Source organism: Carcharhinus amblyrhynchos, chromosome 35 (assembly GCF_965287045.1).
Source record: "Carcharhinus amblyrhynchos chromosome 35, sCarAmb.v2.hapA, whole genome shotgun sequence".
NCBI classification, from domain to species: Eukaryota; Metazoa; Chordata; class Chondrichthyes; order Carcharhiniformes; family Carcharhinidae; genus Carcharhinus; species Carcharhinus amblyrhynchos.
Window position 1 is genome coordinate 15,639,192 of NC_137358.1, and position 114,462 is coordinate 15,753,653.

Here is a 114,462-nt window from a genome sequence, read left to right on the forward strand (position 1 = left end):
CTCAATCCATCAAGTCGCGGTAGCATCCCAGTAGATCTTTTCTGCACTCTTTCTAGTTTAATAATATCTTTTCCATAATAGGGTGACTAGAATTGCACACAGTAATCGAAGTGTGGCCTTATCAATGCCTTGGACAACTTCAACAAGACATTCTAACTCCTGCGTTCAAAGTTCTGCCTGATGAAACCAAGCATGCCGAATGCCTTCATCATCACTCTGTCCACCTGTGACTCCACTTTCAAGGAACTATGAACATGTACCCCTAGATCTCTTTGTTCTATAACTCTCCCCAGTGCTGTACCATTAATTGAGTAAGTCCTGCCCTGGTTCAATCTATCAAAATGCATCACCTCACATTTGTCTAAATTAAACTCCATCTGCCATTCGTCAGCCCACTGGTGCAATTGATCAAGATCCTGTTGCAATTGGAGATAACTTTCTTCACTGTCCACTCTGCCACTAATCTTGGTGTCATCTGCAAACTTACCATGTCTTCTATATTCTCATCCAAATCATTAATATAAATGACAAGTAACAGTTGGCCCAGCACCGATCCCTGAGGCATGCTGCTGGTCACAGGCCTCCAGTTTGAAAAACCACTTAATCCTGTTACTTCTCTCGCTACCTGGGTTTTCTGGTTGTAAGCTCATCTCTGCTTGATTGTCCAGACTTCTTCTCCATCATCTGTTGGTGCTACTGTCTTGTTTGAATTGCTATTGAAATAGGTCAGAGTTGGGTTCTTGTTTTCTGTTGTCCCCTCCCTGCCCCTCCTATTCCTGCATTAGTTGGTGATACAGAAATTTGCCACAACTAAGCTTCAACACAAGAAGCCACTGGAACTTGATCAAAGTAACATCCCACCAGGTTTTTTTAATTCATTCGTGGGACATGGGCATCGCTGATGGCCAGCATTTATTGCCCATCCCTAGTTGCCCTTGTTCAGGGGGCAGTTGAGAGTGACCACATTGCTATGGCTCTGGAGTCACATGTAGGCCAGACCAGGTAAGGACAGCAAATTTCCTTCCCTAAAGGACATTAGTGAACCAGATGGGTTTTTCCAATAATTGACAATGGTTTCATGGTTATCATTAGACTTTTAATTCCACATTTTTTATTGAATTCTACCATCTGCCGTGGCGAGATTTGAACCCAGATCCCCAGAACGTTGGCTGCGTTTTTGGATTAATAATCTAGCGATAAAACCACTGGACTGTTGCCTCCCCTAAACTATGTCATTGTACAAAGCAACTAAAAACTATATAAAATGAGCAACGGGAAACGCCTGAAGGAATTATTTCGTGGCTACCCTATCAGTGATGTATGGAGGTTGGGTTGGTAATACAAAGGTAAATATATTGGGTGGCGCAATGGTTAGCATTACTGTCTCACAGCACCCGGGGTCATTTCTTCGATTACTGACTGTGGAGTTTGCATGTTCTCCCTGTGCCTGTGTGAGTTTCCTCCCACACTCCAAAGATGTGCTAGTTAGTTGGATTGAATCATAGAAACCCTACAGTGCAGAAAGAGACCCATTGAGTCTGCACTGACCACAATCCCACCCAGGCCCTACCCCCATATCCCTACACATTTTACTCACTAATCCCTCTAACCTATGCATCGCAGGACACTAAGGGGCAATTTTTTTAGCATGGCCAATCAACCTAACCCACACATCTTTGGGCTGTTGGAGGACAGACACAAGGAGAATGTGCAAACTCCACACAGACAGTGACCTGAGCCAGGAATTGAACCCAGGTCCCTGGAGCAGTGAAGCAGCAGTGCTAACCACTGTGCTACCGTGCTGCCCAATTGGTATGCTAAATTGCCCCTTAGTGTCAGGGGGATTAACAGGATAAAATACGTGCGGTTATGGGAAAAAGGCCTGGATAGGATTGTTGTCAGTGCAAGCTCAACGGGCTAAATGGCTTCCTTCTGCATTGTAGGGATTCTATGAATACAGTGTCTCCTGAACTTGTCTCAGAGCCAGGGAACCCTTTTGGGAAGGCAGCAATGAAGTTACATGAACCCAGCACTTTTTAAACAGCACCATTCACTTCTCCAGGAATGGAGGTTAAAAGTACCTGCATGTTTTCAGATGTTTTAATCTATCGTTGAAATTGTTTAAGTGGGGAAAATAGGTTTTCTATATTTGATGCAGAGGAACAAAGCTGATGTTGTCTATCAGTCACATGCAAATGTCGGCTCAATTTAATCAAACAACAATGTCTGAAGATGGAGAGAAGTCTCTGGATCCTCCCAGTTTCTGCCCTGAGCGAAGTGTTCTACAGTCCGGAGAGGGGATGAAACCCCTGGTTGTAATGTTTTTAATTCATTCATGGGAAATGGGCATTGCTGGCCAGCCAGCATTTATTGCCCATTTCTAGTTGCCCTTGAGGGGGGCAGTTGAGAGTCAGCCACATTACTGTGCCTCTGGGGCCACATGTACATCAGACCAGGTAAGGACAGCAGATTTCCTTCCCCAAAGGACATGTGAACCAGATTGCATTTTTCTGACAATGGTTTCATGGTCATCAGTATATTCTTAATTCCAGATACTTTTTACTGATTTCAGATTCCAGCATCTGCTGTGGTGGGATTTAAACCTGAGTCCCCAGAACATTGCTAGATTAATAGTCTAGCAATAATACTATTGGGCTTCAGCTCGTCACCAAATTGGTCCTTGGAAGAGTAACATACATTCTGGAAAATCAACGTTAGTATGGAATTATAAGATTTCCCAGAATTTGATTGTGTTGAAGAGGGGAAAAAATGTTCTCATTTTGAAGTAAATTGGTTTGAAAGGTTGCTGGTAAGTTTTGAGAATGAATTAAGCCTACAAATCTCAAAAAACAAAGAACAATACTGCACAAGAACAGGCCCTTCAGCCCTCCAAACCTGCCCCAATCATGTGTTCCTAACTAGACCATCCGATTGTATCCCTCTTCTCAATCTGTTCATGTGGCTATCTAGATAAGTCTTAAATGATCCTAGCGTGTCTACCTCAACCACCTTGCTTGATAGTGCATTCCACCACCACCCTCTTCTTATATACAAAAAAAGTTCTCTGCATATCTGTATTAAACCTTGCCCCCCTTACCTTGAATTTGTGACCAATTTGTCATTTCTGACCTGGGAAAAAGGTTCCAACTATTCACCCTATCTATGCCCTTCATAATTTAATAAACTTCTATTAGGTTGCCCCTCAACCTCCATCTTTCCAGGAGAACAATCCTAGTTTGCTCAATCTTACCTCGTAGCTAAGACCCTCCATTCCATCCTGGCAAACCTTTTCTGCACTCTCTCCAAAGTCTCCACAGCCTTCTGGTAATGTGGCGATCAGAACTGGATGCAGTATTCCAAATGTGGCCTAACCAACATAAATAACTGATCAGATAACTACTGTTCACTCCTCCTTTAAACCATATCCAGTCTTAGCTTGTATTGGGGTATTGCAATCATTGAAATTTGCAGTCATTGGACTCATTGTGAATAAGTGACTTAAAAGCAAGAGGTATGCAGCCACATCCAACTTTTCAACTCTTGTCTCCAGCCATCTGAAGTGCATATATAAGTACCTTTACAGCTTTAAACACCTTCCAAGCATTCCAGTTTAATGAGGCAAACAAGGACAGCAATTCAATTATTTATTTAATGCCTCTAGTACCAACTCAAACAAACTGTTGCAACTCATTAATTCTTCACTGAACTTTAACTCTTAACTGAACAGCAATTTTCAACTGAACTCTTAAACTGCACTTAGAATTGATGTTCAGTTAGAGTTAAACTATTTAACTGAAAATAGGTACTACTGAGTTTAGGAAAACCTTGGCTAAGAAATAGCCTCTGTAGAATCTATCTTCTTCTCTGAAGTATCCTTAAGGGTATAGGTCTCATTGCCATGGTTGGTCTCTTCGAGTTATCACTATTAAAAAGGACTCATGTCTTTTGTCCGCAATTCTCCTTTTGCTTCTGGAAGATTCTCTGCCAGCCAACCGTCCATCCAGGAGCCAATCACATGGCTGCAGCATCCAATGAAATTACTTTTGAATGAAACCATTATACTTAGTTCAAATTGCATCCTCCATACATAGCAGCCATAAATCAGAGACACAATGTCTGGGTCAATGTAAACAACTCTCTTTAGCTGACACAAGAAGCTTCAGATTACAGCTCGCAGACCAGAGCCTCTTTTACAACCTGCATCAGGTTTTAATCTATAAGTTGACCAAAATTGCTTCACTCTCAGAATAGCCATTTTAAAGCCACTATTGGCATCATTGTTAAATTATTGTTGTAGCCGTTCTTTCTCCATCCACACTGATGGTTTCTGTCTCAAACTCCCTTTTGGGCTTCATATTCCAGATCCCTGCTATATGGTAACGTGGCAAGATAGAGGTTAAGTCTTGCCCCCTGATTTTTCATTTTTTTAAGGACTATAATATTTATAATTTACCTTTTGAGTAAAGTGAACCGCATTGACTAATGATGTCCCAAGAAATAATAGTCGCATAACAGTATTCCAGCTTCCTTCCATTTGTCATAATACTGCTGCAAGCATTGATATTTGTGTAATCTGCACCAGATCATGCTTTTCTTGTGTTTCTTTGTATTGTATAATCTGGTTAGGGACCATGAACAGAAATCTACGTACTTTGTTCTAACTAATAAAATCCACTTTTTTAAAAAAACAAAAGCAACTTTACTGTACATTGGACAAATTAAACAAAAGCACTATTAATTTACCATGTGTAATTATAAACCATATTTTATAGTTTTTTTTACTTCTTACAACTTCCAAGAACTATCTTAAAACACATCAATCTTGAAAGTTATTTAAATAAAAGCAAAATGCTGGAAGATCTCAGCAGGTCTGGCAGCATCTATGGGGAGAGATTACAGCCATCTCCACGCCGCTGTAACTTCCATTGTGCTGTCCTCAAACCAACCTTACGATGTCGTCTTTGATCCTATGAAGTAAATAGATTTTACGACCTTTCAGGGTTCACTGAATGCTTTTGAGCTAATTTATCTCTACCTGCCAAAACAAATCATCTCTCTGGACTGCCATCACCGCAAGTATTGCGGACTTCAAGTCTCTCATTATTTAGTTAAGTAAGCCCACCTGTTGTTTTATGGCTATATCTCTTCTGTTCTGACTTTAATTAACAAACATGGATCACTGCCTGAACTGACACTTTGTGAGGTATTCAGGTAAGCCCAGCACTTTTATCACCTTACCTGTACAAATTAAAATCTTTCCAGGACTAAAAATGATCAAAAATATTAACGTGAGCTAGATATATAGCAGCATGCAGTGTGGTCTGCAACATTCTACAAAGGAGCAAGTGGATATAAATGGTGCTTCAATTTTATACGTGGGTGGGGAAATTTGCTGGTACTACCAAACAGAAGTTACAACATTATTGAACTGTTTGACAATATTATGGGTATGGCAACCAGGAATGTACAATGACTCACCCTCATTTTAGGGCGTCTCTGGGCTACCTTAAGAGCAATACTTCAGTTTGTGATCAGTTTGGACTGATCATTTCTGGCAAGAATGGAAAGATCTCACTGCTGAATGAATTTTGATCTTAGAGCAGGAGGAGGCCATTTGGCCCATCACATCTGCACCGACTCTGAGTATCTTACCCAGGCCCTATCCCCGTAACCCTATGTAATTGCCTGATAATTCCCCAACCTACACATCTTCGGACACTAAGGAGCAATTTAGCATAACCAATCAACCTAACTGCACGTCTTTGGACTGTGGGAGAAAACTGGAAAACCCAGAAACCAATGCAAAAGTGGGGAGAATGTGGAAATTCCACACAGTTACCCAAGGTGAGAATTGAACCTAGGTCCCTGATGCTGAGGCTACTGGTATGGACCTACATGTTATGTTGATCTTTCTCTATACCCTAGCTAGGACTGTTAACACTACTCTGAATGCTATGCTTTGTCTGTATAGCGCATAAGAAACAATACTTTTCACTATATCCCAATACATATAACAATAACAAATACAGTCAAGAGAGAGCTGAAGGCACTGGACACTGCAAGGACTATGGGTCCTGACACCATCCTAGCATTAAAATGTGTGCTCCAGAACTAGCTGCACCTGGCCAAACTTTCAAACTGTACAGATACATCATTGATAACTATCCAGCAATGTGGAAAATTGTCTGGATATACCCTGTCCTGAAGAATTAAAATGGGAAAAAATCCAACCCAGTTAATTCTGGCTGAAATACCACACTTATCAGTGACGTTATAGAAGGTATCATCAGTGCTACAAGTGGCACTTAAATTGCAATAAATGCAGTTTGGGTTTTGCCACTGACCAGAAACTAATGGCCACAGCCACATAAATGTGTGGCTACAAGAGCAGGTCAGAGATGGGGAATTCCATGGCAAATAACTCTCCTCCTGACTACCCAAAACCTGCCCACCATCTACAAGGCACGAGTCACAAGAACATAAGAAATAGGAGCAGGAGTAGGCCATCTAGCCCTTCGAGCCTGCCCCGCCATTCAATAAGATCATGGCTGATCTCAAGTGGATCAGTTCCACTTTCCTGCTCTCTCCCCATAACCCTTAATTCCCTTGTCTGTCAAAAGCCTATCTAACAGTGACTTAAATATATTTAGTGAGGTAGCCTCCACCACTTCAACGGGCAGAGAATTCCAGAGATTCACCACCCTTTGAGTGAAGAAGTTCCTCCTCAACTCCAATCTAAACTGCCCCCCCACTTATCTTGAGGCTGTGCCCTCTAGTCCTGCTATCCTTTCTAAGCGAGTCTGGAGTGTGATGGAAAATGAACCCAGTTGTCTGAATGGCTGCAGCTCCAGCAACACTCAAGAAGCCCATCACCATCCAGGACAAAGCAGCCTGCTTGATTAGCACCAAATCCATCACTTTAAACATTCACTGCCTCCACTCAGTAGCAGCAGTGTGTGCTATCTACAGGATGCACTGCAACAATTCACTAAGACTCCTTAGGCAGCACCTTCGAAATCCATGACCACTGCCATCTAGAAGGAGAAGAGCAGCAGATGCCTGGGAGCACCAACACCTGGAAGTTCTTTTTTTGGCACCTTTCAGTATTTCAATTCTAATCAAAAAAGCCAATTCAAATTAAGTCCAATCATGGTCCCACATGAGGCGCAAACCAGATCCAAGCTGACAAGGATATACATCCCATCTTGGATCAAGATCCAAGCTGACAGGATGAGGCACTGCACCCTCTCCCAGGCTTGATCTGATGCTTCATCTTAGCTAAAAGGCTGAGATGGCTTTGAAAATTTGCATCAGGTAGAGCCTCGATTTAACTTCATTGGCTACCCTGATCCTTTACTCTAGCCAGGACAAACCACAATCACAAGCATCAGCACACCCCAAGTGCAATGGGCTAACCTTGTTCCCTGCCTGAAAGTCCTCTGTTTTTGTACCTCTAGGTGCTTTATTCTTAATCAAAAAGCCAATTAAATCCAATCAGGGTCCCCACATGAGGGGCAAACCAGATCCAAGCTGACAAGGCAAAGCTATACATCCCATCTTGGGCTTGATCAAACAAGATCCAAGCTGATAGGATGAGGCATTACACCTCCCCCCACCCCCAGCTTGATCTGAACGCTTCATGTTAGCCAAAAGGCCCAGCTGGCTTTTAAAAGAATTGCAACAGGTAGAGCCTCGATTTAACCTCATTGGCTACCCTGAGTGCTTACACTTGATCTTAGCCATAGGACCGAGAGGCTGGAAGTTCTCTTCCAAGCCCCTCACCATACTGACATGGAAATAGATAGCTGTTCCTTCACTGTCACTGAGGCAAATTCCTGGAACTCTCTCCCTAACAGCACTGTGGGTGTACCTACACCACATGGATGTAGGTGTTCAATAAAGTAGATCAGCACCACTGTTTGAGGGGCAGTTAAGGATGGGAAATAAATGCCAGCTTAGCTAGTGAAGCTCACATCCTTGTATGAATAATGAAAAACAAAGAATTTGCATAAGCTTCAATAATTAACCACACTGGAGGGGGAAGAAAGCTAATAAAAATAAAGTCTGGGTGGACATTGAATTAATTTGATTTATTATTGTCATGTACTGGTATACAGTATTCTTGCCACCGTACAGAAAAAGCATACCATTCTTTGAGTACATAGGGCAGAAGAAAAGGAGAGGGTGCAGAATGTAGTGTTACAGTTAAAGATAAGGCATAGAGAAAGATCAGCTTAATATAAGTAAGGTCCATTCAAAAGTCTGATGGTAGTGGGGAAGAAACTGTTCTTGAGTCGGTTGGTATGTGACCTCAAACTTGTATCTTTTTCTGATGGAAGAGAGTATGTCTGGGGTGCGTGAGGTCCTTGATTATGCTAGTTGCGTTCCTGAGGCAGCGGGATGTATAGATAGAGTCAATGGATGGGACAAAAACAGCATTTATGGAGAAAGAATAGAGTCAACATTTTGAGTCTGGATGACCCTTTGTCCGAGCTATGAGCAAAGAAAATGAGATGAGCTTTGTACTATGAGTACGGGGGTGGGGGGAGGTGCTAAAATTGGACAAAGGAAATGTAAATAGTGGTGAAAAAGGCTGAGAGAGGAATTGAAAGTGTTCAGAGTGTGACCAAAATATCTGAATGGCAGAACAGATATAGATTGTTGAGGAATGCGACAGTGCCCTGAAGGTGGGGGATGGGGGATGATGGAGACCAATATTGGAGAAGTGGAAAATAAAGTTTTAAATTTATTTATTAGTGTCTCAAATAGCTTACATTAACACTGCAGTGAAGTTACTATGAAAATCCGCTAGTCGCCACACTCTGCTCGGGTACACTGAGGGGAAATTTAGCACAGCCAACGCACTGAACCAGCACATCTTTCGGACTGTGGGAGGAAACTGGAGTACGCGGAGGAAACCCACGCAGACATGGGGAGAATGTGCATACTCTGCACAGAAAGTGACCCAAGCCAGGGATTGAACCCAGGTCCCTGGTGCTGTGAGGCAGCTAATCACTGCGCAGTGCGAATGAGGGGTCAGCAGTTCAAGGTAAGGGCAGCAAGGTTCAATACAGATATGAGGAGGACATTTTTTACACAGAGGGTGGTGGGGGCCTGGAATGCACTACCAAGCAAGGTGGTTGAGGCAGACACGCTAGGGTCATTTAAGACTTATCTAGATAGCCACGTGAACAGACTGGGAATAGAGGGATACAAATGGATGGTCTAGTTAGGAACACACGATTGATGCAGGCTTGGAGGACCGAAGGGCCTGTTCCTGTGCTGTATTGTTCTTTGATAAAGATGGATGAATGAGATGAAAAGAAGAAATGAAATAAAATAAACGGAAAAATGGGTTGGAGGTGGAGGCGAGAGTGGATGTCAATGGACAGGAAGCTGGTTTTTGTAATGGAATGGACAACTGTTTGTAGTTTCTTGCAGCCTTGATCAGAGCAGGAGCTCTCTCTCCCTCTCTCACTGCCATTTAATAATAACTTTTATTGCTATGATGTTCTCTCAACCCTCAGGCCATCCCAAGCTCTTTAGACCATTTGAAACTCCACTGCCCCATTGCCCTGCAGTCATTTGGAGTAATTCACAGGGACTCCTCAGAATGCGCAGGCGCCTGACCTTTCCCACAACTGATTGGTGGAGGTGGTCCGGCCCCGCCCCCTCCCGCCGGGGCTCGCCAGTTGATTGGTGGAACGCACCGGCCCGGGGAGGCGCATGCGCAGAGTCAGTCGGGCGTTGGGCGCCGAACTGAGAGGAGCTCCGCGGCGGCTGCACTGGGCCATGCTGCACTGAGCAAAAATAAAACCGGCGCCTGTCACCCTCAAACCCTGCCAGCCCCGGTAGGCCCGACACATCTCATTATTCAGCTGTGGGGATTCTTTTTTGGGGGATTTTTTTTTGCGCGATGTGCAGAAGAGAGAGAGGGAGGGCATTGGAAAGTGGGTTCAGGTAGAGGCAGAATGAGCCGAATGGGGGATGAGGCAGGGGGGCAGCCGGGGCCTTCAGACTGGGCTGGAGCTGGAGCTGCCCCTGGCCTGTCTGCCTGCCTGCCTGTTGGGACTCATGGTGTGAAATCAGAAGCAGACATGGGTGCTGTCAGCTCAGACTGCAGGCTCCTGCACCTGCTGTACTCTCCCCAACCCCGCCCCCCACCATTTAAACTCTGTCTGCTTTATTCAACGCTGAATTAGCCTGGCTCTGCCCTCAATCTGCTGATGCCAAGCTTGTGCCATCAGTGTTTGGTGGGTGCGGGGTCAAAACATCTTAAGACTACTGTTGGGAAACGGCAGCCAATATTCATGCAGCTGGTGTTAACCCATTATCTAGATGGGCTGAATGGTGGGAAAATGGAGAGGACAGCACGGTGGTTAGCACTGCTGCCTCACAGCGCCAGGGACCTGGGTTCGATTTCCAGCTTGGGTTACTGTCTGTGCGGAGTCTGCACATTCTCCCTGTGTCTGCGTGGGTTTCCTCCGGGTATTCCTGTTTCCTCCCACAGTCCGAATGACGTGCTGGTTAGGGTGTGTTGGCCATGATAAATTCTCCCTCAGTGTACCTGAATAGGTGCTGGAGTGTGGTGACTAGGAGATTTTCACAATAACTTTGTTGCACTGTTAATGTTAACTTTAAAACAATACTCATGCTGCTGGTGCCAACCCAATATACAGATGGGCTGGGAAGGGCAGTAGGTGCACACAGAAGGGACACCTCATCACTTCCCCAGCAACGATCTCTGCCTTCAACTTCTCTAGTGGACAGCGGAGAATGCTCAAAACTGAATCCAGACATACTCCCATAAGTGACGGAGGAGGATGACCCTGGGACTGTGATCATGGGTTCCAGATGCTGGGACCTGTCCAACTGGAGGCACCTCTATTTCCGATCAGCATCTCAGGAGGCCATGGAATGGACAGCTAAACAAAACATCCCATTACAAGGGTATCCCGTCATCGAAAAATAGTTGGTCATGGTATTGGAGAGTTTGGCACATTCAGAGGGTTAGCACTGCTACCTTACAGCACCAGGGAGCCGGGTTTAATTCCCAACTTGAGTCACTGTGCGGAGTTTGCATATTCTCCCTGTGTCTTTGTGGGTTTGCTCCGGTTTCCTCCCACAGTCCAAAGACGTACAGGTGAGGTTGATTGGCCATGATAAATTGCCCCTCAGTGTCAGGGGGATTAGCAGGGTTATGTGGGGTTACAGGGTAGAGCCTGGGTGGGATTGTTGTTGGTGCAGACTCGATGGGCCAAATGACTTCCTGCATTATAGAGATTGTATGATAAGTAACTGGTTGCGTAACGAACGTGGGTGGAAGTTATTGTGTTTCTCTAATTCAGGCCGTTTGTGTGTTTCCAATTTTAATTGCTTCACCATTGGCAGCCATGCCTACAGCTGCCTGCGCCCCGAGCTCTGGAATTCTCTCCCCAAACCTCTCCGCCTCTCTATCTCCCTTTCCTCCTTTAGGGCATTCTTTAAAAACCTACCTCACTGACCAGGCTTTGGTCATTTGATTTAGTATTTCCTTGTGTGGCTCAGTGTCAGACTTTAGAAATTTCCTGTGAAGCATATTTCGGTTACGTTAAAGGTTATATGTAAATAGAAAGTGTTGTTAACCTCTTTGTATTAAGACGCTGTCCTCTTACTGATGGCAGATCAAATATTCTTTGACCGTTAACCTGAACAAAAAGTCTAGTTGTTTGCGATTTTGATGGTGAACAGGTCATAAAGAAACTTTGTTACAGGTAAGCTGTATTTATTATTTAGTGATACATCTTACTTTTCTAGCCATTTACTTAACACTTTAGCTAGCCTAGGATTAGGCTACTGTAATGTAACTTTATATGTGGCATCTGAAAACCAAAATTATCCTAAATCTGAAATTTCAGCCCTGGGGATTGAGAATAAAGGATAGTTGATCTGTAACAGCTTTCACAGGCTCACCCAACTGCACAGTCCGGTGGTTGAAGGTGAATGACTGTGCGATAAATGATGTTTTCTTTTTGAAGAAGTGAAAGATAATGGGCGGGATTTTCCACTACCCACAGTGTGTTTTCCAGCAGCAGAGGTGGTTCGCCACTGGCTACCAACGGGGTTTTCCAGTCCCGCCAACATCCATGGTGATTTGTGTGGCTCGTCCACCCCACTGCTGGGTAATCCACACAGCGGGAACGGAGGGGCCATGCCTTCAGAGGGACTGGAAAATCCTGCTAGTGGAAAGGGCTGGAAAATCCCAATGTGTGTGTGCAATTAATATTAATCTGTTGTAACAAATCTAGTAAGGAAGAAGAGCAATTGGGGAAGCAAATGCTTTGAAACATGCTTGGAAATGATTTAAAAATTAACATAAGAACATAATTCATTCTGTTTGAACTGTCTATCGCACGTTGGGTGGCACAGTAGTTAGCACTACTGCCTCACAGCGCCAGGAACCCGGGTTCAATTCCTGCCTTGGGTCACTGTCTGTGTGGAGTCTGCACATTCTCCCTGTGTCTGCATGGGTTTCCTCTGGGGGCTCCAGTTTCCTCCCACAATCCAAACATTTGCAGGTTAGGTGCATTGGCCACGCTAAATTGACCGTTAGTGTCAGGGGGACGAGCTAGGGTAAATGCTTGGGGTCATGGGGATAGGGCTTGGATGGGATAGTGATTGGTACAGATTCGATGGGCCGAATGGGCTCCTCTGCACTGTAGGATTTCATCATTCTAAGTTACAGAAATTTCCAGATTATCAAGCCATCCTTCCATTTTTTTTATCAACAGAGGGATTAATGCACATTCATGGTCAGAACAAAAAAATCTCTGACGCCAAGTCAAAAAGATTAAGAGTAATTAAAGTTTGCTGTTGCTCTGTTTCTGACTGCTGGTATTGTACAAAAGATGTGGACGTTGTTTCTAACAGTCCAGAAACATCAGTAGCTCTGCACCAATTGGAATCTCTGTTAAGTGATCAGAGGACTGGCTAGTATGTAAAATTAAAATTATTCACTAATACGTCAGCCACTCGCCATATGGAACTAATTGGGTATGGCAGTGTGGTTAATTATATTACTAATTAGCAAATAAATTGAGTTCCAGACGTGATTGATGTGCATGTGATCTCAGCACTGTTTCAGACGCTGGTTAATGTGTTCTAGCCATTGCATGTTGATTGGGGTGAACTGTTTGACGAAAGGCTGAGGTTTTTGATTGTTGGGTCAGATGAAATTCCTTGCTCTCTACTTACTGGCTAAAATCTCCACGAACATGGATGGCACAGTGGTTAACACTGCTACCTGACAGCACCAGGGAACTGGATTCCATTCTGGCCTCAGGTCACTGTCTGTGCGGAGTTTGCACGTTCTCCCAGTATCTGCATGGGTTTCCTCCAGGTGCTTCAGTTTCCTCCCACACTGTAAAGATGAGCCGATTAGATTGATTAGCTGTGATAAATTTCCCCTTAATGTCAGGCACAGTAGTAGGGTAAATGAGGGGTTAGGGGAATGGAGTCTGGGTGGGATTATCGGTGCAGGTTTGGATGGAGGAGGCGATGGCAGGAGAGTGGGGGAGGGGTTTGGATGGAGGGGGCTCTGGTGGGAAGGTGGGGGAAGGGGCCAGGTGAATGATGGGGGTGGGGGCGGGGGTGTGGGGGCAGGGGCAGGGGTGGGGGCAGGGGTGTGGGCGTGGGGGGGCGGGTTGGGGGTATTGGGGTGGGGCAGGGGTGTTGGGGGATGTGGGGTGGTGTGGGGGGGGCAATGTGGGAGGGTGGGCAGGGCCGGTGTGTGGGGCGGGGAGGGGGCTGGTGTGGGGGGCGGGGAGGGGGGTGTCTGGGAGAGTGGGGGTGTGGGAGGCAGGGAGGGGGGTGGTGGGGGGTGTCTGGGAGGGTGGGGGTGTGGGAGGCAGGGAGGGGGGTGGTGGGGGGTGTCTGGGAGGGTGGAGGTGTGGGGGGCGGGGAGGGGAGGTGGTCGGGGGGGTGTGGGGGTGGTCGAGGTGGGTGGTCGGGAGGGTCTGGGGGGGCGGGGGTGGTCGGGGAGTGGTGGGGGGGCGGGGGTGGTCGGGGAGTGGTGGGGGGGCGGGGGTGGTCGGGGGGTGGGGGGGCGGTGGTTGGCGTGGGGGGCAGGGGTGAGGGTGGGGGGCCGGGGTGGGGGGGGGGTCGCCGGAGGTAGTGGGGGGGGGGTGGTCGTTGGGGGATGGGGGCTGTGGGGGGGGGGGAGGTTGGGGGGGGTTGTTGGGGGAGGGTCAGATGTGAGGTCTGACCAAACCACCCCCCCCCCCCAATCATTCACCTAACACACAGTACAGAGACATAGGTCTGTTTCTCTGAACTGTGTGTTAGGTGAAATCAGTGTCTGTGGCTTTCACTTTAGCCACACCAGGTTGTGGGTGAGAGTAAATTGGGGGTTTCGTAAGCGAGGTTGATTCCTCTGTTGTAGCCAGGCTGGGAACACTCTAACTCTCCCAGCTTTGGAAGAAAGCTCGCTTTTTGATGCTGTGTGAAGCTCCTTTAACATTCCCACAACATTTCTCCAATTCACTTTTCAAACTGTTAAATTCCAGCCCTTTTCCAGTGAGTGGAAAGAGTCACTGTATTCTGCAGGGTGGTGATACTGCCAGGGTAGATGGATTTCAGTTGATCTAAACAAATACCAGCAAAATAGACTGATGATGTGTTTATTTTTCTTCACAGTAGATCATGGATGTTCTACAGATCTGCGTGATTGTGATGAGTTTATGCTTAAATGCATTCAAACCTTCCAGTGGCCAGAAAGAAAACCTGGATCCAAGTCTAGAAATCTGTATCCTTTCTAGCACTGATGAGTCCTCACTGGGACAATAATGTAAGATATAATCTCGCCACTTCCTCCCAATCTATTTGATTTGACTTCTTATTGTCACATGAATTAGTATAGTGAAAAATATTGTATTGCATGCTAGACAGACAGAACATCCTGTTCATAGAGAAGGAAAAGCGAGAACGCAGTCATAGTTAGGGTGTAGAGATCAATTTAATATAAGATAGGTCCATTCAAAAGTCTGACAGCAGCAGGAAAGAAGCTGTTCTTGAGTTGGTTGGTAGATGTCCTTAGACTTCTGCAACTTTTTTTCCCGATGAAAGAAGGTGGAAGAGAGAATGTTGGGGGTGCGTGCGGTCCTTAGTTATGCTGGCTGCTTTTCCGAGGCAGCAGGAAGTGTAGACAGTCAATGGATGGGCGGCTGGTCTACTTGATGGATTGGGCTTCGTTCACGACTCTTTGTAGTTCCTTGCAGCCTTGGACAGAGCAGGAGTCATACCAAGCTGTGATACAACCAGAAAGAATGCTTTCTATGACGCATCTGTGAAAGTTGGTGAGAGTCATAATGGACGTGCCGAATTTCCTTAGTCTTCTGAGGAAGTAGAAATCTAATCCATTAGAAAGCCAAGGCAAACATGGCAAAGAATGCTGCTTCCTGGGCTAGTCCAGAGGGCCATGGTTTGGCATACACTAGAAGTTCATGCCTGTAGCCGTCACTTGGGCAGCACAGTGGCATAGTGTTTAGAAATGCTACCTCTCCGTGACAGGGACCCAGGTTCGATTCCCGGCTTGGGTCACTGTCTGTGTGGAGTTTGCACATTCTCCCGTCTCTGGGTGGATTCCCTCCTGGTGCTCCGGTTTCCTCCCACAGGGTGAAAGACATGCTGGTTAGCGTGCATTCGCCATACTAAATTCTCCCTCAGTGCACCCAAGCAGGCGCTGGAGCGTGGCGATTTGGGGATATTCACAGTAACTTCATTGCAGTGTTGATGTAAGCCTACTTATGATACTAATTAATAAACTTTAAAGTATAGTCTTGATGACTATCATGGCGAGCCAAGTTTGAACTTGTGGACACAAAAAACTTCTCACTTGCACAGTCCTAAATCTTTTATATTTAATCATAAGATTGTACTCGCATTCTCGACTGCTGAGCCAGTGAAAAGTCCTTTTCCATCCAATACGTCTTATTCCCTCTGTGTGATTTTGAAGTGCTGTCTCAAATCTCTCTCTGATCTCTGTTCTAATGACACCAGCCCACTCAAAAGTTTGACATTCTGATTGATTTGTTTAATGACTGTTGAATGTTGAACTATGCACACGTCTGTAAGGATTACCATCAGAAGCAGGATCCCTGACTAATCAAATAATACCCACAAATCCAGTTCTAGATGCCCTGGACCACTTCAATTAACACAAAGCCAGGACCTTTTCATAGAATCCCTACAGTGCAGAAAGAGGCCTTTCAGCCTATGGAGCCTGCACCAACAGCAATCCTATCCTATCCCAATAACCCCATGTATTTACCCTGCTAATCCCCTGACACTAGGGTCAATTTAGCATGGCCAATCCACCTAACCCACATATCTTTGGACTGTGGGAGGAAACTGGAGCAACCAGAGGAAATCCATGCAGACACGGGGAGAACGTGCAAACTCCACACAGACAGTGACCCAAGTCGGGAATCAAATCCGGGTCCCTGGTGCTGTGAGGCAGCAGTGCTAACCACTGTCCTCCCATGCGGCAGGGTCACTGTGACCCAATTATTCACTATATAAACCCACTGAGTTCTCGGAGATCTTGACAGAATGAATGTTTTCCACAGGTGAAGTGAAACACTGGGCAGGTGTGGCTGGAGACAGGGAGTTGTAAAACAGGAGTTTGTAAAGATTGCAGGTTCAGTGCATTCACTGCACTGTGAACAAAAGCATATTGAATCTGTGGCACTGTATACTTTCCTAAACCACACCGCATTTAGATAGAAAGCTGTTTGAAACAAAACGCAAGGACCAGATGCACGCCTTGAAGAACATGATTGAATTAAATGACATTAATCAGCAGTACAAGATTATCGACATCATGCTGAAAGGATTGTTCAAGGTGAGCAAAGGGAGATGTTCAGGATATAATCAAACCCTGTTTAGTAGTCACCGACTCCATCGCTGTCCCTGACTACTGTCTGAGCCGGATCTGGACTGTCTGAGCCGGATCTGGACCACCTGACCCAGAGGCAGACTGTCTGCAAATATACCGTCCTATCTGACTGCAGGATGGTCCGACTATCCGCTGCATACAACCATTTCCGCTGTCTTTCACATCAGTAACTTCATCCACCTCTGGTTCTGCCTCAGTTCCTCCATTGCTGAACCTCTTACCCATGACTTTGTTCCCTCTGGATTTGATTCTTCCAATGCTCTGCCCCCAAGGCTGACTTTCCAGTTTATAAACGCGAGTTTGTTCAAAACTCTGCCCAGACCCTGACTTGCACCATTCTGTTCACCTAATATCCATTGAAAATTGCTTCATGCTTAAAATTCAAATCCCTCCATGGCCCCTCCTCCCTCCTCTGGTGGTGTCATCCTGCTCTACAATCCTCCAGGGTCACTGCATGCCTCCATCTAGAATCCCTACAGTGCAGAAGGAGGCCATTCGACCCATTGAGCCTGTACCGACCACAATACCACCCAGGCCGTATCCCCATAACTCCACGCATTTACCATAGCTAATCGCCCTGACAAGGGGCGATTTAACATGGCCAATCCACCTAACCCGCACACCTTTGGAGTGTGGGAGGAAACTGGAGCACCTGGAGGAAACCCATGCAGACACGGGGAAAAGTGCAGACTCTGCACAGACAGTGATCCAAGGCTGGAATCGAACCTGGGTCCCTGGTGCTGTGACGCAGCAGTGCTAACCAGTGTGCCACCATGTTCCCTCTTATTCGCTCCACCATTGGCAACCTTGTTTTCACATTTGTCTCAGGAATTCTTTCTTTAGCGTTCTTTTCTTTTAAGATGCTCATTAAAACTGATCTTAAAACAAGAACAGGGAATGCTGTGAAAACTCAGCAGGTCAGGCAGCACCTGGAGGGAGAGAGAAAAACAGGGTTTTTACACTGAAACAGTAAATGTATGGGATAACTTTTAAAAAAGGGTTCAAGATGGAGGAGAAGGGTTGAAGTTGTTGAGTCTGTGATGTGCCTAATTGGATGATGAGGTGTTGCTCCTCCAGTTGCAATGGGATTGACATATATTTGTTCAGGGGATGTGGGTGTCACTGGCTGAGCCAGCATTTATTACCCATCCCTAACTGCCAATCCCCATGTCAGAGGGCATTTAAGAGTCAACCATGTGGCCAGACCAGGTAAGAATGGCAGATTTCCTTACCTAAAGAACATTAGTGAACCAGATGGGTTTTAACAATGATTTCATGATCATCATTAGACTTTTAATTCCAGATATTTATTGGATTCAAATTCACGATCTGCCATGGTGGGATTCGAACCCAAGTCCCCAGAGCTTTACCCTGACTTCGGATTATGAGTTCAGTGACAATAGTACTACTCCACATCCTCATGTGGGCATGAGAGCAAGGTGCTGAGTTAAACTGGCAAGTGACAGGAAGGTTGGGGTCATGCTTATGGACTGAGCGAAGGTGTTCTGCAGTCACCCAGTCTGTGGTTAGATTGACCAATGTAAAGGAAATCTCATTTGGATCAGCAAAGACAAGTAGATTTGTCCTAATACCCTCTCGTAACTTTTGTTTTATGGGATGTGGGCGTCACTGGAAAGGCCAGCATTTGTTGTCCAACCCTAATTGCCCTTAAACTGAGTAGTTTGCTAGGCCATTTCAAAGGCAGTTAAGAGCCAATCACATGTCAGTCTGGAGTCACAGGTAGGCCAGACTAAGTAAGGACAGCAGATTTCCTTCTCTAAGAGGCAAGGTTTTTACATGCCATTGCCCCCCAAGGCTTTATTAATTGAATTTGAAAGGTGACCTTTGGTGATAGTCTGTGTGGAATTTACACATGCTCTCCGTGTCTGCATGGGTTTCTTTTGGTTCATTCGTGGGACATGGGCATTGCTGGCTGGCCAGCATTTATTGCCTATCCCTAGTTACCCTTGATATTGAATGGCTTGCTAGGCCATTTCAGAGAGGAGTTGAGAGTCAACCACATTGCTGTGGTTCTGAAGTAACATGTAGGCCAGACTAGGTAATGACAGCAGATTTCTTTCCCTAAAGGACATTAGTGAACCAGATGGCTTTTTCTGACAATCAGCAATGGTTTCATGGTCACAGTAGATTCTTAATTCCAGATTTTTTTTTGCATTGAACTCAAAGTCCACCGTCTGGCGGGATTTGAACTCGGCTTCCCAGAACATTAGCTGAGTTTCTGGATTAATAATCCAGTGGTAATACCACGAGCCATCACCCCCCCCAGGTGCTCCAGTTTCCTACCACAGTCCAAAGATGGATAGATGGATTGGCCATGCTAAATTCCCAAGATGTGTAAATTAGGGAGATTAGGGGATAGATACATGGGGTTATGGGGATAGGGCCTGGGTGAGATCTTGTATTGGAGAGTCAGTGTAGACTCAGTGGGCCGAATATAGGGATTCTATGTTTGTATGAAATTCCACCAGAGGCCATTGTGGGATTTGAACCCAGATTAGTATCTGGATTGGGCAGGTTCTGTTATGAGTACAGGTTGGACAGACTGGGCTTGTATCCACTGGAGTTAAAGGCCACTTGACCGAAATATGTTAAGATTTTGAAGGGTATTGACAGGGTGGGCGTGGAGAGAAGATGTTTCCTCTTGTGGGAGAATGTAGTACTCGAAGTCACTGTTTAAAAATAAGGGGTCGTTCATTTATAACAGAGATTAGGTGAAAATATTTTTACTTAGAAGGTTGTGAGACTTTGGAACTCTACCTGAAAAGGCAGTGGAAGCAGAGTCTTCGAATATGTTAAAGCAGAGATGGATAGATTCTTGGTAAGCAAAGGGGGGGAATAGGTTATTGGGGTAGGCGGGATGCAGATTTTAAATTGGATTAGCGACGATGTTTCTGAATGGCTTGAGGGGCTGAATGACCTACCCCTGTTCCTTGTTTTCTATGTTTCCAGACAATAAGATCTATTACCAGGGTTCTTGTGAACTTTAAGATGGCTGGTGCCAGATTTGAATTAGTATCAGCGTACACAGAGTTCTGAACCCAGGATCATCTTTATGAAGATCCCTCACAATGACTGGCTGAAAACCTCTTCAAATCAGACACTCCACAAGTTATTAGCAGCCTGAAAGGAAAAACACGGCAGAAACTTGGGGAACTAAACAGAATGAGTTTAAATCTGAGCTGTTCTTCCATAAGGACTGGAAAGTATGAGGTTCTTTAAATTGAAATGCTGTTTGATCTCCATTCTTTGCAGGTATTGGAAGATTCCAAGACAATTCTGACGGGCGCAGATGTGCAAGCTGATGGGCCACTGCCTCATGATGAGAAACTCAAAGATGGTGAGTAGCGGATGAATGGTTTTCTTTATCTCATAAGCGTTTATTTTATCCCTCGTTCGGCCTTGCCGTCAGCAAGGGCTCAGTGAGTGGCATGCTCATCTTTGAGTCAAAGAGTCGTGGGTTCAAATTCCTCTGCAGAGCCTTCAACACATGTTCCAAGTAGACATCCTCAGCACAGTACTGAGGGGGCACTGCCCTGCAAGCGGTGCCATCTTTCAGATGAGCTGATAAACCCCACAGCACCGCTCACCCTCTCGGGCTTGAGCTAGAGTGGACTATGTTATTGAAACATATAAGATCCTGAGAGGGCCTGATAGGGTGCAGAGCAGGAGGATGGGTCCACTTGTAGGGGAAGTTAGAACCAGGGATCATAGTTTGAAAATAAGAGTCTCCCTTTTAAGATTGAGGTGAAGAAAAACGTCTTCTCTGAGGGTCATTCGCATTCTCTTCCCAGAATGTGGTGGAGGCTGGATCATGATTTTATCCAAGGCTGAGACCATAAGACATAGGAGCAGAATTAGGCCACTCGGCCCATCGAGTCTGCTCCGCCTTTCAATCATGGCTGATACTTTTCTCATCCCCATTGTCCTGCTTTTTCCCCTAACCCTTAACCCCAGATCCCCTTATTAATCAAGAACCTACCTATCTCTGTCTTAAAGACACTCAATGACCTGGCCCCTACAGCCTTCTGCGGCAAGAAGATCCACAGATTTACCACTCTTTGGCTAAAGAAATTCCTCCTCATCTTTGTTTAAAAGGATCGTCCCTTTAGCCTGAGTTAGACAGGCTTTTCATAAACAAGGGTTTATCAAGAACATAACCAGATCAGTCATGAACTTAATGAATGGCAGAGCAGGCTGAGAGTGTTGAATGGCTCTTTCTCTTCTGTCTGCATTTCTGTGGGAGGTGGCCTGGTGTTAAATGTTGCTGGACTGGTACTCAGAGGTCCTAAGGGCAACTGGTGAAGTATGAAATCAATTAATAAGTCTGGAATTAAAATCTATTCTTGGTAACAGTGACCATAAAAGTATCATCAAGGGCAGCCGGTGACACAGTGGTTAGCACTGCTGCCTCACAGCGCCTTGGAGCCGTGTTCAAATCCTGGCTCGGGTCACTGTCCATGCGGAGTCTGCATGTTCTCCCTGTGCCTACGTGGGTTTCCTCTGGGTGCTCCGGTTTCTTCCCACAGTCCGAAAGACGTGCTGGTTAGGGTGCAATGCCGTGCTAAATTCTCCCTCAGTATACCCGAACAGGTGCCAGAGTGTGGCAACTAGGGGATTTTTCACAGTAACTTCATTGTAGTGTTAATGGAAGCCTACTTGTGACACTAATAAATAAACTTTACTTTGTCGTTTAAAACAAAAATCTGGTTCACTAATGTCCTTTAGGAAAGGAAATCTGTCATCTTTACCTGGTTTGGCCCACATATAACTCCAGAATCACAGCAATGTGGTTGACTCTGAAATGACCAAACAAGGGCAGTTCAAGAGCAAGTAGGATGGGCAACAAATGCTGGCCTTACCTATGCTCCAACGACTATTTCAATTGGAGAACAGCAAGTTCAGACTGAATTCAGTAAAGGATTACACAGAACTTTGATGGAGTGAATAGAATAATACCACTTTTTATTGGGAAGTCAGTGACATGAGAGGTCATTGTTCGGATGATGACTTCAGAGTGAGAAGAGTTGTGAAGAGGAATTTATTTACACAGTGGGAGTATGGAACACTTTGACAGACAGAGTGATTGAAGTAGAGGGCTTTGCAGCTTTTAATGAAGATTTGGTTGAAAATTAGAATAGAGGTCCCTGGGGAGGGATGACATTTGGCATTGCTCTGTCAGGGAGCTGGCATTGGCACAATGAACTGGAACTTTCCAACAGGAAGATACTTGCTACAATTGAGCTCAATATCATACAATCAACAGAAGTTTTGGTCATTCAGTCCCTTGAGCCTGCTCTGCCAGTGAATAAGATCATGGCTGATCTGATTGTAACTTCAAAACCTCATCCCGCCTAAACCTGATCATCCCCTTTGCTTACCAAGCATCTATCCACCTCTGCCATAATATATTCAAAGATTCTGCTTCTACCACCTTCTCAGGTAAAGAGTTCCAAAGACTCACGACCCTCTGAGAGAAAAAAATTAGTCTCAACTTTGTTTTAAAGGAGCAATGCCTCATTTTTGAACAGTGAACATTTTTGGCCTAGTTCTAGGGCAGCACGGTGGCACAGTAGTTAGCATTACATCTCACTGTACCAGGGAGCTGGATTCATTGCCAGCTCTGGGTGTCTATGTGAAATTTGCACGTTCTCCCCATGTCTGCGTGGGTTTCCTCTGGGTGCTCCAGTTTCCTCCCACAGTCTAAATGTGTGTGGGTTAAGTGGATTGGCCTTAGGAAATGCGTGAGGTTACTGGGATAGAGCGGAGGGGTAGGCCTAGGTAAGATGCTCTTTCGAAGAGTCAGTGCAGACTGGAATGACCGAATGACCTCCTTCTGCACTGTAGAGAGTCTATGATACTATGAGTTCATGATTCTCTCACAAAGGAAACATCCTCTTCACATCCACCTTGTCATGACTCCTCAGGGTCTTATATGTTTCAATCAAGTTACTTCTCACTCTTCTAAATTGCAGTGGATACAAGCTTAGTCTCTTCAACCTCTCCCCGTAAGACAACCTACCCATTCCAGATCTTAGTCTGGACACTCTGGGCTGGGGAGGGGAAAACCATCAAGATATCTACACCAGTGACACCTGCTGGGAACTTCCTTCCTGACAGCATCTTCACCAACCCGACTCCGGCAGTTCATCACCTTTTCAGCAAGGAATGAATAAAACAACATTCACGAGTGTTGGTAACAGCTAAACACATGGTCAGGCCCTACTTTGTCCCCTACAGCTGATTGACCATCTAAAGAAAAAACTTGCATTTATCCAGCATGTTCCACAACCTTTCAGTGTCCCAAAGTGTTTTACAGCCAATGAAGTCCAGTTACTGTTGTAGGAAACAGAGCAACCAAAGATACCACAAACAGCAAAGATATAATGACGATATCATCCCTTTCACTAACGTTGGCTGAGGGAGGATATAGGGGAGACGACTTCCGCTCTTCGTAAAAATATTGATTTATTATTGCCACATGTATTGGGATACAGTGAAAAGTATTGTTTCTTGCACATTATACAGACAAAGCATACCGTTCACAGAGTACATAGGGGAGGTGAGGGTACAGAATGTAGTATTACAGTCATAGCTAGGGTGTAGAGAAAGATCAATTTAATATATGGTAGATCCATTCAGAAGTCTGATGGCAGCAGGGAAGAAACTTCTTGAGTTGGTTGGTACATAACCTTAGACTTTTGTATCTTTTTCCCGACGGAAGAAGGTGGAAGAGAGAATGTCTCGGTTAGAATAGAATCTTTACAATGCAGAGGGAGGCCATTTAGCCCATCGAGTCTGCACTGACCACAATCCTACACGGCCCCTATCCCCAAAGTCCCACATATTTACCCTGCTAGTCTCCCTGACACTAAGGTACAATTTAGCGTGGCCAGTCAAGCTAACCCACACATCTTTGGGCTGTGGGAGGGAATCGGAGCACTCAGAGGAAACCCACACAGACACGAGGAAGATGAGGAAACCCACACAGACACGAGGAAGATGTGCAAACTCTGCACAAACGGTGACCCAAGCAAGGAATAAAACGTCAACCTCTGGCGCTGAGGCAACAGTGCTAGTCACCGTGCCGCCCCAACAGAGGTAACATTTCAAGTCTGGATGACTCTTCGTCAAAGCTTGACAAAGAGTCATCCAGAATTGAAATGTTGGCTCTATTCTCTCCCCACCGATGCTGTCAAATCTGCTGAAATTTTCCAGCATTTTCTGTTTTAGTGTCAGATTCCAGCATCCATAGTATTTTGCTTTATTATTTGGGTGCTGGTCTCATGCTGCCTCCAAGCTGGAACATTTTTTCTGTTTGATTTTTCTGTCTCTAGAGCAGGTATTTTTTTTTAGACTGACGCAAATAAACTTTCCACTGCCCATAATGAGCCAATCCCACTTTGCTTTTCAGCTTATTCCCACATTGTTGAAAACACAGCCTTCTTTGGGGATGTGACTCTGCGGTTTCCGAAGATTGTCCACCATTACTTTGATCGCAACTCCAACTGGAACCACTTAATCAGATGGGGCATCAGTTTCTGTAATCAGACAGGAGTTTTCGATGGAGGGCCACACACACAGCTTCTCAGTCTGGTGAGAGAGATGAGGGTTTGCAGACTTGGTTAATCTCCAGTGCATGAAACTATTGACCTACGTATAAAATGTGTGGACTTGGAAAATGGCACAGGGTGTCAGAGATTCAATGGGTCTGTGAGATGGGTTCACAGTTTCATCCCACCAATCTGAGAAAGAGACAACTGGCACCTCTTTTTTAATTCAGTTGTGGGACACGGGGGTCGCTGGCTAGGTCAATGTTTATTTCCCGTCCGTCGTTGCCCCTTGAGAAGGTGGTGGTGAGCTGCCTTCTTGAATCACTGCAGTCCATGTGCTATGGGTTGACCTACAATGCCATTAGGGAGGGAATTCCAGGACTTTGACCCTGTGACTGCAAAGGGAAAGTGATATATTTCCAAGTCAGGATGGTGAATGGCTTGGAGGGGAACTTGTAGGTGGTGTTAACAAGGTAAGACTAGACTGCTCTTCTGGACTCCAGGGCACAAACTGCCAGTCCCTCCTCAACCCATGATCCGTGCCCTCCTGCCAATTGGCTCAGCTTCCTGCCAGAGCAATCCATAGGGTCCTCACCAGTCATGTGGCCCTTGGAACATGCACTCCCCCACCCCCAGGTTCAAGGGCCAGCAAACTACTACTACAGCCTTTCCCCCAAAATCTGAAATACTCCTAATACAAAGTGGGTCTCCAAAGAAACTTCTGGAAACTCATCAAAGATTCAAATGGTTCGGGTTCTACCTGGCTGTATTAGAGTGACTCAGTTTAGTTGCAGACTCATTTGCATTTAAAGGGCCAGACTGGACAGACGAGGGTGGCAGGTTTATTAATCCTGGGTCCAGTGGTTCTTTGTCAGCTTCAAGCTACTCCTTTTCCTCACCCATGGGTTGCTCAGTCCCCACATTCTCCACTGAAATTCCAATAGTCAGACTTGACAGCCTTGAACTTACTCAGGGATCGCATAAGTAAAGCCTATATCCATTACTGCACTCCTCTTCAAGTAGTCTACGTATTTCCTCAGCCTGCATCCTTGTGCCTCCACGACATGAGAGACTGATCTTGTTCACTCCACTATGTTACCAGCCACCTATGCTGGGCCTGCTGTAAAGTTTCTAAGCAAAAATAGAAACTTTACAGGTTGAGGGAGCTAGGTCTTTTCTCCCTGGAGAGACGAAGGATGAGAGGCAACCTGATAGAAGTTTGTAAGATGTTGAGAGATATAGATAGGGTGGATTCTCAGAGGCTATTTCCCAGGGCTGAAATGGTCGCTACGGGAGGACACAGGTTTAAGGTGCTGGGGAGTAGGTACAGAGGAGATGTCAGGGGTAAGTTTTTCACTCAGAGGGTGGTGAGTGAGTGGAATTGGCTGCCGTCAGTGGTGGTGGAGGCGAACTCGTTGGGGTCTTTAAAGAGACTTCTCGATGAGTACATGGTATTTAATGGGATTGAGGGTTATAGATAGGCCTGGTAGGTAGGGATATGATCGGTGCAACCTGTGGGCCGAAGGGCCTGTTTGTGCTGTAGTGTTCCCAGGTATCTTTTAGATGGAAGTGGTCGTGGGTTTGGAAGGATCTTTGGTGAATTTCTGCAGTGCATCTTGTAGATAGTACACACTGCTGCTACTGAATATTGGCAGACGTCTTGAGAGTGACTCACCTGCTTACATGCTCTATTGTGAAGTGATGCTATTCCAAGTCCACACCACAGACAAGTTATTCTTCCTAATGCCCGCATTTAAGCTCTACATAAACCCTTTTCATCTCCTCCTATCAGCATATCATAGAATCCCTACAGTGCAGAAAGAGGCCTTTTGGCCCGTTGAGTCTGCACCAACCACAATCACATCCCCATAACCCCACACATTTACCCCAGCTCGTCCCCCTGACACTAAGGGGCAATTTAGCATGGCCAATCCACTTAACTCGCACATCTTTTGACAATGGGAGAAAACCAGAGAACCCAGAGGAAACTCATACAGACATGGGGAGAATGTGCAAACTCAACACAGTCACCCAAGCCAATACTCTTCTATTGCTTTCTCCCTCATGTTAATCTAGCTTTTTCCTTAAAAACATTAATACTATTCGCCTCAACCATTCCATGTAGCAGTGAATTCCACTTTTAACTACTCTGGGTAAATAGGTTTCTCCTGTATTCTTTCCTATATTTGATTTATTGGTGAATATATTATACTTATTGTCCTTGATTGGTCTGGAACTGCTTCTCTGTGTCCACCTTATAAAATCCTTTTATGAAGACCCTTATTGGGTCATCCCAGCCATCATTTCCAGAGAAAGGTGGCCTAGTCTCTCACTCTCCCTTGATAATTTTAACCTCTCAGTCCTGGTATTACCCTCATGATTCTTTGTTTGCATTTTCTCCAATGCTTTTCACATGTGACCACCAGTGCTTGATGCAGGTTTGATCTAACTTCTCTGCTTTTAAATTCTAGAAAGAAATTCCAGGCCCTGTGATTTTTTTGGTGCTTTATTTTCCTGGCCTTAGCCTGCTTTTCACTTCTTTTAATCCTTTGTGTTTTTATGTCTCTGAGGAATTGAAAGAGGAGGAAAGGGAGAAAGATAATGAAGATTTATTTTTGTCAGTTTAAGTTGCTTTTTAGCAGCAATGTCAGCTGCCATTGACACCACCTTTAGAAAATCAATGCCATGTATCCACTCGCTGGTACTGAGTTCACACGAGCAGAATATTCAGATATACCTTCTGTTTCTTACAATTTTCTGACTAACATGAACCATAGGGTGGCATGGTAGCACAATGGTTAGCACTGCTGCCTCAGAGCTCCAGGAACCTGTGTTTGATTCCCGGCTTGGGTCACTGTCTGTGTGGAGTTTGCACATTCTCCCCATGTCTGTGTGGGTTTCTGCCGGGTGCTCTGGTTTCCTCCCACAGCCCAAAGATGTGTGGGTTAGACTGATTGGCTGTGTTAAGTTGCCCTTTAGTGTTCTGGGATGCGTAGCTTAGAGGAATTGGTGGGGTAAATATATGGAGTTACAGCGATAGGGCCTGGGTGGGATTGTTGTCGGTGCAGACTCGATGGACTGAATGACCTCCTCCTGCACTGTAGGGATTCTATGATTCATAGTTTATTCTGTTTATGTCAACTTGGATGATGGAGAGCCTTAGAATCTCGACATGATCTACCTCTGTGAACTTGAACATCTTTGCTGTCAGTATTTTGACTTGCGCCAAGTTTCTGTTCACTGTACTCACTGACCTCCATTGACTTCTGGTCCAGCAAGGCCTCAGTTTTAAAACTCTCATCCCAGTTTTCAAATCCCTCCTGCCATGGCATCGCAGATCCCTTTCTTTGTAATCTCCTCAAAAGTCACAGCCCTTTGTGATATCTGAGCATCTCCAGTTGTCTGGCTGTGGGCATTCGCCATTTTTATTGCTCCAGCAGTGGGAGCTGTGCCTTCATTAGCGTTGCCAACTATGATTAAATGTACTCATGGAGGTTTCATCACATGACGCTCCAGTCTTCACTCAGCCAACAGATCCACCCTTGTGACACCAACTGGAAAGCAAGAAGTCCCGTTACCCAATTGAATGATGCTTGACTGTCAACCATGAAGCCTTTTCCCCCGCCTTCCCCCAGTTTCAATAGTTTTATGTTTGATAAAGAGAAATGTTAAAACAAAATAGAGGGGAAAACGTCTTTTCTCCAGGGTTTCACAGAGCAATGTCCCGAAGATCAATCTTCAATTCCTGGAGGGTTGGCAACCCCACCTTCAACTGCCTAGACCCTAAGTTCTGAAACTCTTCATTTCTCTCTGTCTCTTCCTTTTTGAAACGCATCTCTTTGGACCAAGTGTTTGGACACCTGTCCTGATTTCCTCTTAGTGACTTGGTGTCAAATGCCTGTGGAGTGAAGCATCTTGGGACTGTTTATCATGTTAAAGGTGCTATATAAATTCAATCTGTTGCTACCAAACCCTCGCACTGAAGCATAACCTGCATAACAAAGTTTGGGCTATCATTATGGGACACAAGTTTCGGCACTAGGGAATACAGAGACATCTGATCAGCCTCTTTTATTCATCAAATCAGTGTAACCCTATATGCTATGTCCACTACACTGGTGATGATAGTAACCTGCATACAAAAATGACAGTCAGAAAAAGACCATCAAGCCTGCCCCATACTCATGACTCTTGAAGCATCATGACTAGATATCCCTTTCCCCCAGCCACAGCCACATATCTTCTGATTTATTATTGTCACATGTATTAGCATACAGTGAAAAGTATTGTTTCTTGCGCACTGTACAGACAAAGCATACCGTTTATAGAGAAGGAAAGAAGAGAGTGCAGAATGTGATTTACAGTCATAGCTAGGGTGTAGAGAAAGATCAACTTAATGCAAGGTAGGGCCATTCAAAAGTCTGATGGCAGCAAAGAAGAAACTGTTTATGAGTTGGTTGGTACATGATCCCATTCTTTTGTATCTTTTTCCTGACAGAAAAAGGTGGAAGAGAGAATGTCTGGGGTGCATGGGGTCCTTGATTATGCTGGCTGCTTTTCCCAGCTATCCCCAGGAGATACAAAGAAACAGCTTCAAGAAATTATTTCAAAGTTTAAAAATTCTGCCTCTGATTTCCTCAGGTGGTCAAAACCAACCCAGAAGATGGCATTGACTATATTCATGTTAAATGTTAAATCACACCTTTTATAAGGTGCCATCTCTATCCCATTTTGGAAGCGTGCAGAGGGGCTGCACATACCACATGACCAGCAGCCTATTTCAGTGCGTCTCTGCTCTCAGGGAACCGAGAAACTGCCGAACATCGAGCCTATTCTGACTTTGCTAAAGCTCAAATGCATGATCGCTGATCCTCTTGATCTGTCAAACTGACAATCCACAGGGCAGTCAGTCTAACCTCAGTGGTGGGTAAACTATTGGAAATGATTCTGAGAAACAGAATTAATCTACATTTGGAGAGGCACAGGTTAATCAACAACACTCAGCATGGTTTTGTTAAGGGGAGGTCACGTCTGACCAACTTAATTGAATTTTTCGAAGAGGTGACCAGGTGTGCATTTTATTAGTGTCACAAGTAGACTTACATTAACATTCCAATGAAGTTACTGTGAAAATCCCCTAGTTGCCACATTCTGCCTGTTTGGGTACACAAATGGAGAATTTAGCATGGCCAATGCACCTAGCCCAAATGTCTTTTGGACTGTGAGAGGAACCAGAGCACCCGGAGGAAACCCACGCAGACATGGTGAGAATGTGCAAACTCCGCACAGACAGTCACCAAAGCCAGGAAACGGGGTCTCTGACGCTGTGATGCAACAATGCTAACCACTGTGCTGCCCCCATTGAGGGCAATGCATTTGACATAGTCTGCTTGGACTTCAGCAAGGCTTTTGATAAGGTCCCATACGGGAGACTCTTGGTGAAGGTAAGGACCCATGGGATCCAAGGAGATTTGGCAAATTGGATCCAGAACTGGCTGAGTGGCAGGAAGCAGAGGGTGATGGTTGAGGGGTGTTTTCTTGACTTGAGGACTGTGTCCAATGGGGTTCAGTGTTGGAGCCCTTGCTGTTTGTGTTTATATAAATGATTTAGACTTGAATGATCGATACAGTGAGATGATCAATAAGTTGGTGGATGATACAATAATTGGTGAGATGGTAGCTGATTTGAAGGACCAAATAACCAGCATTTGCTCCTAATTCATATGTTCATAGTTTAATATGCAGAATGGAAGTGTTGAATCTACACAATGCTTCATGTTTTTTATTCTCTGCCCAACAGATGGCGCAGGAGCTAGGGATCAGTGAAAAATCTCCAGACTATAAAAATCCATTCAAAAATGAGGATGAAGATGTAAGTAAATAACTTTTCCAAAGCCAATTATTTCTGGAACAGGTCAGTAGTTTCTTATGTGGGGCTTATAGCTTAAAGGATACCACTGTGCATCAAGCATAACTAACCAGGAGTCTCTCCTGCTCTTGCCACCAGCCATTGTGTGTTTGGAAGGATTTTACAGGTTCATAGTCAGTCTGTTTGGCCATGTTATGAACACACCTTCTTTGGCCATCAAATCCTGGGATGGGACTCGAACCCGGAGCTTCTGGCTCAGAGGCAGGGACACTAACCCACTGTCCCATGATTTTAATATTGAATCTCCTCTCGATCAGAACAACCACAGCCCTTCTCCAACCTGTCCTCGTAACTGAAGTTCCTCATTCTTAGAACTATTCTCTTCTGCGTCCTCTCTAAAGTCTTCACACCTCCTTGTTGTGCGGTGCCAGATTTGAACCTTTATAAAGGTTATCAACTTTCCTTGCTTTATACTTGATTTATAAAGCCTGCGTGTGTATTTTTTTTCAACTACTTTCTCAACCTGCCCTGCCACTTTCAACAGTTTGTGCACAAGTACCCGCAAGTCACTGTTCCCAAACCCGCTTGATGTGAACACCAAAATCTAGGCTGACACTCCAGTGCGGCACTGAGGATGAGACTTAAAATCGAGGCTGAATCTGCTGACTCAGAGGGTGTGACAGATGCCATGGCTCCGGTTTGAAGCAGAGCAAAGGAGTTATCCCTAATGTCCTGATCAATATTTATTCCTTGACCAACACCATGTATACACATTATCTGGCCGATATGTTGTTGCTGTTTTTGGAATCTTTCTGTGCACAAAGTGACTGCCAAGTTTCCTACATTATAACAGTGATGACAATGAAGTGATTCATTGGCTGAAAATTTCCTCACAACTAAAGTGTCAGATAGGTGATAAGCTGGAAGCTAATTAATTTAAAAAAAATTCAAAGTGCTGCAGTTTGTTCAACAGCACGGTAACGATGAAACAGGCAATGAAAGTTAGCTTCCACCCTATGAGTTGTACTGTTCCTCGTGTGTGCTGTCCGTGTGTGTGTGTTATGTGTCTGGTTTGTTTGCGTGATTGGTGTGTATTTTGTGTGAGGTTTGTGTGTATGTGTTGTGTGTATTTTGTGTGTGCAGTTTGCATGTATATTGTATGTGTCTGTGTGGTGTGTGTATTTTGTGAGTGTGGTTTGTGTGTGTCTGTGGTGTGTGTGGTTTGTGTGTGTGTGTCTGTTGTGTGTATTTTGTGTGTGGTTTGCGTGTGTATCATGTGCATCTGTATGATGTGTGCACGTATTTTATGTGTGTGTGTGCAGATTCACAAATCACTAAATTAATAGCCGAATAAGCCATAAAAAGAGCAAAAAAAGCATTGACGTTCATTTCTAGACAGATAAAATTGGAGAATGTTTTGTTAAACTTGTAAACCTCAATTAGGCTACATTGAGACTGGTCTTGTTACAAGATAGATATAGAAGCACTGGAGAAAGTGCAGAAAGATACAGCCTGCATTTAGGTGGCACCTTTAGCATAAGAAACTGGTCCAGGTCAGTTCACTGGAGTATGATGGAAGATATAGAGGCACTGGGGAGATAAAAAAAAGATTTATGAGGCTGATGATGGAACTGATAGGTTACAACTGTCAACAAAACTAAACTGCTTTCTGTAGAAAAGAGAAGACAGAAACCAAAGAGAAGTCTTTAATCTAAGGAAGTGGTTTAATAGGGTAGATGTGGAAAATACGTTCCCCTAATGTGGGGCGAGCACAAACCGAGGGGAATAGGTGTTGCTCATAGGGGGAGATAAAGTAGGGTGCGAGGAAATTAGTGTGGAGCACAGGCCCCAAGTTTAAGTTCTTATTTATTAGCCACAAGAAGGCTTACATTAACACTGAAATGAAGTTACTGTGAAAATCCTCTAGTTGCCACACTCTGGCACCTGTTCAGGTACACTGAGGGAGAATTTAGCATGGCCAATGCACCTAACTGGCACGTCTTTCAGACTGTGGGAGGAATCCGGAGTTCCCGGAGGAAACCCACGGACACTCGGGGAGAACGTGCAAACTGCATGCAGACAGCTGGGAATTAAACTGGGTCCCTGGCGCTGTGAGGCAGCTGTGCTAACCACTGTATCACCGTGCTGCCCAACCAGCATAGACCAGCTGCCCTGAATGGCCTGTTCCTGTGTTGTCAATGCTCTGTATTCCCATGAAGAGTTGTGGTTGCAGACATAACCACAGCTGTTGCATCTGCTGTAAGTGGGATTTTCAGGGAGATTTGAAACAGTAACGTTTGTATATAAATGCCAGTCTTTTTCAGTTTTGTAACTCAAAGAGGAAGTGAGTTTTCTATCTTTAGGGAATGCCCACCAATCAATGACCTAATTGATCTGCAAGGACATGGAAACAATTTGAAAATTTAGGTTACGAAATATTTAAAAATACACAACTAAAAAGTTGTCAGTTTCATGCGCCCAGTTTAGTCGGGGAGTTAATTTGGAATGAACAAAATATGTAAATTTAGATCAGATTTGAAGATGAAGATTATCGTGTAAAACCCTGAAGTGAAGCTGGAGGCTGAGAAAAATGAGCTGTTGTCAGCAGTAGCTTCTGACTTTCTGGAAAGCTTTGTCAAGCTGTAAGCATCTAATTCGAAGAAACACTTGTGTCTGTGGTTTGTGTATTTTGCAGTGAACTATCTCATTATTAGAAAAGAAGGTTATACTATGAATCAACCATCATCATAAAATCCCTACAGTACAGAACGAGGTCATTTGGTGCATCGAGTCTGCACCAACAACGATCCCACCCAGGCCCTATCCCCATAACCACATGTATTTACCCTGCTAGTCCCCCTGACACTAAGGGGCCATCTCACTCACACCTGTTCCCCATAACCCAAAGTATTTAGCCTATTACCCCTTACCTACACATCTTGAGGAAACTAAAAGGGCAATCTAGCATAGCCAGTCCTCCTGACGGGCACATCTTTGGACTGTGGGAGGAAACTGGATCACCAGAGGAAACCCACGCAGTCGAGGAGAACATGCAGGCTCCGCATAGACAGTGACTCAAGTCTGGAATCAAACCTGGGTCCCTTGTGCTGTGAGGCAGCTGTGATAACCACTGTGCTGCCCAGAGCACTGGCATTTTTTGTCACAATTTTATGTAGACAATTTTTTTTTGCAAGGTCCTTATTTTTTTTCCTAATTCTCTTGAATGTTGCTGTGCACTTTCTGTGACAACAATAAACAGGTTCCCCTGATCCAGCTCAGTTTTCACCCCATGGCCTTTCCCATACCACTCAACATTGTATATTATTCTTTGGCACTGGGTATGTGTGCACACTGGGAGAGTGTGAATGTAATCCATCTCATAATCAACGGGGTAAATCTGACATTTTCCATTCTTTCTGAACTGGGATTATTTTTGCTAACCTATGATGCTCTGTTCAGCTGCCCAGTTAAGAAACTGATGAGGCTCAGTAAGCTGAGGGCAGTGGATCTAAAAAGAAAAGATCTTGCATTCCGACAGCCTTCCAAAACCACCCAAAATGATTTACAGCTAATGAGATACTTCTGAAATAGCGTCATCTGTGCAACAATGTGCAATTTACTGCACTGGAAATGGACAAGCCGTGTATCACTTTAAGATGTGCAGTTGTGTAGCAGTCTTAATGGGACTGTGCAGCAGTACAAATGAGCTGCACGTAGGATCAAGAAATTAAAGAAAACTTTAGTTTCTGTTCTAGGAAATGTACTGGCCAATTTTGCATCCTGCAAACAGTGATGTGAAAATGACCAGGTCATGGTTTTAGTGATGTTGGTTGAGGATTAATGTTTACCAGGGCACCAGAGAAAATTCCCTTGCTGTTCTTCAGAATAGCGACCTTAACATTCAATGTGGAGGGTAGAGGGGGCTTGAGTTTAATTCTTGTCCAAGAAAGGTGTCCCTCCTCCTGCCATGACGGGTTTTCCTGAGATGCAGGCAGATGGCCTGGTGGCGGTATCTTCTGTCCCAGTGATGTCTGTGGCATTTTGCGTTGCTTGCCGGCCTTACTGTCAGGAAACCTACCGCATGGGGTTGCCATTGGCAGGAAGGGCTGGACAACACTGCGGGTGGGAAGGGCTGGAAAATTTCAGCCCAGCATCTCCGCCCCCTGTTGAGAACCTCAGCTTAAATTATAGAATCCCTACAGTGCAGAAGGAAGCCATTCAACCTATCGTCCACAACCCCAGCCATCCCTATCCCCCAGCCCCACGTATTTACCCTGCTAGTCCCCCTGACATTAAGGGGCAATTTAGCATGGCCAATCAACCTAAGCCGCACATCTTTGGACTGTGGGAGGAAACTGGAGCACCTGGAGGAAACCCATGCAGACACGGGGAGTATGTGCAAACTCCACATTGACAGTGACCCAAGCTGGGAATTGAACCTGGGTCCCTGGGCACTGAGAGGCAGCACCGCTAACCACTATGCTACCGTGTCGCGCTGGGTTTTGGTATTCAAGTTTAGAATGGGACTGGAACTCGTGATCTCCCTCCTGAGCAGTGAGAATGCGAGCCACAGTTGACTGAACTAGCCACGGAGCTCTGAACTTGAGTTGCTGTAATTCTTCTTTCCATTCGTAAGCATTGGAGATCTACCACAATGTTTTTTTAAAATATATTTTACAGTTCCTTCACAATAATGATGCTTTCCATAAAGCCTTGAAAGACGAAGAGAAAAGACGGAAGAAAGAAGACAAAAGGAAAGAGCTTAGGAAAGGCCCGAGGATCACAAAGACAAGATCCGAGTTATGACCCACTGAGAAAGCTGACCGCCACTGGGACCATATCTGCTGTTGGCTGGAGCTGCTTGAAATCTTTCACCGGCACAAATATCTATATACATTTGAATGAAATCGCCTCAGGATGGCAGTAACCTGTACAGTTTTCTCTCATTAGAGCTGCTCTTTTTCCTTTAAAAAGGAAGATTCATTATAAGGACCACAATTTTTTTTGGTTTATGCAAATAAAATGGATGGAATCAGTGAATTGAATCCCTGAAACAGTGGGAAGAATCCCAGAATATGATGTAACATGTTTTGAGTTATTCCATCACCATCAAACAGTGGTCCTGATTATAAGGATGTGCAAGGCCTTTGTATAATAAGTTGGACTGCTGTTTAGTAATAAAATGCAAGGTCTGAAAGCATGTGATCTGAACAAATGGTTTAGACTCCTTGCAATGCACATGGAATTGTAACTTACTGACCGGAGCTTCTATTTCTCTGCTCGCCCAGCCTGTGGTTTTCTGTTTTAAATGAATGAACTGAAAGTTGACATGTAAGCTTGCAAACGGCAAACCCTGGCCGTGGAGCTGCTGTAAATCAACATATATGTTTAATCTTTGAAGCAGGTTAGCTGTAATATTTTCCCCTGCGACACACAAAGCTGGCACAGAGAATTCTCATTTTCAGAATGCAGTGTTCATTCGCCCCTCATTGTGTCTCATCCCCAGACCTCTCCAACATTGCTGCGCTTCTCAATTCTGCCCTCTTGTGTGTCCCCAATTCGCTCCATCAGTGGCTATGCCTTCAGATGTTTGGACTGTCTACTCTGGTGGTCTTTCCCTAAAGCCCATCCCCCTCTCCCTCCTTTTTAACACTCAATAAAGCCTATCTCTACACTAATCTCTCCCTGTGGAGCCAGGAGTCCATTAAATTTTTTTTTCACATTGCTGACTAGACAGACATTTTCAATCTCCAATCCCAATTGTAGTGAGCTGCCTGTTTGAACCTTGAAGTAAGTATACTCATAGTGCTGTTATGGAAAGAATTTTGATTGACAGTGCTCCGGAATGATTTGGGACATTTTACTTGCATTTAAAAATGCTGTGTTTGTTTTATTCGTTTATGGGATGTAGGCATTGCTGGCTGGGCCAGTGCCTATTGCCCATCCCTAATAGCCATAGAAACTAGAAGCAGGAGTAGGCCATTTGGCCCTTCAACCCTGCTCTGCCATTTGTTTGGATCATGGTTGATCATCAACTTCAATATACTGATCCCTTCCTACCACCCCCCCCATATCCCTCAATCCCTTTAGCCCCCAAAAGCTATATCTTATTTCTTCTTGAAATCAGATCACGACTTAACATAAGAACATAAGAAATAGGAGCAAGAGTAGGCCATCTGGCCCTTCGAGCCTGCCCCGCCATTCAATAAGATCATGGCTGATCTGTCGTGGCTCAGTTCCACATTCCCGCCCTCTCCCCATAACCCTTAATCCCCTCGCTTATCAAAAACCCATCAACCCATCAATCTTAAAAATATTTAGCGAGGCAGCCTCCACCACCTCAACGGGCAGAGAATTCCAGAGATTCACCACCCTTTGAGTGAAGAAGTTCCTCCTCAACTCCGTTCTAAACCGCCCCCCCCCTTTATCTTGAGGCTGTGCCCCCTAGTCCTACTGTCCTTTCTGAGCAGGAAGAGTTTCTCCACCTCTATCCTATCCATCCCATTCATCATCTTATATGTCTCAATGAGATCTCCCCTCATTCTTCTAAACTCTAACGAGTACAAGCCTAGTTTATTCAGCCTCTCCTCATAGCTCAACCCCCTCAACTCCGGCATCAGCCTAGTAAACCTCCTCTGCACTCCCTCCAAGGCCAAAATATCTTTGCGTAAGTACGGCAACCAAAACTGCACACAGTACTCCAGCTGCGGCCTCACCAATGCCCTATACAGCCGCAGCAAGACCTCCCTACTTTTATATTCAATCCCCCTCGCAATGAAGGCCAGCATCCCATTAGCCTTCCTGACCACCTGCTGCACCTGCAGGCTGGGTTTTTGCGATTCATGCACAAGGACCCCGAGGTCCCTCTGCACCGTCGCCTGCTGCAGTTTTTCACCACGTAAGTAATAGTCCTTCCTACCATTATTCCTACCAAAGTGGATCACCTCGCACTTGCCAACATTAAATTCCATTTGCCAGTTCCTGGCCCATTTGCCCAGCCTATCTAGATCCTTCTGCAGACTCTCCACACCCTCTGCGCAATTTGCCATTCCACCAATCTTGGTGTCATCAGCAAATTTCGACACCATACACTCGGCTCCCTCCTCCAGATCATCTATATAAATGGTAAATAGCTGAGGCCCCAGCACCGACCCCTGGGGCACTCCACTAGTCACCAACTGCCAATCCGAATAGCACCCATTGACCCCCCCCCAACTCTCTGCCTCCTATTTGACAACCAATCCTCTATCCACGCTAACACCCTAACCCCAACTCCATGCCCCCTTACCTTCTGCAATAACCTCTTGTGAGGTACCTTGTCAAACACCTTCTGAAAATCTAGAAAGACCACATCCACTGGCTCTCCTCTAGCCACCGCCCTAGACACATCCTCATAGAACTCCAATAAATTTGTCAGACACGACTTCCCCTTAACGAAACCGTGCTGCGTCTGCTCTATCAAGCAATTCCCCTCAAGATGCCTCGCTATTTCCTCCTTGATGACGGATTCTAACATTTTACCCACAACAGATGTTAAACTAACCGGCCTATAATTCCCTGCCTTTTGCCTGGCACCCTTCTTAAACAACGGCGTAACATTAGCCGCTTTCCAATCTTCCGGCACTTCCCCGGAATCCAGCGACGTTTGGAAAATAACCACCAAGGCATCCACTATCACCTCCGCCATTTCTTTCAGAACCCTCGGATGCATTCCATCTGGTCCTGGGGACTTGTCCACAACCAGTCCCTCCAGTCTTGGCCTCAACTACTTTCTATATTAGTGAGTACCTCAGAGTTCTACAATCTCCCTCCACAGATAATATGCTGCTTTTTTATTCATCCTGCCAAATGGATGTTTTCCCATATTATGTTCCGTCTGCGAAATGCTTGTCCACTCATTTAACTTTTCTATATTCTTTGCAGATGCCTTATGTTCCCTTCACAACTTACTTTCCTACCTACCTTTGTGTCAGTAAATTCTGCAACTATACATTCCATCCCTTCATCCAAATAATTGATACTTCTTGTAAATAGTTAAGGACCAATCCCTTTGGCACTCCACTAATTACATCTTGTCAATCTGAAAATCCTTTTGGCTAATTTTACATTCATGCTAATTTGTTACCCCCCAACACCATGAGCTCTCACTTTGTGTATTAACTTTTGATGTGGCACATTGTCAATTGCCTCTTGAAAATCTAAGTACACATCTATAGGTTTCCCTTTATCCAAATCACTAGCTACTTCTTCAAAGAATTCTACTAAGTTAGTCGAACACAACCTTTGTTTCACAAAACTATGTAGACTCTGCCTGATTGCAGTGAGATTTTCCAAGTGTCTAGCTCTATAACAGATTCCAGCATTTTCTGTAAGACAGATGTTAAGCATGGCTTGAAGTTTCCTGCTTTTTGTCTTCCTCCTTTCTTGAACTGAGGAGTCACATTTGCTATTTTCCAATCTGATGGAACCTTTCCAGAAGTTGGGGAATATTGGAAAATTAGAACCAGCAGCCACTTTTATCACTTTCTATATCAAAAGTGATGAAGTGGAAATGGCTGACAGCTTCAAGTTTCTCGGTGTTCACATCATCAACAATCTCTCCTGGTCCCCCATGCAGACACTCATTAAGAAAGCCCACCAACACCTCTGCTTTCTCAGAAGCCTCAGGAAATATGGCATGCCCGTTATGACTCTCATCAATTTATGCAGATGCACCATAAACACATCCATTTTGGTTGCATCACAGCTTGGTATGGCACAGTTCTGACCAAGACTGCAAGAAACTACAAAGGATTGTGAATGTAGCCCAGTCCATTACACAAACCAGCCTCTTGTCCATTGACCGTCTACACGTCCTGTTGCCTTGGGAAATCAGCCAGCATAATCAAAGATCCCATGCATCCCGAACATACTCTCTTCCACTTCTTCCATCAGCAAAAAGATAAAGAAGTCTGAAAACACGTACCAACCGGCTCGAACAGCTTCGTCCCTGCTGCCATCAGACTTCTGAATGGTCCTATCACACATCAAATTGATCTTTCTTTTCACTCTATTGTTAACTGCAACACCAAAATTTGCACCCTATCCTTTCCTTTTCCACTCTATATGCGTTGGATGGTATGTTTTGTCTGTAACAGAGTGCAAGAAACAGTACTGTATCCCGATACATATGACAATAATAAATCAAATCATAGCAAAGACTTTAGGATGAAATCCATCAGGACTTGGGGATTTGTTAGCTTTTAGTTCTGATAATTTTCTTAGTATTGTTTCCCTGGTGATTAGAATTATTTTAAGTTTGTGCCTGCCTTTCGCCTCCTGATCCCCAATTATTTCTGGCATTTTGTATCCTTTATAATGAAGATGCAAAATATTTGTTCAATCAATCTATTTCCTTATCTTCCATTATTGCTTCCCCCCAACTCACTCTCTAGAGGACAATCTCACCTCACTTACTCTTTTCTTTTTTAGGTAGTTCTTACTGTTTTATATATTTTTAGCTTGGTTTCTCTCATACTCTAATTTTTCCCTATTAGTCATTCTTCGTATTCTGTCCAATTTTCTGACTTGTCACTCATCTTTACAGAATTACACTCTTTTTCTTTCAATCTGATTCTATCTTTAACTTCTTATGTGAGTCAAGGATGATGTGCCCTTCCCTTTGAGTCATTATTTCTCACGAGAATGTTTATTTGTTGAGTGTTATGAAATAAATATCTCCTTAAATATCTGCCATCTTATCTCTACGACCTATCCCTTAACTTAATTTTCAAGTTTATTTAGCCAGGTCTCTATACCCTCACAATTGGCTTTATTTAAGTTAAAACTTAGTCTTAGATTCACTCTTTTCTCCCTCACACGTAATGCAAAATTCAATTATGATATGGTCTTTGCTACCTAGGGACTCCTTTATTTATGAGATCATCAATTAATCCTGTTTTGTTGCACATTCCCAGATCCAGAATAACTTGTTCTGGATGGTCTTAGAACATACTGCTCCAAAAAACTGTCCCAAAAGCATCTGTGAACTCAACTTCCAGGCTACACTTGCTAATCTGATTCACCTACTTGTAGCTTAAAATCACATGTGACAATAGCCACGATTGTTATTTATCACCAGCCCCCAATTATTCTACCTGTGTACCAAGTCCTACATTGTGGCTACTGTTAGAAAGGCTATAAACCACACCCACAAATAACTTCTTGCCTTTGCCAAATCTTATCTGTACCGAGACTAATTCTACATCTTGATCTTTAGAACAACGGTCATCCCTCTCTAATGTACTAATGCTATCCTTAATTAACAGGTACCACTCCATCTTTTCCCAGCCTCCCATCCTTCCAAAATGTAATGTATCCTTGAATAATCTGGTCCCAGCCATCATCATCTTACAGCTTTGTCACTGTAATGGCTACTAGAGCTTACATAATTATTTCTATTCGTGTTTTCAATTAATTTGTTTTGTTACAAATGCTACAGGCATTTAGATGCAGAGCCTTTAGTTCTGTCCTTTTTCCGTTTTCACCACCTCCTTACCTGCTGGTTCACTCTTCAGTTGGTGCACTCTAGCACTTTCTGCCACACTTCAATTACCATTTCCCTAATTGTTACCTTATTCTCTTGCCTGCTCTTCTTTAATCACTTCTTACCACATTTGATCTCCTGCCCCCATGATTTAAAGCCCTCTCCATCACCCTTGTTATACATCTTGCTAGAACAGTAGTCCCAGCATAGTTCAGGTCAACGGTACATCTCTCACTTTCTGATATTGGTGTCAATGTCCCATGATTTGAACACATTTCGTCCACATCATTCTTTGAGCCACACATTTAACTCCCTAATCTTAATTACCTTATGCCAATTTGCTTGAACTTCAGGCAATAATCAAGAGTAATGTCTTTGAGAGAAGGGTAATCCAGACTCGAAACGTTGGCTCTATTCTCCCTCCACAGTTGCTATCAGACCTGCTGGGCGGCACAGTGGTTAGCACTGCTGCCTCACAGCGCCAGGGATTCGGGTTTGATTCCAATCTCAGGTCACTGTCTGTGTGGAGTTTGCACATTCTCCCCGTGTCCGCATGGATTTTCTCCGGGTGCTCTGGTTTCCTCCCACACTCCAAAGATGTGGGGTTAGGTTGATTGGCCATGCTAAATTGCCCTATGGAACTAGCAGGATTAGTACATTGGAGTTACTGGGATAGGGCCTGGGTAGGATTGTTGTTGGTGCAGGCTTGATGGGCTGAACGGTCACCTTCTGCACTGTAGGGATTCTGCTGAGATTTTCCAGCATTTTCTGTTTTTTGTTTCAGATTCCAGCATCCACAGTATTTTGTTTGTATATGATCTTTGGAGTTATAATTTTTAATTCAGCTCCTAGCTGCTCATATTCTCTAAGCAGAGTCTTTTTCCTCACCTATCTATATTATTGGTATCAATGTGAACTGGACCCCGCCTCCCACAAGTTCCTCTCCAGCCCTAAACTGAAGTCCCAAACTCTGGCACCAGGCAGGCAACACAGCCTTCTGGAATCTCATTCTTGGCTACAAAGAACTTTTTATCACACTTTCCCCTACTATCACCGCATTCCTATTAACTCCCTCCACTTCAAGCTAAGATTGGATGAAGCAAGAGAAGAACAAGGAAAATGTTCTTTTCAACAATTGGCTAACTGATGGAATGAGACTGAATGTTTTAAATTGTTTTGTTCTGTTTCTGGGATAGAGGAAAAATTGTCTTGCATTTTGCAAATTGTAGTATCTTTCATGGCCTTAGGAAGTCCCAATGTGTTTTACTGTCAACTAAATGTAATTACAGAGCTGTTAATCAGCAGTCATTAATAATTATCTTATGACTTGATGTGGTGACTTCAATGGGCAATTAATATATAATGAAGGTGTACTGTATAATGTAGATTACTACACTCTTTTCGGGGCAACACGGTGGTACTGTTGCTTCACAACTCTAGGGATCCGGGTTCAATTCCAGCCTTGTGTTAGTTTGTGTGGAGTTTGCACATTTTCCCAGTGTCTGCGTGAGTTTTCTCTGGGTGCTGTGGTTTCCCCCCACAGTTCAAACATGTGAAGTTTAGATGGATTCGTCAAGCAAAATTGCGCCTTAGTGTCCCAAATGTTAATACAAAGAACAAAATCAGCCTGGGAAACAGGCCCTTCGACCCAACGAGCCCGCGCCGCCATCTCAACACCACCAGTCCCCCTCTCCACCCACGACCCCTGTCTAATGTTTTATGGCCATCCAGATTGAGGGAAACTGATTTAGGGACAATTTATTCCTGCCAATCAGCCTAACAGCACATCTTTGGGGTGTGGGAGGAACACAGTAAATAGTCTGACAACACCAGGTTTTAGTCCAACCTATTTATTTGATAATATACTCGCAAGCTTTCGGGTTAGCCCCTTCATCAGGTGAATCACCTGACGAAGGGGCTAACCCGAAAGCTTGCGAGTATATTATCAAATAAATAGGTTGGACTAAAACCTGGTGTTGTCAGACTTTTTACTGTGTTTACGCCAGTCCAACGCCGGCATACCCACATCGTGTGGGAGGAAACCAGAGCACCCGGAGAAAACCCACGCAAGCAGGGGGAGAATGCGCAAACTCCCACAGACACCGGCTCAAATCTATGTGTCTGCACAGCAATCAGCGATAGTCACTGAGCTGTCGTCTTGCCCAGTATCTTGTCCAGTTTAGGCACACACTAACGACATGAAGCACTAGGCCAATCTCGAACAACCAAGAGCAGCCCCAATACGACCCATTGCGTGTATGCCCCTCGTTGGACACGAGGTGGACCGACTTAAAACCTATGAATGAAAAGAGAAAAAACATTATCATACCATACCCATTTACATTACCAAGGACGCCCCAATGCTAATGACCCTTATTTAAAACAATCTCCTATATCCACCCATCTCCAACCCAGTCATGTGCCTGTCTAAGTTACTCTTAAATGACTCTAGCGTGTTTGCCTCCACCACCTTACTTGGCAGAGCATTCCATACCCCCACTACCCTCTGTGTGAAAAACCTCCCTCTAATATCTGTGTTGTACCTCTCCCCCCTCACCTTAAGTCCATGGCCCCTTGTCCTACGTGTCTCTGTCATTGGAAATAGCTTACCTCTGTTTACTCTATCTATACCCTTCATAATCTTATATACCTCTATTAGATCCCCCCTCAGTCGGCGTCTTTCAAGGGAAAAGAGCCCCAATTTCTTCAATCTTTCCTCATACCCCAGTCCTTCCATTCCAGGCAACATCCTGGTAAACCTCCTCTGCACTCTCTCCAGAGTCTCCACGTCCTTCCGGTAGTAAGGCGACCAGAACTGGACGCAGTACTCCAAATGCAGCCTAACCAACGTTCTGTACAAATTCTGTACAATGTTAGGGGGATTAGCAGGGTAGATGTGGCGGTTTAGTGGGACAGGGAGGGGGTGGGCCTGGGTAGTATGCTCTGTTGGAGAATCAGCGCAGACCTGATGGGCCAAATGGCCTCCTTCTGCACTGCAGAAATTCTATGATTCTCTTAAATGTGTGAGCAAGCCACTCAGTTTAAGGATAGAGGCATTTAGGAATAGATAATAAATGCTGCCCACATTCCAAAAACCTTGTTAATTTCTTATCTCGCTCCCTAAATTTTGACTGCAGGACCACATCATTTCTCTTTTTATGATTTTGTACTAATGTGGACCATAAGAACAAGGAGGAGTAGGCCATCTGGCCCCTCGAGTTTGCTCCGCCATTCGATAAGATCATGGCTGATCTTTTCGTGGACTCAGCTCCACTTACCTGTCCACTCACCATAATCCTTGGTTCCTTTCCTGTTCAAACATTTATCTATCTATGCCTTAAAAACATTCAGTGAGGTAGTCTTAACTGCTTCACTGGGCAGGGAATTCTACAGATTCATAACCTTTTGGGTGAGGTCCTCCTCAATTCAGTCCTAAGACTATGACCACCATCTGTTCACTCTTCCCTCCTCAGAGTGGTCTGCAGCCATTCAATTACATACTTGATCCTGGGCATCAAGGAGGGAATAAACCAAACTGTATTCACATCTGCGGCTACAGATATGTCTGCTCATTCCCCAATTATCAAATCTGACAACACATGACTTTAATTGTGCTGTAATCTTTCATTTCTATTCTACAAATTAAAGTGACCTGCCTGCATTTCCTAACATGTTGAAATTAGTTGTATGCTGAAATTATCATATTTGGACAATCACTTTTTACTTTGATTTCATTTTCATTCTAATGATTGTCTATAACAATATTGTGAATTATGATTACTTGTTTAATATGTCTTACCATCACAATATACCAATATGGTATTCATCTACCAGAGGTGAAACCATAATCGGGCAGGGGACAAGGGTTAGCCCATTGCACTTGGGATGTGCTGACGCCTGCAATTATGGTTTACCCTGGCTAAGGTAGAATAAAGGATCAGGCTAGCTAATGAGGTTAAATCGAGGCTCTACCTGATGCAGTTTTTCAAAGCCATCACAACCTTCTGTCTAAGATGAAGCATCAGATCAAGTCTGGGAAGGGGTGAAATGCCTCATCCTGTCAGCATGGATCTTGTTTGGATTGAGCTGGGATGTAATGTCTTGTCTTGTCAGCTTGGATCCGGTTTGTCCCTCATGGGGCGACATAATGGTTAGTACTGCTGCCTCATAGCGCTAGGGACCTGAGTTCAATTCCTGGCTTGGGTCACTGTCTGCATGGAGTCTGCACGTTCTCTCCATGTCTGCATGGGTTTCCTCCAGGTGTTCTGGTTTCCTCCCACAATCCGAAAGACATGCTAGTTATGTGCAATGGCCATTTTAAATTCTCCCTCAGTGTACCCGAAGAGGCACCGGAGTGTGATGACTGGGGGATTTTCACAGTAACTTAATTGCAGTGTTAATGTAAGCCTACTTCTGACACTAATAAATAAACTTTAAACTTAAAGAATCAGGGTATCCAATGAGGTTAATCCAAGGTTGTACCTGATGCAAATTTTCAACCTTGTCCTTTTTTTGTTTTTATTCCAATTCAATCAAATCAAGTCCAATTCAGAGTCTCAACAAGTTGAGACATTCCTGATCCAAGCTGACAAGCCAGGGCTTGGGCTGGATCTACACGATCCAAGCTGATTGGAGTACGCATAGATCCTCCTCCAAGGCTTGAACTCATTTGCATCTCAGCCTCACTTTTAAAAATTGCTTCAAATGAAGCTAAAATGTAACCTAATGACTTCAACCAAGCACAGCATGTCGATACTACACTTGATCTTTGGCTAAAATGAAGCATGTATAGGAAAAGTTAAGAGGAATATGGGCCAAATGCAGGCAAATGGGGTTAGTTTAGATGGGCATTTTGGTTAGCATGGACCAGTTTAGGCCAAAGGGCCTGTCTCTGTGCTATAGATCTTATGACGTGGAGATGTTGGTGTTGGACTGGGGTAAACACAATAAGAAGTCTCACAACACCAGGTTAAAGTCACAGGTTTATTTGGGAGCAAAAGCCACTAGCTTTCAGAGCACTGCCCCTTTTGTCAGGTAAGTGGGAGTTCTGTCCACAAACAGGGCATATAAAGACACAAACTCAATTTACAAAATAATGGTTAGAATACAAGTCTTTACAGGTAACCCAAGTCTGAAAGGTACAGACAATGTAAGTGAAGAGAGCTTTAAGCACAGGTTAAAGGGATATGTATTGTCTCCAGATAGGACAGTTAGTGAGATTTTGCCATCCCAGGCAGGTCATGGGGGTTACAGATAGTGTGACATATAGATTAGTGTACATTTTATGTCAGATCAGGCCTGGGAGGGGATGCAATGCTCATCCTGTCAGCTTGGATCTTGTTTTGATCAAGCTTAAGTTGGGATGACATGAACCCAAGATCCCGGTTGAGGCCGTCCTCATGTGTGGAACTTGGCTTATCAGTTTCTGCTCGGCAATTCTGCGTTGTCATGTGTATTGAAGGACGCCTTGGAGAAGGCTTCCCTTAAGGTCATAGGCTGAATGCTTTTGACTGCTGAACTGTTCCCCGACTGGAAGAGAACACTCCTGTCTGGCGATGTCACACGGTGTCCATTCATCCGTTGTTGTGGCGCCTGCATGGTCTCGTTGATATATCATGCCTCGGGACATCCTTTCTCGCAGCGAATGAGGTAGACAACATTGGCTGAATCGCGTGTGTTATGTTCATAGAGTACATACGGGAGATGGATAGGGTGCAGAATGCAGTTTTACAGTCATAGCTAGGGCATAGAGAAAGATCAACTTAATATAAAGAAATGGAGCATTGTTAGAGAATTTATAAGAGTTACACAGTTTTAAAAGCACAGCACATGAGTAAAAGATAGAATTAGAGGGTATGTTGGTGACAGCTCATAAGAAGTCGCCTCATTCAAGCACCATCTTGTCTGATCCTCATTTGTATTACTATACAGTTAAAAGTATTGTTTCTTGTGTGTTATACAAAGCATACCATTCATAGAGAAGGTAACAGTAGAGTGCAGAATGTAGTGTTACGGTTGTATCTAGGGTGTAGAGAAAGATCAACTTAATGCAAGGTAAGAGTCAATTCAAAAGTCTGATGGCAGAAGGAAAGAAGCTGTTGTTGAGTCGGTTGGTACGTGACCTCAGACTTTTCTATCTTTTTCCAGATGGAAGAAGGTGAAAAGAAAATGTCTGGGGTGCATGGGGTCCTTAATTATGCTGGCTGCTTTTCCAAGGCAGCAGGAAGTGTAGACAGTCAATGGATGGGAGGCTGGTTTGCGTGATGGACTGAATGACATTCACAACCTTTTGTAGTTTGTTGTGGTTTTGGGCAGAGCAGGAGCCATACCAAGCTGTGATACAACCAGAAAGAATGCTTTCTATGGCGTATCTGTAAGCATTAATGAGAGCTGTAGCTGACATGCCATATTTAAGAACATAAGAACTAGGAGGGAGAGTAGACCATCTGGCCCCTTGAGCCCACTCCGCCATTCAATAAGATCATGGCTGATCTTTTCGTGGACTGAGCTCCACTTACTGGCTCACCATAGCCCTTAATTCCTTTACTGTTTCCTTAGTCTTCTGAGAAAGTAGAGGCGTTGGTGGGCTTTCTTAACTATAGCGTTGGCATGGGTGGGTGGGGGGGAACAAGGACAAATTGTTGGTGATCTGGATACCGAAAAACTTGAAGCTCTCAACCATTTCTACTTCGTCCCCAGTGATGTAGACAGGGGCATGTTCTCCGCTATGCTTCCTGAAGTCAATGACCATCTCCTTCATTTTGTTGACATGGTGGGGACCATGATTGGACTTAATTTGAGATGGCTTTTTTGATTAGAAATACTACACAGAAATTCTACAGCACAGAAAGAGGCCATTCAGCCCATCAAGTCTCCACCGACTACAATTCCACCCAGGCCCTAGCCCCATATCCCTTCACATTTACCCATTAATCCCTCTAACCTACACATCTCAGGACACTAAGGGGCAATTTCAGCAGGGCCAATTAACCTAACCCACACATCTTTCAGATCGTGGGAGGAAACCCAGGCAGACACGAGGAGAATGTGCAGACTCCACACAAGACAGTGACCCAAGCTGGGACTCGAACCCAGGTCCCTGAAGCTGTGAAGCAGCAGTGCTAACGCCGCCATGCCGCCCACGATACTGTCAGGTACCAATGAAAAAGGCAGTCATCTTCAATCTTAGCCCCAGCCAGTTGTGGTGCCATGGATTTGGTTCTGGCTGTACTGCCTAGCTAAACCAAGGGTTACAAAGTGATTTGATTTAGTATTGCAACATGTGTTAGTCATTGAAAACTGCAGTCAAGGGACTCCAGATGTATTATCTTTGAATCTACACCTCACCTAATGTTGCTCGGAACAGCAATGCGGAGCGAATGAATAATTCGGAAAATCAGCGCCCGCCGGTCGCCATAGCGACGGGCTGTGCCGATGCTGACGTCGCATCACCCCACCGCCCGCAGCGCCCAGCGATTGGCCGGCCGCGTCTCGTGTTCGCGCCCAAGGCCAACGGCCACTGCTCGCACTGGCGCTCGAGCACCACGCGCACGATAGGGGGCGGGGCCGGGCGGTGAGGAGGCGCGGCCCGGCAGCGAGGGGGCGGGGTCGAGGCGTGGCCCGGCAGCGAGGGGGCAGAACTGACTCCTGACCAAGATGGCGGCGAGAGGAAGAGGTTATCAGCAGCAACAACAACAGTGATGCTGGGTTAAAGGGAGCAGCATTATTCCCCTGGTATATCTTATCTTAGTACATTCTCCTTCCTATTCCCGATTGGAATTCTGATCAATGGACCTTTAAAGGAATGGAGAGCGAGGATATATCGTTTGAGAACATGGACCCCTCACTGAGTGATTTCAGTGAGGGTCTCAATTTTGGGGATATTGATGGTGAGTTAATGTTTGCCTCGCATATTAGTCCATTTAAAACCAGCTTGAGTGGATAGGTTATAAGTATCTAGAATGTGGATGTTTGGGGGTGGGTGTTAAATTGTTTCCTTTGTTTACTGATTGTCAAAGTTGATAGTAAAATGTGGTGCTGAGTGAAATTTTACTGATTAGATATTCTGAGCGTAAAATCTTCCTGATAATGTATAGACTAGCAAAATGTTACCGCATCTTTCATTTTTTTTAAAACTGCATTTATACCATATCTTTAATATTGTAAAAGATCTACGGGAACTCCACAGGAGTGCTATTCACCAGTATTTGTCATGTTGTGTTTCCAACATAGAATCCCTACTGTGCAGAAGGAGGCCATTGGGTTCACTGAGTCTGCACCGATCACTATCTCACCCAGGCCCTATCCCCATAACCCCATGCATTTTTTGATTTGATGTATTATTATACAATGAAAAGTATTGTTTCTTGCCTACTGTACAGACAAAGTATACCCTTCATAGAGGAGGAAAGAGAGAGTGCAGAATGTAGTGTTACAGTCATAGCTAGGGTTTAGAGAAAGATCAACTTAATGCAAGGTTGATCTTTACCCTAGCCAGTCCCCCTGACACTAAGGGGCAACTTAGTATGGCCTATCCATTTAACCCCCACATTTTTAGACTCTGGGAGGAAACCAGAGCACCCAGAGGAAACCCACGTGGACACGGAGAGAATGTGCAAACGCCAGACAGACAGTGACCCAAGCCGGGAATCAAACCTGGATCCCTGGTGCTATGAGGCAGCAGTGCTAACCACTGTGCCACCCCAGACATCTGGTATTATCTGAGCAGAAATTTCCTCCAATTAAATATGGTGAATATTCTGCAGTCATCAGTTGGCCTGAAGTGGACTGTCCACAGCTTTGCTATCCTGTTTGACCTCAAGATCTGTTTCCAACCAAGTATCATGGACATCATCAAGACTGCCACTTTCTCCTTTGTAACGGTGGCAGACTGAACTTCCCTCGGCTCATCTGTCGCTGAAACCCTCATCTATGCTTTTGTTACCTCTATATTTGATTAGCCCTGTAATGCAGCTTTCCATATACTTAATTCATTTGAAATTCTGCTGCACGTGGATTAATTTGCTCCAGACATCATTCACCTGCCTGCACCTGTTGACATACATTAGTTCCTGGTCTGGCAGTGATACGATTTTAAAATTGCCATCCTCATTTTCAAATCCCTGCATGACCTCACCGTTCCCTGTCTCTCTAACATCTGATGGTAGTCATGATGTGGAGATGCCGGTGTTGGACTGGGGTAAACACAGTAAGAAGTCTCAAAACACCAGGTTAAAGTCCAACCAGTTTATTTGATAGTAAACCCACAAGTTTTTGGTGTTGCCCCTCCGTCAGGTGAGTGGAGAGTTCTGGTCTCAGACAGAGCATATAACAGCGCACACAGTTTACAGAATACTCATATTTCTGTGTGTAAACAACGCAGTTGTCAATGGGGTTTCCTGTTGAATTTGCCTTTTGCCTCCATGAAACCCGTGGTGGGGGGTGTGCCATTGGCAGGACCAGAAGATCCAGCCGATGTGAGCAGCCAGAAATTTGTGTTTCACTCACCTTTCACCGGATCAAAGGTCACAGATTTAAAGTGTTAATCCTGTTTCTCTCCCCACAGATGCTGCCATTTCTGTAAATATTACCAACATTTTCTTTTTCTTCACCCAAGCCTAGGGCACTGCACATGATTGGAGGCGATTTATGCCCCAGTTGATACTAGCTAACAAGGCACAGATTAAAATAAAAGTTATAAGGCTTATTTATTAGTCACAAGTAAGGCTTACATTAACATTGCGGTGAAGTTACTGTGAAATTTCCCGAGTCGCCACAATCTGCCCTTGTTTGGGTCAATGCACCCAACCAGCACATCTTTCAGAATGTGGGAGGGAACCGAAGCACCCAGAGGATATCCATGCAGACATGGGGAGAATGCGCAGACTCCACAAAGACAGTGACCCAAGCTGGGAATCGAACCCAGGTCCCTGGCGCTGTGAAGTAGCTGTGCTGACCACTGTGTTACTGTGCCACCCTGGGATTAAACCTGGGACTTTTTGATCTGCATGCCTTGGTGAGATATTCACCAGTTGGGAACCCAGGAAGGTCGATTGAATATTGTTAGCCCTGCTGCTGAATGTTAACAAACTTAGGGATACTTGTTGCCTGTGCTAATCTGCGATGGGCAGATCCATTCAGTGCAAATAACAACTATTGAATACTAGCAACAATTACTTGAACTTCTGGCAACAAAACTTTAGCCTCCATCGTGTGCTTGGTGCAAGGGTTAATGTCTCTGGCTAAGATTTGATGTGATAAGGGAACATGTATTGCCACCTGGAGCAGCACTCAGTTGATGTCCATGTTGCTCAGTGACTTGGGAATCTCTTAACACAATAAATGTGGGGTTTGCAAGAGAACAGTTTGCTGTTGATTTGATTTGTTTTGATTTATTATTGTCACATGTATTGGGATACAGTGAAAAGTATTGTTTTTTTGTGCGCTATACAGACAAAGCATATTGTTCATAGAGGAGGAAACGAGAGAGTACTGAATGTAGTGTTACAGTCACAGCTAGGGTCTAGAGAAAGATCAACTTAATGTGAGGTAGAACCATTCAAAAGTTTGATGACAGCAGGAATCAGCTGTTCTTGAGTCAGTATGTGACCTCAGTATTTTGTATCTTTTTCCTGACGGAAGAAAGTGGAAGAGAGAATGACCGGGTTATGTGAGGTTCTAATTATGCTGGCTGCTTTGCCAAGGCAGCAGTAAGTGTAGACAGAGGTAATGGGCGGGAGGCTTGTTTGCGTGATGGATTGGGCTACGTTCACAACTTTTTGTAGTTTTTCACGATCTTGGGCAGAGCAGGAGTCATTCCAAGCTGTGATACAGCCAAAAGAATGCTTTCTGTGGTGCATCCGTAAAAGTTGCTGAGAGTCGTAGCTGACATGCCAAGTTTCCTGTCTCCTGAGAAGATAGAGGCTTTGGTGGGCTTTCTCAACTATAGTGTTGGCGTGGGGGGACCAGGACAGGTTGGTGATCTGGACACCTAAAGACTTGAAGCTTTCAACCATTTCTACTTCGTCCCCGTTGATGTACACGGCCATGTTCTCCATTACACTTTCTGAAGTTGATGACAACATCCTTTGTTTTGTTGACATTGAGGGAGAGATTATTGTCTTACTCCTGTATCTGCCTTATCATTGTTTGAGATCTGATCCACTATGGTGGTGTCATCAGCAAGCTTGTTCTGCAGTATTCAGTGAGTTAGTTCATACTTGCATGCAACTTCATTCCACAGCTTTTGTACACTGGTGCATCCAGATGTGTCATGTTCAGTTATAAGAACGTAAGAACATAAGAACATAAGAAATAGGAGCAGGAGTAGGCCATCTAGCCCTTCGAGCCTGCCCCGCCATTCAATAAGATCATGGCTGATCTGTCGTGGCTCAGTTCCACTTTCCCGCCCTCTCCCCATAACCCTCAATCCCTTCTCTTATCAAAAACCCATCAACCCGCTTCTTAAAAATATTTAGCGAGGCAGCCTCCACCACTTCAACGGGCAGAGAATTCCAGAGATTCACCACCCTTTGAGTGAAGAAGTTCCTCCTCAACTCCGTTCTAAACCGCCTTCCCTTTATCTTGAGGCTGTGCCCCCTAGTCCTACTGTCTTTTTTGAGCAGGAAGAGTCTCTCCACCTCTATCCTATCCATCCCATTCATCATCTTATACGTCTCAATGAGATCTCCCCTCATTCTTCTAAACTCTAACGAGTACAAGCCTAGTTTATTCAGCCTCTCCTCCTAGCTCAATCCCCTCAACTCCGGTATCAGCCTAGTAAACCTCCTCTGCACTCCCTCCAGGGCCAAAATATCCTTGCGCAGGTGCGGCGCCCAAAACTGCACACAGTACTCCAGCTGCGGCCTCACCAATGCCCTATACAGCTGCAGCAAGACCTCCCTACTTTTATATTCAATCCCCCTCGCTATGAAGGCCAGCATCCCATTCGCCTTCCTGACCACCTGCTGCACCTGCAAGCTGGGTTTTTGCGACTCATGCACAAGGACCCCGAGGTCCCTCTGCACCGTCGCCTGCTGCAGTTTTTCGCCACGTAAGTAATAGTCCTTCCTACCATTCTTCCTACCAAAGTGGACCACCTCACACTTGCCAACATTAAATTCCATTTGCCATTTCCTGGCCCATTCGCCCAGCCTATCTAGATCCTTCTGCAGACTCTCCACACCCTCCGCACAATTTGCCGTTCCCCCAATCTTGGTGTCATCAGCAAATTTCGACACCCTGCACTCGGTTCCCTCCTCCAGATCATCTATATAAATGGTAAATAGCTGAGGCCCCAGCACTGACCCCTGGGGCACCCCACTAGTCACCATCCGCCAATCCGAATAGCACCCATTGACCCCCACTCTCTGCCTCCTATTTGACAACCAATCCTCTATCCACGCTAACACCCTACCCCCAACTCCATGTCCCCTGACCTTCTGCAATAACCTCTTGTGAGGTACCTTGTCAAAGGCCTTCTGAAAATCCAGAAAGACCACATCCACCGGCTCTCCTCTATCCACTGCCCTAGACACATCCTCATAGAACTCCAGTAAATTTGTCAGACACGACTTCCCTTTAATGAAACCGTGTTGCGTCCGCCCTATCAAGCAATTCCCTTCAAGATGCCTCGCAATTTCCTGCTTAATGACAGATTCTAACATTTTACCTACCACAGACGTTAAACTAACCGGCCTATAATTCCCCGCCTTTTGCCTGGCACCCTTCTTAAACAACGGCGTAACATTAGCCGTTTTCCAATCTTCCGGCACTTCCCCAGAATCCAGCGACGTCTGGAAAATAACCACCAAGGCATCCACTATCACCTCCGCCATTTCTTTCAGAACCCTCGGATGCATTCCATCCGGTCCTGGGGACTTGTCCACAATCAGCCCCTCCAGTCTGTCGAGCACCACCTCTCTAGTAACAGTAATGTCATTAAGACCCTCCATTCCTACCACCTTTCCATCGCTAACACCCGGCAAATTATTCACGTCCTCCTCCGTGAAGACAGAAACAAAAAAGTTATTCAAGACCTTCGCCATATCCCCATCCCCTACCACTAGCTCCCCTTTCTCATCCTCTAAAGGACCAACGTTCACCCTAGCCAGCCTCTTCCTTTTTATATATTTATAAAAACTCTTGCTATCCTTTTTTATATTAAGTGCTAGCCCAGCCTCATAGCTTCTCCTACCCTCCTTTATCAACTTCTTTGTCAATCTTTGTTGACATTTAAACCTTTCCCAATCCTCTTCTTGCCCACTGCTCTTAGCTACTCTAAATTCCTCCGCTTTTAATTTAACACTTTCCTTCACCTCCTTCGTTATCCACGGCTTATTACCTCTCTTCCTACTGTCCTTCCTACTATCCACAAGGCAAGAGGTCAGTTCATGTTTCCAGGCAAGCCTTTGGCCTGTCATCCTCTCCACCGTAGCTGAGTGGTAGCACTGTCATCTGTGAGTCAGAGGGTTGCGGCATCAAGCCCCATTCCATTTTAGCTCATTGTCTGCGCTGGACTGCAGGAGTGCTGCACTGTTGGATACTGTCTTTTGGTTGAGCTGCTAAAACCAGCTCCCATCTTCCCACACAAGTGGAGGTAGTGGATCCCACAGCTGGAACAAGAGAAGGTCTCCTGGCCTATGACACAAGAAATAGGAGGAGTGGGCCACTAGGCCCTTCAAGCCTGCCCTGCCATGCAATACAATCATCATAGCTGATGCACTCCACAAATTCTTCCTCTGTGCATCCTTGGCCAGCTTGGTTTGTCCAGTTAATATGCAGATTGAAAATTCCCATGATAATTGCAGTTCCCTTCAAACATGTCCTTGATATTTCCCCATTTATGCTCTGGCAAATTATTAACCCTCCAAGAAAATATGAAATCTGGTTTATTTCCCAGCTGAGGGTGCTGGCTTTTCACAAATTGGCTGCTGTGTTTTCCTATACTACAGCAGTCATTACACTTCTAGAGAAGTTGTTAAAGGTGTTATATAAATGCATTTCTTTCTTGTGTTCTTCCATGCTTGCCGTGCAAGCTTCCCATGTTAAACTGAAGAACATATTCCTCTGTCACAATTATCTGAAGAATTGTTTTAAATTAATCCAGAACTTTTATGCCAACAATAGTTACATAATCCTGCTAAAAGCAACACATTGTTCCGGATGATTACAGCATTTAGATTATGAAATCTGGACAATTTCACAATTTTCACAATGCATTTCTTTGCACTTTGCTGGATGTAAGCTGCAGCTAATATTATCTCATTGAGAATGGGTAAAAAAAACAATAGCTACTGTGTTTGTACAGTGTCTATAATGTACGGAAGTATCTTCCAGGCACTTCACAGGAAAGTGACCCAAGTTGACACGGAGCCGAAAGACATTAGGTGGGATAGTTAAAAGCTTGATTAAAAAGGGTCTTAAAGGTAAAGCAAGAAAGCGGGGTGGGGGGAGGAATTTTGATGTTTGGTGCCTGGGCGGATGAAGTGTTGCCATCAATGTTGAGGCGAAGAGTTTAGCAGATGTTTAAAAATATCATAGGATCCCTACAGTGCAGAAGGAGGCCATTCGGCCCATCAAGCCTGCACTGATATCAATCCTACCCAGGCTCTATCCCTGTTATCCCATATATTTATGTAGCCAATCCGCCCAAAACTAAGGGGCAATTTAGCATGGCCACTCTACCTAACCCGTACGTATTTCGGACTGTGGGAGGAAACGGAGCACCCGGAGGAAATCCATGCAGACACGGGGAGAACATGCAAACTCCACACGGACAGTTACCCCAGGCTGGAATTGAACCCAGGTCTCAGGCTGTGAGGCAGCAGTGCTAACCACTGTGCCATCATGCCATCCTTAAATCATTAGCATAGGTATTATATGGGGAGAAACTGAGATAAAGCATTTTTACCTGAAGTGCTTCCCAATAAGTTAAATTTCATCATCTGCTATGGTGGGATTTAACACAGGTCTATTACCCTTTGCCTCTGGATTACTCGTTCAGTGACAACACCACCAAGCCAATGCCTCCCCCAATGCAAGAATTGGCAGAACAGAGAATTCTTGGAAAGCTGGAGAAATTTAGTAGATAGGGAGAAGGCAAGGCCATGGAGCAATTCTGAACACGAGGATGTGAATTTTAACGTTGGGGTGTTGTTGGTCTGGGAGCCAATGTAGGCCAGTGAACACAGGAGTGATGGATGAATGGGACCCAGAAACCTTTCAGGAACATAAGGATGCCGTTTGCTGATGTAAGCAACATAATTAGCTGTGGGTCAGCTGCTCACAAGCTTGCCTCCCAGTCGCAAGGTTTCAGGTTCAAATCCCACTCTAGGATCTCAGCACAAAAATTCGGGCTGACATTGGATGATAATTCCAGACCAACAGCAACTCAATGTTAAAATTCACATCCTCATGTTCAACGTTGTTCCATGACCTTACTTCCTCCATATCTCTTTAACCATTTGATTGGCACCACATCTACAAACGTTCAATCTCTCCACCACTGACTCTCAGTACACGTTGCTGCTACTATCTACACGATGCACTGCAGCAATTCACCAAAGATCCTTAAACAGCACTTTCCAAACCCACGACTGCTTCCGCCTAGAAGGACAAGGGCAGCAGATACATAGGAACACCACAACCTGCATGTTCCCCTCCAAGCCACTCAACATCCTGACTGGGAAATATATCACCATTCCTTCGCAGTTGCTGGGTCAAAATCCTGGAATTCCCTCCCTGACAGCATTGTCGGTCAAGCCACAGCACGCGGACTGCAGTGATTCAAGAAGGCAGCTCACCACCACCTTCTCAATGGCAACTAGGGATGAGCAATAAATGCTGGCCCAGCCAGTGACACCATATCTCATGAATAAACAAAAGAAAAAAAATTCCTCAATCAACGTTAGATAAAAATGGTTACATTAATCCTTCACTTGATGTAGCCTTTGCCTTCCTGAAAACCAGATTTTCCCATGACAACAAATATAAAAACTGTCATTAGGTTCTGCAAGACCTTTCTGTTCAGAAAAAAATTAAAACGTTTTACCCTGTATGTTGGAAAAACGGCATTCTCAAATTCCTTTATTTGCAAATGAAATAAGTTTTAAAGAAAAATAAATTTAAAATTAAAAAAGAAATATGCTCATTCTTACTTTATACAGCTGACCCAACGGGCCCGCTTCCCCCCTCTCTGCCAGTTTGCTCGCCCCCTGCTGCTGGGCTTACTCTTTCTACTCAGCTCCGACTGGCCAACTCTCTCTCCCAAATCCTCGCATTGAGCTTCCAGTCAAGCAAGATCTCGGTTTGAAAATTCTCATCTTTCTCTTCAAATCCCTCCATTTCCTCGCCTCTCCCTAACACCATAATTTTCTCCAACTCTCCCAAGATATCTGCACTCTTATGCATTCCCAATTTTAATCGCTCTGCAGCTGTCCGTACCTTCAGTTGTCTAAACCCCACTAACCTCTCCTCTTCTCTATCCCACTTTCCCCCTTTAAGATACTCCTTAAAATCTACCTTTTGATCTAATATTACCTCAGTGTCATACTCTGCTCTGTAATGCTGCTGTGAAGTGTTTTGTGAGCTTTCGTTAAGTTAAAGATGCTATTATAAATATATGTTATGGCATTTATTATTGTGGCTCCTAAGTAAGGTGTTCTAACAAAACGTGGGTGTATTTTTACCTGCTTGATATGTTGTATTCTTTTACAGAAATGCTGCAGTTTGTCAGTGGCCAAGTTGGAGATTTTCCGGACCTATTTGATGAACAATTCAGTAATGGGTTACCAGGGTGTGACAAGCTTGACCAGACTCCCAGTAACCTGCAGCAGCAGCAGCGGCAGATGGTGCAGCAACAAGGGCACCTCCAGCAGCAACAGCTCGTGCAACCACAGGTTCTGCCCTCAGCACTGCCCCAGGCACCATCATCTGCTGCCCAAAGGACCACCCCTGCACTTCAGCCTCGACCACCCGCTCAGACGCAACCACCGCAACAAACGTTCATGATCACTTCAAATTTCACCCCAACCCCAACGCAGACCCACTTCATCCAGCAACCAGTGTTAACCTACCAGAACCAAGGTGGATTTTCGGGTAACCACTCCCTCGTTAGAGCTTGGGTATTTTTTTGCGTTGGAAATGTGCAAACAACACAAGATTTTAAAGCTTATCTATTCGTGTCTCAAGTAGTCTTACATTAACACCACAATGAAGTTACTTTGAAAATCCTCTAGTTGCCACATTCTGGCGCCTGTTTGGGCACGCCGAGGGAGAATTTAGCATGGCGAATGCATCTAACCAGTTAATTGGCACAGTGGTTAGCACTGCTACCTCATAGCACCAGGGACCTGAGTTCAATTCCAGACTTGGGTCACTGTCTGTGTGGCATCTGCACGTTCTCTCCATGTCAGCATGGATTTCCTCTGGGTTCTCTGTTTCTTCCCACAGTCCAATGTAAGCTTACTTGTGACTAATAATTGAACTTTAATTTTACTTTACTGTGGGAGGAAACCCATGCAGTCACGGGGAGAACTTGCAGAATCCACACAGACAATGACCCAAGGCCAGCATTGAACCCTGGTCCCTGGTGCTATGAGGCAGCCGTGCTAGTTACTATGTCACCTGTGAAAGTTCTTTATTGGGTCTTCTCTAAGCTTTCTCTTTGCTAAAGAAAGGAACCCCAGCCTTTCCTGTTGAGTGTAGCCATTTTGGTATCACCATTCTTTATACCATCACATGTCTCTATTTTCTTTCTATGATATGGAGATTTGAACTGTGCACAGTATTCTAACTGTGCCTAATCAACGTTCAGTATAGTTTAGCATAACTTCTTTGCTTATCAATTCAATCCCTGCAGAAATGAATCCCAGTTTCTAGCCTGCATGTTTTCAGCTGCTGCACTTGAGGCATAACTTGTGCCAATGAAGCATTTACTGCATTGGACGAGAACGGGCGAGTGACTTTTAAACAAACGTCACCGACCGAAATAGACTCAGTGTGCCAGCTGCCCAGCATACATCAGCTAATGTATCTGATGTATCATGGTGGCACAGTGGTTAGCACTGCTGCCTCACAGTGCCAGGGACCCAGGTTCGATTTCTGGCTTGAGTCAGTGTCTGTGTGGAGTTTGCACGTTCTCCCTGTGTCTGCGTGGGTTTCCTCCAGGTGCTCTGGTTTCCTCCCACATTCTGAAAATTGTGCTGGTTAGGTACATTGACCCGAACAGGTGCCGGACCATGGCGAATAGAGGAATTTCACAGTAACTTAATTGCAGTGTTAATGTAAGCCTTACTTGTGACTGATAAATAAACTTTAAACTTTGGATGTAGCAAGTCTTATGGCAGTGGGAAGACGGGGACAGGTGGAGAATGTTACTGTTAGTCTTGAGTCATTACCCTCCCTAAGGGTGATTGACGGTCACTGTCCACACATTGAGGCAGACGTGGGTTTTGTATCTCAAGGTGACAGTTTTTAGGCTCAGAGCTGCTTTCGCCAGTCTAAGGAAGGGGATAAAAAGGAACTTTAAACACAGCCTGCCCTCTCTTCATTTGCCAGGTCACTGCTCCTTGCTGCTTACCAATCAAATGCATTCAAATCATAAAACATATTGAAATTCAAAATGCAGCTGGATCTGTAAAGCAGTATTTGGTTTAATGTTGCGGCTGAGATGCTCCCAACCCAGAAGGTGAACAACTGGGTCTCCTTGATTTGATTTGATTTGGCTTAGTAGTGTCACATACTGAGCTGTCACTCATTAAAGTGAATGGGGAATCCATCATTATTAACCCCTGTTACTGACTTCATAGAATTCTTATATTTGATTTGACTTATTATTGTCGCATGTATTAGTATACAGTGAAATGTATTGTTTTCTGTGCGCTGTACAGACAAAACAGACTGTTCATAGAGTACGTAGGGGAGAAAGAAGGGAGAGGGTGCCAAACATAGTGCTCCCATCACAGCTAGGATGTAGAGAAAGATCAATTAAATATAAGGTAGGTATATTTTAAAGTCTGAGGAAGATCAACTTAATGCAAGGTAGCTCCATTTGACAGTCTGACAGCAACAGGGAAGGAGCTGTTCTTGAGTTGGTTGGTACGTGACCTCACACTTTTGTATCTTTTTCCCCATTGATGAAGGTGGAAGAGAGAATGTCCGGGGTGCATGGGGTCCTTGATTACGCTGGCTGCTATTCCAGGGCAGTGGGATGTGTAGACAGAGTCAATGGATGGGAGGCTGGTTTGCTTGATGGACTGGGCTGTGTTCAGTTTCTTGCAGTCTTGGCCAGAGCAGGAGCCATACCAAACTGTGATACATCCAGAAAGAATGCTTTCTATGGTGCATCTGAAAAATTTGGTTAGAGTCATAGCTGACATGCCAAATTTCCTTAACCTTTTGAGAACTTAGAGACATTGGTGGGCTTTTTTAACTATAGTCTTGGTGTGAGGGACCAGGCCAGGTGGTTGGTGAAGTACAGTGGAGCAGAAAGCCACTCGGCCCATTGGGTCCTTATCCACTCTCCGATAGATATCTTACCTAGGCCCTATCCCCATAATCCCATGTATTTACCCAATTAATCCCCCTAACCTACACATCTTTGGATTGTTGGAGGAAACTGGAGCACCCATTTAAAATACACGTAGTCACGGGGAGAGCATATAAAATCCATACTGAGAGTCATTCAAGGCTGGAATCAAACCCAGGTCCCTGGTGCATGAGGCAGCAGTGCTAACCACCTATGCTGCCTTTATGACTTGTTCATCTGTATCTCCTTTTGCTTCACTACCGTATTTAAGCTCTTATTTTCCAGAGGGTACATGACCTCCTCATTCTGCTATCAAAGTTCACCAGCACAACAGCTATATTGAAATTACTAAGCATTGCTTTTGCAACTTTATATGATAAAGTTTTGGTTCAAGTACATGTGAGTAACATGGAGTGTTGTGATTGCTGCCGTTTGGAGCCCAGGTTTACTTAATTTAATCTTGGATGTGTTCACAGTTCTTCAGCCGCAGATACAGAACCTGGTAACTTCCCCGCAGGTCCAGCCTGTTACCTTCCAGCAGCAAGTGCCAGGCCTATCCAGGATGCTTACTTCAACCTCTACCATTGGCACCATTCAGACGCTGACCCCGGGCACTACCACTACTGTCCAAACGCTCTCACCACAGGTACAACAGGTACCAGTAAGTATGGATTTTCGTTAAATTCACCACTTAAATGATATATCTTTTCATATCTACGTGGATAAATTAAGAAAGTGATTTTATCTCCCATCTCTTAAGCTGGATGAATATGTGATTGGAAATATGTGGTGATTTTAATCAGGCAATTGAGTTTGGCCTGTTAGAATATGAAGCATAAAAAGATGTCCCTGACTAAGGGCCAAATTTACGGGACAATCAGGGAGCCTCTTGCTTTGTATTTAACCAGGAGTGTCAGGTCCTCTGGGACTCCTAATGTGGACTGCTAACTGAAAGCTGAGTTTAAAATCCAACAGAATTATCATAGAGAGAGTGTGGTGGTAAGATTGAGAATTTCCACAGCTTAGGAAATTTCATAAGTAGCTTTTTGTATAACCAAACAGGCAGTAATCTTTACACTGTTTGTCTGCTAATGGCCTAGAGTTTTCCTAATTTGACAATCTGTCCTAAATTTAACAAGAATACTTCTCAGTCTCCTATTATTAACCAGTTGCAGCTTAATATTTCAGTTTTTTAGACCAAACATGGTCTAAGAATGGTTTAATGAGGACAGTGTAGAAGGAGCTTTACTGTGTCTAACACCATACTGTACCTGTCCTGGGAGTGTTTGATGGGGATAATGAGAGGAAGAATGAGGGGAGATCTCATTGAGACGTATAAGATGATGAATGGGATGGATAGGATAGAGGTGGAGAGACTCTTCCCGCTCAAAAAAGACAGTAGGACTAGGGGGCACAGCCTCAAGATAAAGGGGAGGCGGTTTAGAACGGAGTTGAGGAGGAACTTCTTCACTCAAAGGGTGGTGAATCTCTGGAATTCTCTGCCCGTTGAAGTGGTGGAGGCTGCCTCGCTAAATATTTTTAAGAAGCGGGTTGATGGGTTTTTGATAAGAGAAGGGATTGAGGGTTATGGGGAGAGGGCGGGAAAGTGGAACTGAGCCACGACAGATCAGCCATGATCTTATTGAATGGCGGGGCAGGCTCGAAGGGCTAGATGGCCTACTCCTGCTCCTATTTCTTATGTTCTTATGTTCTTATAATGTAGAGCTAACTTAACTCTGGATCCAACCCCACCTGTCCTGGGAATGTTTCATGGGGTCAGCGTAAAGAGAATTTTATTCTATATCTAACCCCCATGCTGTACTTGTCCTGGGAGTGTTTGATGGAGACAGTATCGAGGGAGCTTTACTCTGTACCTAACCCCGTGCTGTTACCTGTCCTGGGAGTGTTTGATGGGGATAATGTAGAGGAAACTTAACTGTATCCAACCCCATACTGTACCTACCCTGGGAGTGTTTGATGGGGACAGTGTTGAGGGAGTTTTACTCTGTATCTAACCCCGTGCTGCACCTGTCCTGGGAGTGTTTGATGGGGACAGTGAGGGAGTTTTACTCTGTATTAACCCCTGTGCTGTACCTGTCCTGGGAATGTTTGATGGGGACAGTGTAAAGAGAGCTTTATCTAACATATAATTTAAGATTGTGCCGGAATGTGGCAACTTCTTGCAAGCTGTCCCCTGCAGACCCTCTAATTCTATCTTTTACCCTTGTTCGATGCTTTTAAAACTGTACTCTAACTCTTAAACTGTATAGCAAGTTGATCTTTCTCCACACCCTAACTATGATTGTATATATTCTGCACTCTCTCCTTTTCTTCTTCCTATGAACGGTATGCTTTGCCTGTATAGTGCGTAAGAAACAATACTTTTCACTGTATCCCAATACACATGACAGTAATAAATCAAATCAAAATCATTCGATTCTGTTCCCATTTGTGAAATTAACTTCTAAACCTAGTATTTTGGACAATTAATTATCAGGAACATTGTTTGCAGCATTTTTTTATGTTACATCTGGTGCATTTTCTTCTATTCCAGGTCCTGGTGCAGCCTCAGCTCATAAAGACAGACTCCTTGGTCCTCACAACGCTGAAAGCTGACCGCAGCCCAGTCATTGCAGCAGTGCAGAATCCAACCATTACTACACTGGCTACTCCAGTCCAGACAACAGCTTTACAAGTCCCGGTACGCTCAATTCAAAGAGAAATCTGAGTCATTAATGTCAGCTCAAGTGGTGGGATTGCTTTCATAAAATACATTGGCTAGAATTCTCCGGCTGTTCATGCTGGCAGGATTCTCCGGTCCTGCCAGCAGCGCACCCCCGCCCACAGGTTTCCCACCAGTGTAGAGTGAGGTCAGTGGGAATTCCCATTGATGTGAGACCAGAGAATCCTGCTGCTAGCAAACAACGTGCCACCTCCCACCGTTTTGTCTTTGGGACTGTTACTAAATATACATACTTTCCGACAGGCTTCGGACCTCAAGTGAATGCCAAAGCAACTCTACTGAGAGAATTCACTTAAAGAAAAACAATTTGCCACTGGAGCTCACCCATAGCTGAGTTAATTAAAAATCAAATTAAGGAACGACTGTGTCAAGCCCGTTCTTGGATGCGATGCGGTCGTAAAGTGGGGTGTAAAATGATTAGCACGATTAACGTGTTTGCGTGGGTTTCCTCCGGGTGCTCCAGTTTCCTCTCGTATTCCAAAGATGTGTGGGTTAGGTGCATTAGCCGTGCTAAATTGCCCCTTAAGTGTCCCGGGACATGTAGGTTAGAGGGATCAGCAGGGTAAATCTATGGGTTTAAGGGGATAGGGCCTAAGTGGGATTGTTGGCAGTGCAGACTTGATGGGCCAAATGGCCTCCTTGTGTACTGTAGGGATTCTATATCTGTCCATTCGATGGAACAGCATGTCACTTGGGAGGGACCCAAAATGGAGACCAAGAGTACATTGGAAGCAGATTTTAAAATTAAAAACTGGAAAATGTATTGAACCTTTAGGTATGAGGATCAGTAGAGATTTACTTCCCTGTTTTCCATCTCAGACACTGGTCAGCAGCAATGGGACTATTTTGACCACTGTGCCAATGATGGTTGGACCTGACAAGGTTCCCATCAAGCAGATTGTTGGGAATGGAAAAGCCCCGACAGAGGGGCTGAAGGAGGGTGAGAAGAGAACAACACACAATATCATTGAGAAGCGCTATCGATCATCCATCAATGATAAGATCATAGAACTCAAGGATCTCGTGATGGGAACAGATGCTAAGGTAAGTTCATTATGTGACTTATTTCTTAAGATGGAATCTTGCATATTGGTGTGCTATGTTCATATAGTTCACAACTCATAAAGGTTAAAGGGACAAAATAGTATACTATGTAAGTGTCAGTGTTCCGTGCGACAGTTTGCATTTCATTCATTGTTCAAACTAACAATTAAGTTATCCAATTTAATAGTTTTAGTAGATATGTTTACCACATGGTGCTCTACTAATTTAGTTGAGATCAGGAGGTCAAGATCTAATCTCTGACTTTTGGATTTTTAGAATATTTAGTATCTTGAAGCAGAATTGGTATCATAATTAACTCAGCATCTTGCAGGAAAAAAACTGAATCATGATTTAGAACATTGTTACGGTTTATAGGCGAGGGCAGTCAGTAAGGACAGTATTGGTATTGGCTGTGATTCTGTCTATGGTTAAGTGCCCTACAATTTAGGTTCACACATGAAGTGCAGCCGTTTTGATAAGCCACCTGAGAGATGTCAATTTTTCTTATTCATTCATGGGATGTGGGTGTTGCTGGCTAGCCCAGCATGTATTGCCCATCCCTAAAGTGGCGAGCCACCTTCTTGGAATCATTGCCGTCCCATGTGGTATCGTAGAATCCCTACAGTGCAGAAGAAGGCCATTCAGCCCATCGAGGCTGCTCCGACAACAATCCCACCTTGGCCCTATTCCCATAATCCCACATATTTACCTGCAATTTCCTGACACTAGGGTCAATTTAGCAACGCCAATCAACCATCCTTGGCCTGTGGGAGCAAACGGGAGCAAACTGGAGCACACACACACACACACACACACACACACACACACACACACACAGGAAACCCACGGAGCCGTGGGAAGGATGTGCAAACTCCACGCAGACAGTGACTGGAATTGAACCCAGCTCCCTGGCACTGTGAGGCATCAGTGCTATCCACTATGCTTCCGTAGGTAAAGTAGTGTTAACAGGGGGTTCCAGGATTTTGACCTGGTTTCCCTCCAATCTCCAAGTTGAGATTGGAGAGAAACCCTTTTAGGCATGCAGCTACTATCCTTGTCCTATTGTAGTCGAGGTTGCAAATTTGGTAAGCGCTTGGTAAGTTGTTGCAGTGAATCTTGTATAGATAACACAGTGCTGCCACTGTGCATCAGTCCGGAGGGAGTGAATGTTTAACATGATGGATAGGGTATAAATGTTTAACAAGACACAGCATCTTCAGAGCAAAGATTCAAAAAATTTAACATCCAATTGTTTTGAGCCTGTTCTGACCTATGTTAATAACCTAGACAGGGCACAATTTCAAAATTTGCAGATGACATTAAACTTGGAATTATTTTGAACTCTGAGGAAGGATAGACTTCTAGACGTCTAGAGATAGACTTCAAGAGGCTGGTGGAATGCAGGGACATCTGGCAGATTAAATTTAATGTGGTGAAATGTGCAGTGATTCATTTTGTGAGGAAGGAGAAGCAACATAAACTAAAGATGTAATTTTATGGACGGTTCAGAAACATAGAGACCTGGGGGAAAATGTGCACGGATTGCTGAATTGGTAGGGTAGGCTGAGAAAGTAGTTTAAAAGCCACAAGGGATCCTGGGCTTTATAAATAAAGGCATTGAGAGCAAAGTCAAGGCAATTATAATGAATGTTTATTATAAGCTTCCCATTTAAAGTTAATTCAGTGTGTTTTTAATAGGGCCGGTATTCATGCTTAGCATTGTGTTATTTCATGCCGAGTGTTACCGAATCGGCAACAGCCTGTCCTACTCCTCTGACCCTCTGGTCACTGCAGACCCTTTCCCACTTGGGGCTGACCTCCGGCTGGTAATGGGAAAACCTGATTCACTTTAAGCTGTTTCAGAAATGCTGCTACAAAGTTATACAAGGAATTAATAAAGTTTATTTATTAGTCACGAGTAAGGCTTACATTAACACGTCAATGAAGTTATTGTGAAATTTCCCCTAGTCGCCACACTCCAGCTCCTGCAGACACGGGAGAACGCACAGACAGTGACCCAAGCCAAGAATTGAATCCCGGTCCCTGGCGCTGCGAGGCAGCAGGACTAACCACTGTGCCACAGTGCCGCATGAATTACTGTAATACCGCAGTTGATGCTGCACAAGTACTGTGTCCAATCCTGCAGGAATTATGTGGAGAGGGAGCAGAAAAGATTTAAAAGTTCCTTGGCAACCAGCCAATGAATTGATCAGGAACCTGATGGCATAATCGAAAGATGCAAATCGGAGATAGTGCCAGCACTAGAGGCTGGGGACTCTGCATACACTGTCATGTTTAGACCTTACTGCATATAGCTTATGTTCCAGTACCCATATAAGGAAATATTGGCTCCAAAAGTTCTGTAAACACATTCTTCTGCTGGGAAAAAGCTGTTATATCTAACACCTTATCTTCTGAAAAGTTTCAGGCCAGCTTGGCCACAGGAAACCCCAGCACACTTTTTAAAAAAAACAACTTTGACCATAAATCAGCTTTGGTTGATTGAAGATCTTACAGCCTATTAAAAATTAACTCTCTGGAGGCCAATTGGCCACATCACAGAGCGGGAAGTTACAAACACTTAAAATCTTTCACTTTTAACTTCAGTTTTCGGAAAGCTGGGTTCAATTCCAGCCTTGGGTGACTGTCTGTGTGGAGTTTGCACATTCTCCCCATGTCTGCGTGGGTTTCCTCTGAGTGCTCCGGTTTCCTCCCACAGTCCAAAGATGTGTGGGTTAAGTGCATTGTCCATGTTAAACTGCCCCTTAGTGTCCCAGGATGCGTAGGTTAGAGGGGATTAGCAGGATAAATATGTGGGGTTACAGGGATAGGGCCTAGATTGGATTGTCGGTGCAGACTTGATGGGCTGAATGGCCTCCCTCTGCACTGTAGGGATTCTATGAAAGCAAAATAAATGTATGACTGTGTTAAGGTAGTGGCTAAAATAAAGGAAAACAGACATTTAAAAGGAATCGTTCTTCAAAATACATTTATCATTGTGGAGAAATTTCAGAAGTGTACATAAGTAACTCAGTAAGGATGTTGAGCAATTATGAAGTTAGTAAGTCAGGCGTTCTTCAACAATGTATAATGTTTTTTGGGGCTTTTACAGTGAAACTAATATGAATTAATGAGGAGGGCAGTTCGGAGGGAGACAGTGACTGAGTGCTCACGTCACTGGGCCAAAGCTCTGGGGGCACGAGTTCAGGTCCCACCATGGCAGTTCGCAGGATTTAACTTCAATGAATAAAATCTGGAATTGAAAGCGAGTGGCCACAACGGTGACCATGAAATTATCATTGATTTTTGTTAAAAACCCATTGAGTTTATCAGTGGAAAAAATTCATAGAGTTCATAGAATCCCTACAGTGCAGAAGGAGGCCATTTGGCCCATTGAGTCTGCACCCACCACAATCCCATCCACCCCCCCCCATCCCGTTGCCTCACATATTTACCCTGCTAGCCTTCCTATCACAAAGGGACAATTTAGCATGGCCAATCAACCTAACTTGAATATCTTTGGGAGGAAACCGGAGCATGTGGAGGAAACCCATGCAGACATGAGGAAAATTTGCAAACTTCACACAGACAGTGACCCAAGGCCAGAATCAAACCTGGGTCCCTGGCGCTGTGAGGCAGCACACTGTGCCACCCTAAATTATTTTGGCTATTGTTACCACAGCAAAATCTGGTACCAATGCACATCATTGGATTTGAAGCATCATGACAATGGAAAGGTGCTAAACTAACGTAAACCTTCTTCTCCTAGGGATGTAGGTTTCCAAATGTTCCATTTATTGTTCAAATTGAACGGAAATCTCAGCAAATACTAACATGCCATATTTTGTAGATGAATAAATCTGGAGTGCTGAGGAAAGCCATTGATTACATCAAACACTTGCAACAAGCCAACCACAAGTTACGACAGGAGAACATGGCATTGAAAATAGCCAACCAGAAGAACAGTAAGTAATGCCAACTTTGCATCATGGGGAGGTTCCCACTCTCTGCAGCTTTTATCAGTAATATTTATTTATTATTATTATCATTGTTATTATTTGTATTATTTATTAGTGTCACAAGTAAGGCTTAAATTAACATTGCAATAAAGTTACTGTGAAATTTCTTGAGGCGCCACAGTCTGACGCCTCTTCGGGTCAATGTACCCAACCAGCACATCTTTCAGACTATGGCAGGAAACCGGAGCACCTGGAGGAAACCTGGGCAGACATGGGGAGAATGTGCAAACTCCACACACAGTGGCCCAAGCTGGAAATCAAACCTGGATCCACGGCGCTGTGAGGCAGCAATGCTAACCATTGTGCCACTGTGCTGCCCTGTAGCGGTACATGCATGCAGCAGTAACAAAAACAAAAAATGCTGGAAAATCTCAGCAGATCTGACAACATTTGTGAACAGAGAATAGAGCCAACATTTCAAGTCTGGATGACCCTCTGACCCGGCTGTGATGAAAGGTCATCCAGACTCAATGTTGGCTCCATTCTGTCTCCACAGATGCTGTAAGAAGTCTCACACCAGGTTAAAGTCCAACAAGTTTATTTGATAGTAAACCCACTTGCTTTCGGGGTTTGCCCCTTCGTCAGGTGAGTGGAGAGTTCTGTAAGTGGAGAACGCTGGCATCTCCACATCATGACTTCCACAGATGCTGTCAGATCTGCTGAGATTTTCCAGCATTTTCTGTTTTTGTTTCAGATTCCAGCATACGCAGTTTGCTTTTATTTTACATGTAGCAGTGCTAAGCCTTCATGACATCCATCTACCTTTTTTACAGACATCTGTATCGAGTAGTGCCAAAGCTTCAGATAAATCTCACTCAGAACGATGTTAGCAGTGTTGTGGCACAGTGGTTAGCACTACTGCCTTACTGTGCCAGGGACCCAGGTTCATTTCTGGCCTTGGGACGTTCTCCATGTGTATTTGTGGGTTTCCTCTGGGTGCTCTGCTTTCCTCCCACACTCCAAAGATGTGCAGGTTAGCTGGATTGGCCATGCTAAATTGTCCCTTAGTGTAGGAGACTGGCAGGGTAAATGCGTGGGGTTATGGGGATAAGGTCTGGGTGGGATTGTAGTCGGTGCAGACTCAATGGGCTGAACGGCCTCCTCTTGATCTGTAGGAATTCTATATATGATAACTTCTACATAAAGTGCATTCACAAGTAAAGATGTTAAGATGGAGAGGTTAAAGGTAAATTGATTTCTCCTGCCCCTTCACATTATCACAGAGGGTCTAAAGGCACCCGAGATTACCAGCCTTCTGGACATTGATGTTGACCTGAAGACGGATGACTTCAAATCACACTTATTGATGATGTCGCCACCACCTTCAGATTCTGGCTCCCCGGGAACTTTCTCACCGTGTTCCATTGAGTCAGAACCCGGCAGCCCCCTCCTTGATGAAACCATGGTAATAGCCGTTTAAATTGCTTTCATTTCTGTGTGTTTTTAATTTCATTATTAAATTATTGAAGATGCTCTATGACTTATGACTAAAAACTGCTTGTGTTAAAAAGTGCCTTGAAACTTTAAAGGTTTACAGTTTCCATTTACAGTTTATTTAAAAAGCTCATTAAGATTATTGTATTCTTGCCTCTCGCACTCTTGCTCACCTTCCACTTCTTGTTTGAATAATCCAAATGGCTGTTTTTTTTTAAACATGTGTTGCAGTCCACTGGCATCCGAGTTGCCATGGCAACATGCACTTTTCCATGCATGTTGTAGTCTAGAGCTATGGACAGTGATGGTAGAGGCTCCAGCATTCTTTCCATTTGATTTGATTTATAATTGTCACACGTATTGGTATACTGTGAAAAGTATTGTTTCTTGCGTGCTACAAAGACAAAGCATACCGTTCATAGAGAAGGAAAGGAGAGACTGCAGAATGTAGCATTACGGTCATAGCTAGGGTGTAGAGAAAGATCAACTTAATGCAAGGTTGGTCCATTCAGAAGTCTGATGGCAGCAGGGAAGAAGCCGTTCTTGAGTCGGTTGGTACGTGACCTCAGACTTTTGTATCTTTTTCCCGACGGAAGAGAGAATGTCTGGGTTGTGTAGGGTCCTTAATTATGCTGCTGCTTTGCCGTGGCAGCAGGAAGTGTAGACAGAGTCAGTGGGTGGGAAGCTGGTTTGCGTGATGGATTGGGCTACATTCACGACCTTTTGAAGTTTCTTGCATTCTTGGGCAGAGCAGGAGCCGTACCAAGCTGTGATGCAACCAGAAAGAATGCTTTCTATGGTGTATCTGTAAAAGTTGGTGAGTGTTGTAGCTGACATGCCGACGATCCTTAGCCTTCTGAGAAAGTAGAGGCGTTAGTGAGCTTTCCTAACTATAGTGTCGACATGGGGGGACCAGGACAGGTTGTTGGTGATCTGCACACCTAAAAACTTGAAGCTGTAAAAATTGGTGAGAGTTGTAACTGACGTACTCTTCCAATGTTCTTTCCATCACCTGTCTGACCAGGAATTTTGTTTTCCCCCCAAGATGGTGCTGGAGTGAGGTGACTTCTTGCAAGCTTACCCAGCATTAGGATTAGAGTTAGGGTCTAATTCTATGCTTCTAAAACTTCATTCTTTTTTAAACTTTCTAACAATGATCTTTCTCTACACCCTAGCTATGACTATAACACTACATTCTGCACTCCCTCGTTTCCTTCTCTTGGAACAATATGTTTTGTCTGTATAGCGCTCAAGAAACTATACTTTTCACTGTATACCAATTCATGTCACAATAATAAATCAAATCTCTTTGTCTCTCCACTGTTACTGCCTGTTATTGGCTTGTTTCGAAAGGATTTGCAGATTGATACTGAACCAGTTGGCTATGAAATGAATGCATCTTCCTTGAACAGCAAGCCCTGGAGTGGGACACAGCGTAAAAAGTCTGACAACACCAGGTTGTACACAAACCCAGAGCTGGCTCAGAGACAAGGAAGCTCCCCAGTTTGTCACTAGACCTCCAACCAATAATATCGTCTCTTGGCCCCAAAGGCTGTGGTTGCTGGGGGACAGTGGCACTTTTGAGAAAAAGATTGATGATTTATCTTAGGCAAGGGATATGGAGTTAAAGTGCAGATCAGCCGTGATCTAACTAAACGACACAACAGCCCTGAGAGACTTTATAACCTCTTCTTGTTCCTAATATTTCTAAATAGGGCATTTATTGTAACAAACTTTCTCTGTACAGGTCAAGGAGGAGCCATTGTCACCCCCTACCCTGGGTATGCTGGATAGCTCTCGGATTCTGCTGTGCACCATGACCGTGCTCTGTCTCTCTTTTAATCCACTTACTTCGCTTTTTGAGCATCGAGCTGACTCGACCGCAGCTGATGGTTCTGGACACCATGGCAGAAGCATGCTTGGAATCGAGTCTGGTAAGTGCTAATAGATTTTGTGTTTTCTGATCCACAGCCTGGTGATGGCTTCCCATTCACCTACCGGAATTTTCACCTGATGAAACACATTGAAGTTGCAATACAGGAAGAGGCTGTTTGGCCCAAATTTTGTTTTCCCCCAAGATGGTGCCAAAGTGAGGTGACTTATTGCAAGCTGTACCCAGCATTAGGGTTAGGGTCTAATTCTATCTTTTACTCTCATTCTATGCTTCTAAAACTTCATTCTAACTTTTTTAAACTCTCTAACAATGATCTTTCTCTACACCCTAGCTATGACTGTAACACTACATTCTGCACTGTCTCGTTTCCTTCTCTACGAACAATATGTTTTGTCTGTATACCGCGCAAGAAGCTATGCTTTTCACTGTATACCAATACATGTGACAATAATAAATCAAATCAAATCAAAGCTTTTTGTCTCTCCATTTAAACAAAGAGTTTTCAAATTCCAAAGATTCACAACCCTCTTGGTGAAGAAATTTCCCAGCATTTTAGTAGGAAATTCTCAATCCCTCATCTTAAGACTATATCCCAGCCAGGGAACAGTACCTCCCTGCCAAGTCCTTTCAGAAATTTGTATGTGTAGATAAAGCATAGAAACTGGAAGCAAGATAGGCCATTCGGCCCTTCAAGCCTGCTCTGCCATTCATTATGATCATGGCTGATCATCAAATTCAATATCCTGATTCCCCCATTTCCCCCCATGTCCCTTGATCCCTATAGCCTGAGAAGCTATATTTAATTTCTTCTTGAAATCATGATGACACAGTGGTTAGCACTGTTGCCTCACAGCGCCAGGAACCTGTGTTTGATTTTTGGCTTGGGTCACTGTATATGTGGAGTTTGCACGTTCTCCCTGTGTCTGCATGGGTTTCCTCCAGGTGTTCCGGTTTCCCCCTACAGTCTGAAAGATGTGCTGGTTAGGTGCATTGGCCATGCTAAATTCTCCTTTGGTGTTACATGAACAGGCGCCGGAGTGTAGTGACTAGGGGATTTTCACAGTAACTTCATTGCAGTGTTAACGTCAGCCTCCTGGTGACACTAATAGATAAACTTAGAAAAAAACAACGTTTTGGTATCAACTATTTTCTGTGGTAGTGAGTTCCACACCTGGGTGAAAAATAATTTCTCCTCACCTCCGTTCTAAAAGGTTTACCCCTTATCCTCAAACTATAACCACTAGTTCTGGATTCCTCCACCATCGGGAACATTCTTTCTGAATCTACTCTGCAGTTAAGGTGGGGCTCAAACCATGACCCTGAGATTAAGAGTCCCCTGCTCTTCCAATTGAGCTAGCCGTGCTACTTAGAGTAAGAGATGAGATTATCTCTCATCTTTCTAAATGCCAGAGAGCATAGGTCTCATTCCTGTCATTCCAGGAACCAATCTAGTGAACCTTTGCTTCATTGCCTCCAGTGCAAGTACATTGCATCTTAAAGTGGAAGCAAAAACTGCAAACGGCATTCCAGGTGTGGTCCCACCAAAGCCGTGTACAATTGCAGCGAGATTAGCATGGCGGCACAGTGGTTAGCACTGATGCCTCACAGCGCCCAGGACCTGGGTTCAATTCCAGCCTCAGGTCACTGTTTGTGTAGAGTTTGCACATTCTCCCCATGTCTGCGTGGGTTTCCTCTGGGTGCTCTAGTTACCTCCCACACTCCAAAGATGTGCAGGTTAGTTTGATTGGCCAGGGTGAAATTGATCCAAGTGTCAAGGGATTAGTAGGCTAAATATGTAAGGTTACAGGAATATGACCTGGGTGGGATTGTGGTCAGTGCAGACTTGATGGGCTGAATAGCCTCCTTCTGCTCTGTAGTGATCCTATGGAATTTCGAATTCTTGTATTCCAAACCCTTTGTATAAAGAGCAGTGTGCCTTTACCATTACCGCTCCTCCATCTTTAGCCACTAAAATATCCTGTTCTACATTCTAATCAATTTTAAACCTCTTCCAATTCCATACCCTTTGATCTTTGCAAGTAATCGCCTGTGGGACGCCAGCTTTAAAAGCTTTCTTAAAGTCCTCGTGCAGTATAATCACAGCATTTCCCCAATCTACTATGTCCATTACCTCATCAAAGAATTGTTGTACATGACCATCTTTTGAAATCAGCACTTCCATTCACTCTTTATCCTGTAACATGGTCACTTCATCCGTAATTAATGGCACTAAAAATCTTCATCCGACAGACGTTGAGCCAACTCTCCTGTAATTACGGGAATTAACTTAGTCCCCTGTTTTTAAAATGGAGTCGACACTGGTTGTTTTCCAGTCCTCCAGCACATGGCCACACTCAGTTGAGCCCTGAAATCTAATTTAAACTCTCTGCAATTTATACCCTCTACTTTCATGATAGGTCCTGTTGCTCAAGTACTTATTTCTTTTAGCTTAACTAGCTGATCAGAAATGTTCCTTTAATCCATCACCAGATCTTGATCAGATGCGTCGTAGAGTTTACCCAGCATTTAATATCCTCTCATTAGATATAAAAGCTCCAGTGATGTTATTTTCAAAGAGCAGGTTTCCAATGTTTGGGTCAAATTCATCCTTTAAACAAGGCTTGTTCAACCTTTCCATGATTTGGAGTGGGATATTTCAAGATCTTTCTCACTCGAGGAGCTGCTGAGCGAATTTTAGAAGGATAAACTTTGGGTCAATGGTTAAAAAGAAATATTGATGTGTGAAAAGAATGCACTTGAAGAGTAATAAAACACTGATTAAAGATAGATGATGTGTGGTTGGGTGAGTGTGTGTGTTTCTCCTTCACTCCCAGGCTCAGGCTGCTCATACAGTCACCCTCAGGCACTATCAGGGTGCACGACAGTTCACAAGGGTGTATGAGGGTGACTTGAGAGCCCTGATACTGTGAATGAGCCAGACTCACGGACACATTCTGCCCTGGCACTATCACGCCCTCCCACCTGTCCTGCAGCAACCTTGCCCGCTGCCCCCCCCCCCCCTTTCCACCACCACCTCCCCCCCCCCCCCCCAATCACCCTCCTACCCCGGTGCCTGTCACCCTCTTTCCTCCCCCACCCCCCATTTGGTGTGGTTTTAGAGTTGTTCAGCGGCATCCACCGCCACTTCATCACCAGCTAAAAAACCAAGGCCATCACCTCTGCTGATGAGAGCTTGCTGTGAACAAGTTGCTGACATTTCAACAGGGAATCCACTCCAAGAATAAACCACTGGCTTTAGAGCACTTTGGGACTTGTGGAGTAAAGGCAACGAGATATACAAACGCAAGATCTTTCTCCCCCATCATTCTCTGGACAGATTTTAATTGGATGGAAAGCTAGGAGGAGCACGGTGGCACAGTGGTTAGTATTGCTGCCTCTCAGTGCGAAGGACCCAGATTCCATTCCCGGCTTGGGACGCTGTTTGTGCAAAGTCTGCACGTCCTCCCTGTGTCTGCGTGGGTTTCCTCTGGGTGCTCCGGTTTCCTCCCACAGACCAAAAGACGTGTTGGTTTGGTACGTTGGCCATGCTAAATTCTCCCTCAATGTACCTGAACAGACGCCGGAGTGTGGCGACTAGGGGATTTTCGCAATAATTTCATTGCAGTGTTAATGTAAGCCAATTTGTGACACTAATAAATAAACTTCAAAAAAAATATAATGCACGTCTCAGTATAACCTTGGTAATGCTGTAACAGTGCATTGAAATTAATCCTCTAATGGTAATTGTATACTTCCACTTGCTCTAGAGGTGGCATTGTGAGGTTTTTGAAACTGGCACGAGTGCTGTAACACAATACAGCTACAAAACTGCATCATTCCATTGAACTAACTGAGCAATGCCAGGAAAAATTGAATAGTATATAAATGATAAGTGTGTTAGGTTGATTGACCATGCTAAATTGCCCCATAGTATCCTGGGGATTAGCAGGGTAAATACTTTGATTTGACTTATCATTGTCACATGTATTAGTATTCTTGTGCCTGCCGCACAGTTTCAATCCTTATACGGTGGACAAAGAATTGTGAGTAGACTTCTTGTTAATAAAATATTTATTTAAAACACGCAATCAATTATCACCCAACCAACAATGAGTTATCTTACAGAAAATACTAAAGTTCAAGTTCAAGTCCAATACTTAACTTTGCCTAACTGGCAAATACCCAAGCATATATTGGTCTTTACCTGTGCACTGGTCTCTGTAGTCCTTTGCGTAGTCTGGTTCTTTGTCCGGCTTGGCACTCTGGCTCTGGTCTTCCTTCTCAGGTGTGGTGGCTCTCCTCGTGCTGGTTGTCGCTGGCGATGGTCACAGTTGTTGTAGCTTGTTTGTGGGGTCAGAGAGAGAGAGAGAGAGATTCTTGGTTGCGTAGCACCCTTTATACCCCGTTGGCAATGGCCAAAAGGGGCTCAAAAACCAATCAATCGGTCAGGATTTTATCGTCCTGATCGATAAAGTCCAATTGGGTGCTGCCATACCAATCTCTGGGTGTGTCCTCAATGGCCATGCCTGTAAGTGCTGGAGGCACAAAGGGCATACACACCTTCCCAAATAAGGGGTTATGGCGCCCCTATGTCTGGTAAACAACCCAGTTTGATCAGAAAGTCTCTTTTGTCCTGTGTATTCAGTCATATGAATTGCATCCTGTTTATCTCTGTCTTTTAGGCTGCAGCCTGCTGTTTTGGTTCTTGCCCAATTGTCCCAGAATGCTTTACAAATCACCATTTTAGGTGGCCCGTTTGGCCACAGTATATTGTGAAAAGTGTTGTTTCTTGCGCGCTACACAAACAAAACATATCATTCATGGAGATGGAAAGGAGAGAGTGCAGAATGGAGTGTTACAGTCATAGCTAGGCTGTAGAGAAATATCAACTTAGTGCGAGGTAGATCCATTCAAAAGTGATGGCAGCAGGGAATAAGCTGTTCTTGAGTTCTCAGACCGTTCCATCCTTTTCCTGATGGAAGAAGTTGGAAGAGAGAATGTCTGAGGTGTGTGGCGCCCTTAATTATGCTGGCTGCTTTGCTGACGTTCTGGGAAATATAGACAGAGTCAATAGATGGGAAGGCTGGTTTGCATGATGGGCTGGGCTTCGTTCACGATTTTTTTAGTTTCTGTGGTTTTGGTCGAAGCTGTGATACAACCAGAAAGGATGCTTTCATTGGTGCATCTGTAAAAGTTGGTGAGAGTCGTAGCTGACATGCCAAATTTCCTTACCCTTCTGAGAAAGTAGAGGTGTGGTGAGCTTTCTTAAGTATAGTGTCGCCATGGGGAGACCAGGACAGGTGTTTGATGATCTAGACACCTATAAACCTGAAGCTGTTGATGTGGGGTTACAGGGATAGGGTGGGATTGTTGTTGGTGCCTCCTCCTGCACTGTAGGGCTTTTATTATTTTCTTACAATAAAATACTAATTGCTCATTGATATAAAATCACACATTTTGATTTGATTTAATATTGCCACATGTATTCGTGAAAAGTATAGTTTGTGCACTATACAGCTATAGAGAAGGAAAGGAGAGGGTGCAGAATGTAGTGTTACAGTCATAGCTAGAGTGTAGAGAAGGACCAACTTAATGCAAGGTAGACCCATTCAAAAGTCTGAATTGAATCAATTATAGACTCTAACACAGAAGACTTATATATTTATGCAGTTGATACTGTAAAATGCCTGAGGTAATTTGGAGTTGCCATCTCTCAGGTTTTTTGTAATGTCCCTTTTCTCCCTTCTGTTTCAGGAGATGCCAAAGGCTGGTTTGATTGGATGCTGCCCACCTTAATCCTCTGGCTGGTGAATGGAATTATCCTGCTGAGTGTATTTGTTAAGCTCTTCATTTATGGAGAGCCCATCACACGCCTCCACTCTCAGTCCTCTGTTACGTTCTGGAGACATCGCAAGCAAGCAGACCTTGATCTGTCCAGGGTACGAGATTCATTTGGTTGGAAATGGGGAAAGAGCGTGTCTAATGATAACCTATTGCCTTGAGCATCCTTGGGATCAGAGGGTAACTCCAGCTGGTGAAAGCATCAACATGTTTTTATATTCTACTTAGAATCATGGAATTCTGCAGTGCAGAAGAGGCCATTCGGCCCATCAAGTCTGCACTGACTACAATTCCACCCAGGCCCTATCCCCAAAACCTCATGCATTTACCCTAGCTAGTCCCCTGACATTAAGGGGCAATTTAGCACAGCCAACCAACCTAACCTGCACATTTATGGACTGAGGAAACTGGAGCACCCGGAGGAAAGCCGCGCAGGCACTGGGAGAACATGCAAACTCCACATAGACAGTAACACAAGCTGGGAATTGAACCTGGGTCCCTGGTGCTGTGAGGCAGCAGTGCTAACTTCTGTACCACCGTGCTGCCCTCAGTTAACCAGAGCTTTTGGAAGAATCATATCAAAAGAGTTGTAGAGATGTCTTTGTGTCTGTGTGTTTTGTTCCTGCAACTAATTTAGACACTTAGGGAAGTTTTGTGCTCTGTAATTGTACCCTCAGGAGCAGGATAGAATTAGAGAATAGTACAATTATTTGATTTTTGTAGCCATTAGTATGAGGCAGTATTTGTTAGTTGGTCAGCAACAAAAGCAAGAAATGTTGGAAAATCTTAGCAGGTCTGACAGCATCTGTGGAGAGAGAATAGAGCCAACGAGTCTGGATCCAGACTCAAAACATTGGCTCGATTCTCTTTCCACAGATGCCGTCAGACCTGCTAAGATTTTCCAGCATTTTGCATTGCTGTTTCAGCCTCAGCAGTGTTGTTTGCGTGGATTTCTCCCAGGTGCTCCAGTTTCTTCCCACAGTCCGAAAGCCGTGTAGGTTAGGTTGATTGGTGTTGCTAAATTGAGCCTAGTGTCAGGAGAACTAGCTATGGTAAATATGTGGGGTTATGGGGATAGGGCGTGTGTGGGATTGTGGTTGGTGCAGACTCGATGAACCAAATAGCCTCCTCCTGCTATTATAGGGATAGGGATTCTATAATTCTATGAGTAGACCACATGGCCCTTCAGGCCTGCTCCACCATTCAGTTTCATCATGGCTGATCCTGGGCTTCAACTCCATTCCATGAGGAGCCTCCTGCTCCTCATATCCTTTAATTCCCTGAGAGACCAAACACTGTCTATCCCAACCTTAGATATTCTCAACAGTGGAGCATGCTCAACCCCCCTGTATGTGAATTTCTCTTCATCTCGGTTCTTAATGATTGCCTACTCGCACCCCACCCCGTACTTTTAATTCCCTGATTGATTAAAACAGTTTCTCAGCGTCTCTCCTCCCAATGCTTGGAAATCTCAGTAGGTCTGACAACCTCAATGGAGAGAGAATATCTCTGGTTCTGACGAAGGGCCAACCAGACTCAATGTTGATTCTATTCTTTCTTCACAGATGCTGTCAAACCTGTTGAGATTTTCCAGCCTCGGCAGTATTTTGTTTTTTATCTCTTCAGAATTGTATTGGATTCAGTGGGTGGTATTTATGGCCACGTTGTGTGAGTTGGGTTACGGCTGGAACTGGAAAATGTGGCCAACCATTCAAAGGTCCATTGACTTCGATGGAACTGGAAAATCCTGCTGGTGGGACTAAAACAATCAGCTACTTAGGTCCATAGAACCACTACTATGCAGAAGAGGCCATTCGGCCCATCCGAGTCAGCACTGACTCTCCAAAAGAGCATCTTACCCAGGCTCTATCCTCCTACACATCTTGCGACACTAAGAGACGGTTTAGCATGGCCACATACCTAACCTGCACATCTTTCGGACTGTGGGAGGAAACTGGAGCACCCGGAGGAAACCCACACAGTCACACAGAGAGCGTGCAAACTCTGCATAGACAGTGATCTGAGGTCAGAATGGAGCCCAGGTCCCTTGCACTGTGAGGCAGCAGTGCTAACCACTGTGCCACCGTGCTACTGCCTAAGTAACATGAGATAAAGTAACTTTGCATATAGTACCATGGTACCTTGTAATTGATTTGTCAGAATGTTTTTGTCGTTGTGAGGATTGTTCTTGAGCATATCTTGATAAAGTGCCGTTGGAGACCAGGAATGATCACAACGTATGACATACTCTCATAGAGTCACAGAGGTTTACAGCATGGAAACAGGCCCTTCAGCCCAACTTGTCCATTCCACCCTTTTTTTTAAACCCCTAAGCCAATCCCAATTGCCCACATTTGGCCCATATCCCTCTAAACCCATGTAACTGCCTAAATGATTTTTAAAAGACAAAATTGTACCTGCCTTTACTGCTAACTCTGGCAGTTTATTCCAGACACTCACCGCCCTCTGTGTGAAAAAATTGCCCCTCTGGACCCTTTTGATTCTCTCCCCTCTCACCGTAAATCTATGCCCTCTAGTTTTAGACTCCCCTGTCTTTGGGAAAAGATATTGACTATCTAGCTGATCTTTGCCCCTCGTTATTTTATAAACCTCTATAAGATCACCCCTCAGCCTTCTACGCTCCAAGACAAAAGTCCCTGTCTATCCAGCCTCTCCTTATAACTCAAACCATCAAGTTCCGGTAGCATCCTAGTAAATCTTTTCTGCATTCTTTCTAGTTAAATAATATCCTTTCTATAAAGGATGACCAGAACTGTAAATAGTTTTCTATGACTAAGGTTTCACAATTAAATCAGGAATGTGTTCTTTGTTCTAGGGTGCCTTTACTGCGGCTGCAGGAAACTTGCAGACCTGTTTGTTGGCACTAGGACGGGCACTGCCAGCCTCTCGGTTAGATTTGGCCTGCAGCCTTTGCTGGAATATCATTCGGCACAGTGTCCAGAAGCTGGTGTTTACACGCTGGTTGCTGAAATGGACGAGAGGATTTCGACAGGAGGTCCTGCTTCAGGAAGAAGCCAAGACGAGTGCACGCGATGCTGCACTGGTTTATCATAAACTGCATCAGCTGCAGCTAACAGGTACTGGAATGTACTTAATCTGAGAGTCTTACAGCACAGAAAGAGGCCAGAGAGGCTGGATAGACTGGGACTCTTTTCCTCGGAGTGTAGGAGGCTGAGGGGTGATCTTACAGAGCTCTATAAAGCAATGAAGAGCATAGATTGGCTAGATAGTCAATATCTTTTCCCAAAGGTAGGGGAGTCTAAAACTAGAAGGCATAGGTTTAAAGTGAGAGGAGAAGAGATGCAAAAGGGTCCAGAGAGGCAATTTTTTTCACCCACAGGGTGGTCAGTGTCTGGAACAAGCTGCCAGAGGTAGTAGTAGAAGTGGGTAGAATTTTGTCTTTTAAAAAGTGTTTAGGCAGTTACATGGGTAAGATGGGTATAGAGGGATATGGGCCAATTGGGTCTAGCCAATTTTTTTAAAACCAATTGGGTTTTTAAAAAAAAGTGGGCGGCATGGACAAGTTGGGCCGAAGGGCATATTTCCATGCTGTAAACTTCTGTGACTCTAATTAGCCCATTGCACTTGTGCTATCTCTTTGAAGGAGCTATCCAATTAGTGCAACTCCCCATCTCTTTCCCTGTTACCATAAATGTTTTCCCATTCAGGTAGTAATCCAATTTCCTTTTTGAAAGTTGCTATTAAATCTGCTACTGTCACCCTTTCAGGCCATTTCCAACCATTTATTTATTTTTAAATACTGTCTTCAGCTGAGTCTTTGGCAATTACCATGCATCTTACAAGTCTCATTCTGTATGCCTGGCTGGGAGTTATGGCTCTCATAACTGGATTCACTCTGCTTGCACATCTGGTGAGAAGTGACGTCTTTGCTTGATTGACAGCTCCAAGGTTACAATAAGCTATTTTTCCCGTGATCTCTTTTGTCAGTGGCTTACTGTTTATTTGCTCAATGGTCTGATGGCTGTGTTGGTTTATAGGAGTACATTTAAAAAAAATTATGAATGGCTGTTGTTTCAGACAGCTTTCCACATGCCACTATTACACCAAGATTCATTGGTTCTGTACAGAGTGTATACTGGGTGAATGGGCAAGGAAGGGCCATGAGTGCATAGAATGATAGAATCCCTACAGTGCAAAAGGTGGCCATTTGGCCCATTGAATCTGCACTGACTACAATATCACCCTGGCCCTATTTTCATAACCCCACATATTTACCCTGCCAATCCCCCTGACGTTAGGTGCAATTTAGCATGGCCAATCCACCTAGTTCACTCATCTTTGGATTGTGAAAGGAAACCAGAGCACTGGAGGAAACTCATGCAGACACGGGGAGAATGTCTGTATGGAATTTGCACAGTGATCGGAGGCTGGAATCAAACCCGGGTCCCTGATGCTGTGAGGCAGCAGTGCTAACCACTGTGCCGCCCCTGTATAGAGGGTATGAGGATCCAATCAGGTGGCAAGGGAGCTTGAATTGGCATGAGGGTTAAAGGGGCAATGGGGGCGTTGAGGAGCATGAGTTAATATGGGGCTATAACAAGCCATGGGGCTAGATATTGGCCTCGAATTAGCACTAAGTTGGAATGGAAGGGGCATAGTGGCATGGATAAGGCCTTGCTATCTTGCCTTTGAGAAGGTTCCTGAATCCAGAATATGGTCCATGCCCCTCGTGAAAATTGCGGATGGGCTAGGAGATGCCTGCTCCCATACGTGGAACCAGCCAGGTCGGGATTGCAGGCTGTGACCTCACTGCCCACATTCCTATCCTGCACCAGGGAAAACTGGGGGTTCCAGGAATGAGAGCAGGAATCCTGGAATCCAGTCCCACCCATCATTTTTAGATGGCTTTGGAGGCATTCCAATTCTGTGAAAATCCAGCTCAGTACGTTAGTTCTTCTGCCTGAGAGTTACTGGATCACCTTGTGCAGATGAAGTTGTTTTTCTCTTGTTCAAAAGTGGCTGTAAATGATGTCTCTTTTCTCCCTTTTTTAATGCAGATAAACTGGTGCAGAGTCCAGTGCGAGACTTAAGCCTGGCTTTGTCTGCAGTTAACCTGGCAGAGTGTGCAGAGGAGAAAATACCCCAAAGCCTCATGGTAGAAATCTATGTTACAGCTGCCATCTGCCTTAAAACCAACTTCGGTGGCAGACTGGCCTTCTTAGCGGTGAGTAAATATATGGATTATTACAGGTTGCCCATTAGATGTAGATTTTTTTAAAAATTCAGCATTTATTGCCCATCCCTAGTTGCCTTTGAAGAGCAGTTGAGAGCCAACCACATTGCTGTGGCTCTGGAGTCACATGTAGGCCAGACCAGGTAAGATTTCCTTCCCTAAACGATATTAGTGAACCAGGTGGGTTTTCCTGACAGCCAGCAATGGTTTCAGGACTAACAACAGATTCTTAATTCCAGATTTTTTTTTTAACTGAATTCAAATTTCACCATTAGCCGTGGTGGGATTCGAACCCAGGCCCCCAGAATAGCTGTGTTTTTGGATTTGTAGTCTAGCGGTAATGCCATTAGGCCATTGCCTGTCCTTTCAGTTATCAATATGTTGTAGTCCTGTTCATGCAGTTCTGGTGTTTAGCTTCAGGCTGCTGGGTCAAGTGGCCTCCTCCTGCACTTTAACAATAATGTGGTTAATGGGGGTGTGGGTGCAGTCATCCAGCAGGATCTTAGTTGCATTTTCAAGGTTATCTTTTTTTTTAAAATGCACTTGTATATGTGAGGTGTATGGTTTGGTCTCCTTTGATTACCTATCAGAATCTTATTCTATGCGACTATAAGATATCATCCCTCTTATGCTGGATAATGCACGTTGGTAGTAAGTCAGAAAGAGCAAAACGTTGCATATTCATTTCCTGGTACGTTTGAACTTGCTTTATCTGAGCCAGAATAATTGTTAAGGTGCTAATTCCTCCCAGCTTCCTCTCTGCCCCCAGGTTTGGGTATAGTCAGCAAAAATCCCCAAGTTTCTATTCCTGATTGCTACAATGTACATACGTTGGATATTGATTCAGACCCAGCCTTGGGTTTTGCTTTGGTATTCATGATAGTCAAATGGCCTGTGAACGCTCTGACTCCTTGCCCTGAACGTCTTCAACAGACGACTGTATGGAACCAAAATAAGAAGTTATAACTTAATTTGGTAGCATAGAACTTGGAAAAACGCGAACTTGGAAAAGCGAACATTATATTATGGTCACTCGTCCCTAAAGGCTCTTCAATACTCCAATTCTCCTATCTCCATCCTGTCCAACAGCCCTGTCAGCAATCGTTTCCAGTTCTCCGCACCCCGTGTCCTACGGAGCTCCCATGAAAACGTGACACTTAGTTTTTTTTGTCAAGGCCCTTGACCTTCACTACATCTGATGCATTCAATGTTTTTTAATGTGACTTAGATGGAACTGTATTGCATGAACACCCACATCCATGACAATGCAGACCCCTGGTAAAGTTCAATAAAGATCAATCCGTATCTTCCCATTATGGAGGCTGAGAGGCGACCTGATAGAAGCCTGCAAGATTATGAGTGGCATGGACAGAGTGGATAGTCAGAAGCATTTTTCCAGGGTGGAAGAATCAATACTAAGGGGCATAGGTTTAAGGTGCGAGGGACAAGGTTTAAAGAAGATGTACAAGGCAAGTTTTTTTACAGAGGGTGTGGGTACCTGGAACTTGTTGCTGGGGGTGGTAGTGAAAGCAAATACGATAGTGAGTTTTTAAGGGGCACCTTGGCAAATACATGAATAGGATGGGAATGGATGGATGCAGTCCCTGGAAGGTTTTAGTTCAGTCGGGCAGCATGGTCAGTGCAGGCTTGGAGGGCCGAAGGGCCTGTTCCTGTGCTGTAATTTTTTTTTGTTCTTTGTACACAGTAACTGACTCTGGATCTTTTCAGATAAAATGTAGGGACCACAGAGGTTGATTTTTGAGAGAGAAACTGCAGGCTTGACTACCAGTGCAGAGCCTTGACTGACAATGCTAACAACTGGAATACTAAAGCCCTGATTTTTCAACTCTTTATTCATTTGTGGGACATGAGCGTCACTGGCTGGCCAGCATTTATTGCCCATCCCTAGTTGCCCTTGGAGGGCAGTTGAGAGTCAACCACACTGCTGTGGCTCTGGAGTCACTTGTAGACCAAACTGAGGAAGGACGGCAGATTTGCTTCCCTAGTGACCAGATGGGTTTTTCCGACAATGGGTCATCGGTAGATTCTTAATTCCAGACAATTTTTTATTGAATTCAAATTCTGTCTGCCGTGGCGGGATTCGAACCCAGGTCCCCAGAACATTAGCTGAGTTTCTGGATTAATAACCTAGTGATAATACCACTAGGCCATTGCTTCCCCACCTCGCACCTATTGCTAGTAAGACTCTGCCAGCCAAGGAGAAGAGTAATATTTTCCTTTTACCAACAATGTAATTACTTTGACATAGTCCAACATTTTATAAACTGAGTTACTTTGTTAATTGTTTTAAAAACTGGGGCTAAGCAGCACATAATTTTATGAGGCATTCCTCAGGTTGTAACCTGTTTATTTCCTCCATCTCTAGCGTTATTTCCTGCGTCAAGCTCAGTGGGTTTGCCAGTCCCCTGGCGGCTCTGATCCAGGCACCCAGCATTGGCTTTTCCATCCCCTGGGACGTCAGTTCTTTGTGGAATGTGACTGGTCTCTGAAACCTGCTCCGAGGGAAAGTCTCTTCAGCTCCCTGAGGAATCCAGGTAAGGGGATGAAGAGCAAGATCCCAGTGCAACGCCATCCTCGGCAAACTGACTACCTCACAGTAGAATACACTCTCCTCCCAAGATGAAAAGAAGCAACACCTTTCTTTCGATGGCTGACTGTTCTTCTGTTGAGATGACAGACCACGGCCCATAGTCCAGGCACTAGACTTTTAGTAAGATTTAAGAAAAATTACTCGGAAGGTAGTGACTATGTGAAATCATCATTAGTTTCAACGTACTGGAAGATGTGTAGAAAAAGTTTTAAAGTTTATTTACTGGCATCACAAGTAGGTTACATTAACACTGCAATGACGTTACTGTGAAAATCCCCTAATTGCCACATTCCAGCACATCTTTTGGACTGTGGGAGGAAACCAGTGGAAACCCATACAGATACACACTGGCTCAGTGGTTAACACTGCTGTCTCACATCACCAGGGACCTTGGGATTGATTCCTGTCTGTGTGGAGTCTGCACATTCTCCTCATGCCTGTGTGAGTGTTCTCTGGGTACTCCAATTTCCTCAAAAGACATGCTGGTTATGTGCATTTGACTATGCTAAATTCTCCCTCGGTGTACCCGAACAGGTGCCAGGTTGTGGCAACTAGGGAATTTTCACAGTAGCTTCATTGTGGTGTTAAGTAAGCCTACTCGTGACATTAATAAATAGATAAATAAATACAGGAAGAACACACAGACTGTCGCCCAAGTTGGGAATCGAACCCAGATCCCTGGCACTGTGAGGCAGCAGTGCTAACCACGATGCTACTCTCAAGGAGGGAAGTACGTGGCAGAATCTTCATGTCGTTGTGGAGGGGTGAATAAAAATGGATTATTGCCCTTCCCTAATTTCCCTTGAATGAATGGCTTGCTAAGCTATTTCAGACAGTAGTTAAGAGTTGAGCACATTACTGTGGTCTGGAGCATGTCAACCAACTCTTGCAGAGAAAAATGAAGGGCTAGCCTGCCAGAGGGGAAATGGGGGTGGGGGTTAGTGTGTTAATAATAAGTCTCACAACACCAGGTTAAAGTCCAACAGGTTTATTTGGAATCACAAGCCTTGGGAACGCTGCGCCTTCATCAGGTGAGTCTCACCTGAGGAAGGTGCAGCACTCCAAAAGCTTATGATTCCAAATAAACCTGTTGGACTTTAACCTGGTGTTGTGAGACTTCTTACTGTGCCCATCTGGTCCAATGCCAGCGTCTCCACATGTATTAACAGTGCCTATCCGTCCTCCTTCAACTGGAAGTGGCTACTTGTGATGCAGTATTTATTTTCTTTTTACCTTGCAGTCGATCCAATAGCCCAGGTGAACCAGGCATTTTGTGAGAATCTCCTTGAAAGAGCTGTATGCTCACTGCTGAAGCCAGAGACCGAGGAAGCTGGGTATGTTCAGTGACCTCACTTGATGTGCATGTTTGGGATGAGGGAGTTCCCTTCAAACCTATAGAGCTCTTGGAGGATGTAGCCAAGGAATGTAGCACAACTATAACATTTATTGGAATGACCTGAATTCTTTTAACTTCTAAATACTAAATGCTTGAAGCTGGACTTGCCTCTATTTTTAAAAATGATGCATGCTTGAAGCTATGATTCATTATTCAGTCCTGATGTGATCTTGCAGTTTTCTCTTTCTACTCCTAAGTAGCTCTGTTGGCACAAACTGAGCACAGTATAATGCGGGGAGGGTTTTACCATAGAATCCCTACAGTGTAGAAGGAGGCCATTTGGCCCATTGAGTCTGCACCAACCACAATCCCACCCAGGCCCTATCACCATTCATTTACCCTAGCTAGTCCCCCTGACACTAAGGCGCAATTTAACATGGCCAGTCCACCTAACCCGCACATTTTTGGACTGTGGGAGGAAACCGGGGCACCCAAAGGAAACCCACACAGACAGAGGGAGAACGTGCAAACCCCACACAGACAGTGACCCAAGGCCAGAATTTTATCCCAGGTCCCTGGCACTGTGAGGCAGCAGGGATAACCACTGTGCCGATGTGCCATATGTATTTATTTATGTATGTGGTTATTCGCTTTAGTTGCAAAAATAGGAAAGTTGATTATTTTAAGATATTCAGAGAGAGACATGACTGTACTTGTAAAAGGAGCTCTGAAAGTTAGCATGTAGATGCAGCATGCAATTAGGAAGACAAATGACATTTTGGCCTTCATTGCAAGTGAATTGGAGGACAGGAATAAAGCAATCTTGTTATAATTGCATTTTCATGAGATCACAAAGTTAGCATGTAGGTGCAGCATTCAATTATGAAGGCAAATGGCATGTTGGTCTTTATTGCAGCTGAGTTGGAGTACAGGAATAAATTAGTCTTGTTATAATTATATTTTCATGAGACCACAACTTTGCTTTGATTCATTATTGTCGCATGTATTGGTATACAGTTAAAAACATTGTTTCTTGCATGCTATACAGACAAAGCATACAGTACATCGAGTGCATATGGGAGAAGGAAAGGCGAGGGTGCAGAATGAATTGTTACAGGCATAGCTAGGGTGTAGAGAAAGATCAACTTGATATAAGGTAAGTCCATTCAAAAGTCTGATGGCAGAAGGGAAGAAGCTGGAATACTGTGTGCAGTTTTGGTCTCCAAATGTAAGCAAGGATATAGATAATTGGAGGCAGTGCAGCAAAGGTTCACTGGAGTGTCCCCTGGATTGAGAAGGTTGTCCTATGATGAGAAGCTGATAACCTGGGAGTTTAGAAAAATGAGCAGTGATCTAATTGAAATTTAAGGATTCTGAAGGAACTTTACAGGGTAAACACAGAGGTGTTTCTGCTGGTTAGGGAATCTAAAACATGGAAGCACAGTCTCAGGATAAGGGGCTGATTATTTAGGACTGAGTTGCGAACAGACTTCTTCACTCAAAGGGTTGTGAATCTTTTGTAATCTCTACAGGGTTGTGGATGCTCCATCGTTGGCTTCATTTAAAATAGTCTGGGATGAACAGGGTTTTAGATTTGATTTATTATTGTCACATGTATTAACATACAATGAAAAGTATTGTTTCTTGCGCACTATACAGACAAAGCATACCGTTCATAGAGAAGGAAAGGATAGAGTGCAGAATGTAGATAAGTCATAGCTAGGGTGTAGAGAAAGATCAACTTAATTCGAGGAAGTCCATTCAACAGTTTGATGGCGGGCGGAAAGAAGCAGTTCTTGAGTTAGTTGGTATGTGACCTCTGACTCTAGTATCTTTTCCCCGACGGAAGAAAGTGGAAGAGAGAATGTCCAGTGCTGGTGTCTTTAATTATGCTGGCTGCTTTGCCAAGGCAGTGGGAAGTGTAGACAGTGTCAGTGGATGGGAGGCTGCTTTGCGTGATGGATTGGGCTACATTCATGACCTTCTGTAGTTTCTTGTGGTCTTGGGCAGAGCAAGAGCCACACAAGCTGTGATACAACCAGAAAGAATGCTTTTGGTCTCTCTGGGAATCAAGGGATTTGGGAAGCGGATCAGAAAATGGAGTTGAAGCCCAAATCATCCATGACCGTATTGAATGGGAGGGAAGACTCGTTGGGCTATTTGATCTACTGCTGCTGCTATATCTTGTGCATCAGTGTTCCTTTGGACACAGACTGCACGCCTGAAACAATGCTGTCTGATCTTTAAGTATTTGCAGCATTTCTTGTTTCTTTGAATAATTGTAAGCTGTTGTTGAGTAAACTTTAAAACAGAATCTGAATAAAATGTGTTAGCGTGATCATTACTTTCCTGATTTAATAATTCTGATATATAAACCAAACTGCCTCATCTATTGCAGGGAGTTCTCTAGTGCCTTTGAGTACCTGCAGTTACTTAACACTTGTGCGGACACAGCCAGGAGTTTGACACAGGCATTTGCCACTGATGCCAGCCTAAGAACAACCTCAGGTGAGAATATATCTTGTGAATAATCGGACTTTGAGATATCTCAACTTCAATCATTTTACGTGAGCTGAAGTGTAATTTTTTTTACACATAAAAGACAGTGGTCCGTGAAACAACATGGTGGCACAGTGGTTAGCACTGCTGCCTCAGGGCCTGGGCTGGATTCCAGCCTCGGGTGACTGACTGTGTGAAGTTTGCACATTTTCCTCGTGTCTGCATGGGTTTCCTCCAACAATCCATAGATGTGCAGGTTAGGTGGCTTGGCCTTAATTGCTCCTTAATGTCCAGACATGTGTAGGTTAGGGGGATTGGGGGGTAAATGAGTGGGGTTCTGGGGATAGGTTGGGGCATGGAATGCTATGTTGGAGAGTCAGTGCAAACCCAGTGGGTCGAATGGCCTTCTTCTGCACTGTAGGAATTCTATGGGTGGGATTTTCCGGCCATGCTCGCCCCAAGGCTGGAAAATCCCATCCAAAGTCAACCGAGCTTTGCATGGGCCATGTCCTGCCTGCTACGATTCCCACAGCGGGCGAGATGGGAAAATTCTGCCCTGAGATTCTATGAGTGGCGTTGGAGATGACCATTCTAGCTATTAAGTTCACTCCCTCCACAGGCTATATACGTTTCTCATGAATTAATAACTCAGCTGTTAAATTCTAGAAGCAGCTAACTTTTGGAACTTGTTTCAATTTCCATCCTCCCCTCCCCTCCATGTGCAGGTTCGGATCCCATCAGTAAGTGGTGGACATCAGTTGTTACGTTTGCTGTGCACTGGCTTCAGGGTGATGATTCAAAGGCTAAAGAATTGTCTCCTAAAGTGGAACGAATCCCCAAGTCCCTGCAAATGTCTGAGTAAGTTGCTGCCTTTCGCCTTCACGAATCGTATCCGGCTGGAGGGCGATGCTTTTAGGCAGCGGCAAACTGTTTTGGAGATCCTACATAATTGTGTTTACTCAGAGGTTTCACTTTAAAGGGAAATGCTTCGCCAAAAGAGCTGTCAGTTTCTTATACATGGGAAGAGGCCGTTCAGCCCCTCAAGCCTGTTCCACCGTTCACTTAGATCAAGGCTGATTTTTGATTTGATTTGTTATTGTCACGTATTACTATACTGTGAAAAGTATTGTTTGGTGCACGCTACTACAGACAAAGCATACTGTTCGTAGAGAAGGGAATGAGAGAATGTAATGTTACAGCCATAGCTAGGGTGTAGAGAAAGATCAACTTAATGCAACATAGGTCCATTCAAAAGTCTGATGGCAGCAGGGAACAAGCTGTTCTAGAGTTGGTTAGTACGTGACCTCAAACTTTTATATCTTTTCCCTGATGGAAGAAGGTGGAAGAGAGAAGGTGCGTGGGGTCCTTAATTATGCTGGCTGCTTTGCTGAGGCAGCGGAAGTTTAGGCAGAGTCTACATGGGAGGCTGGTTTGCGTGATGGATTGGGCTACATTCATGGACCATTTGTAGTTTCTTGTACTCTTGGGCAAAGCAGGAGCCATACCAAGCTGTGATACCCGAAATATTGCTTTTTGTGGTGCATCTGTGCTAGTTGGTGAGAGTCATAGCTGACAGGCCAAATGCCCTTAGTCTTTGAGAAAGTAGAGGCATTGGTGGGCTATGTATAGGTTAGAAGAATTAACCATGATAAACGTACATGATTACAGGGAAAGGGCGAAGGAGAGGGTGGGTAACACGCTCTATAGGTGCAGATTCTGTTCTTTCTGCACTGTAGAAATTTGAATCTACCCTTCTTTGTTTTCCTAACTCTTAATACTTTTGCCTAATAATAATCGATCGATATCAGGTTTAAAATTTCTAATTGGTCCCAGCATCAACAGGTTGCTGGGGGAGAGAGTTCCAGATTTCCACCACTCGTGTGAAGAATTGCTTACTGACCTTACTGCAAAACAGCCTAGTGCTAATTTTTAAAGTTTTGACCCTTGTTCTGGACTCTGCCACCAGAGGAAATAGTTTCCCTCTGTCAACCCGTTAACTTATGTAAATATCTAAGGGTGGCACGGTGCTACAGTAGTTATCACTGCTGCCTCACAGCACCAGGGACCCAGGTATGTATGATTCCTGGCTTGGGTCACTGTCTGTGTGGAGTCTGCCCATTCTCCCCATGTCTGCATGGGTTTCCTCCCACACTCCAAAAACGTGACGGTTAGGTGGATTGGCCATGCTAAATTTCCCTTAGTGTCCAAGGTTAGATGGATTAACCGTGGTAAATGCACATGGGTACGGGCTAAGGGTGAGAGTAGGTAAGACGTTCTATCGGAGAGTTGGTGCAGACTCTATTCTCTCTGCACTGTCGGGATTCTATAGCTTTAGTTTATGCAACCTGCCCTCATAGTTTAAGCTCCTTAGCCCTGGTACCAGGGCTAAATCAGCATAATTTTGTATCCTTGTTATTATAAAGTCGCTGCCTAAACATCTAAGATAAATCTTGGCGTGAGAGGTTTGAGGTGGTGCGTAGAACGTTACAGCGCAGTACAGGCCCTTCGGTCCTCGATGGTTCCACTGGTCGGCGCAACAATCTAATGACCCTCTAACCTAAACTATTCCAATGTTATCCATATGCCTATCCACAGACCATTTGAATGCCCTTAAAGTTGGCGAGTCCATAACTGCTGCAGGCAGGGCATTCCACGCCCTTACTACCCTCTGAGTAAAGAACCTACCTCTGACATCTGTCCTATAATTACCACCCCTTAATTTTAAAGCTATGTCCCCTCGTGTTAGCCATCACCGTCTGAGGAAAAAGGCTCTCACTGTCCCACCCTATCTAACCCTCTGATCATCTTGTATGCCACAATTAGGTCACCTCGTAACCTTCTTCTCTCTAATGAAAATAACCTCAAGTCCCTCAGCCTTTCCTCATAAGACCTTCCCACCAGGGAATATGCATGGGCATATTAGCATGCTTACCCTTGCCACAGGAGGGATGACTTGTTTCCTGAATACCAGTTTTGTGAAATAAGAGGCAGAAACATTGGCACAGAGGGAAACCAGTTGGAGAAATCATGGGGATCTTTAATTGGTGATTGTGTCATTTTGTAGCCTACAGTACAGTTCCAATAAAAAACACCAATTGATCACTAGCGTGGCACGGTAGCATAATGGTTAGCTCTGCTGCCTTACAGCACCAGAGACCCAGGCTCAATTCCGGCCTCAGGTCATTCTACAATTTGGAGTTTGCACGTTCTCCCTGTGTCTACCTGGGTTTCCTCCGGATGCTCCGGTTTCCTCCCGCAGTCCAAATGTGTGGGCTAGGTTGATTGGCCATGGCAAATTGACTCTTGAGTCGGGGGAATTTGAAGGGTAAATGTGTGGGGTTATGGGAGTAGGACCTAAGTGGTATTGTGGTCGGTGCAGACTCGATGGGCCGAATGGCACAGTAGGGATTCTATGCTCCAACGCTCTCAGAGTGCACAATTTTTATGCTATTAGCTAACTTGTTTCCTCTTTGTGTCTCCTTCTAGAAGCCCGCTGCCAAAGGCAGTTCTTCACATTTATAAGGCTATGCAAGCAAGCCTTTTGGGGAAACGTGATGCTCATCAAACAACATTTCTGCACTGTGAAAGGGCCAGTGGACATCTGTGGAACACCCTGACTGTTACCAGCCCACACCAGGAGACCAACCTGCATAAGGTACGGACGGTGTTGCTTAACCCCACTTCAGGGTGATGTTTGTGTGCTGAAGCACAGGTTTGCATTGCCGCACATGCAGCTCCATAACCCAGTGATTCTGCTGCTTTTGGGAGGGAAAGTTGGGGGTATATGCAGGGTCAGGGAAGAAGTGTGCTCAGGTCTGTCAGAGAGGACAAAGATGGTGGCCTCTGTGGTGCATTGTAGTTGCATTGCATGTGCCAGCGATGTTATGCAATGTGTCTGCAGTGCAATACAAAGGTGCACCCTGCGCATCGACATGTTTCACAGTCACTGAGTTTGCGGCCAGTGAGGTCCCTTCAACCAAAGGCCCAAAATAAATGATCTTTAGCGCAGCGCTTCTGGGCACTTCTTGATAATCTCCAAACTCCTAACATGTTTGTGAAAGTTCCATTGAGTCCACAGCACAGATCCAGGCCATTTAACCAAATTGGCCATTGCCAAAGTTAGTGTTACACACGAGCTCCTCCCCACTCCTCCTCTTCTAACCCTTTCTGTGACTCCTATTCTTTTCTCCCTCAACTTTCCCCAAAATGCTATTTGCCTCAGCCATCTTTTGTGGCAGCAAGTTTCACTATCTAACCACTCCCTGAGTGATAAGGTTTCCCCTGAATTTAGTGTTAGATTTATTATTGACTATCATGTATTTATGGCCAATATTTTTAGTCACAAGTGGAAGTATCTTCCCTACATCTACACATGAAGCATCTTCATAATCCTCTATAAGCTCATCCCTTCACTGTGTAGAGTTACTCCAAGGTTCATTACAAAAGAAATTTCTTAGCTTTCCAATTGCTTCGCTACAGAAATGAACCTCAGTGCTTTGTTTGGTTATTTTTAGGTTTATTATTTTAGTTTATTTGCTTATTAGTCACAAGTAACAAGGATCGCTGTCTGTGTAGAATCTGCATGTTCTCCCCATGTGGGCTACCTCCAGGTGCTCGGTTTCCTCCAAAGATGTGCAGGTTAAGTTGATTGGCCATGTTAAATTGACCCTTAGTGTCAGGGGAACCAGGAGGGTAAATATAGAGGTTACTGGGATCGGGACTCGTGGGGACAGTGGCCGGTGCAGACTCAATGGGCCTAATGCCCTCCTTCTGCACTGTAGATTCTAAGCAGGCTTACGTTAACACTACAATGAAGTTATTGTGAAAATCCTCTAGTTGCCACACTCCAGCGCCTGTTTGGGTACACTGAGGGAGAATTTAGCACGACCAATGTACCCTAACCAGCACATCTTTCAGACTGTGGGAGGAAACCGGAGCACCCAGAGGAAACCCACGCACACACAGGAAGAATGTGCAGACTCCACACAGACAGTGACCCGATCCAGGAATTGAACCCGGGTGCTGTGAGACAACGGTGTTAACCACTGTGCATCGTGCCACCCATTGAACGAAGGGTATCAAAGAAAATTAGTAAGTTTTGGCAACTTTTGTTTTAGGCAAGAGGTTTCAAAAAGCAATGGAAGAGTTTTCCTGAAGAAAAGGAATGTAGAACTTCACAGTAAGGAGTCAGTGTTCTAGAAAGTTTTCTAATGGGCTGTTATTTGCCTCCCAATCAAAATATTACTGTTCTAGTTTTTAAGTTTATTTATTAGTGTCACAACTAGGCTAACATCAATACTGCAATGAAGTTACCTTGAAAGTCCCTTAGTTGCAAGATCCCGGTGCCTCTTCAGGTACACTGAGGGAGAATTTAGCACAGCCAGTGCAGCTAACCAGCACGTCTTCCAGACTGTGGGAAGAAACTGGAGTACCTGGAGGAAACCCGCGCAGACATGGGGAGAACATGCAGACTCCGCACAGACAATGACCCAAGTTGGGAATCGAACCCAGGTCTCTGGTGCAGTGAGACAGCAGTGTAAACCACTGTGGCACCGTGCCACCCTAATGCCCTCATTATCCTCTGTTGATATTTTTAGTGGTCCTGTATCAAAAAAGCTTCCCTTGCCGTGGAATGTTGGACCCTGGCAATTACTAATTTACAGAAGATGCCATAAAACTGTACAGTTATCCTCTTCCACCTCTCTGCCTCTAAAAACTTCAATTAAATCTGCCCTAGCTGGGTAAAATTAAACACTATCAAGTTATACGTTTCAATAGTGAATTCTACTGTGTTTGGAAATCCCAGCAATTTTCAAGGATTCTTTATAACCCGTGTTTGTTGAAGCAGCTGTTACAGCAGCACTAACCTAATAATAGGACATTCATATTTCAACACTAGGGGGAGAGAAATATAATCTGTGCCACTGCGCATAATGACCCACAGTGTATCTTTTGAATGTTACCACTGAATTTGCCCCTGCCAGTATATTCCTGAACAATATTCCACATTTACATTTAAAAAAACTCTTTTTTGCCAATTACCTTATCTCTGCGTTCTCTCTTACCAGCTGACTGTTTCTCCCTGTTCCATCTATTTGAACCATTTATAATTTTGAACACATCTGTTATTTCTCCCCTTATCGTTCAGTGCTGTGAGAAGAATAATCCCAGCATCTCTAACCTTGTCACATCCTTGATATGTTTAGTCAGCCTCTTCTGAAACCTTTCCAAGGCCTTGGTATCCTTCCTGTAGTGTGACGCCCAGCATTCTCAATACATTACTCAAGCTGAACTGGTGATTTATAAAGGTTGTCGTGATATGGAGAGGCCGGCATTGGACTGGGGTGGGCACAGTAAGAAATCTCAACACCAGGTTAAAGTTTATTTGGAATCACAAACTTTTGGAGCACCGTTCCTTCACTCACCTGATGAAGGAGCAGCGCTCCAAAAACTCGTGATTCCAAATAAACCTGTTGGACTTTAATCTGGTGTTGTGAGACTTCTTACTATAAAGGTTGTGCATAACTTCTTTGCTTCTGCACTTTATAAGACCAGGGATCCTGTATGTTCTTCTTTGTAAATCAACTTGTCTTGCTGCCTACACAGATTTGTATTTCTCTGTTCTTGCACCCCATTTGATATCGCTTCCCTTCATTTATTCCACCATGTTGTACTCTCTGTAAATTTTGTCTGCACTGTATCTGTCCATTTCACCAGTCTGTCTACGTCCTGCAGATATTCACCACTACCCTCCTCACTGTGTACCGAGTTGTGCACCATTTGCACACTTTAAATGATATCCTGTGATCAAGCTCGGGAGGGAGTGCAATATCTCATCCTGTCAACTCGGATCTCAGTTTGATTGAGCCCCAAGATGGGATGCAAGGTCTTGTCTTGTCAGCTTGGATCTGGCTTGTCTCTCACATGGAGACCATGTTCAGAGTTGATTTGAATTGGGTTTTTTGGCTGGAATAAAAGTACCAGAAGGTGTACACAAATCCAGCAGGATTCACACTTGGAAAATTAATTTATTAGCTGTGCACTGGTTTAGACATAGATGTGTGCATTTAAACTTGAATGCAAATGTCCTTATCCTGCAAGAGTAGCGTTGAATCAAAGTATCAGTAAAATTTATAACCAAAAGCTGCAACTTGCGCAAAACTGTAAAATCAGTAAGAAAGTAGATAAAAATACAAGTTCCACCTTTTGGACATAAAGGTAATTTCTCATTACTTCCCCCACCCCTTTTCATATGAATGAAAGTACAATTTCATAGAATCATAGAAGAAGGCCATTCTGCACTGACAACAATCCCACTCAGGCCTCATCCCCATAATCCCTTGCATTTACCCTAGCTAGTCCCCTCACACTAAGGGGCAATTTAGCATGGCCAATCCACCTAATTCATACATCTTTGGAGTGTGGGAGGAAGCCACAGCACCTGGAAGAAACCCACGTGGACACGGGGAGAATGTGCAAACTCCACACAGACAGTGACCCAAACCAGGAATCGAACCCGGTTCTCTGGCACTAACCACTGTGTCACCATATGCCCTTTAGTTTGAGCATCAGGTAAATATATTGATGCACTAGTCTTGTTGTAAAAGTTTTTTTTGCACCCAGTCCAATTTTTGTAAGCTGGTACAATTACTTAAAAAGCGAACAAGCTTTCTAATAAGTATGGCGGGGTGGGGTGGTGGGGGAGAACTTGCTTCTCACCCCTTGTCCTGTCTGGGGATAACATTCTGTTTCTCTCCTTGGCAGGCTGTACAGCTGTTGATCTGCGACATTTTGCTTTCAATTCGGACAACCCTGTGGCAGAAGCAGGCTAACTCCAGCCACGCCGTGGGTGAGACCTATCAAGCTTCAAGTCTAGAACTGAAAGGATTCCAACGAGACCTGAGCAGCCTCCGGAAGCTTGGCCAGACATTTAAGCCAGCACATCGTAAGGTAAGCAAACAAAGCCACGCGCACATTCATCCACGTTGAGGTTAATTTACCAAGTAACATTTTCCAATATAGAAGATCATTGGCACACTGCGCCTGATATTTTTTCTAATAAAACCTTACAGTAGACTAGAGTCCAAATGGCTCACGTACCTCTTACACTAATGGAGCTAGTTTATTGTGAGCCAGAATGTGTTTTTCAGGCAACAGTGGTAATTCTCAAACACTTATTGCAGTGCTTTTCATAGAATCATGGTCCTTTGGCCCATCAGGTCCGCACCAGCACATCCTTCGTTTCTTAGTTCCACCCAGATTGATTTAACATGTTGGCCCTTAGTGCTAACATCATTTCTTAATACAGCTTTGGTATCACCTTTAATCAATAAAGCAACTCCAATCCCCCCTCCTGCTCTATCCTGTCTATCCTTCTGGAAAACTGAGTTTTTTTATTCATCAGTGGGACATGGGCGTTGCTAGCTAACCAGCGTTTATTGCCTGTCCCTAGTTGCCCCAGGGCAGTTGAGAGTCAACCACATTGCTGTCAGTGTGGAGTCACATGTAGGCTATATTGAGTAAGGAGGCAGATTTCCTTCCCCAAAGGACATTAGTGAGCCTGATGGGTTTTTCCGACAATCGACAATGGTTTCATGGTCATCAGTAGTTTCTTAATTCCAGATATCTTTATTATTAAATTTGAATTCCACCATCTGCAGTGTGGGATTCGAACCCGGGTCCCCAGAACATTAGCTGAGTTTCTGGATTGATAGTCTAGCGATAATACCACTAGGCCATCGCCTCCCCTTGAACATTGAACCCTCAATCCTGGTCCTCGTGTAACCATGTATCATACCCACTTGTCTGTCTCAATTTGTGCAACCGTTGACCCCACAGAGTGGCACTGTGCCTGACTGGAAGTGAGCAGGCGTGAGCAGCTGGCAGCCATTTCTCTCACTCTCTTTTCATAAACTGGCGATTACCCCCGCACCTGAGGCCGGAGTTTTATTATTACTTTCCGCTCCTGTTGGGAATTCTATCTGATTTACCAGGGCTGTCTCCTTGGCCAGACTTAAACTTTATCCGTGGGGCCGACAGCAAATTCGTGTCCCACCAGCCGTCTGCCTCCTCCATGCCGCCACTCGTCCTCTCGTTTCATTCAAACCTTTTTCTGCTGTGACCCCATTTTAATGCTTTACACGTTGCAACTGCAAGATTAAAACTAGAGGGTGCAGGGGAAGAGCTGTTGAACAGGGTTTGGATTCAAACAGCAGAGATAAATTAACAAAAAAACAACTACCATTTTGCGTGCTCCACAGTGACTGGGCCTCAGAGCTCATTGGTTTAAGTTGCGCCCACAGGTAAACAAAATTGATCTTATTTAAAAGGGCCCAATCCCAGAGCTGTCGAATCTGAGTCTCCACTCAATTGTCACCATTCATAGAATCATAGGATCCCTTTAGTGCAGAAGGGGGCCATTTGGCCCATCGATTCTGTACCAACCACAATCCCACCCAGGCCCTATTCCCCTAACCTCACATATTTGCCTTGCTAACCCCCTGACACTAGAGTCAATTTAGCGTGGCCAATCAATCTAATCCGCACGTCTTTTGGAGTGTGGGAAGAAACTGGAGCACCTGGAGGAAATCCACGTAGACTTGGGTAGAACATGCAGGCTCCGCACAGTGACCCAAGTCCAGAACTGAACTCGAATCCCTGGCGCTGTGAGGCAGCACTGCTAACCACTGTGCCACCCACTGCTGCATTGGAGTCCGCAACCCTGCTGAGAGTCACGACCGACAAATTGGGAACTCCTGAGTCATTGGGTCTCGGAGCACAAATACATTGAAAGTACAATCATTGTTAGTTAGGCAGAGGAGATCTGCTGGCCCTGGAGAGGAATTGTCATGCTTTTTTTTAAGTTGTGCCAAATAATCTTCACCATATGTCTCTGCACCAGAACAGGCATATCCTATCCAAAAAACTGCACAGCCTCAAAACATCACTGCAGCAGTATAGCTTTTCACTCCAATTAATCACTTAAACCACAATTATCGTTCTCTATTTTATATCTATTGTATCCAGACTCTTTAGCATACAATCCAGGTTGACATTCCAGTGCAGTACTGAGGGAGTGCTGCACTGTCAGAAACGTCAATTGTAAATTAACTGTAGGCAGGTGATAGGCTTCAACTGGAGAGTCAACTTTGCTCCTATTAAAATTTTGGGTGTTGGGTTAGATGGCATGCATGTTAGAACATAAGAAATAGGAGCAGGAGTAGGCCATCTAGCCCTTGGAGCCTGCACCGCCATTCAATAAGATCATGGCTGATCTGAAGTGGGTCAGTTCCACTTACCCGCCTGCTCCCCATAACCCTTAATTCCCTTATCGATCAGAAATCTGTCTACCTGTGACTTAAACATATTCAACAAGGTAGCCTCTGCCACTTCAATGGGCAGAGAATTCCAGAGATTCACCACTCTCAGAGAAGAACTTCCTCCTCAACTCTGTTCTAAACTGCACCCCCCCTTATTTTGAGGCTGTGCCCTCTAGTTCTGGTTTCCTTTCTAAGTAGAAAGAATCTCTCTACCTCTACCCTATCTAGCCCCTTCGTTATCTTGTAAGTCTCTATAAGATCCCCCCCCCCCTCAGCCTTCTAAACTCCAACAAGTACAGCCCAATCTCTCCTCATAAGCTAAGCCCCTCATCTCCGGTATCAGCCTGGTGAACCTTCTCTGTGCCGCCTCAGCGCCAGGGACCCGGGTTCAAATCCAGCCCTGGATCACTGTCTGTGCGGAGTGTGCACAGGTCACAGATTACTACAGTGCAGAAGAGACCCTTCAGCCCATTGATGCATGAAATGCCCTGGCCTGCCCACCTAATCCCACTTGCCAGCATTTGGCCCATAGCCCTGAATCTTATGGTGTGCCGGGTATTTCTAAAGGATGTGAGGCATCCTGCCTCCACCACCTTCCCAGGCAGCACATTCCAGACCCTCACCACCCTGTGAGTAAAAGGTTTTCTCCTCAAATCCCCCCAAACCTCCTACCCCTCTCTTTTAACTTGTGTCCCCTTATCACTAACCCTTCAACTAAGGGGAGCAGCTGCTCCCTATCCACCCTGTCCATTCCCCTCGTAATCTTGAACACCTCGATAAAGGTTATCCCTCTGTCTTCTCTGCTCCAGAGAAAACAACCCAAGCCTCCCTTCATAACTGAAATGTTCCATTCCAAGCAACACACCGGTGAATCTCCTCTGCACCCCCTCCAGTCCGTTCACATCCTTCCTATAATGTGATGACCAGAATTTCACACTGTAGTCCAGCTGTGGCCGCACCAAAATTCCGCACAAATACATCATGTCCTCTGTTTTGTAATCTATACCTTGATTAATAAAGGCGAATGTGCCATATTTCTTTTCCACCACCCTATTTATCTGTCTTTCCGCCTTTAGAGATCTAGGGACAAAAACGCCAAGGTCCCTTTGTTCTTCAGAACTTCCCAGTGTCAGACCTTTCATTGTATACTTCCTTGTCAAATTACTCCTTCCAAAGTGCCTCACACTTTTTGGGATTAATTTCCATCTGCCACTTATCCGCCCATTTGACCATCGCATCTATATCTTCCTGTAACGCAAAACACTCTACCTCACTGTTAACCACCCAGCCAATCTTTGTGTCATCGGCAAACTTACTGATCCTACCCCCCACATAGTCATTGATGTCATTTATATGAATGACGAACAATAGGGGGCCCAGCCTGGATCCCTGTGGTACGCCACTGGTCACTGGCCTCCAGTCACTAAAGCACCTGTCTGTCACCACCCTCTGCCTCCTACCACTAAGCCAATTAGGAATCCGCCTTGTCTGATCACCCTGTATCCCATGTGCAGAAGCCTTCTTAGTAAGTCCCCCATGTGGGACTTTGTCAAAGGCTTTGCTGAAATCCATGTAAACTACATCAACCGCACTATCGTCATCCTCACACTTGGTTACAAGATCAAATTTGATCAGCGTGACTTCCCTCTGACAAAGCCATGCTGACTATCCCTGATCAAACCTTGCCTGATTTGGAATCTGGAGATAGATTCCCTCCTTCAGAATCTTTTCCAGTATTTTCTCAACCAGAGACACGAGATTCACTGTAGGTCTGTAGTTCCCTGGCTTGTCTCTACAACCTTTCTTAAATAATGGGACCACATTAGCTGTTCTCCAGTCCTCTGGCACCTCCCCGGTGGCCAGGGAGGAATTAAAAATTTGGGTCAGAGCCCAAGGAAAGGGTGTACGTTAAATCAACAGAGGACAAAACACCCTGTTTTTAAAAGTACTTTTTTACCACGTGTTTCGATTTGGGATTGTGATAATGTCACTTCAGACCTGGATTCTGACAGATCATAGAATTCCTCCAGTGCAGAAGGAGGCCATTTGACCCTTTGAGCCTGCACCGACAACAATCCCACCCACCCAGGCCCTATCCCTGTAATATTTACCCTGCTAATCCCCCTGACACTAAGGGGCAAGTTAGCACAGCCAATCCACCTAACCCACACATCTTTCAGACTGTGGGAGGAAACCAAAGTACCTAGAAGAAACCCACGCAGACACAGGGAAAACATGCAAACTCCACACAGACAGTCACCCGAGTTCAGAATTGAACCCAGGTCTCTGGTGCTGTGAGGCAGCAGTGCTAACCGCTATGCCAGCCTGCCCCCTTCAGAGTGGAGAGAACATTCAGCTGGATTGTTATAGCAAAGAAGCAGCTTGGAGAAGAAGATTGCCACATCTTCTTTGGTGCTGTAGATTTTTATGGTTTCTCAATGTAACTGTAATTCAGAAAGGAATTACATTTATGTAGCGCCTTTAAATGTTGCAAAATGTCCAAAGGTAACTTCAAAAGAATGTCATCCAGCAAGATTGGACTTGAAGCCACGTTAGGAGATTTTACAATATCTGGCCATACTAATCTCAGTGGTAGGTTTGATAGAGTGCCTTACAGGAGGAGAGAGAGGTAGCGGGACACAGCAGTATGCAGAGAGAGTTTATTGCCTCTGGCAGTGCTGTCAATGATGGAGTGATGAAAATTGGGGCGCGAAACAGGCCAAAACTGGAGGAACAAAGAGTTCTTTAAAGATTATTTCATGCGATGTGGGTGTAGTTGGTAACACCAGTACTTTAGTTGTCCATCCATAATTGCCCTTGAACTGAGTGACTTGCTAGGCCACAGCGCAGAGTCGCTGAGCACAGACTGATAGCCAAGTTTCGCACATGTGAGCACGGCCTCAACTGGAATTTTGGATTCATGTTGCACTATCTGTAACCCTCATGACTTGCCTGGGCTTGTAAAATCTCTCTTACTGTCCTGTCTGGAGACAATACATATCTCTTTAACCTATGCTAATGCTATCACCACTCACATTGTCTGCATCGTTAAGACTTGAATAGTAGATTAGCTGTAAAAACTTGCATTCTAATCAGTATTCTGTAAATTGTGTGTGACTTTATATGCCCTTCTCTGATCAGAACCTTCCACACACCTGACGAAGGGACACCGTTTCCGAAAGCTTGTGAGATTACTAGCAAATAAACTGGTTGGACTCTAATCTGCGTTGTGAGACTTCTTACTGTGTTTACCCCAGTCCAACGCCGGCATCTCTACATCATTGCAAGGCCACTGTAGAGGGCCAGTAAGATACAGTTAAGCTGTGGTTCTGGAGTCGCATATAAACCAGATCAGTTTAAAGTTAGATAATTTATTAGTGTCACAAGTAGGCTTACATTAATACTGCAGTGAAGTTACTGTGAAAATCCCCTAGTCGCCACACTCCAGCGCCTATTCGGGTACACTGAAGGAGAATTTAGTACAGCCAGCGCACCTAAGCAGCACGTCTTTCGGACTGTGGGAGGGAACCAGAGCACCCGGAGGAAACCCACACAGACACACGGAGAACATGCAGACTTGCCATAGACAGTGACCCAAGCCAGGAATCAAACCTGAGTCTCTGGCATTGAGAAGCAGCACTGCTAACCACTGTGCCACCCCAGGTAAAGGTGGCAGATTTCTTTCCTTAAAGGACATTAGTCAACCAGATGGGCTTTTACAATGATTGATGATAGTTTCGTAGCCACCATTATTGAGTCTGACTTTCAATTTCAGATTTTTATTAGCAGCTTCCATGTGGGGATCTGATCTGTGACACACGCACACACACACCTCCCTGCCCCTCCAGAGGCCTGCGCCTCTGGATTATTAGATTTCCGTTATCTTGAAGGTTTTTGGGTCGAAGGAGATTAGAGCTAGGGAGGGCCGAGTCCATGGAGTAATTTTAAAATCAAGGTATTGCTGGGCCAGGAGATGACTGAACAAATGTCGGGTGTAACATTCCGTCTGTCAGATTATACAATGATTGTGTGTTTAATAGTTTTGTCATTGTGCTTCACACACCTACTATGATTTTTTTAAAGATGTTTCTGCATGAAGCGACCGTACGATTGATGGCAGGTGCAAGCCCAACTCGAACCCACCAGCTTCTGGAGCACAGTCTGAGGAGACGAACCTCACACCCAGTCCAACAAGGTGAGCACATTTACTACCAATAGCCAATGCCATTGCCACAGATTCCTGTAGGTCACCCCCGAGGTAGGATTATTACAGATATACTACCTTGCTTTTCAATGCTTTTAAGACTTCTGCCTGTTGCGTTCTGTCTTTTATTTTGCCTTTTCAGCAATGCTTTAGTTACCTTTGAGTCTTCCACTGTTTAATTCCTCCTTGTAAAGTGCATTAGGACTATTCATTGTGTAATTTGCAGTATAAGTAACACAGTGGCATTTTCAGGCAGAGAAGGACCTTTGATCCGTCTCATCCACCGATCCACAGTAGTCCCTTAGTGCATTTCTAATAACCCTGAATCCCCTTTATTCAGCCTTGAAATCCATTAAAGTTTCTTGTTACACTGCCTCTGCCAGCGACCTGTTCCACTTAATTACAACAGCAGACTGTATTTGTACAACACCTTAATATCATAAAATGTCCCGGAGACCTTCACAGGAGCATTTTTAGACATCATCTTGCACCTGATATCTCCTTAGAGGTATTCTTGTTCTCTAGAGAATGTGTAGCTATTTTAATGTATTGCCTTCCGTTACTCATATATAATCTTGATGAAAGATTTAAATTATGGACAGCGCAGTGGCACAGTTGAACAGTAGTTAGCACTGCTGCCTCACAGCAGCAGGGATGCAGGTTTGATTCCCGGCTTGGGTCACTATCCATGCGGAGTCTGCACGTTCTCCCCGTGTCTGTGTGGGTTTCCTCCAGGTGCTCCAGTTTCCTCCCACAGTGCGGAAGACATGCTGCTTGGGTAGATTGACCATGCTAAATTCACCCTTAGTGTACCTGACCAGGTGCCGGAGTGTGGTGACTAGGGGATTTTCACAATAACTTCACTGTAGTGTTAATATAAGCTGACTTGTGACACTAATAAATAAAGTTGAAAACTTATTTGAGCTCTTACTGTCAAGTTGAATTGTTTGAGCAGGGTAAATGGAATGTACTATCAGATTTTTTTACTGTGAGTTGTGGCAATTTCCATTTACTGTGTATTTGCTGGATCTTTAAGAAAAAGACAGTCAACCGGTTATTTTTCTGTACAATATCTATTTGGACCATAGTGCAGATGAGGAACAGAATCCATTGTACAAAAGTAACCTATTTACACATCCTGTCCAATCAGATACACTCAAAACGTTTGGTGCATGGTAGGTGCATTGGCTGTGCTAAATTCTCCCTCCGTGTACCCGAACAGACACCACAATGTGGCAACTAGGGGATTTTCACAGTAACTTCATTGCCGTGTTAATGTAAGCCTACTTGTGACACTAATAAATAAACTAAACTTTTTAAATTAATACAGGTTTTGATAGGAAGAAGCTAATCTTGCTCTGTTGGAGAGTCAGAGCTGACAGTTGAAATTGAATTTATTTGATTATAGGTGATGAAAAGCAGTGAATGGATGAGCAGAGACCCTTGCACCTTTGGAACAGAAAGTTAAACAGATTTGTGAAACAGGGAAAGTGAGGAGAGAGCACAGAGTCAGGATTAGTTTTGGGCTATTGCAGCAAAGAACCAGCTTGGAAAAGAAGGTGGCTTCGTCAGGAGATAGCAGGACAACTGACCAAAACTTGGCCCAGGAGATTGAATTTGAGGCTCGTCCGAGAGGAGGAATGAGAGGTTGAGATGTTTAGGGAGGGAATTCCAAAGTAGGTAACCTGGGGGCACTGCTTCTGCGCAGTGCCGGGGACCTGGGTTCAATTGCAGCCTCGGATGACTGTGGCCGGGATGTTATTCCCCCGCTCAACCTGAGACTGGAAAATCCCACCCGAGGTCAATGGACATTTCCATTGTCCGCCCCTCACCTGCTCCCATTCCGTGGAGGGCAGGGCAGTAGAATTCAGTGTCTGTGTGTGGAGTCTGCACATTTTCCTGGTGTCTGTGTGCTCTTCCGGGTGCTCTGGTTTCCTCCCACAGTCCAAAAGACATCCAGGTTAGGTTCATTGGCCATACTCAATTGCCCCTTAGTGTCAGGGGATTAGCAGGGTAAATACATGGGGTTACAAGGATAGGGCCTATTGGTGAGGTGCCCAGAACTGAATGCGGTAACCAAAATGGCTTTGTTGTTTGTACCTTTGAAATTAAAATGCATTTCAAACTCACTGCTTGAAAGTGCAATGAAAGAAATTGCCAGCCTTAATGATTTCTATACTGGGAGCTCGAAATCTCTTGGCTCCCCCAGAGTTTCCAGCTTCCCACCATTCGAAAATACTCTGATCAATCTTCCTTATGTTGAACCTTGCACTTCACACTGAGCTCCATCTGCCACAATTTTGTCCCCTCGTTTACAGCATGGAAATAGGCCCTTCAACTCAACTTGTCCATTTACCACTAAGTGAGTCCCAAATGGCCGTGATTGGCCCATATCTCTTTATACCCATCTTACCCATGTAATTGTTTAAATGCTTTTAAAAGACAAAATTGTACCCACGTCTACTACTGTCTCTGGCAGCTTGTTCCAGACACTCACCACCCTCTGTGTGACAAAGTTGCCTTCTGTATTCTTTTGTATCTCTCCCCTCTCACCTTAAACCTATGCCCTCTACTTTTGGACTCCCCTATCTTTGGAAAAAGATGTTGACTATCTACCTTATCTGTGACCCTCATTATTTTATAGACTTAATTTAGCGCTGGCCCTTTATAATCTTCAGTTCCCATGACCCTTTATAACCTTCAGTTCCCACCTACACTATTGATGCTATCAGCAAACTTGAACACATGGTTCTTTGTCCCTTCATCTACAATGTAGTGAAAAGCTAAGGCACAATACAAATCCCTGCTGGATTCCACTAATCGTCTAATAAAATATTTCAATAAATTCTCATACAATTTTCTGGTTTACTTCTCAATCCTCCTTAAATAATTGCGTCGCCTTGGCAATTTTTTAATCAAAGGAGATAAATCAAGAGAGTTTTGCAAGATCTTGGGAGGAAACAGACTTGGGTGGTCTCAGTAAATAGACAAATAACTTCTCCAGAAAGATTTAAAGTTTATTTATTATTCTCACAAATGGGCTTAACATTAACACTGCAATGAAGTCACTGTGAAAATCCCCTAGTCGCCGCATTTTGGCACCTGTTCGGCTACACTGAGGGAGAATTTAGCACGTGGGTGCACCTAACCAGTGTGTCTTTTAGACTGTAGGAGGAAGTACCCAGAGGAAACCCATGCAGAAATGGGGAGAACGTGCACACTCCACACAGACAGTGACCCGAGCCAGGAATCGAACCCAGGCCTCTAGCACTGTGAGGCAGCAATGCTAACCACTGTGCTACCATTATTATGGAGCAAATTTGTGAGCTGCATTTAATAATGAGCAACCTGGAGCTCTGATAGCTGCAATGGATTTTTGCCTATTAAAATACGTGTTTGTTGACGGCCTCAATAATTTACTCTTTTTCCTCCGTGCCACACACCAGGACAGAAGGCACGCTTTCTTTTCTGGTTGTATTGCAGCTTGGTATGGCTCCTGCTCTGCCCAAGACCCAGGAAACTACAAAAGGTCATGAATGTAGCCCAATCCATCGCACAAACCAGCCTCCCATCCATTGACTCCGTCTACACTTTCCCTGCCTCGGCAAAGAAGCCAGTATCATTCAGGATCTCACACACCCCGGACATTCTCTCTTCCACTTCTTCCTTGGGGGAAAAAGATACAAAAGTCTGAGGTCGTGTACCAACCGACTTAAGAACAGCTTCTTCCCTGCTGCCTCCAGACTTTTGAATAGACCTACCTCAGATTAAGTTGATTTTTCTCTACACCCTCGCTATGACTGTAACACTCCATTCTGCACTCTCTTGTTCCTTCTCTATGAATGGTATGCTTTGTCGGTATGGAGTACAAGAAACAATACTTTTCACTGTATACTAATACATGTGACAATAATTAATCAAATCAAAACACAGTTTTGTCACAACTATTGTTTAGAGTGCATCTGGTTCAGTTAATTATCACACTTGCCTCTGTATCATTGCATTGCGGGTTCAGTCCCACGCCACCCCTAACACTTCAGTGCCGTAACAAGTAAACATTGCACTGTTGAAGATGATGTCTTGCAGATGGCAATGTATTCCAGACCTTCACTTTTGAAGGAGAACAGGGGATTCATCTCCAGTGTCCTGGTCAATATTCATCTTTCCGTAATTCTTTCAAAAACTGGGTAGCTAGTCATCATCACATTACTATTTACAGGAGTTTACAAAAAGCTGGCACATTTCCCCCATTACAACTGCAACTGCATTTATAAAGCACCTCTTAAGTGCTTTGAGACTTCTGGTTATTATGAAAGGCGCTATATAGATGCAAGTCTTTTTCTCTCGCCCCTACTTCATGTTTGGTTGGGAGATCTGTGTCAGGTGACAAAAGTTGACACCTTCCCTGAGGTAACTTCAGAAGCTTCTGGCTTCCTTTCAGCCATCTAGCAATTCTGATTGTTCTAAAACTTTTCGACTTCTATCCAGCAAGAGAGTTTTTTGAGTACAGGATGAAACTTAAGCTGGGAAAAAAGTATCAAAATTTAAAACCAACTAATCACAAACCTAGTACTGCTGCCCGTAACAGTGGCTGTTTAAAATTTTAAGCATATGCGTTCTTGAATTCTGTTGAAGAGAAAGAAATGTTGTCAAAGTTTTACACTCAAGAATGCACTCAAAAGTTTTGCAAACACAAGAATGCCAAATTTCAAAGGATAACTGTCCAGGAGAAACAGGCACTAACTGTCTGGAAATTTGATTCTGGCTGTGGTGTTGCCATGGAGAAAGCTCCCCGGGCAATATGTTCAAGCCTTGCACCTTTTTGCGAACTGCCCAGGAGCTTGAGGAGCCTATAGTTCCCCATTACATTCCCCATGGTAACGTCATGGCCATTCAGCGTTGCCATGCCAACTCTTCAGCAACTTTTTCTTATGTACAAGCTGTTTATGATTGTTTGAAATTTGGCATTCTTGTGTTTGTCCTGATGAGTACGAGACAGAAAGCTTCAGCAAAGTGTCGCTTTTTAACAATGTTCAAATTCTGTGATTTGATTTGATTTATCATTGTCACATGTATTGGTATACAGTGAGAAGTATTATTTCTTGCACGCTATATAGACAAAGCATACCCTTCAGAGAGAAGGAAATGAGAGAGTGCAGAATGTACTGTCACAATCATAACTAGGGTGTAGAGAAAAATCAACTTAATGCAGGAAAGAAGTTGTTCTTGAGTCAGTTGGTTGGTGACCTCAGACTTTTATATATTTTTTCCAATGGAAGAAGGTGGAAGAGAGAATGTCGGGAGTGCGTGGGGTCCTTAAGTATGCTGGCCACTTTGCCGAGGAAGATGAAGTGTAGACAGAGTCACTGGATGGGAGGTTGGTTTGCGTGATGGGCTGGGCTTTGTTGCATGATCCTTTGTAGTTTCTTGCTGTCTTGGGCAGAGCCGGAGCCATACCAAGCTGTGATACAACCAGAAAGAATGCTTTCTATGGTGCATCTGTAGAAGTTAGTGAGTGTTGTAGCAGACATGCCAAATTTCCTTAGTCTTCTGAAACAGTAGAGGTTTTGATGGACTTTCTTAACGATAGCGTCCAAATGGAGGGACCAAAACAAGTTGTTGGTGATCTGGACATCTAAAAACTTGAAGCTCTCGACCATTTCTACTTCATCCCCATTGTTGTAGACAACAGGGGCGTGTTCTGCACTACGCTTGCTGAAGTTGATGACTATCCTTCATTTTGTTGACATTCAGGAAGAGATTATTGTTGTCGCACCATTTCACCAGATTTTCTATCTTTCCTGTACTGTCAAGTGACTTCATATGTATTCTATGAAATTCAATGCTTACCCTTGTTGTAATGAAGGTATTGATTTATTTTAAGCAGCAAAACAGCTTTGATACAACAGCAAACAATAGAATCACAGGATGGTTTTGCACCTTACTAATACTCGCAAAGCAAAATTTCAAGGTCATTTTTGGTTTAGAAAATTGAGATACCATTTGCAGCACAACAATTTGTACGTGTTTGGAATGTCAGTAAATGGATCAATAGGGACAGCACAGTGGCACTGCTGCCTCACAGCAACAGGGATCTGGGTTCGATTTCCAGCTTGGGTCACTGTCTGTCTGGAGTTTGCATGTTCCCCCCTGAGTGCGTGGGTTTTCTCTGGGTGCTTCCACAGTCTGAAAGACGTGCTGGTTAGGTGCATTGACAGGAAAAGGCTCCGGAGAGCAGGGGACTTTCATAGTAACTTCATTGTGGCGTTAATGTAAGCTGTACTTCTGACTAATAAATAAACTTTAACTAAGTGGAAATAGGATTGAAAAATATTTTTCTTTCTTCATTTGCAGGTGAATTGGACGCTCTTCCAGGCCAGAGAGAGCGGGCGACAGCCATACTCCTGGCATGCCGTCACCTTCCCCTCTCATTTCTGTCTTCTCCGGGTCAGAGGGCAGTGATGCTAGCCGAGGCTGCGCGTACGCTGGAGAAACTGGGAGACAAGCGGTCCGTCAGCGACTGCCAGCAGGTGATCATGAAACTGGGCAGTGGCACGACAATCGCAGCGAGCTGATCAGTGCGACGCAACACTCCAGTCTGCAGCGAATGCCTTCTCGACTCTCTGACTGGATCACACTGTCCGTCACGCCCTTAAACAACAAGTGAAAGCACCGGCGGGAAGTTCAGAGCCTCCTTCTGACAAAACGCAGTGCGGCAAGTTCACCGGAAAAGATATTTTCACAACTTTTCTTCCAGCTGTTTTGACCATGACAGGTTGCTTTTCACAAACTGTTAACGAAGATGATCCAGTAGTTTACTTCTACTGTCATTCATTTTTCTACCCCTCCTATTGTCCTCAGTGATCTATTGATGCTACTGAAGAGGAGCTTTAGCCTTTTGTTGCCTCATTTGTGCCCCTCGATTCCATTCTCTCAAATCTGCGGTTCTCAATCCGAGGGTGCAGCTGGCTGGTGTCAAGATTCCCATTTGCTAGGTGTTTTAAATAATTTATTCAATTGCTACAACCTCACGCTTTACTTTCAAATAGTGTTAAGTCTTGAGAATGTAATTTATGGTGTGACACATTTTCTTTTAGATTTTATATAAATGTAGGTTGCAAGAATTTTTTTAAAAAATCGAAGCCCATAAAAGCCAAACAAGTCTGATTTTCTTCTTATGCCATCTGTCTTAACTGCTTTCCCACCCTATAATCGTAATACTATAACCAGACACACAATGGCACAGTGGTTAGCACTGCTGCCTTGCAGCACCAGTGACCTGGGTTAAATTCAGCCATCAGGTCTGTGTGGAATTTATACGTTCTCCCTGTGTCTGTGTGGGATTCCTGCGGATGCTCCAGTTCCTTCCCACAGTCCAGAGATGTGCAGTTTAGGTTGATAGGCCATGCTAAATTGATCCTAGTACTAGGAGAGATTAACAGGGTAAATATGTGGGTTTCGGGAATAGGGCCTGGGTGCGCTTGTGGTTGGTGCAGACTCAATGGAAATGGCCTCCTTCTGCACTGTAAGGATTCTATGGATTCTATTTAAGCCACCTTAGACTGTCTGCTTCTAAGGCTTGTCCTGGTGACTTATTCCATGATGTTATTCCATTGCAGGATGTGTTTATCGCATGATGCGTTTTAATGAAACTTTTGTTTTACTGTTTCAAGTTCCCAGGATCAGTTTTAGTCCACAGACAAACAGTTGGTTCTATTCTCACCACAGCTGCTGTCAGACCTGCTGAGTTTCTCCAGCATTTTCTCTTTTTGTTTCGGACTCCAGCATCCGCAGTATTTTGCCTTTATCTTCGACTTAGTCCAGGCTGAATCAGCAGAATCCCTACAGTGCAGCAGGAGGCCATTCAGCCCATCGAGTCTGCACTGACCACAATTCCACCCAGCCCCTATCCCCGTAGCCCCACGTATTTATCCTGCTAGTTCCCCTGACACTAAGGGGCAATTTACCATGGCCAGTCAACCTAACCACCACATAAGTGTGGGAGGAAACCAGAGCACCCGGAGGAAACCCACAGGCAGACATGAGGAGAATGTGCAAACTCCATACAGTAAGTCGGGAGTCAAACCTGGGTCTCTGGCGCTCAGAGGCAGCAATGCTAACCACTGTGCTGCCCCATTTCCTGTCCTGGCTATGGGGAAGACATACAATGCCTTCTCCGTAGAAGTAGCTAAGTTTTTAAAAGCCTTGCTCTGTAATTCCCCACTACTGCTGCACATCAGTAATGTAGACCGACATTAGTTTCAAATTCTCTGTAAATCACATTTAGCACAGTTTAAAAGGTAATTAATAGGGAATTAGGTGTAGTGTATGTATATGGTTGATTGGAAATTATGGAAACAGTCCTTGCCTGTGGTCAGTGTACAAATCTAATTGGCACTAACAATTATATTAATGGGCTCATAAGCTTTGAAGTGATAGAACCAGAATTGCTGTTTTTAATGATGTCAAGCACAGGATAGGAAGGAAAAAACAAAGGTGGTTTTAGATCATTGGGGTTTATGAAGACTCGTAAATGTACGAGCAATACCAAAGTGCCACCAAAGTGAATGGGAAGTCCTGGAGGTGACTTGTGAGAGTGACGAAATGGCAACAGCAAAGTCACCGATGCGAATCCACTCTAACACCATTATTTATGCCAGGACCATTCTGTAGTTCAATAAATTGAAAAGTAGAACCATCTTACCCAGTAATCATATCAAGACAGACAGGTACGTGTAGACAAGACATGACTGCAGTTTTCTGTATGAGGGGCAATGCCAAGACTGTACATAATGCTTCAGTGGTTCAGATTTCCAGCATCTGCACTATTTAACTTTTGACCATGATTTTCCTCTGCCTTCTTGTTACTGTAAATATTTAGAAAGTGCAAGTAGCTCGTAGTTTATTTCCCTGATTGGACATATGGAAATGTTTTTCTAATTATAGCTGGTATTTTATTTTAAGAATAAACATCATGAATGCGTAGAATGATTTTGAGACAATGTTTTTTCACAGAATAAAATACTTCAATATCAAATGATCTGTCTAGAGTTGCTGATTTTTGTCACAATCAATGTGTTTGTTTTTTTTTACTTGCCCCGTTACTTCTGTTGTGCCTTTCCCACACCCTGGTGCAAATTACTCCTTTCCCACATATCTTGTCTGCAGTGTTGTTCCCGTCTCTACAAGAATGAGGAGTCAGCATTGTGCTGATCCATTGACTGGGAGCATCACAGCTATAAGCAATAGAAGAAATAATTAAGGATTATTAAGAAAGATGCTACAATAACTATGGGTGATTTTCATCTTCATAAGATTGTATCTATTAAATTGGCCGAGAAAGCCTGAAGAATTCTTATAGAATCCCTACAGTGCAAAAGGAAGCCATTTAACCCATCAAACCTCACTTTGCTCGCTATTTAAAGTGGTATTTAAGTCTATGTGAAAACTGTTGCGTAATTGGAACTGAAATAGTGATAAGTTAGTAATTACACAGTTTTTTTCATGTAATTGCAGCATCTTTCTTGTAATCCCTCATTATTTCTCCGATTGCTTATAGCTCTATGGGTCCTCAACAGAAAGAAACCGGACATTCTGCTAAAATAATGCAGCACCGACAGCAATCCCACCCAGAGCCCAGCCCCTCAACTCCACATATTTACCTGCTAGTCCCCCTATCTCATTACACAGTACATTGTTTAATATAACCTGCTCCCTGAAACTGGCCTGAACATAACTCTATGAACTCATCCTCCAGGCTTTCTTGGTCAATTTGATGCATGACCTTTTCAAAGCTGTTAGAACCTGTAATATTGCTACGTAAAACTAGACCCTGGTTACCAACTAACAGGTAGCAGCAGAAAGAAGTGACTGGACTTCATCTATGCTGTATTACTGGAACATTGGTGCCTATCAGACTAGAATCATAGAATCCCTACTGTGCAGAAGGACGCCATTCAGCCTGTCGAGCCTGCACTAATAACGATCCCACGCAGATCCCATCCCTGTAACCCTTTGTATTTATCCTGCTAATATCTTTGACACTAAGGGACAACTTAGCATGGCCAATCAACCTAACCCACACATCTTTGGAACGGGGGAGGAAACACACACAGTCACCCAAGGCTGGAATTGAACCAGGGTCCATGCCACTGTAAGGTAACAGTGATAACCACTGTGACACAATTGTGCTAACCACTGTGGATGGGGTGCCAAACGGGCTCCTTTGTCATGGATGGTGTAGAGTTGTCAGAACTGCACTCATCCAGACAAGTGGAGAGTATTCCATCACACTCCTGACTTGTCCCGTGTGGATGATGAGCAGGGTTTGGGGAGTCAGGAGATGACATAATAGGACTTCCAGCCTCCACACAGACAGACATCCAAGGTTGGAATTGAACCGGGTCTCTGGTGCTGTGAGGCAGTAGTGCTTGCCACTGTGCCACCCTAAAAGAACCTCACCCCAGATGGGACTCGAACACACAATCCCTGATCTGGTTTCCTCCCACAGTCCAAAGATGTGTGGGTTAGGTGGATTGGCCATGCTAAATTGTTCGTGTCAGGGGGGATTAGCAGGGTAAATTTGAAGGGCTATGGGAATAAGGCCTGAGTGGGATTGTGGTTGGTGCAGACTTGATGGGCCAAATGGCCTCCTTCTGCACTGGAGGGATTCTATGAAACACTTTCCCACATTTTTGTACATGTGTAAAATAAACCAACCCTCTTATTTTACCTTATCTCAAGTTTGCTGTGGGTTTATTAATAGAGGATCGGAGCATTCTAAACTGTGCAGGGTTAGGAAATGTACGCCACTACTTATAAAGGGGGAAATCAAAAACACCTTTTTCATAGGATCCCTGCAGTGCAGAAGGAGGCCA

At 44.4% G+C, this 114,462-nt stretch overlaps 2 protein-coding genes across 5 annotated transcripts; both read left to right on the forward strand.

Moving 5' to 3' along the window:
* Window positions 1-9,748: 9,748 nt before the first annotated feature.
* On the forward strand, window positions 9,749-35,573 carry ccdc134 (coiled-coil domain containing 134). Of its 3 annotated transcripts, none has more exons than XM_080217691.1 (8): window positions 9,749-9,851; window positions 11,664-11,753; window positions 14,674-14,782; window positions 16,758-16,879; window positions 20,207-20,291; window positions 24,366-24,547; window positions 30,305-30,376; window positions 35,054-35,573. In XM_080217691.1, exons 3-8 carry the CDS (start codon window positions 14,680-14,682, stop codon window positions 35,177-35,179), a joined length of 690 nt encoding a protein of 229 aa, XP_080073817.1. In that variant the 5' UTR covers window positions 9,749-9,851; window positions 11,664-11,753; window positions 14,674-14,679; the 3' UTR covers window positions 35,180-35,573. The 3 variants fall into 3 exon arrangements, with proteins under 3 accessions (XP_080073817.1, XP_080073818.1, XP_080073819.1); XM_080217692.1 differs by having other exon boundaries at window positions 14,677-14,782; XM_080217693.1 differs by lacking the exon at window positions 11,664-11,753 and having other exon boundaries at window positions 9,755-9,851.
* Window positions 35,574-48,541: 12,968 nt separating this feature from the next.
* On the forward strand, window positions 48,542-110,713 carry srebf2 (sterol regulatory element binding transcription factor 2). Of its 2 annotated transcripts, none has more exons than XM_080217685.1 (19): window positions 48,542-48,787; window positions 57,615-57,995; window positions 60,903-61,087; window positions 62,981-63,127; window positions 63,989-64,213; window positions 68,064-68,178; window positions 69,456-69,637; window positions 71,414-71,600; window positions 77,315-77,499; window positions 80,238-80,499; window positions 82,441-82,607; window positions 85,003-85,171; window positions 86,468-86,561; window positions 88,962-89,071; window positions 89,788-89,920; window positions 92,549-92,717; window positions 96,827-97,012; window positions 103,465-103,576; window positions 109,940-110,713. In XM_080217685.1, exons 1-19 carry the CDS (start codon window positions 48,703-48,705, stop codon window positions 110,158-110,160), a joined length of 3,315 nt encoding a protein of 1,104 aa, XP_080073811.1. In that variant the 5' UTR covers window positions 48,542-48,702; the 3' UTR covers window positions 110,161-110,713. The 2 variants fall into 2 exon arrangements, with proteins under 2 accessions (XP_080073811.1, XP_080073812.1); XM_080217686.1 differs by having other exon boundaries at window positions 57,615-57,983.
* The last annotated feature ends 3,749 nt before the right edge of the window (window positions 110,714-114,462 follow it).

Bases quoted from the DNA above. Each gene is read 5' to 3' on its own strand.
- ccdc134 (XM_080217691.1), top strand. From the start codon at position 14,680: ATGGATGTTCTACAGATCTGCGTGATTGTGATGAGTTTATGCTTAAAT. The intron at 20,292-24,365 runs GTGAGTAGCGGA...TTTGCTTTTCAG, and splicing joins TGATGAGAAACTCAAAGATG to CTTATTCCCACATTGTTGAA. The intron at 24,548-30,304 runs GTGAGAGAGATG...TCTGCCCAACAG, and splicing joins ACACACAGCTTCTCAGTCTG to ATGGCGCAGGAGCTAGGGAT.
- srebf2 (XM_080217685.1), top strand. From the start codon at position 48,703: ATGGAGAGCGAGGATATATCGTTTGAGAACATGGACCCCTCACTGAGT. The intron at 92,718-96,826 runs GTACGGACGGTG...TCTCCTTGGCAG, and splicing joins AGGAGACCAACCTGCATAAG to GCTGTACAGCTGTTGATCTG. The intron at 103,577-109,939 runs GTGAGCACATTT...CTTCATTTGCAG, and splicing joins CTCACACCCAGTCCAACAAG to GTGAATTGGACGCTCTTCCA.